Here is a 144,179-nt window from a genome sequence, read left to right as displayed (position 1 = left end):
TGCGCGTGGGTGGCTTAATCGTTGAATGTCTGACTTCGGCTCAGGTCACGATCTCCGGGTTTGTGAATTCCAGCCCCACATGGAGCTGTGTTGACAGCTCAAAGCCTGGAGGCTGCTTGGAATTCTGTGTCTCCCTCTCTGCCCCTCCCCCACTCACATTCCATGTCTTTCTCTCAACAATAAATAAACATTAAAAAAATTTTTTTTAAGAAAATCCAGCTGTCTTTTACCAAGCCAGACGTTAAAGAGATATGCAAAAATGTAAAATGAGACTTTTCTCACTATTTTTTTGGTTTTAGAAGAGGAAGTATTTTAAAAATATTTATGTCAACATTTAAGAGTTTATTATTTTGTAATAAACAAATACATGTTTTAAAATTCTGTGTTAAGTTCTAATATGGCAAATTTTAATAGATATAATTAATATAAATAGAAAGCCTTAAAAATCTTCAATAAAATTTTAAAACATAAAGGGATGCTGAACCCAAAAAGTTTGACAACCATTAATTTAGTAAGCCACATGCTACTTGATGCACTTTTATTTTTTTTTTAAGTTTGTTTATTTAGTTTGAGAGGGAGAGAAAGAGTGTGAGTGAGCCTGGGAGTGGGGCAGAGAGAGAGGGAGGGGGAGAGAGAGAGACAGAGAGAGAATCCCAAGCAGGCTCTGAGTTGACATCAATGTGGGGCTGTAACTCTTGAACTGTGAGATCATGACCTAAGCCAAAACCAAGAGTCGGCTGCTTAACCGACTGAGCCACCCAGGTGCCCCTGATGCACTTTCTAAAATAAGGTATAGGACAATGATAGTAAAATAAGGAAGAAAAACACAGAGGACTAAATCTAATGACTACGGATTTATATTCTTTTGATAGTATGAAGAAGCTTTTACAAAGAAAAAAGCAAACAATTTTGTACAGAAACTTCAATACATTTTGTACAATATTCTCACCTTGCTGACATCATTTATGCAAATTCTTCATAGTTTACTTGACTATCAATATTAATATCTGCTTCCCTGATCATTTCATCAACCTCCTCATCTGTTAACTTTTCTCCAAGGTGTTTTATCATGTGACATAATTCTATCACACTAACATAGCCATTGTCATTCCTGTTAAACACCAGAATGCTTCTCTAACTTCTTTACTCTCTGTCCCTGTCTTTCATTTTTCTTGCCATCATTGTCAGAAAGTCCAGGAACTCAGTTGTACTATTTTCATTATCATCTGCTTCATTCATTTATCCTGAAACTTTGCTATGGAGTTTTGCCCAAGAGTCCTCATTACAGTTTCCAAACTTTTAATGTCCACCACTGTCCTTGTCAAATGGTGGAAAGCTGCTTTGAATTCTGCATTTGAATTCTGCAATCTGTTTTCCCTTCAGTTGCCAGCATTACTTGTCCTCAAGCGACAATCACACAAACGTTCAGCTTATTAGCTCCTCTCACTGTCCGTAATACTCCTTCTTAATATTTATATTTATATATTTTTAAGGTAAAATTGATGTACAATAACATGCAAAAAAGCTTTTGTGTGCACTCATTGGGTTTTGATAGCTACTGTGGTGTATTTGATTGCACACCAATGAAAAAGAAAAAGTCATTTCTGACAGTCAGGAGCTAACTTTGCACTATTAGGCTTTGGTATTCTTTGGCTTTCTATTGCTGAGTCTGCTGTATGAAAATATACTATACTTGGTTCATCCATTCACCTGTTAAAGGTTGTTTCTGATCTTTGGCTATTAAGAATAAAGATGGTATGAATAAAAAGACTTGTATAAGTCTTTTTGTGGACATATATTTTCATTTCTCTTCTGGAAAGTACCTAGGAGTGAAATTGTTGGGTCATATGGTAGATGATATTTAACTTTATGAGAAACTGCCACATTTTCCGAAGTGTTTCACAATTTTACATTTTCCATCAATGTATGATTGTTTCAGTTTCTCCACTTCCTTGCCAACAATTGTTTCAATTGCTAGACTTCCTTGTCATTGTTTTTCATGTTAGCCATTCTGGTGGGTAGGAAATGGTATCTCGTGGGTTTAATTTGAATTTCCTTTTTAGAAAACATTACCCATCATATTAAATTAATGCTATGCATTTGAATCTTACTTATCTGGTATAGCTATATTTAATTTTATTATTATTATTATTTAATGTATTTATTTATTTTGAGAGAGAGCACGTGAGTGGGGAGGGGCAGAGAGAGAGGGAGAGAGAATCCCAAGCAGGCTCCCTGCTGTCATCACAGAACTTGACATAGGGCCCAATCTCACAAACTGAGCTTAACCGACTGAGCCACCCAGGTGCCCCATATAATTATATTTAATTTAAAAATCTCCTTTGGTTTTACACCTGTATAAGCAGCTATAAGAATAAGTCATTAACTTTTTAAAATTTTTAATTATTATTTTGAGAGAGAGGGAGTCGCAGAGAGAGAGACAGAGAGAGAGAATCCTAAGCAGGCTCCATGGTGTATGCACACAGCCCAACGCCAGCCTTCAACCCACGAACCATGAGATCATGACTTGAGCCAAAATCAAAGAGTTCAACGCTTAACCAACTGAGCCCCCCCAGGCGCCCTAAGAATATGGCATTTATAAGGAAATAACTTCTCCAGAGTTTCATGTCTTGTCTTCTCTGAGTCGTTGGCAGAACAGAGCGATGTGTTGAGCAGTTCTAGCATCTTTTCATTGATCATTTCTCTCTTCTCATCCCCAGGACTTGAAGCCAGGGAGAAGTTCTCTGGGTTTTATCTGAACTTAGTGCCTGTGACTGTTGTGGCATGGATGGATGTGGACAAGAGTGTGTGAGTGCACAGGTGTTAAGGAATTGTGTGCTGCTCATGTTATGATTTTTGGCAACTTGACTCCGTACTTTGGGTCAGTCTATACAGTTACTTATGTCATTGTGATGACTTCACTTCTACCTGTGACATTTTTATCAAATGTGTGAATAAATACATAAATATTGGTACAAAAAAAGAATAAGGCATTTTATACCTAGTTTTCTATTTGTATATATTTAAGTAACATCATATTAAAAATAAAATAGGTCAACAGTTGAGGGTCATAATTTTTCCTTCACAAGATGTCAGTGCATTTCTCAAGTTTGAACCACTAACGTAGCCCACACATCTCTGCTATTCTAGTCTCTGTTCAATTTTCAGTAAGTTAATTCAGCTATAGCTTTTTTTTTTACCTACATTACAACTTGTTTTTAGTAACCTTATTTGGATTCAGGTGTTTCCTAAGCCTCAATTAAGATTTTGAAAAGTGTACTAGGCTTTTTTTCATAGATACCTTTCATTGTGTTAATGTTTACTGGTGTAATTCTTAGAAAGTAACTTTATCCTTCATATTATGAGTGTCACATTTGAATGTGTGACAAACTCAATATAGCTCTAAACGTTTCTTTACTAGCTCCTGAACATTTTGATAGTATTAATTTTGGGAGATATATATGGTTTTTAAAATATGGACCCGAGGCTTGATGAATAATAGGCTGAAATTTTTAAAATTTGTTTTTAAATTATAGTTTATATATAATAATATTACCAAGAGTTTGGAACACATGAGAAAAATATAAAGAATCACCCTTACTCTGGTATTCTAACACATCCATAACCATTTTGTATATTTATTTTCAGTTTTTTAATATTATATGTTTTTACATAGTTATACTGTAGGACACTTGTTGCTCCATAGGCTTGACAATGATGATTTGTTTTAAATGTTTATTTTATTTTATTTTGAGGGGGAAAGGGGCTGAGAGAGAGAGGGAGAGAGAAAATCTCAAGCAGGCTCCATGCTCAGCACAGAGCCCAAGGTGGGGCTTGATCATGACCTGAACTGAAATCAAGAGTCTGGGTGCCCCGACAGTGATAATTTTTTAAAATAATTTATTTTTTTAATTTACATCCAAGTTAGTTAGCATATAGTGCAACAATGATTTCAGGAGTAGATTCCCTAATGCCCCTTACCCATTTAGCCCATCCCCCCCCCAACCCCTCCAGTAATCCTCAGTTTGTTCTCCATATTTATGAGTCTCTTCTGTTTTGTCCCCCTCCCTGTTTTTATATTATTTTTGTTTCCCTTCCCTTATGTTCATCTGTTTTGTATCTTAAAGTCCTCATATGAGTGAAGTCATATGATATTTGTCTTTCTCTGATTGACTAATTTTCGCTTAGCATAATACTCTCTAGTTCCATCCACGTAGTTGCAAGTGGCAAGATTTCATTCTTTTTGATTGCCGAGTAATACTCCACTGTGTGTGTGTATGTGTGTGTGTGTGTGTGTGTGTGTGTGTGTGTGTATAAAGAAGATGTGAGATATATATATATCCATCAATGGACATTTGGGCTCTTTCCATACTTTGGCTATTGTCAATAGCACTGCTATAAACATTGGGGTGCATGTGCCCCTTCGAAACAGCATACCTGTATCCCTTAGATAAATATCTACTAGTGCCATTGCTGGGTCGTAGGGTAGTTGTATTTTTAATTTTTTGAGGAACCTCCATACTGCTTTTCAGAATGGCTGCACCAGTCTGCATTCCCAACAACAGTGCAAAAGAGATCCTCTTTCTCCACATCCTCACCAACATCTGTTGTTGCCTGAGTTGTTAATTTTAGCTATTCTGACAGGTGTGAGGTGGTATCTCATTGTGGTTTTGATTTATATTTCCCTGATGATGAGTGATGTGGAGCATTTTTTTCATGTGTTGGTTGGCCATCTAGATGTCTTCTTTGGAGAAGTGTCTATTCATGTCTTTTGCCCATTTCTACACTGGATTATTTGTGTTTTGGGTGTTGAGTTTGATAATTTCTTTGTGGATTTTGGACAGTAACCCTTTATCTAATATGTTGTTTGCAAACAGCTTCTCCCATTCCATCAGTTGCCTTTTAGTTTTGCAATGATAATTTTTAATGACACAATTTGTATAGTGAGTACCATTGTCATAATAATAGTAATAGTAATAGTAATAATAATAATAATAGCTGCAGCTAACAGGTACTGAGCTCTTACTAGATCCCTGTAAATAGCATAGATTGTTTAATTCCCCACAACAACTGTCCTTTATTTTATTTAACCACTCTATCTCAAATTGCTTCCAAATTATCACTGTCTTTGTTTCGTTAGGTTGAATTATCTCTGAAGTGAGATACATCCAGAAGTGAGTGAACCATAAAACATGAACATTCTTGTTGCCCTTGATACAAATTGCCAATATTTACCCCTAAGGACTTACATAAAATTTAAATGTCACAAAAAACACAAGAAAGTGTCCATTTCAATGCATCTTCGCCAGCATGAAGTATAATTTAGTAGGTTATTCTTTGTTTGACTATTTTTAATAAACACTTCATCACTACTTTATTTTTACTTGCCAAAATTCAATATTTTTCCTTGCATTCATTCATCATCTCTATTTCTTTTTTTTTTTTTTAATTTTTTTTTCAACATTTTTTAAAATTTATTTTTGGGACAGAGAGAGACAGAGCATGAACGGGGGAGGGGCAGAGAGAGAGGGAGACACAGAATCGGAAACAGGTTCCAGGCTCTGAGCCATCAGCCCAGAGCCCGACGCGGGGCTCGAACTCACGGACCGCGAGATCGTGACCTGGCCGAAGTCGGACGCTTAACCGACTGCGCCACCCAGGCGCCCCTCTATTTCTTTTCTAAATCATCTGTCCATATCCCCCCATTTATTTATAGTTGATGTATCTTTTGCCAGATTGATGGTTTATTCACTTATTTTTTAGAGAGAACGAGCATGCAAGAGAGCACAAACAGGGGAGGGCAGAGGGAGAGGGAGAAAATCTTAAAAGATTTCTTATTTTCTTAAAAGAAAATCCACCAGGCCCAGGGTGGAGCCCGACACAGGGTTCAATCTCATGACTGTGAGCTCATGACCTGATCCGAAATCAGGAGCTGGATGCTTAACCAACTGACCCACCCAGGGGCCCCTGATGGTCTATTTATTTACTTAATTTTTTAAAATTATAAAAATAGTAAGTGGTTACTTTTGAAAGAAGATGTGAAAGTTTTCCTTCACTCCTTAGGTCCATATTCTTATTTACAGAATAACTGTTAACAATTTGGGGCATATTCTTCCAGATACAGACACATAAAGTAGATCTCACTTCATATTTTCACACTTTAATATGGCATGGACATCTATGCTGACACCTACTGATTCACCTTAGTCTTTTTCATGGTCACATAATGTTTTATTTACAGATGTATCACCATTTACGAACCAAACCCTGTCGGCATTTAAGCTCCTCAAATTTGCTGGGAGCTCTTTACATAATTAAAAAGTAAACTTGTATTATATTTCCTGGTAACATTTTCCTCCCCAAGTTTTTTCCATCAGCCTTTGGATTTTGGTAACTTTTTGCATACAATTTAAAACTATTAAGTGCTAATATTTGTCTGTTTACTCCCTCTTTTTTCTCAGGATGTCTTTTATTATTTTCAGCCAGCTCTGTCTTATGCTTCACAGTGAGACAAGATGTCATTGATGGGCAGTGACTCAGAACTGATCAAATAATAGTGCATGTATCAAGTGCTATGGGAAACTTGATGGAGAGAATCAAGTTATGGGGAAGTGAGAAAAAGCTCCACAGACAAGGTGGATTTTGAAAGGTCTGAAAGAGGTATGGAGGCAGAGAGGAAATTGAATGGAGTTGGAAGGAGCCAATCAGGAAGGAAAAACAGCCCTGGAAAGACATTTTGTTCAGGGTATGAGTTAAGTGCAGCTGGAACGTTTTGGAAAGAGAATAATGATAATAATCACAAAAACATTAAGCACAATATTTCATTCATCCTCACAAAACCATAGGTAGGTGTCATAGTTATCCTCATTTTACAGATGAGGTGATTAAGACTTAGGGGTAATGAGTGATTTGCCCAAGTTCATATAGATATTAAAACTGAGTCAAATTTGGGGTCTGGTCCAACTTTAGAGCCTGCTGTGTTCATTAGCACAGGCACTGCCTCTTTTATCAGCGAAGAAGGTAGACAGGCCAGGTGGAGGCAGCACTTGTATACAATGTTACGATTGGACTTTTTCTCAGAGACCACAGGGATCCACTAAAGATTTTGGAGTAACAACCAAATCTGGTTTTTAGAAAGATAACTTTGGTGGCAGTATGACAATGGATTGGATGGGAAGAGAAAAATGAAGGAAGAAGAGAGGGAGAGAAAGAGGAAGGAAAAAAATAGCTAGGTACTAGTTACTAAGATTTTAATAATTGCCGCACACTGGATTCAGCAATTTCAGTTGCAAGAGCCCAGATGATAACAGTGGAATTGAAAAGAGGGCACCCACAGAGCCTTGAAAGGTACAATCAATGAGGTTTGTGATGACTGATTTGATATGGATGGGGAAAGAGTAAGAAGTCTTGATGAGAAAAAATAAATCTGTTTTGGGGTGCATGCAATGAGTCTGTCTGGTGGGCTGTTATCTTGCAGGTGCAGGGCATCTATCTGGATAAGACTAGAAGGCATCTGGAAATGAGTGAGGTGCTACAGAGATGGATTTGGAAGCAGATAGGGAGCAAGCAGTTGAAGCTTTGTCAGGGAATAGTAGAGCAAAATAGGGAGAATGGAATCCAGGAAGCTATCACTTTCACAAGTGGGCACTGAAGGAGATGCTGGACATGGGAAAACGAGGGGGCTGCAGACAGTACCCATCCTCTCACCCAGCATGCAGGAACCAGGGGTCCAGGGAGTCTGAGATGGTCTAGAGTGAGCTGACTAGGCTTGCCTATGAACTGCTATGTGTGTCACTGGGGCGGGGGGGGGGGGGGGTGGTTAATGAAAGAGATTGTGTCATATGGAAGAAAAACATTGAATTCCAGGAGAATAAGGCCAAAAATAAAGGAAATCATCAGTAGTGACGGATGATTCAGAAAACCAGATTCAAAGCTTTCTAAAAATGTGGTAAAAAAAACACATGACATTAAATTTACCATCTTAACCACTTTTAAGTGTACAGTTCATTAGTGTTAAATATATACTGATATCTAAAACTTCATCTTGCAAAGCTGAAACTGTAGACCCATTAAAAACGAATTCCTCCTCCCACTTTCCCCGGCTGCTATCTTTGTATTTAATGTTTCTATGATTTTTACTATTTTAGATACTTTATATAAATGGAGTCATAAAATATTTGTGCTTTTGTGACTGTCTTATTTCACTTAGCATATTGCTCTCAGGGTTCATCCAGGTTGTAGCATGTAAGGGAATTCCCTTGTTTTTTAAGCTGCATAATCTTCCATTGTATCTCTCTCTCTCTCTCTCTCTCTTTTTTTTTTTTGCTCATTTTTCTGTTGATGGACATTGGGCATATATACCCAGAAGTGGGGTTTCTAGGCCATATGGTTATTTTTTTTTAATTTATTTATTTTTGAGGGGGGAGGGGCAGAGAGAGAAGGAGACTGAGGATATAAAGCTGGCTCTGTACGGACAGCAGAGAGTCTGACATGGGGCTTGAACTCATGACCACAAGGTCATGACCTGAGCCAAAGTTGGATGCTTAACCAACTGAGTCACCCAAGTGACCCTAGTTATTCTTTTTCAAATTTTTTGGAGGAACCTCCATACTGCTTTTCATGATGGCTGCATCATTTTCTCACTAGTGCACAAGGGCTCCAACTTCCCTGTATTCTTGCCGATACTTGTCATTTTCTATTATTTTCATCCTAATGTGTGTGAAGTGATATCTCATGGTAGTTCTGATCTGCAATTCTTTTATGATGAATTTTCATATGCTTGTTGGCCATCTGTATTTCTTCAAATGAGAAATGGAGAATAGAGAAATTCTATTCAAGTCCTTTGGCCCTTTTAATAATCAGGTTATTTTGTTTCTATTGTTGAGTTTTAGAAGGTCCTTATACATTCTGGACATTATTCTTTTACCAGATACATGATTTGCAAATATTTTCTCCCATTCTGTAGGTTGCCTTTTCACTCTGTTCATTGTTTCCTTTGGTGCACAGAAGTTATTAAGTTTGACGTAGTCCCATTTGTTTTTGCTTTTGTTGCCTAAACTCCTTCCATCCAGTGGCTCCACTCGTGTGGTCTTGTTCAAGAGGGCAGCATCTGCATCCTAAGTAGCAGGAGGGAGGGAAAAGAAAAAGGAGGAGGGAGGGGTATGTGCCATCTTTTGAGGAAGGTTGCCTGGTGTGTCCAAATCTCATTTGGCCTCATCTAACTGCAAGAAAGACTTGGAAATATAGTCTTTATCATGGGAAGCCATGTAAAATCTGAGTGAGTCTGATTATTACAGAACAGTGGTTCTCAACCACGGATGCACATTAGAAATAAGCAGGAGCTTTAAAAATCCCAGTGCCCGTGCTGCGCCCCAGACCAAGTAACAGAATTGCTGGGGATAGGGGATAGGCATTGATAGTTTATGAATCTCCTTAGGAAGTTCCATTGTGCAGGCAAAGGTTGAGAACCTCTGCTTTGGAAGGTTTATCAAGGAGGCACCAGCAATGTTTGCCCAACATGGATTATAGCCCTCAGCCCGGTGGGGTTGGCTTGAGCCCCACTCAAGACTTAACAAATCTAAATCTGGACTTGGGAAGGATGGGGCTAGAGAACCTGAATTTGTAAATAAGTCTCTCAGGTTATGTTTGTACACAGAGAAGTTGGAGAACCGCTAGGTTTCCATGTTTACAAATCGGTTCAGAAAGCTGGCTGCTGTGGAACAGGCTCCTTCTGTTTCCTCTCCTGTTTGACATGTTTGGAAAGATAAACAAAGACATTTTCTCTTCTTGATTTATCTAGATGAGTACTTCCTTTTCTTTCAATCAACAAATATTCATTGAACATCTACTATATGCCAGGGACTATTCTAGTTGCTAGAGGTATATCAGTTAAAAAAAAAAAAGACACAAAGATTCATGTCTTCATGGAGCTCACATTATGGTAGAGGGATGACCAACAATAAATCTAGTAGATAGGTAAAGCATGTTAAAGTTGATAAGTATTTTGGAAAAAAAGAAAAACTAGGGTAAGGTAAGAGAATCATTAATGCTAGACAAAGTCATGGCTTCCCAAAGATGCCCATGTCCTAATGTCTGAGACCTGTGTATATATTACCTTAAATAGCAAAAGGCACTTTGTAGATATGATGAAGGATTTTATATGAGGAGTTTATCCTGGACTATCTGGGTCAACCCAATGTAATCAAGGGTCCTTTTAAGGGAAAGAGGGAGGGTAGGAGAGCCAGAGTTGGAGAAGGAGATGTGGCAATGGAAGCGGGGTGAGGGAGATTTGAAAATGTCATGGTGCTGACTTTGAAGATGGAAAGGCCATGAGTCCAGGAATGCAGGCGGCTTCGGGAAGCTGGGAAAAGCAAGGAAATAGATTCTCTTTGGAGACTCCAGAAGGAATGAAGCCCTGCTGACACCTTGATTTTAGTCCTATAAGACTTAATTTGGATTTTTTACCTCCCGGATCTGTAAGATAATCAATTTGTGTTTTTTTAAGCAACTTTTTAATGGTAATTTGTTACAGCAGCAATTGGAAATTAATAGTGGGAATGAGCACAGAAAGTAATAGAAAATAGAATGGGTTAAGCTTAATAAAGTGAACATGAAGCAATGGCTTGCAGGAGGTGAAGGAGCCAGCCAGCAGACTAACTGAGGGAAGAACATTTCAGGCAGAAGGAACAAAGTAAAGGCCCTAAGAGCTGTCAGGTGTGTCTGAGGCTCAGGAAGGTGGCCAACGGAGCAGAGAGAGTGAGGGAGAAGTAGGGAAGAAGTCTAGAGGGTTGACGAGCAGGGATCAGTGCAGATCATGTGAGCCCTTGGAGGTCAATGCCAGGACTTTGGCTTTTACTTTCAGATGGAAATCCCAAGAGGGTTCTGAGCAGAGAAGTGACACAATCTGTCTCCTGATTTAAAAGGATCCTCTGACTGCCAAGTTGAAAAGAGACTGCAGGAAGATTTGGGTAGAAGCAGGGAGACCATAGCAATATCTGGGTGGGACATGATAGTGGTTCTGACCAAGGTCAGAGAAGTGGTCAGATCCTGGATAATTTTTTAAGATCAACAGGATTTCCTTCCTAACAGACTGGATGTGGAGTGTGAAGTAAGATGAGGTCAAGGTTGAGTTTTAGTCTTGTGAAATTCTTAAATGATTTTTGAAAATAATACTGTCTTTCCCAACCTACCAACTACAGGAAGCTAGATTAAAGAAATCTCAAGTCAGACCAGTCCCTTTTCAGCTAAGCAGCCCTTGCAACACCACAGCCACTCAGTCGGATTTGTGAGGCTAAGACTTAGGAGACTCCCACGTAGTTGATTTAACCAATTATATCTCATCATTCTTGATAATCTTATATATATGTGGTACGGGGGATTCTTTGAACAGCTTATAACATCTCATTGGTTCTCTCATTAATTTTTCCCTCATCAGTTCTGGTTAATGAGGAAATGAAATTAAGTTGTTTGCATGCTTTATCCAAGATTTGTGTCATACGGGCTAAATCAAATCAAGTCTTGAGCAAATGTGAAATTACAGCTTCTTTAGCATGGAACATTCTAGGTATCATTATTGAAGAAGATGTCATTTAAAAAATAGCCTTTAATAAACAGCTGCTATTGTTTCACACTACTTGCTATTTAGGCGCTTTGAATTGTTTTCACGAGAAGGCACAGAAGGAAAGTAGACTACCGGCATTTGTAATGGATTTAGCATTCATAATTTGACTCTGCAATGACTGCCTTCCAGAGTTGTAATTTTACTAGTGAAGTTTCAGAAGCCACTTAGCTAGTGACTTAGCTAACTAGCCACCCAGCATTACATCTCAGTGCTCTTTTGTTTTTCTCTACTCTTCTTAAAACTGGGTCACAAACAATAAAAATTTGCTCTGCTTTTTAACAACAGCTTTACTGAGCTATAATTCACGTGCCATGCAATTCACTTATTTAAAGTGTCCAATTCAGTGGTTTTTAGAATATCCAGAGTTGTACATCCTTTGCCACAATCAATTTTTACCTACCATCTTACCCTATGAAGAAACCTGCCGTTCCTTTCCTCCTATTTTTCCCATTCCTCTGTGCTGTGCTTTAGGCTAACTTACTTTCTAACTAACTTACTTTCTGTCTGTATAGATCTGCCTAATCTGGACATTTCAAATGAATGAAATTGTACAATATGTGGTCTTTTGTGATCGGCTTCCTTCACTGGGCATAGCATTTTCAGGATTCATCCATGTTGCGCCATATACCAGTATTTCTTTTCTTTTATGGCTGAATAATAGTCCATTGTATGGATAGACCACGTTTTGTTTATTCACTTATCATTGATGGACATTTGATTTATTTCCACCTTTGGTCTACTATGCAAAACGCTGCTATGAACATTCATGTGCAAATTTTTGTGTGGACATATGTTTTTATTTCTCTTGGGTATAACCTAGGAATGAAACTGTTGCATCATGTGGCGACCGTATATTTAACCTTAGGAAAAAAATGTCAGACTGTTTTCCAGAATGGTTGCACCATTCTTTATCCCCACCAGCAATGTGTCAGGGTTCCAATTCCTCCACTCCACAACATTTGTTATTGTCTTTTTTGTCATGGTAATACTAGTGGTGTCAAGTGGTATTTCTTTTTTTTTTTTCTCAGTTGATCACAATGGGAATTTACTTATTTAATGCATCCACTAATTTAATGTCACCAATAAAATCTAAGCAGCTGTATCACAAAACTGGGTTATATTCAGTGGACATGCATTAATAATCTGTACAACTTAAGGGGTGCCTGGGTGGCTCAGTCAGTTAAGCGTCAACTTCAGCTCAGGTCATGATCTCATGGGTCGTGAGTTTAAGCTCCATGTCGGGATCTGTGTGGACAGTCTCAGGGCCTGGAGCCTGCTTGGGATTCTGTGTCTCCCTGTCTCCCTCTCTCTCTGCCCCTCCCCACCTCAGGCTCTCTCTCAAAAAAGTAAATAAGTATTAAAAAAATTAAAAAATAATAATCCATATAATTTAACATTACACCAGAGAAGGAATTGAATACAAAAATTCCCCTTGATTTTTGGTGGTCACCAAATTTCATGGCACAGGTTACCAATAAAACTGTAAAAACAGATTTTAAATATTTTCAATAATATGTTAAAAAATTAATGAGCCAGTAAGTTTTCATATTGGGCTGAAGACTTAAAACATGAAGCTGGCCCCAATCTGTCAAAAATGACAAATAAATATTTACAATGACTAAATATGTTATTTAAATGCAATGATACTGGAGGACTACTCACTTCTGGCGAAAAAACAAAAACAAAACAAAAAAACCCTTTGGGGTTAATTTCTCAATGCAAACAAGTCTTCATAAATACTGTGATAATATAAACTTGGAAACATACCTGGAATCAGGACAATGATGAAAAAATAACACACAGGCAATCTTATTTCTGATCTGTCTTCATAAAGCCAAATGCCCCACACTGTCCTTCAATATAAAACTAAATTAAGAAAAGGAGAATGACTTTACCCAACTTGCTGACATTCTTCCACAGGATTATCTTTCACTAGGGCAAATCTCAAGCCCCATTAACTTGCTTCTCTGGAGTGTGATTAGCACAGCACCAAATTTATAAACTGACAGGACCACCCAAAATGCTGAATACGCTTTTCAAACAGAAACAAACTATTTTTTTTTCCAATTGTTAGTTCCATGTGCCACATTATTCTTGAAACTTACATGGTTACCAATAAGAAAAGAATAAGGGAAACTTTGAACATATCTTCTCATTAAAGAATAAAGTGCAGGGCACCTGGGTGGCTCAGTCAGTTGGGCAGCCAACTTCGGCTCAGGTCATGATCTCATGGTCTGTGGGTTCGAACCCTGCGTCAGGCTCTGCTGGCAGCTTGGAGCCTAGAGCCTAGGGTCTAGAGTCTAGAGCCTAGAGTCTCCCTCTCTCTCTGCCTCTCCCCTGCTTGCTGTCTCTCTCTCTCTCTCTCTCTCAAATAATAAACATTAAAAAAAAAAGGATGAAGTGCAAAATATCTCCATATCTCTGGTATTTTAATAGGAAAAAGCATCAAATACATATAATAAAGGGACTGAAGTAACAAAAAAGCTAATACAAAAAAAGTCCTCTTTAAATCTACACTTGAAGACTATATAAGACCAATTTAATTTTCCTTTCTTCCGTGAAATCTGTAAATGAGCCAAGTTGTCATAGAACTTGACATTTTGTTTGTTTCTCTTCCCCAAGATCAGAAATTCCAAAATTAGAAAGAAAAAATGGAAAAAAATAACACTGCATGGCAAATGGACACTAAGTTCATAAAGAACCTTTTTAAAAAATGAGATATTATGAAAGAAAATACCATGAAAATAATAATCTTATGAAAATTGTTTTTTAGGCACAGTGAATTAAAAAAAAATTAATGTTTATATTTGAGAGACAGAGAGAGACAGCATGAGCAGGAGAGGGGCAGAGAGAGAGAGGGAGACCCAGAATATGAAGCAGGTTCCAAGTTCTGAGCTGTCAGCACAGAGCCCAACGCCGGGCTCAAACTCACAAGCCACCGTGAGATCATGATCTGAGCGGAAGTTGAACGCTCAACCGACAGCCACCCAGGCACCCCTAGGCACAGTGAATTTGAGCCTTGGTCTTCATGAAGACACTACAGCTTATATAGGAAACTATAAATATATAAGACTCTAGGGAAAAAAGTCAAAATACATATTACTTAACATTCTGTAAGCCTAAGAAAAATCTTGAGGGGAGGGAAAAGGATAGCCAACTGAATCATCACTTAAGGCACAGAACTGTGGGGGCACCTGGCTGGCTCAGTCAATAGAGCATGTTACTCTTGATCTCAGGGTTGTGAGTTCAAGCCCCACGTTGGGTGTAGAGATTACTTAAAATATTTTTAAAAAGAAAAGAATACAGAACTATGAAAAATTTCTGGGTCAGAAGGGTATTCCAGATGAAATCACAGTTTGTGAAAACATACAACTTGTAAAAGCTCCTTTGTGGGTGCATAATAAAGTCCCATGTGTTTGTTCTCTTTCCAGTATTATTCATTGACCAATTCCAAAGAAAAAGAGCCATTTGATACAGTGAACTGCCCGCTGGCTGTTGCTATGTAAATTGTCTACTGCTTCTCACTGGCTGTATCAAGGGTCACCTGCTTTGATTCTCCTTTGTTTTGAAGTTCTTCCAAATCTAACCTCTCAGCCAGAGACTTGGATTAAGTGATCAACAGTGGCATCACCTGAAGTTTTTAGGTATCTTCTCTGTGCACTATTATCTTTCTCCATTAGTGTGGGGGGAGTCCTGAATACTTACTCAATTTCCCTGGCACCATCCATTACTGGATCAATTGCCATTGTTGCACTGCTCTTATCAAGCTCAAGCTGGGAATCATCAGATGTTTTGGTCTGTTTGGTGCTAGGTCCTGCTTCCTGATTACTGTGTGCAGAAGCATTGCTACAGTGAGAACTGTCACCAGTGTCTTCTGCTCCACTACTATCTTCAATCTGTTGTTTCTTGCCTCTCTGTAGTCTGTTCCTGGCCTGTATCTTCCGTCCTTCCTCAGTGTTGTGACTGAGTGCCTGCTGATTATTGCTTGTTGATCCCGGCTAATACTCCCTCTTGATGAACTTCACACTCATCACAACTTGGATAACTTTTGCTGATGAGTGCATCAAAGTTTGAGTCTGGTCTTAGTGATTTTTTAGAAACTAGCCTTTTCCTACAGGTAGGACGTTCTTTACTGCCGCTTCCGAGGGCTGTGGTAATGCAGTCTGCACAAAACCTATGTAAACACTCCTTTGCTCTTCATGGTGTTCTTCAACATATCCAAACAAATTGGGCACATTAGTTCTTTGTGTAGACTTGGAAGTGAAACCACAATGTCCAAGTCATCCGTTATTGCCTCCTGAGGTGTTGGTTGTAATTCCTATAAGCTGAGTTCCCATTTTGCTTACTGGTTGAATTCCGTTTGTCTGCACAGCCTGAGAGGTCTCGGCTCCTGCCTCAGCCCTGGACTCGCTGGCTGTGGCCAGACCCAGACTCATGTACGAGCCGTACAATATCAGAACGTATTTCTTAATGAAAAATGGCCTGAAATGAAAGTCAGTGGTAGATCTGGTGACTGAAATCTAGGAAAAGCTAAGAGGCATCTCATCATTTTTTAGCCAGAAGACTATTTTATAATTGACTTTCGAATCCTGAATATATAGGGATCATTAAGAGCCTGAAGGATGACTTAAAATTTTCAACTGAACTACACTAACATGATATTCATGAACCTGGGGGTGGGGGTGTGTGTGAAGGCCTCAGGACTGGACCCTGTGAATGCCAAGAATCTACTCTAGGTTTGAATCCCAAATTTGCCTTGTCACAGAGGCAGTATTCTAAAAATCTTGCTGTTAACTATCACCTCGCTTCAGTGGCAGGGTAATCCTTGAGCTACTCATTTGTGCTTTAGTCTCACTGCCATAGGAGACTCAAACAAAGGTGAGATATTTTTACATTCTTTGCTTCTCTATCCAAGTAGCCTCTGTGTTCTGAGTTTGGGCTCCCCATCCTTAGAGAGTTCCTGATGGCTTTTATGTTGCAAAGCTGGGGAAAGAGAGAGTACAGGTAGGGTTGCCAGATAACATATGGGATGCTCAGTTAAATTTGTATTTCAGATAAACTAGTAATAATTCTTTAGTCTAAGTACACCCCCCCCAATTATTTGTTGTTTATCTGACATACAAATTTAGCTGCACATTCTATGTTTATGTTTGCTCAATTTGACAACCCAAGTGGAGAATAAAATTTATAGCTCCAGGAGCCCTTACCCAGGAGCCATAAGGCTTTTGTCTGGGGGAGTACAAATCAGTTCGAGAGACTGCATTGAGGGTGCAGGAAGCAGAATGGTAAACTCAAGATTTGGAGTATTGGGGATGGCCTCTAGGGTTGGATTCATTTAGGGTCTGGGACCTGTGCTTTACTGCCACGTGATTCCAGAGAGAGTCCAGCCTGCCCAGAGAGCTGGCAGTGGGCATGGGTGTTGTGGAAGCTAAAGAGTTTAGTGGCTGGGGAGCCACACTGCCCAAACCCCTGCCAAATAATCCAACATTGTTGTATGACTCAAGAGAGGGAGCAACAGGGGCAAATAGGATTTATCTGATACATTTAAAGTTCTTAGGTCAGTGCTTGGCACAAAGTAAGTGCTTTAGTGAACATTTAGGACAAATGGAGTAATATGATGTTTCTTGAATTTCCATAGCATACACCAAAATAATACTCACTGTACTTCTATCAGAGAAGTTTCTTTAGGTCCCTCCTTTTCTGAATGTCCATGGATTTTGCTCTCGTAGGGCATATCTACTTTGGCACCAAGCATAGCAGTCACAGAATCCCTATAGCATCAATTTCACTGGCCAAATACAGAAAAATACATACTATTTGAGCACCATAAGAATATCACAGCACCATCTAAAAATGTTCTCAGCCTGTTTTTAAGCATTCTTCAGTACAATATTTTAGCACAGCTATTTGGAGAGTCTCTTGGAGGTTTGTGAAAAAGGAATGTGACCAGTATTTTTCAGTTTACTCAGCCTAATTACTAAATGATTAATAATAAAATCACTTCTATACCTTGAGGTATATGTGTGATTTTGAACATGGTGGATCCTTAAGGTAGCATGTGAAGAGTGGAGACTGAATGCTCCTCATCTGCTGTGAGCAAATCTGCCAGACAGATGAGCTCCAGAAGGTCATTCAGCCTCTCTGAGCTACAGTTTCTCATTTGGGCTCAGAATTAAATATCACTAAGGTTCTTTCCAATGCAAAGAGAATGCTATTTGCTATTCAAAGACGTAGATTTAGTCCTGGCTTTGCCAGTTATTAGCTGTGTGACCTTGGGCAAATTATAAAACCTCTTTCAACCTCTGACTTCTCACTTGTAAAATGGAGATAATAATACTTCCCAGGTTGTTCCAAGGGCCAAATAAACCAATATATGGGATAATACTTTCTAATAAGTCACAAAGTAATAAATTAATGCAGAGGCATCAATCTCTACTTTTAAGAGTAGCTGATCATAAAGCAAAACAAAATAAAGTAGTTTTTATTTGTGGTTTTGGGTTTCTTTAAAAGTCACAAAACCAGAAAAATTATAAACGTACTTACTGGACCTTTATAGCAACAGGCATTTAGTTTAAAATATTAATGATTTATAGTACACAAAATGGTGCACTCTGGGAATTCTTGGCCATGGTGAAGGAATAGAGCTATCAGCTCTGATATAGAGGAGCAATGAGCCAACACTAAGGAACAGCTGGGCAATTGGTTTCCAGCAAGGCACAAAATACAACCTATCAGATGGCCATGAAACATTTTGCTTCTTGGGACCTAAAAAAATCATACTTCTCACTGGGGACAATCCCTAAAGAATCAAATTGTATACAACAATTTTGATGGGCTCTGTGGTGTGTGGGGAGTGGAAGGAGGGATAATTTTAGGTAAAAAGAAATCTGCTTAACTATTCCATGACCTGAATAATTTAGGCATACAATGCATTGAAATGAAGTTGGAAGTCCTAGCACAGTGGACTGACATTCTTGGTAATGCATTTTCTTCTACTGAGAGTCTCTAGACTGCTCCATGGGATCCCAGGATTCATTAGAAGTTGCAGCAGGGCAAGGGAAAATTCCCATGGGTTATTAGAAATTGGATGTATGTATTCGGTTTGATTATATATCTGTTTGGGATATATGATAATTAGCTAATGTCAGTTAGTCAATTAGTGATGGGGTTATTAGTTACTGACTAATAGATGCAGACTTTAGTAGAAGCCTACTGTGTGCTAGGCTTTGTGTCAGGAGCTGGAAACACAAAGTTAAGTAGGACTGGTCTTCACATCAACTAGCTCACAGAGTGGTGGAGGAGAATGATATAAAAACAGATACTGTATTTATAACTCAAGGTGTTAACTGTATACATCTGGAATCTGCCACTTCTGTTTATTCTTTCTGAATCCTGGTTTTCTCATCTGTGAAATAACACCGCCCTTACAGTATGTGCATAGTTGTATGCATAGAGCCTGGCTCCTGATGTATCCTTGTGTTCTCCCCACCCCTACATGGAGAGTGGCTTGGCAATGGGAAAGGCCATGCCTTCTTTTTGACTGACTGATTTCATATGGCTTTTTCAGTTTACAAGGAAGAGCTGGGCAACCTGAAAACTGGGAGACTTCTTGTAAGGAATTCTAATAGCCTGTCAGCTACTCTGTTATTCTGGGGGTCTTTACCTCTCTCTCTCTCTCCCTCAATCTCTCTCTCTCTCTCTCTCTCTCTCTCTCTCTCCCTCTCTGATTTCCCTCATCAGCCATCTCTGGGTTTTGATTTAATCCATTAGTCACCTTCCAAAGGAAGATCCATGATTGGAAGACTCAATTAGATAGGAGATGACTTACCATCCAATATAGAAGACCCACCATAGGTGCACACTCTGGTCCAGGGAAGTCTGTCCAATGTAGCTAGACATTTTCTTTCAAAGCCCAAAATGAACAAAGCCTGATATTTTTCTAAGATTTTATTTTAATTCCAGTTAGTTTTATTTTAATTCCATACAGTGTTATATTAGTTGCAGGTGTACAATATAGTAATTCAGTACTTCCATATGTTACCCTGTGCTCATCACAAGTGAGCTTCTTAACCCTCAAGTCTTACTTAACCCATCCCCCCAGTCTCCTTCCCTCTGGCAACCATCAGTTTGTTCTGTATAATTAAGAATCTGTTTCTTGCTTTGTCTCTCTCTTCTTTTTTCCCCTTTGCTTGTTTGTTTTGTTTCTTAAATTCCACATATGAATGAAATCCATGGTATTTGACTTTCTCTGACTGATTTCGCTTAGCATAATACTCTGTAGCTCCATCCATGCTGTTGAAAATGGCAAGATTTCATTCTTTTGTATGGCTGAGTACTATTCCATTGCATATACACCATTTCTTCTTTATCCATTCATTAGTTGATAGACATTTGGGCTGTTTCCATAATTTGGCTGTTGTAGATAATGCTGCTATAAACATAGGGGTGCATATATTCCTTCAAATTAGTATTCTTGTATTCTTTGGGTAAATACTTAGTGCAGTTCCTGAATCATAGGGTAGTTCTATTTTTAACTTTCTGAGGAAACTCCATACTGTTCGCCAGAGTGGCTGCACCAGTTTGCATTGCCACCAACAGTGCAAGAGGGTTCCCCTTTCTCCACATCCTCACCAACACCTATTGTTTCTTGATTTTTTATTTTAGCCATTCGAACAGGTGTGAGGTGATATTTCATTGTAGGTTTGATTTTCATTTCCCTGATGATGAGTGATGTTCAACATCTTTTCTTGTGTCTGTTGGCCATCTGTATGTTTTCATTAGAGAAATGTCTGTTTCTTTTCATGTCTTTTCATCTTTTGCCCATTTTTTATTTGGACTGTTCATTTTTTGGGTGTTGAGGTGTGTAAGTTCTTTATATATTTTGGATGCTAACCCTTTATCAGATATGTCATTTGCAAACATTTTCTCCCATTCTGTAGGTTGCCTTGTAGTTTTGTTGATTGTTTCTTCACTGTGCGGAAGCTTTTTATTTTGATGAAGTTCCAATAGTTTACTTTTGCTTTTATTTCCCTTGCCTCAGGAGACATATCTAGAAAAATGTTGCTATGGCCAATGTCTTAGAGGGTACTGCCTGTGTTCTCCTCTAGAATTTTAATGTTTTTCTGTCTCACATTTAGGTCTTTAATCCATTTTGAATTTATTTTTGTGTATGGTGTAAGAAAGTGGTCCAGTTTCATTCTTTTGCATGTTGTCATCCAGTTTCCCCAACATCATTTGTTGAGGAAACTATCTTTTTCCATTGGATATTCTTTCCTGCTTTGTTGAAGATTAATTGGCCATATAATTGTGGAGATATATTTGTATTTTCTGTTCTGTTCTATTGACCTATGTGTCAGTTTTTGTGCCAGTATTATACTGTTTTGATTACAACAGCTTTGTAATATAACTTGAGGTCTGAAATTGTGATGCCTCCAGCTTTGTTTGTTTGTTTTTTTCCCAAGGTTGTTTTGGCTATTTAGGGTCTTTTGTGGTTCCATACAGGTTTTAGGATTGTTTGTTCTAGTTCTATGAAAAATGCTGTTGGCATTTTGATAGAGATTGCATTAAATGTGTAGATTGCTTTGGGTAGTATAGACATTTTAACAATATTCTTCCAATCCACGAGCATGGAATGTCTTTCCCTTTCTTTGTGTCATTTTCAATTTCTTTCATCAGTGTTTTATAGTTTTCAGAGGACAAGTCTTTTCACCTCTTTCGTTAGGGTTATTCCTAGGTATCTTACTATTTTGGGTGACCTCTCTTTCTGCTGCTTCATTATTGGTATATAGCAATTTAACATATTTATGCCATATTATTTTTTTTAGTTTATATATCACTTATTTCTGCTCTAATATTTATTATTTCTTTCCTTCTGTTTGTTTTAGGTTTTGTTTGTTGTTCTCTTTCTAGCTCCTTTAGACCCAAGATTAGGTTGTTTGAGATTTTTCTTGCTTATTAAGGTAGACCTGTATTGCTATAAACATCCCTCTTACACCCTCTTTTGCTGCATCCCAGAGATTTTGGACCATTGTGCTTATATTTCATTAAGGTTGCTATTTTTCAAAACAGCAATAAGGGCTAGTGTAAATGACTTGTAAGCTTCTGGCTGTAAGACACAGACTTAAGAACTGAAGAGTTTGTTGATTTGGGGACACACAATAACTACTCGAAATTGTTCACATAAAATGTGCTTTACATGGTCACTTATTTTATCCTTACAGTAACCCAAGGAAAGTGAGGATTATTACACTCAAGAGATAACAAAACTGGGGCTTGCAGAGCTTAATGAAGTTGTTTCAGTGCTAGAATCAGGTTGTGATGGAGTAAGTTCTGTTGGAATCCCAAGCCTCTGTGATGTCATGAGGGCTTTCTCTTCTGAGACCTACACAGGAAACCTTTTCTGAAGTCAGTACCAGCACTGGTTATATTTCTTATTGCTCACTGGTTTGTTTTTATCTTTTTTTTTGATCTTTTTTTTAATGTTTATTTTTTAGAGAGAGAGAGGCAGAGAGAGAGAGATGGAGTCACAGAATCCAAAGCAGGCTCCAGGCTCTGAACTGTCAGCACAGAACCTGTAGCGTTGCTTGAACTCATGAGCCATGAGAGGGGAAAGGATGACCTGAGCCAAAGTTGGATACTGAACTGGCTGAGCCACCCAGGCACCCCAGTTTATTTTTATCTTTAGGACATTCAGGAAACTGCTTATTTTGTTCCCTTATTTACAGTGGCTAATGGAAAGCTTTGAGTCAAAACTGTGGCCCTGAATATCAAGTGTCTAGGAATTCATGGCATGGATTTCATGTACTAGCTTTACTCCTAGTCTCCTTGTTATTTGCCTACCTTTATTTTCTCCTTTTCACATCATCTCACCCAGCCTTAGCCTGTTGACATGTTGTGTGTATCTTTGTGAACCATCTTAAATCCTGTTTCAAAATGGGCATAAGCAAATAAAAAATTCCTAGTAGGTATTTATTACATCATGATGACAGCTATGATCTCAACAGCTTCCACCTATACCACCTATTTCCATGGTCATTCCTAGAGTCATACCTTTGAGTGGACCTTCTCTTCACTCTAGCCTTGAACTCTAATATCTTATTTTCTGCCTATTCCTTCTTCCCTGACTCCTTCAACCCACTCGCTCTTCAACCTCCTTGACATCTTTAGTGCCTGGACCATTAGTCCCCTCCTGGTTTCACTCCCTTTCCTAACTAAACCTCACCTCCTCTCTGAGACCCCACTTCTCTCTTCTTTGGTCCTCCTGAGCCCCAGCTCAACTGTGGGGCCCAACTGTGGATCACATCACCCACATGCCTTCCTTGGGCAACCTGACTGTGGCTGAAAAAAGCCACAGATGAGCATCAGCCTACCTTCTAGCCTTTGTGCTTCTTTGGCCTTTTCAGAGACCTTTCCCTGGGACCCTGATCAGATATCTCTCTGACCTATCTTACTCACATGGCCTATCTTGAAAGGCCTCCACTCCTCTTGAGTCCTTCTGCAGTGAGCATTTTTCAATGAACTCATCCTATCCCTGTGGCCACAATGATTAGTTCAAGGATGAGCATGAGACCATGCTCATGTAAGTTTGAGCCAGCTGATTAGCACCCTTAATTTCATCTGTACCCTTAATGCCTCCTTATGTGTTATGTAACATAGGATTAGGATGTAGATATCTCTTTTGGGGTAACGTTATTCTGTCTACCACAGTGACTATGACTTTCAGGAGAAGGTGATGTCAAAGCTGACAAGAGTCAGATGAGCAGAAGCTAGCCCAGTTGAGGGTAGGTGGTTTAAGAAGAGTGTTCCAAGCAGAGGGGATAAAATACTCCAGAGGTTCCTTGAAGAGAGATTACAGGTCATCTGGGTGGTAGAGAAGAGATTCTGTCAACAATAGACAAAATAGAGAGGGGAAGTCAGTGATGCTACTTTACAAGGTAGGACAGAGCAAGGACTGTTAAGGAGTTTGGACTTCATGCAGAAGGCAAGGGGAATGTTATTTAAATGAGGAAGTGACATGATCAGATTCATGGAGTAGAGCCATTATTCAGGCAGCTGTGCAGAGGAGGCACTAATAGGAACAGATGACTCTGGATGGGAGTGATGGAGACCCCAAAAAGGGGAGGGGGCAGTGGAGATGGAGAGAATGAGTAGATGAATGTCTAAGAAAACGGAATCATGAGGGTTGGTGAACGGAGCTAAGGGTAATGCTTGGGTCTGTGTTTGGGCATCAGGTGCTTCTGTTTGTGTTTTTTAATGAGACAAAAGTGCAGAAATAGGTCATGTTTTGGGGGAGCTGTAATAAGATGCTTTTTGGACGTGTTAAATTTGAGATGCTTGTGGCCATCCATCCTAGAGTCAATTCTAATGGATAAATACATTAAGTTAGAGTCTCAGAAGAGAAGTATAGAATGGAGATGCACAATTTTGCTGTGATCATCAAATAGATGAAAGCCTAGTGAAAGGATGATTTCACTCAGGGAGAGAAAATATAAGAGATCATAGGGTAAGGAGCACAAACATTGGAGGGGCTGGAAAGTCAGGGTAGGCCTCTGGCAACCGGAGAGGCCAGCATACTTTCCCTTCCTTCCTTCTTCTTCCCTTTCTTTCCTTTACTCCTTTATTGGCTTCTTTCTTTTCCCCTTCCTTGCTTCCTTCCCCTTCTACCTTTCCTTTCCTGCATTCTAATTCAGTTTAGGCTTGACAAACCCAAATAAGGTGGTAATGGTGGCCTGTATGAGGACAGCATGAGTGTGGGGTGACAGGGGCAGCCCAGTGGGGTCAAGTGACTAGCTCCATGAAGGGATTCACCTCATAGAGACATGTATATATTAGGGACACTGGGAGCCAGGTTTCTCACTGTTGAAGATAGATACAGATATGGAAAGGAGGAACTAGAATGAGCCCTGTGGTGTTGGCTTGGAATTGGAACTATTGACGCAAATTCACGCTTTATGATGTAGAGAGAGATCTAAGTGTAGGTTACAAAAATGTGTGTTGGGGCACAGTGGTATACATACAGTTATTCCCCATGCCATCCTGAGAGGTCCTGGGACCAGTGTCACCTACGAGCAATGAGCATGCCTAGTGCCCCAATCTTAGCTTCCAAATACTACTCCCCACTAAAAGTAAACCAGAGATCCTTGAGAAATGACTAGTTTCAGGCAAGGTTTGGGCAGAGAATGTATAAGATGGACCTGGAAAGTTTTATTGCGAAGAAAATGTTCAAGTCATGATGGGAACATGTCGAAAGACACAGAAGGAACTCACACTTGCCAAATCTGGGACAATTTGACCATCAAAATAAATAATGATAATTCGTTAAAAACCAATTAAAAATATAGACAGTCATGATTTAAATAATGAATAAATAATTCCTTTTCATGTAGTAGAATGTACATTACCAAACTCAGAGAAAAACAAGAGGGGCTGGAGATAGGAGAGAGTCAAAGAAGTAGAGTGGAAACCAAAAGAAAGAAATGTATTGGGAAGGCAGGAGGGGTCAACAGCATTGACTATTTCTGACTGCACAAGAAAGGTAAATTCTAGAAAGGGTCTGGTGGAGTGAGGCCTGTGAAAGTCACTGGCAAGAATTGACGGAGTGGGTTGCAGGGGGAATGGGAAGTGAGAAATCAGAGACAGCAAGCACAGACAAGTCAATGAAGAAATCTGGCTGTGAAGTGGAGGAAAGAGGGGGATAGCAACAGGGGAACACACTGAGTTTAGGGAAGGCTTTTCAAAATGGAAGAAACATGAGTTATTTATTTATTTATTTATTTATTTATTTATTCATAATTTTTTTTAATGTTTATTTATTTTTGAGAGAGAGAGAGGGAGGGAGACACAGAATCTGAAGCAGGCTCCAGGCTCTGAGCTGTCAGCAAAGAGCCCGAGGCAGGGCTCAAACACACAAACCGTGGGATCATGACCTGAGGTGAAGTCAGATGCCTAACCGACTGAGCCACCCTGGTGCCCCAGAAACATGAATAATTTATATGCTAATGGGAAGGAACTGAAAAGAAGAAATGGACTAAAGATACAGGACAGTGGGAAAAAAATTGATAAGTGAGGTTCTAGAGAAGGCAAGAGGGAATTCACTGGATGGGGGATTAGCATTTTCTTTCTAGCCTGAGTGAAAATGATGAAGTAAAGGATAGCACATAGATTTAGGGGCAAAAGTTGAGGAGGTTTCTGTCAATGATTTCCAAGTTTTTGTGAAATAGGAGATGGAGTCATTGTCTGCAAGTGAGGGACAGACTCCTGGGGTTAGGGACATGAAGAGCACAGAGAAGCATCTGAGGAACATGGGGGAAAAAACTGACTCAAGACATGCAGACAGCTTCTTGGAAGCATCAAGGGTCCAGGGGAGGGTGGCAGTCTTGAAGTTACAGTGGCTCCAACCTGTGTGGTTGTGACAGTCTTTCTTCTGTCCCTCTCAGACTGAGTCTGCAAATGTGGAAGATCCAGTTTCCCTTCTCTTCCTTCCACCCTCCCCTTCTTCTTTCTTCTCTTCTTTCCTTGGCAGGTGGAAATGTATCATGTACCAGTTATCAATTGATAACTGTTCCAAATTCACCCTTCAAGGCCTGCTCTGTGAACATGGAAGTGGGTCCTTTAAATGTGTCCTTTGCCACCTGACACAATATGAAACACTGTCAGTAGAGGAGGCTAGATAAATACTGCAAGAGGAAGAGGAAGGGGCTTCCCCTCCCCCCCTCCCCCCCCCCCCCCCCCGCCCTGGTTCTGGTGCACTTATTCCACAGACACAGAGCTTCCCAGCACCAGGCTCCTGTAGTGTTTCATGGTTAGTAGCACCTAATGGCTAGCAGCTTTCCCCAGCACTCCACTGGAGTGGCATATAGTAGAGTGCCTCCAGTGAGATATCTCTTAATTAACAGTTTAATCTAGGGCTCTGGAGGATAGATTTCTAACAAGTTCTGGAGGGCAGATTTCTAGCAGCTCCACCAGGGCTGCACCACAACTTTCTTCCATTCAATACCCCACAACTGTCTCTCCTCCAGAAAGTTCTGGATATCAGCCCTGAGGGCAGGGGATCCCTTCCTTGGGCACTCTATCTCAACCTAAGGATAGTAGCTACATCTTATATCTGCTATTCTCGTATTCTTTAAAGATCTTTTTACTTTTTACTGGCCAATCTCTCATTACTCTGATCCTCTGTTTTAATAATTCTTTATATTAAACTTTACCTGCTCAACTTCTGTGTTGTTTATGTCTCCTGATTAGACCCTGACAGACACAGAATTGGTATCAGTAGTACCAGGATATAGACCCACAAAGACGGGGTTTGGTGATGAGTTTGGTCATGCCTTTGTCCTTGAGTGCAGTGCTGAGCTCCTTGTCAGTGGAAAATGAGATGTGGGTAATTTATGACATCAGTGACATCACAATTAATCAAGCTATCACTTATGCTTACTGTGATGAAATGTCAACTGAAGCACATGCCTTGGGGGTTAAGTGGATGCTGCACTTGACCTTCATGACATAATGAGGACTATGAAGACTATGGTGCGGGGTGGATTTTTGAGAGTGCACTTGAGCACTTACAGAAAGAAAACCAACAAGCTTAAGTCTTTAATACTCAGCTTAAGTCATGGTCTGCAAACAGAAGAGTTGCCATAACAGCCTTAAAAGAATCTCTTATTTCTCCTATCCATGGGGCTAATTTTGAAAATTGAATACAAATTTAAGTGTGAGTTCCTGAATTACAAGAACTTACAGTCTCACCAAGTGAAAGTAAAAGTTTCCCATGTGAAACTAGGGCATTATGTAAAGTTGGGGCATCATTTGGTAAAAAATGGGATACTAAAACTTGGATTAGGAACATATAGTTGGACTCAGATGAAACTGAAAATCTTTTGTGGAAGCTGAGAAGCCAAAAGTGAATTATATCAGTTATTATTAATCTATTGCCTCTCAGCTTTAGTGCTTTCTTCATTGTCTGCTCTGCAGAAATAAAGATGGGCCCTTTAAATATGTTTTCTTGGCCAGCTGTTATGATGTCCAGCATTGTCAGTAGAGGGTAACAGAGAAGACGTTGCAGGAAGTTTTCCTTCTTGCTTCTGACCTGTTCCTGTTGGCAGACTTCTATGACATAGGCAGTTTCTCCAATATCCAGCTCCTGCCTCATGGTTGGCTTCCTTATCCTGGATGCTGGTTCCACTCAGTCACATAGGCTAGGAACCTAAAAGTCATGTGAAACTTGTCTGTTTCCCTTGCTGTCCTATATATTGGCCATCAGGTCTGGTTGATTCTGTCTGCTAAATATTTCTCATCCTCTCTTCCCTCTGTCTCTGTCCTCACTCCCCAGTCAATTCCTATTCCCACTGCTTCAGTTGAAGGATTCAGATATCTCTTAACCTTGAGCCTCTTCCTCTATTTTCTTGTTTTTCTTTATTTTATTTTATTTTTAAGGTTATTTATTTATTTTTGAGAGAAAGAGAAAGTGCAAGTTGGAGGCGAGAGAGAGGGAGAGAGAATCCCACGCAAGCTCTGCATGGTCAGGAGAGATCTCATGAAACGTGAGATCATGACCTGAGCCGAAACCAAGAGTTGGAGGCTCAACCAACTGAGCCACCCAGCCTCCCCGTTTATTCTTTTTGTTTAATGTTTATTTATTTTTGAGAGAGAGAGAGAGAGCATGCATGCGAGTGAGCATGAGTGGGGCAGGGGCAGAGAGAGGGGGAGACAGAGGATCTGACAGCACAGAGCTGGATGAGGGGCTCCAAAGCACAAACCGTGAGATCATGACCTGAGCTAAAGTTGGATGCTTAACCGACTGAGCCACCTAGGTGACCCCTCTGCCTGTGTTTTCACCTCAAATTAATTCATTCTCCACACTTCAGAGTGATTTTACTGAAATAAAACCTGATCTTGTCATCCCCTGGCTTAAATTCTTCAAATGGGCTCATATTTTTTACAGCAGTGGTCTCTATACTTTGTTCCTGCATCCCCATCAGTAAAATGTTTTTGATCATGCAACCACAATATATGAATATAAAATATATACAAAAAGAAGAATGTAAATGGCCAAGGTAAAAATAAATATAAATAGAAGTTCTAGCATTTTCTTTCTATCCCTCAGTAGTCATTTTTGGAATCTCCTGGGGGAGCATTTGCCTACTCCAGATACCACTAATTAATTGGACAAAAGAATTGCTTAGCTAGACATACATAGCCCTCATGATGACTCTTATTTGACATTAAAACTGGGCTTAAAACTTGTGCCACCTTCTTTACGTTTCCAGTTTAAGTTGGAGACTTCAGTCCAAGATCCCATAGTCCTTTTTTCATATTTTTTTCCATACCAGTTTTCATCAGTGGCAGCTTCAGAATCTCCACCTCAGAAAACTTAGAGGCAGAAATTGGGTGGGGGTGGTTGGGTTTGGAGGGGGTTGCAGCTACCTGATTGTCTTGAAGTTATGACACACCCCTTTCACTTAGATTATAGTGACTTAGGTTTATTCGACCTGACTTTAGTGACGCCTGTTAAATAAAGGTGATGAGGGTATCGAAACTTCTCAGCACCCACCTCCTGGCAAATCTGGGAGATTGGTGCAGGACTGTCAGGGTCTGTTAACAAAGGGCTCATCAGGAGGAAAGAGCACAAAGGCACAAATGTCTGGTTCAAAAGTGATGGGCCAGGGTCAAGGAAAAGTAAGTCTGAGAGGTCTGCTCAGTATGTTCCTTTAATCATCCATTTTCCTCCAGCACACAGTCATATTAAACTTGCTAGACAGGCAGATGGGATCAGAACTTGCAAAGTCTTACAGGCCATGGCGAGCCATTTGGGATGTGTAATGGAATGCCTCTGGAACCAGGGAATTCATGTTTTACATATACCACTCTGTGGAAACCAGATTGTTGGAGGGACAGGTGGAAGTAGGGTTAGCTTTGTGTGGATACTGTGGCAGCAATGGGGTCTCAGGTGGGCCATGACCCTGGCAACCATTGTTACACTGGGCCCCACAATGCCAGAAGACAAAATTAAGAATGTGCATCAGAGGAAGATCCAATGGAGTAGCCAAGAACACGTGTGATACATGCCCAGGGCAACTCAGGATTTTATAGCAGATGGAGTTCCCAGAAAACAGGTGGGTAGGAGCAAAACCAATGGCATTCTCCTAGGGCCATGGTGGTAGCCTCAGTTTTCATCTCCAGCCTAGAGTTAGCATGGCCTGGGAGCATGGGTTATGCTTTTGTTGCCATTTGCTTTCATCTGTCATTAAGAATTTACTTTTTGATTTGTGTATATATATCACACAAACATTCATTGTGGAAGAGATATTTGAATACCTAGAAATTGATAAGCTCCCTTGGGCTTTTGAAACCATCTTAGAACAAACACTAAAGAGCAAAATAACATCACTAATGAAAGTGGACAGAGAGGACCATGAGTCAATAGTACTTTGCACTTCAACCACTTGCCAGCAGAGCATCTCAAAGGGCTGGGTATATCTGAATATCATATCTTTCCACACAGAACAGAAGGTCTGTAATTACTACTTTTCTTAAGACCTAAGTATGACCCTTTTCAGGGTGAAATCAGCAGCTATTTCCCAAATCATAAAGATAATGAATAATAGCTTTGGTCAGGAAATGGGTTATTGCATTTGGCTTGTCATAACAAGTTCCCGATCTGGGCAGATGGAAATGTGTGTATGTGAACATTCATGTGCACACAGTGGGGGTGGGGAGTTGAGTTTGATAAAACCACCAGGAGGCAGGCCAGTGGGAGGGACATTGGCTTTGGCATCAGGCCAAGTTCTGACTCTGCCTTTACTAGCTGTGTGACTCTAGAAAATTAACAAATACCCATGGACCTCAGTTTCCTCTTCCAGAAAATGAATTTATAATTCGTACCTTGATGAGTTATATGTGGCTTAGATTATCCAATATGTGCAAAATATCTAGTGTGTAGTAGGTGCTGAACAAATATTATTGCTTATAACTCTTAATATCTGCTTTCATTAAAAAATTTTTAGAATGACTATTGTTTTTATAAAAATAATTTGTAATTATATAAAATTCAAGTCATATACAAAAGTTCAAAGGAGAAAGTAACAAATCATGAAATCTCCTACCACCAACCGCCCCACCTGCCAAATCTGTCTTTAGCATTAGGTGATAATCATTTCATACCTCTTTCTGTGAAAATATGTAGTTTAATAGATAGACAAATAGATAAAAACAATTTTACATATTTTACGTGTATTTTAAATATATGTCTTAACTTTAATTTTACTTGATATAGCAGAAGCTAATGAAACTAAAGATAGGGGATTTTCTGAACTTCAGATAAATGCTTATGCACAAGTGATATTTGTTTCTTCAAGAATCATTTAAGGTTATAAAAAAGATAATGAAAATATGATTATTCTTTTTAATCTTCAGCTTCCATTTTATTTATTTTTTAATTTTTTTTTCAACATTTATTTTATTTTTGGGACAGAGAGAGACAGAGCATGAACAGGGGAGGGGCAGAGAGAGAGGGAGACACAGAATCGGAAACAGGCTCCAGGCTCTGAGCCATCAGCCCAGAGCCCGACGCGGGGCTCGAACTCACGGACCGCGAGATCGTGACCTGGCTGAGGTCGGGTGCTTAACCGACTGCGTCACCCAGGCGCCCCAAATCTTCAGCTTCCATTTTAGCTCATATGTGCTTTATTTCCTCAGTTGGTGTTTGAGAGTTTGTGCTTAATGATTTTATACTTGGATGACATCTTTATGAGTGGAATATTCTAGATTCACTGTCTGTTTCTTCTTCTCTTCCTTTGAGCTATGACTCTAGATTTCCTTTCAAGTTATGACTTTAGTATCACCTGGCACTGGCTGTGGATATGGATAGCTCTGAGCCTACCTGAAGATTCTTCTCATGTGTAGGTCATGCTTTCCTGCCCAATAGCTTAGCCAGGATTGGCTCTGGGCCAGTCATTCTATATTAATTTTTCCAGGTATATGGTGTGCCCTTTGACTGCTGATTACATTCTTTTATATCTCTGCACACTTTTCCTGTTTCATGTTTTATGTTCTCTACCTCGGGGCCACCGGTTAACAACCTGGATTGTCTCTTTGTAATTTTCATAATCAATAATTTGGGAGGAGTGCTTTAATCTGTTTCTTTTATCCTCTAAATTCACTATGGTTATCTCAGGATTAATTTTTATTTTTGATCATATTGAGTCTCTTCCTTGTTTCTAATTGATTAGATTTTAATAGTGGTATTTTGGTCTCTCTTACTTCCTTGCTTAGGTCTATAATCTTCCTTTTTATCTCATTCTGTGGTATTGTTTTCTTATCCTTGTGCTCTTATTTCCTAATTAATCTGTAGTGCAAAGCACTTTTAGGGGCATCTTCTTCTAAAATGAGGCTATGTTTTCTTCCAAATAGGGTCCTAAATGTTGTAGCATCTCTAGGATTAGTCATCTTGTCTGACTACATCCTTTGGATAGGTGATTTACTTCTATCCTTGACTTTGGATGCTATGTATATGTTAATAACTGGCATATTTATACCTTAAGAGTACACCCATCTCTTGAACTTAAATTAAGTTTCAATTGATTCCTTGCTATTTCCACTTGCATATCTAGTATGCATCCCAAAAGCCAAATGTCTTATAGAGAACTCTTGGTTTTCATCTCCTGCCTCCCAGTCACTTGTTCCTCCCTCAGTGTTCTCCATAGGAGTAAATGGCACCGATACTCATCCTGTTGTTCAAACCAAAGGCCTGAGTCATCCTTCTTATGCTCCACATCCAATCCACTACCAAGTCCTGTTATTTGTACCTCCCAAATGTGGCCTAGTATTCTGCATGTCTTTCATCTCCAATCCATTGTCATTTTTTCCTGAATAGTGCATTGATGCCTAGCTGTTCTCCCTTCCTCCACTGTTGTCCCCATATAATTTATTTTCCACTCAGGAACCAGGATGTAGTGGTTTATTTAAATCATGTCTGAAAATTCTTTGACACTCTGTCATCAAGAGGTGGAATCCATTTCTTTTTCCCTTGAACATGGACTTAGTCACATGCCTATGACTTCCAAGTCCAGGTCATAAAAGATGATATGACTTCCACCTGGCTCTCTCTCTTGGCATTATTTCTCTAGCAACTCATTTTCCATTCCTTAAGAAAGCCCAGGCCAGGGGCGCCTGGGTGGCTCGGTCGGTTGGGCCTCCGACTTCGGCTCAGGTCATGATCTCACAGTCCATGAGTTTGAGCCCCGCGTCGGGCTCTGTGCTGACCGCTCAGAGCCTGGAGCCTGTTTCAGATTCTGTGTCTCCCTCTCTCTCTGCCCCTCCCCTGTTCATGCTCTGTCTCTCTCTGTCTCAAAAATAAATAAACGTTAAAAAAAAAAAAAAAGAAAGCCCAGGCCACATGGGCAAGTTACATGTAGGTGTTCCATCAGAGCCCCAGCTAAGGTCCCAGCTGATAGCTCACGTTAACCACCAGGTATTTGAGCCAAGAAACCTTCAGATGACTCCAGTCACAGTCAATATTTAAAGACAACTACACAAGAGACCTTGAGCAAAACCACCTAGTTGAGTCTAATCAGCCTCCAGAATTGTGAGACTAATCATGAATGTTGTTGTTACTTTACACCACTAAGCTTAGGATGGTTTGTTATACAGCAATAGATAACTGATATACAGAGTGACTTTCAAATATAAATGATATTATGTCAGTCCTACACTTGACAGCATTTAATGGTTTAGAATTCAGTTAAATAAAATAAAATAAAATAAAATAAAATAAAATAAAATAAAAAAGTAAAATAAAAACAAGACCAAATCTTAGATCTGGTTGGGCCTGTCCTCTTCTAACCCTTGCCTCTTGTTCATTGTGCTCCAGCAAAAGGGTTTCTTTTCTGCTCCTATAAATACCAAGTATTTTTCTTCCATAGGACCCTGGCACATGCTCTTCCCTGCATGAAATAGACTTCCATGCTATGGTTAGATCTTTCTTGTCTCTCAGGCCTCAGCTCAAGCATCAGCTCTACAGAGGATTTCTCTCTCATCTTGTCTAAAGAAGGAACTCATTCTCCTTCCCATAATATCACCCTGCTTAGTTCCCTCAGAGCATATATCACATTAAAAAATTAGCTTGTTATTTATTTTTTAAATTGTATGTCCTCCTCCCCAAATTAGGGCCTAAGCACCATATGGCAGGAGTCTCATCTTGTTCATTCTCAGAATGTAGTTGGCACATACTAGGCATACAATAAATGTCTTGAGAATGAATGATTATCAATGGAGGGAGATATTGGGATTTGCCACCTTTATATGGAGATCCTACCTACCATTGAAACATTTCATCTGATGGCATTTCCTATTATTGAATCTGAACTAATTTAAAGGGAATAACCTTTCACTGGTTATCATGAATCACTCTTTTCTCATTCATTCATTCATTCATTCATCAAGTACAAGATTCCTTCTCCCAGAAGGTGAGGGTAAGCAAACAATAAGCATTAAATATATAATGTAAGGTTAGGATATGATAAGTCTATGAAGAAAAAGCAGGGCAAGGGGATAGAGAATGAGGGGGTACTGCTTAGAGGAAGGGTTAAGAAAGGCCTCTCTGCAAGATGAATTGAGCAAAGACTTGAATGAAGTGAGAAATGGAGTCACATGAAGATCTGAGAGTCTTCCAACACAGAGATCAGCAAGTACAGGGTCCTTGAGAAAGGAATGTGCCTGGTGTGTTTGAGAAACCACAGAGAGACCAGTGTGGCCAGAACAGGAGAGAGAGGCAGAAGATGATGTCAGAGGATCATGGGGGTCTGTCAGAAAGAGTTTCTGAGCCCCTAGTAAGGTTTTTGGTTTTTATTCTAAGAATTTTGGAGGTTGTTGGATGGTTGAGTAACTTGTCTTTGTTTTAAAGAACATTCTAGCTGCTTGTTGAGAAATTGAACATGGAGGGACAAGAGAGGGAGCAGGACAATGAGGAGGAGCTACGTCAACTTCCTTTGATCACTCCAGGCCAAGTTTTGAGCAGGGACTCTGAGAAAATATGACCCAGCCCCAGATTCCTTCACCTTCACATTCTGTGCCTGGGAAGGCCCAGTGGGATCAGGCTGTGGAGGCTTCTTGGGAAATCACTGGCTTCTCAAACCAATATCTTCATTCACTCCTTTGATGTTGGAGACGATGCCTGTCTCTCCTACTACATCTGCTCCATCCAATTGCAAAAAGAGTGGAGTGTCTTTAGCTCAGGAGTGTGTGTTGCTCAAGAGTTCACACAAAGAGAAATCATTGTTACAGGCTCCCAGTTGAAGTGTATTAGTTATGACTCAACGTAGCCCTTGGGCAGCAGTGGATTTCTAAATAATGAATGTTCCTTCAACACCTCTTTCCCCAAGTTTGTCAATGAAACCCACACTTTGAGAGGGACAAGAAATGGAAAAGAGAGGGCAAGAAACCAACCATACCGGTCTGTATAAACACCAAGTTCCTTAAAATTGTTTCTGCTTTCTCTAATAACATTTAACTGAGCTTTTTTTTTCTTTTTCAGTTCCTTTGACCTATGTATGTTTTTTTTATATTTCCAAAATTTTTAATTTTTTTAAATGTTTATTTGTGTGTGAGAGAGACAGACAGACAGAGCATGAATGGGGGAAGAGCAGAGAGAGAGAAAGAGACAGAATTTGAAGCAGGCTCCAGGCTCTGAGCTGTCAGCACAGAGCCAATGCAGGGCTCGAACCCACGAACTGTGAGATCATGACCTGAGCCAAAGTAGGGCGCTTAATGGACTAAGCCACCCAATCGCCCCTCCAAATGGGGGGTTTTCCCTCTCAGTAAATTTGAACATTGTCTATTCTGTCATTGAATGAAGCATGCATTTTATATTTGGGAAACTATTTTTAAATTATTGGATTATAGAAAGGAATGGACAAGAGTGAGGCAAGGTAGAGGAGGGTGTCACTAGGGCTGTGTCCCTCTGTTCCTTGCCACCTTCTTGGTCCCCTGTCCCCCACCCCAAGGACCATTCTCCCAGCATGCTTGTTAAATGGCATATTGTGCATAATGAGGGATTACCAAATGGGATATCCAAAAGGCATAATTCTTGTCTTCATGGAATTCATTTTATTTAATTTGTTTACCCATAAAGTTTATTAAATGTGTACGTTATCTGGGGGCTTCTGAATATCTACACCAACTGTTAAACACAATGTTAGCAGAGTCTTAAAACAAGCTTCATTTTGTAACTGTGAAGACAGGCAGCCAGGGCAAGTGAGTTGTCCATAATCTGGCAGCAATCTGGAGAACACACAGCCCTCTGCAGTCACTTGGTCAGAGTGTGTTGACTGGCTGCGTGGTGGCACTGCCCCTCTTTCATCTGCCAGCTCAGTGACTGAAGCCGCATGCCAAACCTGGCCATCTAACCTAGGGACCTGGGAGCCCTCTTTTGATTCTCCTTTCATGCTCCCCACCTGATATGCTTGCTCTCCCAGTCCTATTTGATTGTACCTCTGGACCACCTCTTCTGTGTGCCTCCCTCTCCTTCATCCCACAACCACTGTTTCAATCTCGCTATCATCATTTCTGTCCCAGAGTACTCCTAGGTAGTGTCTTTTAAACTCCTTCTTTTAATCAAAGAGAGCTGTTATCAAAACAGCTAAATTTAGACACTTAGTATCATCACGCACTGCCTTTTAAGTGATCCAGGTAGCATTTCTGAATGTTTAAAATGTTTAAGCAATCTAATTACCGTATAACCCCAAGAAGACACAATTTGACTCCTAAATTCACTGAGTGGTATGCATTAAATATGTACAGCTTTTTGTATGTCAGTCATGCGTCAATAAAGTGGGGCTAAAAAAAGACACAACTTTAAAGAAAACAAACTATATAGGCACCCTTTTTCATTAACTTTAATCCTTATTAACTTACTTCAACCGTGATCTCATTAGGCCATAATGAAAATGATCATTTGTAACTCATCGGATCTGCTTAGATCCAAGCGCTATTGCTAATGTATTTTGCTATATCTAGAAGTGGAAAATCATTTTCTCTTTCCACTTTGCTTAAGTTGCTTCACAGCATATTTAGTTAAGCTTCATTCTGGTTCACCAGAACAAAGGCATCCCTGGCTGCCCTGGTGTGAATGCTCGCATTGTCTGACTTTATTGTGTCCTATTTCCGTGGGGAAAATTCCAGAGGTGGTGGGGGAGCAGACTTTACCAGCTCACAGCTTTCCTCCCTAACTAAATACTTGAGGAACAGGCATGGATTTAAGAATATGAGAGATAAGCCAAAGTAGGGCTGGAATCCTTTCTTGTGCCAATTATAGAATTGGAAGGGAGAGCAGAGAAGCAAAAGCATGGACCTGCCCCCCAACTTTCTTGAAGATTTCCCCAGTTCTCACCAAGTCCTTCTTTCTCTCCTTCCTCCCCTGTTTCCCTCTCATCTCCTTTTTTAGGTGTTCTGGGAACCAAAGGGAAAAGATACTAATCTTATTTCCATAAGCAATTTTTTTTTATGGAGGGGAGTCCAATAAACATTATTTCTGATAAAAAAAAAAAAAAAACCTGCTCAGCTCTCAAAATGTTGCTTTCTTCACTCTCCATTTTTTTTCCTTTTCTTATCTCTCAGCATCCAATTTCATGGAACACCTCTGGATACAGATTTCCTCCTTTGACTCTTGGGTCTTTTCAATGTGCTATCTTATATTTCCATGTTGTCTATTTTGCATTTGGAATTAAAAGCTGTTTCATTTGGGCTGAGAGAAAGCATAAAGAAAAGCAGACGAATTATTTCTGTCTCCACTAGAGTTAACATCAACTATCTTTTCAGGTTTCTCCCCTATCCCACCTGTTCCATGAGAGTTGGCCAGTTGTAAAGTTTTATACTGAGTAGGAACAGTCAATGTTCTCCTCAGGTTTGAGTGTTTTTCATTTACTTCAAGAATAAAGTCACTTTCACCTCTACTTGATGAGCCTGGTCTCTATTCACCCAACTAGGAAAAGTACATGTGTTTTTTCTGTCCCCTCAGGCCTCCGAGGAAAGAGTTTGGAGCAGGGCCAAGCTATCCCAGCCTTTGCCCTCAATTGCACACAGAGTGGAGAGTCTCTTAGCTCAGGAGTCTGTGCTGCTCAAGAGTTTGCATAAACACAATGTTGAGAAATACCTCTTGTGGAGTCGGTGCAAAAGGCAAAGGACAAACTGGTTGCCCCCTGAGATGGAGACATTACCAAGCTGGCTTTAGTTGTTTCATATTGGACCCCCTGTGAGAATAGCTGACCTAAGTGTCACTCTGCTCTAATTACTTGGTGAGTTACTTAAGTCTCTCTGGAACCCAATTTCTTCAAAATTAGGGATGACACCACATGTTCCCTAAGATCCTTGCATCTTGGCTATTCTATGAGTTAATTAGTGAGTTTTGTTTTCCAATAAGCACACACCCAAAATAGTGCTGTGGTTCTCAAGGTAGGCCTTATGTGAGTTCCTATAATCTTGTAATCACCCAAAATAAGGGAGGAGTATTCAAGGGAAAAGATCCTTCCTTCCCTCCCTCCCTCCCTCCCTCCCTCCCGCCCTCCCTCCTAGCTTTATTGTTTTCTGATAGTTTATAATTACTTTCTACAACCTTTTCTCTTTTGAGACTAGAGTTGACATTTACAAATAGCCATTTGAGCTAGCTCTTTGAAGAAGTGAGTGGTCAAACATGATGCCACAACCTTGGCTACAACAGTTTCCCAGAGAGCAGTCTGTGAACTCTCAAATGCTGTCTGCCAGTCATGAAGCCACAGTTCACACTTCTTGCCAAATTCAAAATTCCATATGAAAAATATCCTTAATGTCAAGGGAGTAAAGCACTAGGGACTTCTCTTCCTTTTAATCTGTTTATTGTCTTAGTTCTGAAATTTTTAGCTGCTGACTTTGATGTCTGTTTTGGTAATATTCGATACTCCCACTACTTTTTTCTTTAAAACTTACTGACTTGTCCAGCTTCTTAGGAAGATCTTTTGCATTTTATATGTCAACATATATAAACTAATAACTGGAGAAACATTCTACATGTTCCAGGTTACTTTAAAATTAGACCAAATCTTTATTTACAATTTACTTTTTAGCTTTCATCAAAGCAGTTAACCATTAAAGAGAATAGAATCTTCTGACCTTTCCACCATTTTCATGGGTTATAGCGTGCCTCTTGGGCATGGATGAATGTTATAGGCAGGTGGTTTCTAGCCCAGTACAACCAGGATTACCATTTCTAACTACACCATTGTGCAGATGTAGAGTGAAAAGCTACTTGACAGGGAGCTATATTAGGAATTCAGGCAACATGCAGATGGCTGGATTTATTGGGCCCCTTTCATTTCAATCAGAAAATTCTATACTTCTGTGGTTCTGACCTTTTCCTACCTTCTATATACCCCTGTTTTCGCAGGCAGCTTCTGATGTGCCTCCCAATAATCTTGCCTCCTGGCATTCACTCCTTGTATAATGCCTTCCTCTTAAGTATAGGCTGGACCTGGTGACTTCTAAGGAACAGAATACACAAAGGTGATGCGATGTCACTTCTAGGACTAAGTTACAAAAGATTGGGACTTCCATCTCGTTAGCACATTCTTTCTTGCTGGCACCCTCTCTTGCTCTTTCTGCTTGCTCACTCTGATAAAGTGAGCTGCCATATGGAGAGGAACTGAGGGTAGCCCGTGGACGACAGCTTCAGAGAATGGAGGCCCTCAGTCCAACAACCAGTGAGGAAGTGAATCCAACAATCAGAACAATGTAAGGGAGCTTTGAGGCAGATCCTTCTGCAGTCATGCCTTCAGATAAGACTGCAGCCCTGGCTGACAACTTGATGAAACCTTGTAAGAACCCAGAGAGACAGGACACAGCTAGGCTGTGGGTTCCTGGAAGCCTGGACTCCTGTCTGACAGAAACTCTGAGATGACAGGTATTGTCATTTAGGCCACTAAAGATTTTACAGTTGGGGGTCATCTGTTGTGCAGCAGTAAATAACCAACACTTCATCCAGAACTATCAAGAACCCTCAGTTTCTCTCTTGCTCTCTCTTTTTCTTTCTTTTTAATGTGTATTTATTTTTGAGAGAGAGAGAGAACAAGCAGGGTAGGGGCAGAAAGAGAAGGGACAGAGGATCTGAAGCGGGCTCTGTGCTGACAGCAGAGAGCCCAATGTGGGGCTCAAACTTATGAACCGTGAGATCATGATCTGAACCGAGGTTGGATGCTCAACCAACTGAGCCACCCAGGTACCCCAAGAACACTCACTCTCTTAAACTTGCTTCATCTACCAGGACTCCTTTCAGTGTGTCAAGTGTTTCATTTACAGATTTAATTTTACTGAAATTTGCTATCAAAGGGGTAGGACTCAGTCATCTCAAAAGATCCCCTCACCTATAAAGTTCAGAGTCAACTTCTTTGCTCCAAAAAAATAATCACTCACTTTTCATCCTCACGAAATAAGAAGGGTTAATTGGCCACAGTTGCTGGCACAAGACTAACTGGCTGGCTGTAAGAGGGCTGCTGGTGCGAGCAGGTTCAGGAGCAGGGTGAGCTGTCATGGCCCCTGCAAGCTCCTCTCACTTCCACCCTCTGGAGAAGCTCTGGTCCTAACTGCCAGCCACCCCCTCCCCACTGGGAGGGCTCCGACTCAAAAGCTTACCGTTTGTTCTTACTGTGGTTCCTGTCTTGTAGCATTATAGATATTTCTGTGATTTCTCTTTTGTTTCTTTTGAAAGGACACTTGAACTTATAGTAAAAAAAAAAAAAAAAAAAAAGTGCCTGAATTCTCCCTTCTCTTCTTCCTTTGAGGGCACTGAGACAGAGACAGTTTAAGTGGCAGCCAAGCCCTGGACTCCTTCCTTCAAATGGTAGGGCATTGTTAACCTTGAAGTACCTCACTGGGAAATGAACTTTAAGCCTCCCTTAGAATGGTGATAATGATACGGGCACACCCTGGATGGCCTGACATCTCATGCTGCCGCCTAAACCCTGCAGAGATGTGTGAAAGTGATACTGCTGGCTTGAAATTCTTCCCTATTTCCTTTTCTCTTATTTTTCTTCTTTTCTGTCCCCTTCTCCCTCTCTTCATACCACCTTCCTATATCACCTGCTATAGGCAAAGGCATTAAAAGAGGGTTTTTGGTGGGGGGAGGCGAGCCTGGGTGGCTCATTCGATTGAGCATCCGACTTTGGCTCAGGTCATGATCTCCCAGTTGGTGGGTTCGAGTCCCATGTAGGGCTCCGTGCTGACAGCTTGCTCAAAGCCTGGAACCAGCTTAGGATTCTGTGTCTCCTTCTCTCTCTCCCCTCCTTCGCTGTGCTCTGTCTCTCAAAAATAAATAAATGTAAAGATTTTTTTTTTAACTTAAAAAAGAGGGTTTTGGTTTTGTTTTTTATTTTTTCTTGTTTTGTTTTTTACAAAAACCATACTGATATACCTCAATTAAAAACATAAACAAACAGGGGGGCCTGGGTGACTCATTTGGTTGAACATCCGACTCTTGATCTCAGCTCGGGTCTTGATCTCGGGGTGATGAGTTCAAGCCCCATGTTAGGCTCTGTGCTGGGTGTGAAGCCTTCTTAAAAAAAAAAAAAATATATATATATATATATATATATATGTAGAGAGAGAGAGACAGCATATATATATAGAGAGACAAACAACAAATTCCAGAATTCTTTCTCTCTCAGCCCCAGGCATTCTAACAAGCTTTCATGATCCCCATTTTGAGGTTACAGTCTGTGGCCAGGGCCTGGTTGACAGGTTCCCTAGGGTACAGTGGAGGTTGTTGTGGAATAACAGATTTCCTGGGGCTACACGGGCCTGGAGATAAATGGAAGGTCACATCGACAGTCATGAATACGCTAAATGTCTCTCTGGGTCTTACTCTCACCTGCTGTGGTAGGATCGTCCTTCCACCATTAAGGCCAGTCTCCTAAGAATGATTTACAGGTGAGAACTGGCAACTTTGCTACCCCAGGGCATCCAATGCATTCTTCCCCAGCGTGCACCTCCCAGCCTTGGTCTTCTTGGTTGATATCCACAGCCCCTTGACAGGCCTTACCCGTGCTGGGCCAGTGGCACCCTTGTAGACATTGGTATCCTTGTGGAGAGTACTGTGCTCTGAAGTCTCTAGAGTTAAAAAATGTTTAAAAGTGCCGGTATTGGTCAAAGTCTTACGGGCAAGCATCATATCAATTCAGGGTAATTAAAAAAAAAACAAAAAGGAACGAGGAGTGCCTGGGTGGCTCAGTTGGTCAAGTGCCTAACTTAGGCTCAGGTCATGATCTCATGGTTCATGGGTTCATGTGCTGACAGTGCAGAGCCTGCTTGGGATTCTCTCTCTCCACCCTCTCCTCGCTCAAAACAAATAAAGACAGAAACTTAAAAAAAAAACAACAAAAAGAAAAAAAAAAGGAACTTCTTGTTAAAATGATATTGGATAGTTTTCAAAATTCCTGGATAACCAGAGAAAACATGATGAGGATGTCTATAGACAGAAACGTCCAGATCCTATCTGGGGGCTAGTTCAGCGAGGAGATCCCTCTCCAAGATGCCCTGGCTGTACACCCAGACTGTCCCCACTGACACCAGAACTCTGTCACTGTCACCTCCAGAAGAAATGAGATGGAGATGCTGCCACTGCATCTACTTCCTGACACAAGGCCAGTGGGTCTCCCCCATACATTACTTCCAGCAAAGCTGAGAAAAGCAAGTGTCTAGTGTTTTCAGCTCTTTCAGTGGGAGGTGAGCTCTGTCTCCTTAGGTGGAGATTGCCAAGTGTAAGAGCAGTTTAGATCCTGGGTACCCCTGGGTGAGAACAGATGTCCACCGCAGTGGGGCTTACATCCACTTGACACTTGAGCCCCCCAGCCTCCTCTGAGCCACACTGACATTTGTGTACCAAAGTGCACGGTGTGGACCCCAGTGCCCATAGAATCACTTGTGAGAACTGCTTCTTCAGCCTGAGCTGTGAAGTCTGACTCCTGGTGATCTCTTTATGCCCCTCCTCATCTCCTCTAAAACACCTGCTGAAATCTGTTCCTTGAAGGGCTATGTCGCCCATCCAGGGTAACAGTTCCCCCACCACAGCCTAAGTCAAGGAAATCATGAAAACTCTTTCCTAAATACATGGAACATTTTGCCTATTTTCTAAACAAGCAAGTGGTTGAGGGGGTCCTGGTAGGTATGACAGAGTATCCCGGCAGGCAGAGCTGGGATTTAAATGTGTTCCATGTCTGGGCCTAAGTGGTTCCCTTCCTCCCAAATATCTATCTGCATCTACTGACTTGTATGGGGAGGCCCTGGGGGAAAATCAACTTCAGTCTGGTTTACAATTTACAACTACACTTGTCGGGACCAGTGGAAGGAGACTATGGAAACTACCATAGTCCTCATGGCACCTGGTGTGATAGCCACGTGTTTAAACAGGGCCAGGGTGAGGAGGAAAGAGGAGGTGTATGCAGGAAACAGCCCTGGGTCTGATGTCAGAACCCATCCTAGGAGTGTGTTTTGCTCCAGGGAGAACAACCATGTCTGTCACTTGAGAAAAGGTTTTACTACAATCGGCCAGTTTAGGGCCCAGACAACAGTGTTCCAGCCTCCACAACTCAGCATAGTACTGAGGGAGGGAGTTGTTTTGTTTACTTGTTTGATTCTGTTACTTGCTTCTCAATGGACGTTTGTAGTGGGGGGAATCAGCAGGTATTTGCCCCTCAGGCATGGGGTGACAGAAAGAGGCGGGGGGGGGGGGCAGGTCACTCAGAGGTGACTCCTTTGTGGAAATGTTGGGCTGCCTGCTAGAGTTTGGGATTGGTGGCAATAATGCTGCTGAGGCAGTGGCAGCAATGGATTGCAGCCAGTTAGTGTGGGGTCTATGCACTGGAATATCTGAGAATGTGTGGGGACCGGCGGCTGCAGGGTCTTGGCTCAGCCAGCATGACACTAGCAATGGTGGAAGATTTACAGACAGTGAGGGTGTTTCAGGGAAATAGAGGCCAGAGGCAGTGGTGTATTTGGTCTCAGAGAGGCAGTTCTGAGGACCTGATGACTGCCCAGTGCCCATTCAGTAAGCAATAGAAAGAGTGATGATGATAATAATAGGTAGTATTTATGGAGCATGGTGGCTACTATTCTAAGTGCTTTCCATGTATTTCTTCTCTTAGTCCTCACTACAACCTTAGTGAGTAGATATTATTATCATCGTCCTTCTACAAGTCAAGCTTGGACAGGTTATATGGCAGATTGCATTTTCCAAAGATGGCTGCCACAATATGTCCTAACCCACGTGTTATTTTGCAATGTGACTTTGATCCTCCTACCATTGAAAGATGGGGTCTATTTTCCTCCACGTGAATCTTGATCAGGCTTCTGGATCTCTTGTAACCTATGGAATGCAGCAGAAATGAGGCAATGTGACCTCAAAGCCTAGGTCACAAAGGAGATGCACTTTCCACCTTCTTTACAGAAATACTTATGCTGGGGGTGCCTGAGTGGCTCAGTCAGTGAAGCATCTGACTTCAGCTCAGGTCATGATCTCATGGTTCATGGGTTTGAGTCCCATAAAGGGTTTGCTGCCCACTTCAGATCTTCTGTCCCCCTCTCTCTCTTCCCCTTCCTTGTTCATGCTCTCTCTCTCAAAAATGAATAAACATAATGTGGCAATAATGTTTATTCATTTTTGAGAGAGAGAGAGAGAGAGAGAGAGAGAGAGAGAGAACATGAGCGGGGGAGGGGCAGAGAAAGTGGAGACAGAATCCAACGCAGGCTCCAGGCTCTGAGCTGTCGGCACAGAGCCTGATGCATAGCTCGAACCCACAAACCATGAGATCATGACCTGAGCCGAAATCGGATGCTTAACTGACTGAGCCACCCAGGTGCCCCAAACATTTTTTTAAGAAAGAAATACTTATCCTCAAACCCTGAGCTACCACGGAAGCAGTCTGACTGCTGTGAGGCCACCATGCTGTGAGGAAGCTCAAACTTACCCACAAGGAGTGACCACATAGAGAGGTCCTGAAACTACGTGAAGAGGGAGAGATATCCAGCAAACCCCAGCTCCTCCACCCCCTGCTATTCCAGTTCCAACCACTGTCTGATTGTAACCACATGAAAGACACTGAGCCAACTCAAACCTTGCTGAAACTCCCAACCACAGAAACCATGAGAAATAATAAAATGATTGCTGCTGTTTTAAACCACTAAGTTTTGGGATAATTTGTAATGCAGCAATAGATAAATAACAAGTTGCCCACAGCATGTAAGTGGTGAGGCTGAAATTTGAGCCATCGGTCTGGTGAACAAAAAACACACATACACATGAAGGCACTTTTTTGAGATCTCCGGATATATACCTGGAGAGGAGAACTGATTCTTGGATGATCATCTAGTATTCGAATTTCACAAGATCCATTTATAATTTTATTGCAAAGTTGTTTGTACCTACAAGTTGAGGAGGTCTGAGATGTTCAAATTACATAGGAAAGTCAGATTTAAAAAATATCTATGTCTGTTTCCTCTCTAGCATGTGAATGACAAGAGTCAAAAATGCTTCTCAAAGACTCACCCTAGAGGGGAGGGGCTGGTTAAAAAATGCTGATTCCCAAGTGCCACCTGAATCTCTGAATCTGACTCTCTTAAAGGTAGGACTAGGAATCTGAATTTTTACCACCTCTCCAGGTGATCCTTAAGTACATTAGAATTTGAAAACAGCTGCTCAACAATATCATTTAACCTGGAGACTGTTCAAGGTGAGGCTTACTAAAATGCCCTCCTCAGGAAAATCATACACTCCCCAACCCTTCAATCAATGTTACTGCCTGAATTTGCCTGATCATAAGGATCACCTGGAGGGAGGTTTCACAAAAATGCACATTTCTAGGCATCTTCTCTGATGGGAATCAGATATGAAGCAAAGCCCAGGAATCTGCATTTTGCATTAGTTGTTAAATGTTCTTCTAAGTAACTACACAATTTGATGTGTTTCATGTAGTTATTGGAATACAGATCAGTTAAATTTGGGATAGCATTTACCCAAATGATAATCTTAGTCTTCAAATAGTTTATTTTAAGCCATTGCTTTTGGAAAAACTTTCACTGAATGCTGCGTTTTTCTTTTATACATAGAGACAAAGATTAAGATAACAAGAGTTAACATTCATTGAGCACCTGGTGTGGGTCAGTCACCGTGTATTTAACCTTCCTCAAACCCTCTGAGGCAGGTATTACTGCCACCCCCATTTTATAGATGAAGATACTGAGGCGAAGGGTGATTAAAGCTTCAATTCCAACCTATGCTCTTAAACTACACAATCCTGCTCCTCTACTCTTATTCCAGACCAATTCCTTTGATGCTCAAAATGTGCCTTTATTCAACACTTTTGTGAAATGTATTTCTTATATAAAAGAGGCTTACCTTGTGTTGTATCCAACTCATGGCCAAAAAGTTGCTAGAAGTCTCCTTGTTCCTAAACACTGAGGCATCTTCTAAAAAATATTTTCTATACCAGCAAGAAAAGATCACCAACACAATTATTAAATAAAGATTTTTGTTAATGATTTTTTGATAATTTATTCTTGGGCTTCCTGTGAATTGTTGAGTTCAGAGTATCATGGGAAGTCTCTAATCAGGAAACAAAATTATAAACATTCATAAGAGTTGTGTTTGAAGACAGCTGCTTTTAACACATGGTTCCACTAAGAATTCGATACCTTGGCAGGGTTAATTTATTATGTATTTTGCTTTAAACAGAAAGCATGCACATTGGTTAGATCAAAAGTATTCTTGCTCTCATATAGCAAGGAGAGTGTATACAAGAAAAGAAAGTGTGGTGTGCAGGGACAGCCAGGTACTGCTGGCATGTGGCTTCACTGCTGGCTGTGATATGGACTGTGAGCAAATTAACTCACCTCTTTAGGGGTGGCATTTTAGCTTCCTCAGAGAATCTCAGAAATCCTTAGGGAGGGAACCCTATAAAACCAAGGCTTGCTGCACTCGCACAGATTGAATATTCTTGGTGATAGAATGCGGGAGAATGCAGAGACATTTAGGTTAGCCAAGCAGGATGAAAAATGGTCTGGAAATGGCCATGAAAAGGAGAAAGATGCCCAACCCATCTCCTGCTGGGTCTATGGGGAAAACATTGATTAGGTCACAGCAGGTTTCCAGTGAGAGACTAGGTTTGGTGCATAAGAGAACTGGAGAGCTAGAAGGAAAAGAATGTGTTTCAGTTACTCTTTCTGCATAATGTATAACCCCAAAGATTTAGAGGCTTAAAACACAATCCTTTTATTTATTTATTTTTTTTAATAGTTCTGGTATAGTTGACCGGATTTGGCTAGGTGGTTTTCACTTGGGTTCCTCATGCTGTTAGTATGGTTGGGACTGGAGTTATCTCAAAGCCATCTTCAGTCCCATGTTGGGTGACTAATATTGGCTGTCAGCTGAGACCTGGGGCTGTTGGCTGGGAGATCTAAGTGCAGCCTCCCTGTGTGGCCTGGACTTCCTCCCAGCGTGGTGACTGGGCTCAAAGAGAAAACATTCCAAGAAGACCATGAAGAAGTATCACCTTTTATGATGTAGACTTGGAAATACAGAGGGTCACTTCTGCCATAGTTACAGACCCTCTTGGCTTCAAAGGAACACAGACTCAACCTTGACAGGAGCAGGGTCAACATCACAGAGAAAAGTGTGTTGCATGGGGGAATCTCATTGCAACCATCTTGGAAAATACAATCTGCCACAGAGGGTGTGTACAAAGAGCAGAATATTAGAGCTCAAGAATTCAGAAATCTGGACATTTGAAAGGATCACAAAGGCCACTCCTATAGGCAATTTAGGTGGAATGGAAGCAAAGGTCATCAGAGTTGAGGGAGATCTGGGACGATGAGTCAGGGTAATTGCATGGCCATTGGATGGACACTGACATCCTCAGGAAAGCTAAGGGCTTGAGAGAGTGTGATAAAAGCAGAGAGGGCAAACAAAATCTTCTGAGTTTTGCCTTTGGGTCTGGGATGGTAAAGAAAGTAATCTCTGTGGGGAGGACTTCTCTTTTATGGGGGGAAACATATTTGCTGTGGGCCTATTTTTTTTGTGCAAAGACACTAATGGTTAACATTTTTACAGTACTCATTCATTCATTCAAAATGTACTTCCTAAGTACCTACTCTGGTCAGGTCTGTTTTAGATGCTGACATAGATGCTGATACAGTGGTGAACAAAATAGACAAAGATCTCTACCCTTGTGAGGCTTATATTTTAGTGATAGAGACAAACATAAAAGAGGTTTTTTTTTTAATGCTTAGTTCTTTGTCTTGAGAGAGAGATAGAGAGCAAGCAGAGGAGGGGCAGAAAGAGAGAGAGAGAGAGAGAGAGAGAGAGAGAGAGAATCTCCAGCAGGCTCCACACCATCAGTTTGGAGCCCGACGTGGGACTCGACCCCACAAACCATGAGATCATGACCCGAGCCAAAACCAAAAGTCGGTTGCCTAACTGACTGAACCACTCAGGGGCCCCTAAAATAGTTTCTTTTCTTTTCTTTTTTTTTTTTTTGAAGAATAATGCACATTATATTATATAGTGATAAATACTAAAGGAAAAAGTCCAAATTCTCTGTGCATCTTAGATCATAGCACAGGAGTTAAGAGCACGGATCTGGGAACCAGACTGCTGGAGTTTGAATCCCAGTTCTGCAAGTTATTAGCTGTGTGATTTTTGGCAGGTTACTTAGCTTTTCTGAACCTCAGTTTCTTTATCTGTACACCACTGAAAACAGTAGTTTTTGCATCAACAGTTGTTGTCAGGATTAAATGAGCTAATACAGGAAAAGAACTTAGAACAGGATGACAGGGACAGGAGGCCCAGAAGGAGAAGTCACAGGCTTCAGAGTTCCTCCTGAAGTTCAGGGACCAAGCTTATCCTATCAGTCAGGGTACCTGTGCTGGGGTTCATAGATCTGGGGAGGAACAGACCTCAATGAAGACATGTCACAGGGGCCTCAGGCTGCCCCAGGGTAGTATGTGGGATGGCAGCGTGCAGATGAAATCTCAGCAGACTTCAGGATTTAACCCTGGGTTCAGTCTACTTCAGACCACAGGGAAATATCTGTTTTCACCTGGATGCAGAAACAAGACCTTGGAACTTAGTTATACTGATAGAGTAGAATGGAAGGGGAGAGGTAGTGAATAATCCATTCATTGCATCCTAGTAACAAACAGAGCATCCAAGTGAAATTGAGAGGTGGTTTCCCACAGGGGAGCTACATAGGTGGAAAGCGGGAGACACCTGAATCAGACAGGCCTAGGTTTTCATTGAAGCCCTCCCCCCCCTTTTTTTAAAAAAATTCCAGTTAGTTAACATACAGTGTAATGTTAGTTTCAGGTGTACAATATAGCGATTCAACACTCCTGACACGAAGTTCTACCTCTTAAGTAATAGGGCGAGTTACTTAATCCTCTCAGACTTACTTTTCTCCTGAAAACTGGGGATAATGATACCTACCTTATACAGATCATATGAAGTTTAAATATCAAGAGGCCGACTGTGTCTAGCTGTTAGATGTGTGCTCAGTAGATGGCTTCATCGCCTAGTGAGACAGTGGGTCATCCATGTACATAGGATGTTTACTGGTCCACTCCTCATCATTTAAAAATGAGCATTTCCTCTGTACTGGCAGTTATGAAATGATATCAGACTCTACTATCCCTTGAATGAGAAAATGACACATCCATCCCCTCTCAGTAGGACACTTACTTTCAGTGGTGTTTTCCTGAAGGGTCCTGGGAGGTTTGGGCTTTCACAGATCCTGCTATAGAAAGATTGCTGGTCAGCTACTTCCAGTACTGTCCTGCTATATCCTTGCTGTGACCTTTTCCCAAACAGAAAACATAGAGTCTAGCGTTCTAACTCAGCAAAGCAAGTTTGGTGTCATGAACAAGCTTATGAAAACCTTTTTGGATTTCTGGTTCTGGCATGGTAGATTGAGCCAACACAGAAAATGCAGAAATATTGGATAAAACATGCCGGGAAAAAAAGCTTAACCACATAGCCATACTTGGCAGGAAGGAAGGAACATCTTCAGGTGTTGATGAAAGATAGGCCTTCAAACCAGCCCAGGGATGGAACTGCAGTGGCCCAAGGGGATGTGGCCATGGATGCAGAGGCCCCAGAAACCAAGGTGACGAGCTAGAGCAGAGATCCCTGCCAAGCCTCCATGAAAGGGAATGGGGAGGGGTGCCTGGGGAACTCAGTCGGTTAAGCCTCTGACTCTTGATTTCAGCTCAGGTCATGATCTTGCGGGTTCGTGAGTTTGAGCCTCGAGTCAGGCTCTGTACTGACAGCTCAGAGCCTGGAGCCTGCTTTGGATTCTGTGTCTCCCTCTCTCTCTGCCCCTCCCCTGCTCGTTCTCTCTCTCTCTCTCTCTCTCTCTCTCTCTCTCTCTCTCTCTCTCAAAAATAAACAAACATTAAAAAAATTTTTAAAAATAGAAGGAATCATACAATACATAGCCTTTTGTGTCTGGGTCTGTCTTCTTTCATTTAGCATGTTTTCAAGGTTCGTCCATGTGGAAGCATGTATCAGTACTTCATTCCTTTTTTTTTAATTATTTATTTTGAGAGAGAGAGAGAGAGAGACATGCACGCACAAGTTGGGGAGGGGGAGAGAGAGAGAGAGAAAGAGAGAGAATCCCAAGCAGGCTCCTTGCTGTCAGCACAGACCCCAGTGTGGAGCTCAGTCCCACAAACGGCAAGATCATGACCTGAGCCGAAATCAAGAGTTGGACACTCATCCGACTGAGCACCCAGGCACCCCTATTTCATTCCTCTTTATGGCTGAATAGTAATATTCCACTGTATGTACATACTACATTTTGTTTATCTATTTATCAGTTGATGGACATTTTTGGCCATTAGGAATAATACTCCTATGAACACTTATGGATAAGTTTTTCTGTGCACACATGTTTTCAATTCTCTTGGATATGTGCCTAGGAATGGAATTGCTGGGTCACATGGTGATTCTATGTTTAACATTTTGAGACACGTTTTCCAAGTGGCTACACCATTTTACTTTTGAAGTTTACATTCTTTTTTTTTTTTTAATTTTTTTTTCAACGTTTTTTATTTATTTTGGGGACAGAGAGAGACAGAGCATGAACGGGGGAGGGGCAGAGAGAGAGGGAGACACAGAATCGGAAACAGGCTCCAGGCTCCGAGCCATCAGCCCAGAGCCTGACGCGGGGCTCGAACTCAGGGACCGCGATATCGTGACCTGAGTTGAAGTCGGACGCTTAACCGACTGCGCCACCCAGGCGCCCCTGAAGTTTACATTCTTGAATTGGAAATCAATCTCCCAGAGTTTTGCCCACCAGCCAGTGAAGACCCTGGCTGTCTGCTGGTACTGCAGAAAGCCTGGTGAACAGCTCTACCTGCCTGGGAGCAGAGGACTTTCCTCTGTACAACAACAGGGGCTCTTCTCTGTGAGCCCTCAACAGGAACACCTAGCTTCCCACACAACATGAGCTCTGTGAGGCAACGGCTGTTGCTCACCTTCTCTATGGCTCCAACACTTGCAATTGTTCCTGGCACGTTGTAGGTACTCAATAAACATTTGTGAAATAAGTGAATAGATTAGCCTCCTACTTTGTCTGCCTAATTCCCTCTTCCTGCATTTGAGAATATCACTTTTTTGTTCTTTGGGAGGACTGCTCCTTTACAGAATCTCCTGTGGGTGTGTGGGTTTGTCATAGCCAGCACTCTTTCTAGCTACAGGGCCCATGAGTGACCTAAGGCTGGTCAACCTGGAATTCTTCATCAGGATTTTTTAAATTGGATTTAAGGGATGGCAGGCAGTTTCCTTCTGGTAGGAGAAAACAAAGATGCAAGATGGAGGAACCAGTAGCCACTTTTCCTTCCGAATGCACACAGCTGGCCTGAGAGAACAAAATCAACACACAGAGGTGGGAAGATGGGCAGAGAGAGTCCTGATGGGGTTTGAGTCCCTGGCCTGGTGAACTGAGTTTGTGTTACCAGAATCCTCACTATTACAATAGAGGTGGGAAAGCCTTCCAGGAGAAAGAGATATCTAAGCTGTGAATAAGTAGGAGTTTGACATTTCCAAGGTGAGAGGTAGTGGAATGTATGTGAGGAATTCACAGTCTCTTCTATTGTTCAGCAACAAACACAATTAAAAAAAGACAAGATTGGGCCCCTGGGTGGTTCAGTTGGTTGAGCGTTTGACTCTTGGTTTCAGCTCAGGTCATGATCTCACAATTTGTGGGTTCAAGCCCCACATTGGCTGTCTACTGTCAGCATGGAGCCTTTGGATCCTCTGTCCCCCTCTCTACCTGTCCCTGTTCTGCTCATATGCATGTAATTTCTCTCTCTCTCTCTCTCTTTCTCAAAAATAAACATTAAAAAAAAAAAGACACAGTGTGGCAGAAGATATCTCCAATACACATATGGACTCGTATCCACAATATATAAAGAACTTCTATAATCCAATAAGAAAAAGACAGGCAACAGATTTTTTTTTTTTTTAAGTGGGAAAAAGACCTGGGTAGGCACTTCACAAAAGAGAACATTTATGTACTCAATAAGCATATGAAAGGTGCCCCAATTCATTAGTCGTCAGCAAAGGCTATTTTAAAGCCATAATAAAGGGCACTTGGTGGCTCAGTTGGTTGAGTGTCCAATTCTTGATTTCAGCTCAGGTCATGATCTCACCGTTTGTGGGGTTGGGCCCCACATTGGGCTCCTCGCTGACAGCACAGAGCCTGCTTGAGATTCTATCTCTCCCTCTCTCTCTGCTCCTCCCCCACTTGCATTCTCTCTCTCACACACACTCTCTCTCTCAAAATAAATAAACTTAAAAAAAAACCACAATGAGATCCCTCCAGAGAACCACCAAAATGTGTAAAACTAACAGCATTGGCACTTCCAAGGGTTGGTGAGAACGTAGAGTATAAAGAAATCTCAGACATTGCTAGTGGGAGTTTTAATTGGTATAACCACTTTGGAAAAATGTTTGGTAGTTTGGTGGCCCTGGTGACACACCGTTCAGATCTCCCTTCAAGAGAGCCTGCTGCAAGGAGGCTAGTTGGCCAATAGCTCCAGCTGCCACACTGTTAGACCCACCCCAGTGTTCATGCTGAGGCCATGCTTTTTCCAGGCTGCTCCTGGCCCGTGACTGTGCATGGCAGAGGTCCTAGTTCCAGGCCATCCTACACTGCACACAGCTCCTATGATGGACAGTTTGTACACTTGGCTCCCTGTCAGCCTGGCTGAGACTGTGGAGTTTTCACAGCGGTCAGATCTGCACTGTGGTCTGGAGGTTCCCCATGTCTACTCTTCCTCCCTCTCTCCTTTAGCCTTCACGGGCAAGGCCCCCTGGAAATGTCTTGCATATCTAATTCTACACTGGCATCTTCTTTATGGAAGACCTGAATTGACAGAGGCAGTAATTACTAATTCTGTCTGACTCTAATCCCACTCATGGGGTTATTACCACTAGAAATGAGTGTTTATGTCCACCAAAAGACGTTTATAGAATGTTCATGGCAACTTCATTCATAACAGCTAAAACAGGATAAATGTCTATCAACAGTGGGGAGAGAATGGACAAATAAAACTGTGGTTATTCATATAATGGACTATAACACAACAATGAAAAATAATAATAGTTTTGCGCAATTATTAATAATGAACCTCATAGACATGATGATGAGTGAAAGAAGCCAGGTAATCAACAGATCTCATCAAGTCAGGAAAGGGATACAGAAGGAGAGAGGTTGCAGCAGAATGAGTTCACTCAGATTTATGGAAACCACTAGAGAGAGTAGTGATTTTTTGAGGACTGTGGTAGACAGCCTGTAAGATAAACTCCCAGTGATTCCCTCTCCTGGTTTCCATGTTTTTGTGTAATCCCCTCCCTTTCATTGCAGACTGGACCTAGGGACTAGCTTCTTTTTTTTTTTTTTTTAACCTCCTAGCTTTATTATGATATAGTTGAAATATAACATTGTGTAAGTTTAAAGTGTACGTGATTTGATCATTTTGTGATCAAACTGATTGTGAGATGTCCACCGCAATGAGGTTAGTTAATGCATCCATCACCTCACATAATTTGTGAGTATTATGTGGTGAGAACATTTAAGATTTACTCTCTTAGCAACTTTCAGGTATATAATACAGTATTATTAGCCACATTCACCATGTGGCACCTTCGATCCCCAGAACTTATTCATCTTATAATTGGAAGTTTGTACCCTTTGATCAACATCTCCCCATTTCCCCTAACCTCTAGCCAATCTATCTGTTTCTGAGTTTGGCCTTTTAAGATTCTACATACATGGGAGATCATATAATATTTGTCTTTCTCTGTCTGACTTATTTCATTTACCACAATGTCCGCAAGATTCATCAGTGTTGTCTCAAATGATAGAATTTCCTTCTTTTTTATGGCCGGATAATATTTCATGGTATATATAATACCACATTTTCTTTATCCATTCATCCCTGATGGACACTTGGGTTGTGGACTAGCTTCTAAGTAATAGAGTAAGTAAAAGTGATGGGCTGTCTCTTCTGAGATTATATTACAACAAAGACTGTGACTTCCATCTCCCTCTCTCATCCCTTGTCTTAGGGGAAGATAGCAGCTTTTTATGGAGGGGTACATGTAGCCAGGAACTAATAAAGAACCAGAGGCCTGTAAATGGCATTTGAGTGAGCCTGAAAAAGGATTCTCCAACTTTGAGATGCCTGCAGCCCTGACTCACAAGTTGAATGTGAGAGACCTTGAGCCAGAGGACCTAGCAAAGTGGTACCCACATCCCTGATCCACAGAAATTGTGAGAAAATAAGGGATTTTTGTTTTAAGCTGCTAACGTTGGGGTAATCTGTTACCAACAAGGACATTGTTACTCAAAATCACTATATAAAGCTCCTGAAATCTCTGAGAACTGAAACCAGGGAAAAGCTGGCCATCCCCAAGAATGGTGTGTTTCTTTCTTCTTAGACACCGTGAGAATCACACACACATGTTCTCCTTTTAGTTGTGATCACCAAGAAGCTCAGAGCCAAATTTATGGTTCAATCTTAATAATTATGCAAGACTCTATGGCCTGCTTACCTGTGTTCTTACTTCTGGTCTTTCTTTTTATTCTGATTTGTCTTTTTCTTTTTCCTGTTTTTTTAGTTCGTTTTTATATTTTTCTATATTACATTAATTATGTTAACCCATCTCAAGTTCAACTTACAGAGAAGCAAGGCATTCATAAATAACTTTGTTGTTTTTTTCATAAATAATTTAAAAAATATTTAAGTTTGCACCTGTTGAACACGGAGGTGCTTGGAGGTTGTGGGGAATATCAGGTAATGGAAGCATGGCTCTGGAACTCCAGGCATTGGCCAGGGTTAATCTGGATTGGGTCCAAAAATATCAAATGATGACAAAAAAGGAAAAAGGGATGGCAATGATCGCCACCCCCCAGGGGGAGGGGCCAAGGGCTTACTCAGTCACACGTGAAATTTATTATTCGCTGCACCCAGTCCCCTAAAGCCCTCAGGCACCTCACCGCCCTCATGACCCCACCCGTCCCCTCACGACTCCTCCCCTCCCCTCCCGGAGCCCCGCCCCTCTTTCCTCTGGCCACGCCCCTCCACTCTGCCCCGCCCGCCGCGCGCGCCGCGCCGCCTCTGTCTCCGCCTGCCGGCCCGGCCTCCGACGGTTGCGCGCTCCGCCCCCTCCCGCCGCGCCCGCGCGCGCCTTCCCCGCCTCGCCGGGCTCTCTCCTTTCGGGGCGGTTGGGCCGCGCGCCTGTGGGGGCGGGGCCCAGAGGAGGCGGTCGAGCCAATGGGGCGCGGCGGCGGCGGCGGTGGTGGCGGCGGCAGCGGAGGCGGTGGCGGTAGCGGCGGCGGCTGGGTCGGGCCCCGACGGGCGGCGGCGGCTGAGGTGGAGGCGGAGGGAGGCGGCGGCGGCGGCGAAGGAGGCGGCGGCGGCGGCGGCGGAGGGGGGAAGATGGCGGCGCCCGTCCTGCTGAGAGTGTCGGTGCCGCGGTGGGAGCGGGTGGCCCGGTATGCAGTGTGCGCCGCCGGGATCCTGCTCTCCATCTACGCCTACCACGTGGAGCGGGAGAAGGAGCGGGACCCCGAGCACCGGGCCCTCTGCGACCTAGGGCCCTGGGTGAAGTGCTCCGCCGCCCTTGCCTCCAGGTAGCCCGGTTGGGGGGAGCGGGCCGGGAGCGGCCGAGCGGGGTGAGGGCGGAGGCTGGGGGTGGGGAGCGCGCGGCGGGAGCTCGGGCCTGGGGGGCGGCGGGGACCGGGCCGCGGAGGGACCGACGGCGCTGCGAGCCTGGCCGGGGCCGGGGGCGGCGGCCGGGGGCTCCGGCCCGGGGGACGGCCCGAGTTCAGGCTCCCGGGGTGGAGGCGGCGGGGCCGCGAGACCGGCGAGGAGGGATGAGGTGGCAGAGTGCAGCCGGGAGGCCGGAGCGGACCGGGAGCAGTTGGGCCGGCTGGGGCCGGGCTGGGAAGGAGCGAGAGGGGTTCGCGGAGGGTGAGTCCCGGCCGGCTTGACAGATTTCCTGGTTCTCGCCGGGGAAGGCGGGTCGAGCGTGTGGGACCCTGCCGTGGGAGCGGTGAGGTCAGTGTCCACCCCTCGTCCCGGCTCGCTGCAGCCGGAGGCTGTGCGGCCGGCGTGGGCTTGGGTTGCATTTCCCACTGTCTTCTCAGTGCTAGGACAGGTGTTTCTGTGGTCAGGCCTCTTTGTACTCTATAGCGCTAATGAGAATTTGCAGACTTCTTGAGACGGTGACATTTGCAGGCAAACACGAATTTGACCCTACTCTGGAAGAAGATACCGGCACTTAACATATCTGATTTCTTGGATTCCCCCTCGTATATTTCAGTGTGCCTGAGAGGGGGAATTGGCCTGAGTCTGGGTCTAGTTTAAGCTTCATTTGAGTAAAAGGGAGTATGTCATGTGTAGTGGTAGTGTCTGGAGCATTTGGTGACTTTTAAACGTTGCTGATTAGTATAATGGGATACCCATAGAAGATTAAAAATACACGCCTTGCCTAAGTGGAGGGATTGTTTTTGTTGTTTTTTTTTTACTGATAACTTTAGGTTTTTTAAAATGTTGTAGTGATTTATCTGTTATATTTTATTTTCTGCGTTAGATTTTCCAAGGCAAGTTACTTTGGAAAAAAAGAGGAATTTACATCTTAAAGTGGCGGCTTTTTTTTTTTTTTAAATTAGTGAGGAGGGTTCATTAAAAGTAGCAAAAGTGAAAATGATTTCAGAATTGATAGGTTACAATTTTTATAAAGACATACGATGCTTAGTATTTGCATTTCTTAACAGTAGTCATATTTGAACAGTTTCTTCCCCTCCTGTTGATCCGTAATTGCTAGGTAGATGGTAATGTATAGCTCACTAGTTTATTTTGACCTACATATTGGTGATTACATGAAGAAGCAAGCATGGGAGTTTGTCTTGTTACTATTTACAAACTGCAGGCTGCCAGTCTTTTCCAGTTAGACAGCTCTATCTCATTTGCCCTTAAAATCCTGTTGCGTTAGTGAGAAAATAGTCACCATTCTTGCTACATTAAACACAGTGCGTTTAAAATGTAGATATTAGTTAACAGTTAAAATATATCAATGTGACAAAAGCTAACATTTTTGATTGGGTATTTTTGAACCAAGTTAATAGACTTAATAGACTCAGCGTCTCTTTGAGAGCCACTGAGTGTATTTTATGCAAACATTTTTATGTTATTTTCACTTCCATTGGAAAGGACTTTTACACTTAAAAGTAGCTTGCACCCAGAGTTAGTTGAATAAATATATAGTGAAAAGACTATCCAGCAGTATATTTTAAGTAATTTTTAAAAAGAAGAAATAAAAATAACTTTTGATATTAGGTGAGTATGGAGTTTAGGCAGAATTATTACCAGTTTTAGATTTTGCAAACACTGTAGTCTATAGTAAATTTAACTGGGCCTTTTAACATGTGGGCATGGAAAGACTGCTTTATGTTACCCAAACTGTGTGGTTAAGTTCTTAAAATTGATTTTCCTTTGAGAAGGCATGTTTTGAACCATGTAATAAGTGCAGACTGTAAGTATTTTCAGTTATATGTCATTTAAGGTCCATGTTTTTGTGCTCTTTTTAAAATTTTTAATAAAGCACCATAAAGTAATATAAAAGTAAGACTAAAAATAACTGGATCTTAAAAACCGTAGTTTTAAATGTGAATTTAATACGTTGTGATTGCAACTAACTTTTAGTTACATAAAATAAGTTTGATGCTTGCTAAAGGAGGATAGGTAAGAAATAAAACGTGGCTAACAAAAGGAGTAAATAACTTATTTGCCTTATACACAATAAAATTATTTTCAAGAAATTTATCCAGTTTGATCAGCCTGTTTATAAACTGCTTACAAAACTATATATATATATATATATATATATATATATATATATATGTATATGTGTATACCGTGTGTGTGTGTGTGTGTGTGTATTTAATGGAGGCACAGAAATTTGGAAATTAAAGTGGCTTGAGTCTGATTTATAGACCAATTTTTTTTGTATATAGTTAGAATAAACATTGTTAAAAATTTTTATTTTTTCAGAGTCTTTAAATAAAATCAGATTATTGGAGACCTCAAGTAATTCTTTTTCTTTGACTTAATTGTTGATTGCCACTTAGTAGAGGTATTAAAAATGTAACTATTTTAGGAAAAGGAAGTCTGAGCCCAAGTTAGAATGAGTAGAATTGCAGATAAAAGATAAGGAAAGTTACCTGATGAATCCTAAAGTAAGCCCCCCCCCCCCCCCAGTGTTAACTCATGTGACTTTGGATTGCTAAATCCCACTTTATTCTCATTTTTCAGTCCTTCAGTGTCTTAATCCAAACAGAATAGAGATTAAAGAGAGAATTTTAGGTGGGGATGTATGTGTGTTTGTAAAGTCCTCTAGTATTTAGGAAGGCATCATTGTCTTAAGGGAATAGTTTCCAGACTTTGGATTTCAAAGGAAATTATTGGGACACCTGGATAGTTCAGTTGGTTGAGCATCTGACTCTTGTTTTCATCTTGGGTCATGATCCCAGGGTCATGGGATCCAGCCCTGCGTTGGGCTCTGTGCTGAGCATGGAGCACAGCCTTAAGCCTGTGCTTAAAATTCATTCTCTCTCTGTCTCTCTCCCTCTCCCTCCCTCCCCCTCTCCTACTCCCCCTCCCCCTCCTTCCGCCCTCCCTCCCTTCCCCCCCTCCCTCCCACTCTCCCTCTTCCCTTCATCCCTGAGTGTGCTCTCTTTCTCAAATAAAAATTAAGCAAAAAAAAAAAAAAAAAAAAAAGAAGAAGAAGGCACCTGGTGGCCCAGTTTGTCAGGCATCCGACTCTTGGTTTTGGCTCTGGTCATGATCTCAAGGTTTCATGGATTCAAGCCCCACGTGGGGCTCTGCACTGGCAGCAAGGAGCCTGCTTGGGAATCTTTCTCTCTGCCTTTCTCTGCTACCCAACCCCCCCTCCCCCACCCACCCACGCTGTCTCTCTCTCTCTCACACAAAATAAATAAATAAAGTTAAAAAAAATTGTTTTTAAAGAAGAAATTATCCACCACCACCCCAAATTGGGTGCAGTGGAGTTACCAGTTTTTGTTTTGTTTTGTTTTGTTTTGTTTTGTTTTGTTTTGTTTTGTTTTGTCAGGTGTAGCCAATAAAAACAGTAACATATCACTAGCTACATTCACTATCACTTTATTTTAAAAAAGGATATTTTAACTCAAATAATTTGAGAGGACAGAATTTCAGAATAAAAGACCTCTAAATTGAATCATTTAGGGGCACCTGGGTGGCTCTGTTGGTTGAGTATCCACTCTTGCTTTCAACTCAGGTCATGATCCCAGGGTCATGGGATCAAACCCTGCATCAGGCCCTGCTGAGCCTGCTTCAGATTCTCTCTCTCCCTCTGCCCCCTCCCATACCATCTCTCTGTAAAGTAAAATGAAATAAAATTGAATCATTTAGCTTTATTAAAAAGTTTCCTTTCTTATTATTTTTCCTCATTTTTATATAAATCAGTAAAAAGTCTGTTGCAAACCTGCACCAGCCTTCCAGCCAACATTAAGTAGCCCCTGTTTTGTGCAGAGCTCAGATCCAAAGATTCTTGGTGGGCTCCTAGTTCTGCTGCTTGTTAGACTGTGACCTCAAGCTGGTCACTTACCTTCAGGGAGCCTCCATTGCTACATATGGTAAATGGGGCTGTTAAAACCTGCTTTGCCAGAGAATGGTGGGATTAACAGTGAATACCTGGATAGTACCTGGAATAAATTATATACTCAATTATGGCTGTTGCCATTGACTGGAGATGTTACTTTTTTTGCAGTATCTGATAATAAATGCCTTTAAGTAATGTAAGTTGTTTGTTTAAGGTATAGTCATTTGTGTATTTAAAAAAAATTTTTTTTAATGTTTATTTTTGAGAGACAGAGACAGCATGAGCGGGAGAGGGCAGAGAGAGAGAGGGAGACCCAGAATATGAAGTAGGCTCAGCACAGAGCCCGAAGCGGGGCTCGAACTCACGAGCCGTGAGATCATGACCTGAGCTGAAGTTGGACGACCGAGCCACCCAGGTGCCCCAGTCATTTGTGTATTTTTTAAATGTAAATTATTATACTTTATTGTTCCCTCCGTGCCATAGTATAAAGACTTAAAGTCCATTGAAAACAATTTCAGAAGCATGGCAAGAGAAACAATATGATATGCAGAATATTCTTTATAGGTATTTTCTGCAAGTTACATTAGACCTCCTTCTAAGAAAGGTTTTTTTTGTTAAGAATACTACAAGTTATCTTTAAAGATTAATAGGCTTGGCAATTCTACATTTTTAAAAGCTGTAAAATAGTATTTGAAAGCCATCAGCTCCTCAAAAAGTTGCCTTCTTTTGCAAAATGTTGGTTTAGTACCTCTCATGACAGAAAAAAAAAGTAGTAGTGCCATCTACTTACTACCCCTTTGTTGAAATCTTCCTTTTTTTTTTTTTTTAAAGTAGGCTCTACTGCTCAACGTGGGGTTTGAACTCATGAGCCTGAGATCAAGACTCACATGCTCAGCCAGGCACCCTGAGATCTTACATTTTTAGAATAGAACCTTGAAGTTTTTGGTGCTCCTCGCTTTGTCCGCCTAGACTCAGAGGTTAAACAATTTGCCCAGGGTAACACAGTTACAGCAGATTGGGACTAGAAGCCTGGCTTCCAGGGTACTTGTTTAGAGACCCTGCCTACATTTTTTTTCAGTTAAATTCTTGTATAGATAATGCATTTGCTGCTTCAAATTCAAAGATACTAAAGCATATATGGTGAATAATCTCCTTCATAACCCCGTCACCCAAACATGCAGTTGTCCTCCATCAGCAACTGTGAAACTTTCCAGAGCTTTTTGTGCACATACAAGCATAAATATGACCGTATTATTCTTCCCATTTTTATTTTATTTATTTTAAAGAGAGAGAGCACAAGTGGGGTGGGGATGCAGAGAGAGAGGGAGACAGAATCCGAAGAAGGCTCCAGGCTCTGAGGTGTCAGCACAGAGCCTGATGTGACAGGCTCAAGCTCATGCTCTGTGAGATCATGACCTGAGCCAAAGTCAGACGCTTAACCAACTGAGCCACCCAGGTGCCACCCCCATTTTTAAACATAAATTATCATATTATATATTCTGATGTGTACCTTACTTTTTGTTAGCATTCTTTCCATCACATATTTTAAGTGCTTATATTCACATTTGTTATGTTGTTAATAATTGCTGATATGTAAAAGAAAATTTGTTCTAGTAGTTTGTTTTGACTGATATGAACCTAATAAATAAAATATAAGTTCTTATGTTACTATTGTTTCTTGGTATGGAAATTTCAGAAGCAGTACAAACTTAGAGTACAAGAGGAAAGGAGGCCTATCCACAAAGGGTGACCAGACTGCCATGCATTAGAGATAACTGTGAAAACTTAAGATAATACTTACTGTGTGCTAAGCAGTGTTCTAAATGCTTTACTTGTATTATTTAGTTCTCATAACAGTCCTATGAGGTGCTTTTATCACTGTTTTACAGATGAGAAAACAGGCGCACAAAATACAAATGAAACTTGATTTAGATAATACGATGGCAGAGGCCTGATTCTAACCCAGGCAATCTGTCTCAATATTAGATTGAGTGATCTAATGTTGACACAGTGATGCCCATATCAGCCAAATTTTTTAAACTATGCCAACCTTGGTGCCATTTTTTTTAACATCTGTATGCCAAAATGCCTAGTGTTTGTATTATAGCTTTTACTTTTTTAGAGCAATTTTTTTAGAAAAGTAAGGACATTACCATGAAGGTATGGTATATAAGAAGTTGTTTCTGGAGTGGTTGCCTTCTAATCCTCAACTTGTGAAGATAAGGAGTTTGTCACACTTAGTGAACAGGTATGCAGTGGGGTGAGCTATCAGGAAGACTTAACAGAATTGCCAAGGAAAGGAAGATAAAGGGCATCTAGGCACCAGAGGCGGGGAGGGGAGAAAGTTAGTTTGAATTCGTACTAGGGTGGGGTAGCCCTTTCTGAGAGAGATGTTGAGTCATGGACCTACTGTACATGGAGTCAGGAGAATTGGGCCTGGGGTGTGGTGCTGGCTAAATCACCATACATAAGTAGGAATTTAACAGGAATTCATTTCCTTGACAATTTGGAAGACTCTAGGGAACAGTATTGGGAAAGGCAGAAAATGGTGGCCCTTTGGGGGGACTAGCAAGTGGCCATATTTGGATGTAACATAGACCCACCTGGGTTGGGAAAGGACTGGAATCTAGAGCTTGTCCCGAAAAATGCAAAACCAGTCATTCTTATAAACCATGTGTTCTTGTAAACTTGGACAAAACTGAAAAGCACTGAGCCTTGGGTTTCTCTTCTATATAGTATTTGTATTCAGTTGCAGTAGATTGGTATTAGATTATCCGTTTTCAAAATTCATTCCCCAAACTCCTAGTTGTGTGGTGGTACAACAGGGATTTCATAAGCATTTGATTCACATTTTAACATGTTACACTTTAAAACATTATAAACATTTATATATACTCAATTGCATAACATGCTAAATTTTTTAACACAGTAGAGACCACTGATTTATACTGCCAGGTTATCTCACAGGATAGTTATGCTAGGTGAGAAAAAGTACCAATCTTAAATAGTTGCATACTGTATGATTGCATTTATATAGCATTATTGAAATAACAAAATGATAGCAATGGAGAACAGATTAGTAATTGCCAGGGAGTTCAGAATGGGGGAAGGGATGGCTTGGTTAAGGCAGGTAGCTTGAGGGGAGCCTTGTGGGGAAGGAACAGTTCAGTATTTCAGTTGTGGTTACACGAAGCTACAAATGTGATAAAATTGCATAGAAACACACACATACACAAACATGCAGGTAGTGAAATCTCAGTAAACTCTAGATTGTACCCAGATTAGTTTCCTGGGGGTACCTGGGTGGGTCAGTAGGTTGAATGTCCAACTTTGGCTCAGGTCATGATCTTAAGGTTTGTGGGTACGGGTTCTGTGTTGGGCTCTCTGCTGTCAGCATGGAGCCCACTTTGGATCCTCTGATCCTTCCCTTTCTGCCTGTTCCCTGCTCTTTCCTCTTTCTCTCTTTCAAAAAAAAAACAACAAAAAACAAAACAAGATTAGTTTCCTCATTGTGATATTGTACTATAGTTATGCAAGATATTAACGAAGATATAAAGTTTGGAAAAGTGACCTGGGGACCATTCTGTGCATTTTTTGCAAATCCCTGTGATTTATAGTTATTTTGAGATAGAAAGTAAAAAAGAAGAGGGGGAAAGTAACATGTTTAGAATATTTGAGGGAAAATAAGCAAAAGGACAAAATTAAAATTATCCTAGGGCAGTTGGGTGGCTCAGTCGGTTAAGTGTCTTACTCTTGATTTTGGCTCAGGTCATGATCTCACGGTTTGGGGGATCAGCCCTGTGTTGGGCTCCATGCTGCGGGTACAGAGCCTGCTTGGGATTTTCTCTCTCTCCCTCTCTCTCTGCCTCTCCCCTGCTCGTGCACTCTCTCTCTCTCAAGATAAAAAAAAAAAATTAAAATTATCCATAATACCACCATTCAGGATAACAATCCTTATAATAGAGTTTCTTGCTTTCTTTGTGTATATACTTGAATTCTAAAAAATACTATTGATTAGAAGAATTACAGCTATATATTGGTATTTTAAAATTTCAGGCCGGTGCTTGTTTGCTCATGTAAAATTATATCAGCAAATTCACTATTATGGAACTCTTACTGCCTTATACTATTACATGTGACTGCTTTATGCATAATATGTCATGTCATTATTATTACATATTTTAAGATTTATTATTAGAGATTTAACTTAGGAATGTTCTTCTACTTAGACTTCTGGACAGGTATAATAAAATCCTTAGATAGCATTAATGTACTATTAAAAAATGACAAAAAAAGTCTTTATCATTTGCAACGGCTAATCTCTTTGGATCGGGCTTTTCTTGATACTGTGCAATCAAAACATAACAAGTCTGACTGCCCCAATCATCCATAATTTAGTTTGTGTCAATCAGAACACCTTCATTGTAAATGTTATAATCTTGAGCTTTTAAAATATACTGATAAGGGGGTGCCTGGCTGGCTCAGTCAGTAGAGCATCAGACTCTTGATCTCAGGGTTGTGGGTTCAAGCCCCACGTTGGGCGTGGAGCCTATTTAAAATAAATAAAATAAAACACTTAAAAAGCTGTAAATACTTAAATAAAATACAGTGATAGAATGAAATACTACTTTAACCTGTTTCTCATTATAGATCCACATAAAATTTCATTTGGAAAAAATTCTTTTACTAAGAATTTTTAAAACCATTAGATTATAAGCTATAAAGTTGCTTTCATTATGAGCATCTATAACTTAGGGGAATTTCAAGGATGCTATTTTCACTGTTGTGTGATTATTGACCACTTTAAAAATATTCATTGAGGAGTGTCTGGGTGGCTCAGTCGGTTAAGCGTCCGACTTTGGCTCAGGTCATGATCTCAAACTTCAGAGTTCGAGCCCCTGCATTGGGCTTTGCACTGACAGCTCAGAGCCTGGAGCCTGTATCAGATTCTGTACATCTCTCTGTGTCTCTCTCTCTCTCTGTGTGTGTCTCTCTCTCTGTCTCTCTCTCTCTCTCTCTGTCTCTCTCTCTCTCTCTGTCTCTATCTCTCTCTCTGTATGTGTCCCTCCTCTGCTTGTGCATGCTCTCTCTCTCAAAAATAAAAAAAAATAATCATTGTATTTGAGAAGTAAAATAGTGGAAGATCCATGACAAAATATGAATTAAGGTGGAGTATACTCAACTACACTGTGTTTTATAAGTTTGATTTATTTCTGCTTGTGCATTGTGTTAAAAATTAATATCACAGACTTCTATAGAGCAAGAGTACCTGGATTGAAATCTTGGCTGCATAACTTGATCTCTCTTTTGTCTCAGTTTCCTCTTCATAAAATGAGGGTGACAGTAGTGTCTAACTCAGGATTATTGTGAATATGAAGTGTACCAATGCACCAGTTTCTGTAAACAGTATAGCACCTGGCACAAAAGTAAATGCTCATAAAATGTAGCTATTGTTTTAAAACATGTTTTTTTTTTTTTTTTCTTTCATTAATCTTGTTCAGCAAAATCTGTAGCATCCCAAGTTGGTTGTTTTTTTTTTTTAACTTTCATATATTTTGTTTGAATTTTTTTTCATATTTAGCTCCTTTAGTTTGAATGGAATATACTTTTGTGTGTGGTGTGAGGTAGGGATCTAACTTTTTTCTAAATTGATAGAGTTTTGCCTAACTCCCAATTTATTGACTTGACCATATTTGAAGTACCACAAGAATTTCCTTGTATTCTATATAGGGCCTCTTTCTGGATTCTCAGCTCTGTTCTAGTGACATGTTGTCTGTGTTTCCACACATTTCCATTACTATAGTCCCCATCTGCCCTGTGGTTTTAAATAGTAATTTGACATCTGATAGGGCAAATATGCTCATTTTAAAAAATGTTTTGGCTATTCCATCTCAGGTGAATTTTAGAATTTATTTTGATGAGTTCTAAAAAACATCCCAATGAGATTTTGATTAGAATTGTACTTAATTTTTAGATGAATTTGGGAGTCAACCTTTACTCAAAACTTCCCATCCAGTAACATATTGTATCTATTTCTGGAGTTACTAATCTGTTATCATTTTAACCTAGATGCCCATTGTGGTCTTGTTTTGTATGTGATTTATGTGGTGCTGTAAATTGAGAAATTTTATGATGGTATTCCTGGTCATGGATCTCAGGAACAATTTTCTCTAGTCTGCAACCACTATTTTCAAGTCTATAGGCTCCCCAAGGAAGAAATTTATGTTAAATATTTGTACTTACAAATGAAAAACTAAAATACTTTGCATTTATTCTTAACTAGGACTTGGGTACCAAACTCCCAAGACAAAAGAATGTAATGAGCCCAGCTGGGTTCATGTGGAATTTTTTTTTTTTTTAATCCAGTTAGTCTTAAATTGTTTCAAACTAAAACAGGCTGTGATATGGACCCCTTTCATCTCCCCAATTCTCAAACATGGCTAGATTTTTCCTTTGTGATGTGAGCAAAGCCTGCTCTAACTCATTCCTATCAGTGCCCAGGGCTGTGTAACCAAAGCGCACATTTGCTTTGGCTGACTGCTGATCTGGCCTTGGCCACACGCCTCAGGCCTTTTCTGCCCAAGTAGTAGGTTTGGCCCTGGCTCTCACTTAGAGAAGAGAAACCCTCTTGAGGGCTTCTCATACCACTCTAGTCATGTAGAAGAAGCAGAAAAGTGAGCCTGTACTCGTGTGCTGAACTTTTAATGGCGATTCTACCCAGTATCACACAGACCCAATCAGTGTTCTCAAATCTGTCCTCTTCCTTCGTGAGAATCAGGGAGAAAGAACAGTGAGAAGGGCCTTGATTGCCCACTTATAAAGATAACATAGAAACTTTCAGCCATTCTCAGAAGCATTGGTTTTTCTTTTGGGTTGTTGTCTCAAATCAACCAGAAAGAGGTGGAATAAAAACTGGCTTGCTGAGTATTGCACATAAGCCATATTCTCTCTTAAGTATGCATCAACCTGCAGTGGGTGACTTATTACTCATGAGACGTTCTCTTCCCTTGCTTAATGGTTCATGACATGTTCTTGATTTTCCTCCTACCACTTGGTTCCTTCTCAGCTTTCTTTACTGGCTTATCCTCCTGCAATTACCCATTATGTTGGTTTACCAGGAATCAGCCCTACCCTCTTGTTAGTCTTCTTTCTCTAAACAGTCATGTCCGTGTTCATGGCATCACTCACAGATGAACCTAAAATTTATATCTCTAGCCTGGAAATTTATGTCTATAGCCTCAAAATTTATATCTCTCTTTTGAACTGTAGATCTGCATATCTAATTGCCTGCTGGACATCTCTAGTTAGATGTCTCCAAAGTGCTATAAGTTTAATGTGTCCAAGATTTAATTAATATTCTTACCCTGAAAATGCTTTTTCTGATCCCAGTGAAAGGCATCACTGCCCCAGCAGTTGTGCAAGTCAGAAACCTGGGAGTTGTCCTTGGTTGTTTCTCCACCCTCCCCTCCCCCACCAAATCCAATCAATCACCAGGTCCCATTGATTTTTTTTTTTTTAAAGATTTTTTTTTTCAACGTTTATTTTATTTTTGGGACAGAGAGAGAGAGCATGAACGGGGGAGGGGCAGAGAGAGAGGGAGACACAGAATCGGAAACAGGCTCCAGGCTCTGAGCCATCAGCCCAGAGCCTGACGCGGGGCTCGAACTCACGGACAGTGAGATCGTGACCTGGCTGAAGTCGGACGCTTAACCGACTGCGCCACCCAGGCGCCCCTGATTTTTTTTTAAACCTTTTTTGTTCTGATTTGTAACATACATATGGAAGAGACATTGAGCTGTGCATCTTTTTTGACGTAGTAATGACAAAGCATAACCCTTGTAACCAACATCCAGGTCATCAAATAGACTATTGTCTTCAGAAAGCCCTCCCTTAACCCCCTCCTTATCAAATATACTCTTCCTCCTTCTCAAGAGTAACTAACTTCTGTCCTGACTTTTATGATACTCACTTTCTTACTTTTCTACCTGAGGTTGCATCTAAACTTGGTTTAGTTTTTCCTGCTTTTTGAACTTTGTAAACGGTTCCATTTAAATGGAACCATTTAGTTTGTATTCTTTATTCTGGCTGCTTTCACTCAACAGTATTTTGTGAAATTCATCCATGTTTTACGGAGCTAGAGTTTATGTGTCATTGCTGACTATTCTGTTATACAGATACATCACAATTAACTTACTCACTTTTTTTGGATGGACACTTAAGTTGCTTTCACTTTGCAGCAATTATGAATAATGCTGCTATGAACATTTTTGTGTGTCTTCAATTTTAGTTGGTAATGCCAGACTGTTTTCCAAAGTGATTGCAATAATTTAGATTCCTACCAACAATGTATGAGATTTCCTGTTGTTCTACCTGTTTGTCGGGTGTTGGAATTGTCAGTCTATTAAATTTTATTAGCCATTCTGGTATATATGTAATGGATTTTTGTGGGTTATTGAGGTGTATTTCAGTAAAATGCAAAAATCCTAAATGTACAACTTGAAAATTTTTTTATATATGCATGTGCCACTACTCAGAAGAACATTCCTATCACCTCAGAAAGTACTCTTATGCAACTTTTCAGTCAGAAGCTGTTATTCTGACAATACTGTTTTTTTAAAAAATTTTTTTATGTTTGTTTATTTCTCAGACAGAGAGAGACAGAGCATGAGTGGGGGAGGGGCAGAGAGAAAGGGGGACACAGAATCAGAAGCAGGCTCCAGGGGCTCGAACGCAGGGCTCGAACTCACAAACGTGAGATCATGACCTGAGCCGAAGTCGGTCACTCAACCCACTGAGCTACCCAGGCGCCCCCTGACAATACTGTTTTGACTTCTATCACTGTAAATTTGCTTTTCCTATTCTTGAACTTCATGTAAAAAGACTCCTAACAGTATGCACTCTCTTGTGTCTGGCTTCTTTTGCCCAGCATAATAGCAGTTCATCCAAGTTGTTGGTTTTATCAGTTATTTTTTTATTGCTTAGCGCCATTGTATGATTTTATACACACACACACACACACACACACACACACACACACACACACACTCAGTGTATTTTTGGGTCATAGGGTAGGTATTTAATTTTGTTAGAAACTATAGAACAGTTTCCCAAAGTGGTTGTTCTATTTAACATTCCTATTTGGTTTTAATTTGCATTTCCCTAATTACTAAAGGGGTTGAGCAGCCTTTCCTCTGTTTTTTTGCTGGCCATTTAGATATCTTCTCTTTGAAAGGCTCATTAAAGTCTTTTGCCCATTTTTCTACCTGGTGTTCGTTCTTTGTCTTATTCATTTTAAGATACATACATATATATATATATATATATATATATATATATATATATACATATTTATATGTATATATGTGTGTATGTATATACATGTGTCTATATGTCTATGTATGTTCATGTATATTTTTTCAGATAATCTGTGTTGTGTATATTCTCTTCCACTCTGTGGCTTGCTTTGCCTTTTCATTTTCTTAAAGGTATGTTTTGATTAACAGAAATTATTAGTTTTAACATAGTTAACCTTCTCCTTTATAATCAGCTTTTTGTATCTTGGTATTGAAGATATTCTCTAAAGATATTTTCTCTTACATTTTGTCTTTCACATTTAGGTCAACAATCTATGTGGAATTTTTTTTAATTGTCTCTAGACAAAAACTGTCTCCTTTTAAGCCAGATGTGACTCTTCACTAAGTTTTTGTTTTGGAAAATAGTGATTTTTCATAAAGAATTTATCTGTTAATATGTAATGGATTTCTTGTTATTTTTTTTAATTAAAACATTTTTTTTCCTTAACATTTATTTATTATTGAGAGACAGAGAGAGAGCACAACCAGGGGAGGGGCAGAGAGAGAGGGAGACACAGAATCCGAAGCAGGCTGCAGGCTACGAGCTGTCGGCACAGAGCCCGACATGGGGCTCGAACTCACAAACTGCGAGATCATGACCTGAGCCGAAGTCGGAAGCTTAACCGAGAGAGCCACCCAGGCACCCCTCTTGTTATTGTTAAGTGAACAAATATTTCAGTTTTCTCTTTTAATTTCAAGTGTGATAAATATAATAGATAAAAGCACATGAACTGAAGCTCTTTAGAATCTCAGGTTTGAGAGTTACTGTGTAGCTTTATAAATCTTGATAAATAGTAAATAATAAATCTTGGTTATTTTTGGCTCCTTGCATTTGTATATACATTTTAGAATCAGGTTGTAAGATTCTACAAGAATACTTGTTAGGATTTTGATTGGAATTGGCATTGAATAAGTTTAGGGATAATTGAAATATTTACACAGTTGCATCTTCCAGTTCATGAACATTGTCTCTCAGTGTGTTTTGGTCTTCTTTAATTTTTTTCTCAGTAATGTTTTGTAGATTTCTAAACAGCAGTTTTGCACATCTTCCTAACAGAATTTTTAAAGTGAAAAAAGTCTATATCAAAATACATTAAAAAAAAAACAAAACATTTAACAAGAAGACAAAGGGTATCTCTGAAAAATGTGAAACTTCACTGAAGGACATAAAAGAATTGAATAAATGCTGAAACATAACTTTTTCTTAGATAGGGTAACTGTCACATTGGAAAGATATCATTATCCCTGTAGACTGTCTGCTAAATACACTTTTGCGTCTTGTCATTTCTAAAATTGAGATATGCCTTGGGGTGCCTGGGCTTAACCTGGGTTGATTAAGCGTCCAACTTCGGCTCAGGTCATGGTCTCGTGGCTTGCGAGTTCAAGCCCTGTGTAGGGCTCTGTGCTGACAGCTCAGAGCCTAGAGACTGCTTTGGATTCTGTCTCCCTCTCTCTCTCTGCCCCCACCCCACTCGTGCTCTGTCTCTGTCTCTCTCTCTTAAAAATAAGCAAACATTAAAAAATTTTTTTAATTGAGATATGCCTTAAAATTGAGGATACCTTGGGGCGCCTGGGTGGCGCAGTCGGTTAAGCGTCCGACTTCAGCCAGGTCATGATCTCGCGGTCCGTGAGTTCGAGCCCCGCGTCGGGCTCTGGGCTGATGGCTCAGAGCCTGGAGCCTGTTTCCGTTTCTGTGTCTCCCTCTCTCTCTGACCCTCGCCCATTCATGCTCTGTCTCTCTCTGTCCCAAAAATAAATAAACGTTGAAAAAAAAATTAAAAAAAAAAATTGAGGATACCTTCTAGTCACTTCTGGCCATGTGGTAGTAGTGAAGAAGTTTTATTTATGAACATCTTAACCAGTTTATTTTACTTATTTTCCTTTCATTATAAGCACAATTCATATGCATATGCTAAAAGAGCTATTTTAATAAGCCTAAAAGAAAAATCCCCAGTCACAAGGCAGCATTATGTCAGGGTGGCAATGTCCTTTTTTTAGGGTTACATAAAATTGTACATCTTACATTGAAGGTATTTTGGAGTTGATCAAACATAATTTGTAAATTCAGTGTAATCCCAGTTAATATTTCCACAGGCTTTTAAAAACATGATTCTAAAGTTTATATGAAAGGGGCGCCTGGGTGGCTCAGTCGGTTGAGCGGCCGACTTCGCTCAGGTCATGATCTCGCGGTCTGTGAGTTCGAGCCCCGCATCGGGCTCTGCACTGACAGCTCAGAGCCTGGAGCCTGTTTCAGATTCTGTGTCTCCCTCTCTCTGCCCCTCCCCTGTTCATGCTCTGTCTCTCCCTGTCTGAAAAATAAATAAAACGTTAAGAAAAAAAAATGTTTTAAAGTTTATATGAAAGAACACAAATGGAATTTTTTATAAAATATGAAAATCAATAATTCACGAAGGAGAATTAGTACTGTGAAAGTCAGGGTTCAAGCTGAAGTGATTAAGCATGCCGGAGCAGGTAGGTTATCCCCAGAACAGAGCTGAGAGTAGTGCTGTGACCTCATTTATAGAAATGTCACAGGTAATGAAGGTGAAAACAGTGAATTCTTCGATAAGTAAGTAGTATTGTGTTAGTCATTTGAGGAAAAAGAAAGCTAGCTTGCCATCTCACTTAAAAAAAAAGAAAAGCTTTTATTGAGATACAATTCACAGATAGGAAAGTACACATATTTTGGGAATGCAAGCTGGTGCAGCCACTCTCGAAAACAATATGGAGGTTCCTCAAAAAACTAAAAATAGAACTACCCTACGACCCAGCAATTGAACACTAGGCATTTATCCAAGGGATACAGGTGTGCTGTTTCGAAGGGACACGTGCACTCCCATGTTTATAGCAGCACTATCAACAGCCAAAGTATGGAAAGAGCCCAAATGTCCATGGATGGATGAATGGATAAAGAAGATGTGGTATATATATGTGTGTGTATATATATACACACACATATATATACACACACACACAATGGAGCGTTACTCAGCAACCAAAAAGAATGCAATCTTGCCATTTGCAACTACGTGGATGGAACTGGAGGGTATTATGCTAAGTGAAATTAGTCAGAGAAAGACAAAAATCGTATGACTTCACTCATATGAGGACTTTAAGAGACAAAACAGATGAACATAAGGGAAGGGAAACAAAAATAATATAAAAATAGGGAGGGGGACAAAACAGAAGAGACTCATAAATATGGAGAACAAACTGAGGGTTACTGGAGGGGTTGTGGGAGGGGGGATGGGCTAAATGGGGAAGGGGCACTAAGGAATCTACTCCTGAAATCATTGTTGCACTATATACTAATTTGGATGTAAATTTAAAAAATTAAAAAAAAATTTTTTAAAAAGGAAAGTACACATATTTTAAAGGGCCAATATTTTTTATGTATCTGTACACGTGTAACAGGATCTGTCACCTAGATTAGGAAATAGACTCTCTAGCACCCTCAAAGTTTCTCTTATATTTGCCTCCTAGTCAGTACCAACCCCCTTGGTGGTAATCGCTTTTTGGGCCTCTGGCCATCAGTTAGTTTTGCCTGTTTTTGATCTTCAAATAAATCAATATATTAAGTCTTCTTTTGTGTCTCATTTCTTTCGCTTAACACTATATGAGATTTATTTATGTTGCATGTAGCAGTTCTTTTTTATTGTGTAGTATTGTGTTAATATGCCACACTATCATTGATAGAAACTTTTGTTTCCTTTTTTTTTTTTTTTTTTGCTAAAATGAATAAAACTGCTTAGAACACTCTTGTATGTGTTTGTTGGGTGTTAAGTACTCATTTGTTCTTGGAATTGAGTGGAAGTGGTGGGTCATAGGCTACATATATGTTTAATTTTAGTGTATATTGCCAAACTGTTTTCCACAGTGAGTATACCAGGTTACATTCCCACCAGCAACATATGAGAGTTCCAGTTGCTCTAAGTTTTATAAAATCTCAGAAACCATAAAGAGAAAAAGTTGATTAATTTGCATAAAGGCAGACAAAACCTGTGCATGGCAAAAACTAGCATAAATGAAGTTGGAATGCCAAAGATAAACTGGGAAAAAATATTTGCCGTGCATCATTTTCAAGGAGCTAATTTCCTTTAAAGAAAAGGAAAAGAGGAATCCTTTAAAAAAATTTTTTTTTCAACGTTTATTTATTTTTGGGACAGAGAGAGACAGAGCATGAACGGGGGAGGGGCAGAGAGAGAGGGAGACACAGAATCGGAAACAGGCTCCAGGCTCTGAGCCATCAGCCCAGAGCCCGACGCGGGGCTCGAACTCACGGACCGCGAGATCGTGACCTGGCTGAAGTCGGACGCTTAACCGACTGCGCCACCCAGGCGCCCCCCTTTTAAATAAATACAGGAAGGACCAACATCTCAACAGACGAGTGGGCACAGTACATTCAAAGACAGTTGAAAATAGGGGCACCTGGGTGGCTCAGTCAGTTAAGCATCCAACTCTTGATTTCGGCTCAGACCATGATCTCATGGTTCTTGAGTTCGAGCCCTGCATTGGGCTCTGCGCTGACAGTGTGGAACCTGCTTGGAATTCTCTCCTTCTCTTCTCTCTCTCTCAAAACAAACAAACTTAAAAAAAGACAGTTGAAAATAAACACAAATAGTTCTTAAACAGGAAATTTCAGCCATAAGAGCAAATTGAAACTATATTGAAAACGTTTTTAATGTATTAGATTGGCAAAGATCAAAACTTTTGATTAACTTGGCTGAGATGTAGAGAAGTATCAAGTTCCATATAGTAATGGTAGGATTCTAAACTCTGAAGAGCAGTTTGATAATATCCATTAAAATTAAAAATGTATGTACTTCAAGAGTAGTAAGGATAAATAAATTATGATGTGTTTATACAATAGAATATTACAGAGAACAAGAATGAATGAGTTACAATTTACACACAAAAAGAGATGGTTCTTACAACCATAATGGTGAGTGAAAGAGCCAGACAAAAATACAAGTTCCAAAACACAAAATTAAAACTATGTTGTTAGAAGTCAGAGTAGTGTTACCTCACTGAAAAGGAACACAAGACAAGCTTTTGGAGGCTTGTAGTGTTCTATATCTTAATGTGGGTCCTGGTTACACAGTTGTGCTTACATTGGGAAAATTCATCAAGCTTTTGTGTACTTTTCTGAATGTATGCTATAATTCAATAACAAATTCTAAATAGATAATAGTATGTATATACACAGTCATAATGCACATACCCCCCTTTTTTTTAGCAGTTTTTTTCTGTGCTTGTAAACACGAATACATACATATACACTCTTGTATGTGTCAGTTAAGTAGTATGAAGACATTCATTGCCATGCTTATCATAACAAAAGTTGGGACAAAATCTAGTTACCAGTCAGTGAGGAACTGGTGAAATAATTAATGGTAATGTAATAGAGTGAATAAATAGCAGCTCTTAAAAAGTGAAAGGGAGTTCTTTGTGAACTAATTTAGAAACATCTCTTAAGATGTTTTTAAAAGACCAAGCAAGGTGCATGAATGATATATGTAGTATGCTAATACAGTTGACCCTTGAAAAACATGGGGGTTAGGGGCACTGACCACCTGTGTAGTACAATTTGCATTTTTTATAATTGAAGTATAGTTGACACGCAGTGTTACATTTCAGGTATTCAAAATAATCCACAATTCTATACATGCAATTACACTCTGTCACCATACAACATTGTTGTAATATTATGGACTGCATTCCTTTTGCTATACTTTTCATCCCTGTTTGTGACTTTTTTTATTACTGAAAGTTTGTACCTCTTAATTTCCTTCACCTGTTTCGCCTGTCCCCTCAACCTCCCTTCCCTCTGGCAAAATTCTCTGTGAGAATTTTTCTGTTTTTGTTTGTTCATTTGTTTTGTTGTTTAGATTTTTCCACATATAAATGAAATCTTGTGGTATTTGTCTCTGATTTCACTTAGCATGATACCCTCTAGGTCCATCCATGTTGTCACTAATAGCAAGATTTCGTTCTGTTTTATGGCTGAGTCATACTTCAGTGTGCATATATACCACATCTTTTTTATCCATCCATCCATCCATCCATCCATCCATCCATCCATCCATCCATCGGCACTTAAATTGCCTTCAGCTCTTAGCTCTTATAAATAATACTGCAGTAAATAAGAGTGCATATATCTTGAAACTAGTGTTTTCATTTGGGTAAATGGGCAGTGGAATTAGTGGATCATACAGAATTTATAATTTTTTGAGGAAAACTGTTTTCCATAGCAGCTGCACCAACTTACGTTCCCACCAACTGGGTGAGGGTTCCCTTTTCTCCGCATCCTTGCCAGCACTTGTTATTTCTTGTGTTTTTAATACTAGCCATTCTGACTAGTATGAAGTCATTGTAGTTTTGATTTGCATTTCCAGTGTGTAACTTTTGACTCCCCCAAAACTTAGCTGCTAGTAGCCTACTGTTAATTGGAAGGCTTGCTGTGAACATAACATAAACAGTGAATTAGCACATATTTTGTATATTATACAAATATATAAGCTAGAGAAAAAATGTTTAAGAGGAAGAGAAAATACATCAGTACTGTACTGTATTCATCAAAAAAAATTTTATTATGACTAAATCTGCAAAGTTCAAACCTGTGTTTAAGGACCAACTGTATTTTGTGTGGGTATATTTTTTAAGTCATTTACATAAAAAGTATATAAATAGAATATTTCTGGAAGTATAGAAAAATATATTAATGCTGGCTCTCTGGGGAGAAGTTGGTGGCTGGGGAACAAAATGGGAGATACTTTCCCTGAATACTCGTATACTTTTAAATTTTAAAAATTTTCATAATGGCAAAGTGCACATAATATAAAATGTACTGTATTAAGCATTTCAGGTGTACAATTCAGTACTCTTAATTTAATTTTATTCACATCATTGTATAACCAGTATCCAGGACTTAAAAAAATTTTTTTTAATTTATTTTGAGAAAGAGAGAGAGAATCCCAAGCAGGCTCCACACTGTCAGCAGAGCCCGAAGTGGGGCTCAAACTCACAAACCATGAGATCATGACCTGAGCCAAAACCAAAAGGCTGATGCTTAACCAACTGAGCCACCCAGGTGCCCCCAGAACTTTTCAAACCCATTAAACAGCTCCTCGTTTCCTCCTCCCCTTTACCTCTGGCAATCACCCATTCTACGTTGTGTTTCTATGAATTTGACTACTCTAGATACCCCATAAAAGTGGAGTCATAAAATATTCGTATGTATTTTTGTGACTGGCTCATTTCACTTAACATAATGTCCTCAAGGCTCAGACATCGTATTTTGTGATCTTTGAATTCTGTACCTTGTTCATTTATTACTGATTTTTATTATTTTTTTAATGTTTATTTTTAAGAGAGAGGGAGATGGGGTGGGCAGAGGATCTGAAGAGGGCTCCACATTGATAGCAGAAAGCCTGATGCAGGGCTCAAACTTGTGAACCGTGAGATTGTGACCTGAGCCGAAGTCCAATGCTCAGCCGACTGAAGCGCCAGGCTCCCCTATTACCTATTTTTAAAGGAGCATTAGAATAAAAAGGTAAGACTTTATCATTCAGAGCTGGTTAATTATATGTAAAAGTTGGTAGTGTGTATTATTCACATCAACCATCATTTAATGCCAGTTTTGTCAGCAAAACAGATTTATACCATAGTGCCATTTAAAGTTTTATTTTACTACATATTTCTCCTTGTTTTCATGTATAGGTATCACCAGAATAGAGGGTCGTTAAGTCCCCAGTCTCTTGACTCTCAGTCTGCTCAGTACAGTAGTTTTTCCCCTGGGCTTATTGTCCAACTTTGGCCCTTTCCTCAAAGTCTACCTCTTTACCCCTGGCACAACCTGGTTCTATGCCAAGGGCATTGCTTCCTCTTTGCAAATTTCTCCTGTATCTCTGACCTGGAAAAAAAAGGGTGGAGGGGTCTCGTTCTAGAGCTTTCTTCAGTAATATTGTTTCCCATGAATTGAGACTCATTCTATCAGGATTGTTGACTGAGTGTGGGGACAGAGGAACAAGTTGAAATGACTGAAGTTTATGAGAGGACTTTGTACAGAACAGAGAAGGACAGGCAGGCTCTAAGTGGAAGATATGTGACTAGTCTTTGAATATGTATTGGTTTGAGATGCTGGCCTATATTGGTTTGAGATGCTGAAGCTGTGAGCTGGAAGTGGGGATTTAGAAAATAAGTTTTCATTATAAATTTAGTGTATGCCAATGTGTGTGTGTTTATGTGTGCCTGTGTAGAAAATGCAGAAAAGTGGGGCGTCTGGGTGGCGCAGTCGGTTAAGCGTCCGACTTCAGCCAGGTCACGATCTCGCGGTCCCGGAGTTCGAGCCCCGCGTCAGGCTCTGGGCTGATGGCTCAGAGAGAGCCTGGAGCCTGTTTCCGATACTGTGTCTCCCTCTCTCTGCCCCTCCCCCGTTCATGCTCTGTTTCTCTCTGTCCCAAAAATAAATAAACGTTGAAAAAAAAATTAAAAAAAAAAAAAGAAAATGCAGAAAAGTATATAGAAGAAAAAATTATCCATAGAATAGATTATCATTCTTAACATTTTAACTGAATTAACTTCTGGGTGTGTGTGTTTATTTGTTTTGGTTACGTGTTATGAAAGTATATGTATGAACTCTCACATTTTAAAATGGAGTTGAGATTTTACATTTTGTGTTCTGCTTTTTTTCTTTGTATTCTGTTCATGAATGAAAAAGTCCAGAGCCAGTTACATGTGATGCTTCTCTTGTGTTAAAAGTCAGCAGCAAAAGAAAGGGGTCATAAATGCAATTGTAGGGCTTGTTGAAATCACACATGGTGAGAATCCTGCACAGATGGAGAAGATAATGTGGCAAGGACAGAACTTTGGAAATTTGCCTATATTTGGGGATTCAAGAATAAGAAATCATAGAGAAGCAGGAGAATTAAGAGTTTAGTGTCAAACTAAGAGTGGAACAAATTCCAAGAAAAAAAGGAGTAGTTAGCATTGTTAGGTACTAAAAAAGAGAGTTCTGGATGAATACTTTAGATAAGAAATTGTGAAATCACTAGTTGATCACAAAATTGATTCTGTCCAGCAACGATGGAATGTCAGGGACTGAATTTACCTTGCTATTTTAAACAACTGGAAAGTCAGCATATGAAATAACAATTTAGAGACATTGAATAAGAGGCAACACGGCTGTGATCACTGAAAGAAGAGAAACGAATTTACCGAGCTCTGTGGTTGCCCCAGTTTCTTGTTGGGAGGTGTTTTTCAGGCTGCAGAGCGGAGAGGGGAACCCAAATAGAGCCCAGTGGTTTCCTTGAGTTGAGAAGACAGAGATGGGAGTTTGATGGGGCAAAGGCAGCTCTCATTTGTGGGGCACAATGTAAGAGAGGAGAAGTTGCCCAGAGAACCCCAGAGATATGCAGGTGTGTACCCTTGAGTCTGGTTGAGCACTGATCTTCACATGCATACGAAGAAACTACCTGAAGCCAAAAAAAGAACTCCACTGAAAAAGAGTGGGCTGAAACTCACACAAGGTTGGGAATAGTGTATGTTCTCACTAGCCAAAGTATATGTAGGGCATCAAAAAGATATTGCCTTGGTTATAGGGCTAAATTAGCCCTAAAATAAAGGCTGCTCTGGACCTGCCCTACCAGAGCATAAAAGCAAGCCTTGGAGGATCCAGATGATTCCAAGAAACTTAATTGTGTTCTGGAACAAAAACAAGCACTTTTTAAGGGAATATAGCAGAACCTAGTACCCCAAACATAAAATTCACAGTGTCCCTGCCATCCAATTAAAAAATTACCAGGCAAGCAAAGAACCAGAAAAATAGGACCTATAATTAGAAAATAATCAGAAAAATAAAAAAATGGAAATAAACCCAGAGATGATGGAATAAAAAAGTTCATTAAAGCAGCTCTTTTAATAGCTCTATTTTTTTTTTAATGTTTATTTTTTGAGAGAGAGAGTGTGAGCAGGGGAGGGGCAGAGAGAGAGGGAGACAGAGAATCTGAAGCAGGTTCTAGGCTCTGAGCTGTCAGCACAGAGCCTGATGTGTGGCTCGAACCCACCAACTGCAAGATTATGACCTGAGCCAAAGTCAGAGGCTTAACTGACTGTGCCACCCAGGCACCCCTAAAACAGCTCTTTTAAATATGCTTTATATGTTCAGGTAGGTAGAGGAAATGGTTAACATAATGGAGAGATATTAAAAAGACCTCAATATAACTTCCAGAGATGGAAATGGAGTGAAAAATATACTCAAGGGATTAGCAGCACATGAGGCACCAGCAGATCAGTGAATGTGAAGATGCAACAGTAGAAACTGTTCAAAATGCGACAGAGAAAAAATGTGAGGAAAAATTAGCAGATCATCAATGTCTAGAACAGGAACAGTAGTCAGGAACAAGAACAGTCTAACATATGTGTATTGGAGCCCAGAAAAGAGGGAGGGAGGAGAACGAAAGACATTTTTAATAATGACCAGAAAATTTCCAAATTTGATGAAAATTGCAAACCCACAGATTCAAGAAGCACAACAAATCTCAAGGAGAATATGTATAAAGGAAACCACATCAAGATACATCATAATCAAATTGCTGACCACCAGTGATAGGGCAAAATCTCAAAAGCAGGCAGAGAAAAAAGACACATTATGTAGGGTAACAAGAATGTCAGCAGATTTCTTATCAGAAATTTAGCAAATCAAAAGATGGTGGAGAGACATCGTTAAAGTGCTTAAAAACAAACAGAACTGTTAGCCTAGTATTCCTTATCTTGGAAAATACTTTTCAGAAATAGTAGTGAAATAAAGACTTTTGAACAAACTCATGCTGAGAGTATTTGTTGCCAGCAGACCTGTACAACAAGAAATGTTAAAGGAAGTTATTCAGGCAAAAGATAAATTATTTAAGGTAGAAATATGGATCTTTACAAAGGATTGAAAAGTACCGGAAGTGGTAAATGTGGGGTAAATATAAAGATATTTATTATTAATTCCTTTAAATGATCATTGAATTGAGTGACTAACAGGTATGGTGTTTACGTTTGGAGTGATGGAAATGTTCTGGAATTAGTAGCTTTAAAAAAATACTTGGGGGGCACCTGGGTGGTTTAGTCGGTTAAATGTCCAACTCGATTTTGGCTCATGGTTTACGGGTTTGAGCCCTGCATGGGCTGTGCGCTGGTGGTGCGGAGCCTGCTTGCGATTCTCTCTCTGTCCCTCCCCTGCTTGTGCTCTCTCTCAAAATAAATACTTTTGGGGAAAAAATATACTTGGTTTTTAAAGCAAAAGTAGTAACGTATTGTGGATTTTATAACATATAGAAGTAAAATGTATGACAACAGCAAAAAGATGGGAGGAAAATGGAAATATATGATTAGAAATTTCTTAAATAATACATGAGGTGCTCTTTATCTGCTATGGGAAAGCAGCCTAAGTTAAAGGTAATATAAAGATACAATGTAAAACCTAGAGTAACCACTAGGAAAATTAAATAGAATTACAGCTAATCAAGTAATTGTGGAGATGGAATCCTAAAAAAATTCTCCGTTAATCCAAAAGAAGGCAGGTAATGTGGGGAAAGACAACAAAATACAGTTTGGACAAACAGGGAACAGCAAGATGCTAGACTTAAACATAGTCATATCAACCTGTCATTACATTAAATGTAAATGGTCTTGAAAAGCTTTGCAAAGTAAAAGAGATAAAAATTACCTCTATTAATATTTTAGTGCACTCCCAGTTGATTTTTGTTTGTAAATATGTATGTGTACACATGCATATTCATCCAAATGTCTATACATAAATATGTGCTGGTTTTTTTTTTTTTAAGAAAAAAAATTGAGGCCATGCTCTTCATTTCCATTTAAGTTTGGATCACAAGCATTTTGACATATAATAAAATATTTGAAAAGAGCTTTAAATGTCTGTATAGTATTCCACTGAATATCCAAAATGTAATTTGCTTCATCCTAGATAATTTGCCATTTAGGTTGTTTTTCAATTTGCCATTTTAAATAATACTGTGTTGAACACCCGTGTACACATTTATGTAAATCTTTACATCATTGATTATTTTCTTAAGCTAGATTCCTGGAAGTGGGATTGTTAAATTAATCTTTAGAAAATTGTGCCTATTTACACTCCCCCTATAGTGTATAGGAGTGCCAATTTAACCTTTTCCTTGTTACATGCCTAGTATTAAACATTGCCAATCAGATTGTTTTCTAAACTGTAACTTGATGCTTATGGGATACTTCTTTATCTTTGAAGTTTGAAAATTCTGCCAATCTCTGCATTAAATTTAGCTAGAACACAAAATGTGTACATTTATTTTTCCTTCAACTACCTTCTCTCCTTCGTTCTCTCACTTTTTTTCCCTTTTTCCTTCCCTCCTTCCCTCTCTCCCTCCTTCCTTCTTCCTACTTTAATAGTTTAGTTTTCATTTCTTTGGTTATTACTTCAGCTTTATTTGTTCTAGAATATGAACTTGTCCATATCACTCTTGTTCACTATTGCCTCCTTGGTGCCTGGCAATAGTTTACTGTATGCTCAATAAATTTGTTAAAAGAATAAATACTGTTTTTTTTTTCTTTCCACAACTATTATTGGTAAGGTTGATCTGTATAATATTTCTAACATTTTTTTCTTTCATCTTACTAGTCTGTTTTGTCCTTTTTGTTGTTCTATTATTGTGGGATAATTTATCCATTTATTGTTTTATGTCGCTTTTTGTTTGGTAGTAGTTTATCTGCTACTCACTACTTCTGTTGCTGTTTTAATATGGCAAGTCATGTTATTCATCTCTGAAAATCTTTTCATCTCTATTAATCCTTTCCCCATATGCAGAATTTTCTGAGATTCTTTAAAAATATTAAGCTCTGTGCATTTTATTACTTTCCTCTCAATTTATATCAACTATTTGAGACTCAGATTTTATGTCTGTTTTTCAGCTCTAGGGTATTTAAACTTCACTGTGTAGTACATTTTAAAATACTTTAGGGCTGGAAAAGAAAAGAAAATGGAGTATTAGTATTAGTATTGTTATTTGTTCCCTTACTTCACTTTGACACAAATTAAAATGTGGAATCACAGCCTTTTAGTAGTACAAAGTTAGGGCTCAGGAGTTTTTATTTGCAAAGATTGTTCTGTGGGAGGATTCTGGACAGCATCTACTTTTTTTGAGAGAGAGAGAGAGCAAGAGCAGGGGAGGGGCAGAGAGAGAAGGAGAAAGAGAGAATCCCAAGCAGTCTCCACACTGTCAGTGCAGAGCCTAATGGGGGGCTTGAACTCTCAAACTGTGAGACCCTGACCTCAGCTGAAATCACAAGTCGGACGGTTAACCAACTGAACCACCCAGGCAGGCACCCCTAGACAGCATCTACTTCTTCAACTACTTTTTGAGACCCCAGAAGGTAGAGAACTGGTCAAAGAAAAAGTAATGAAAGTTTGAATACAAAATACCTATTCTTTAGAGGATGGCAATTGGGAACTTGAAAGAATTGGTTATTCCTTTCTTTAATTATTTATACTTTAGAATTTTGACCTGAAAACCCAAAGATGAATGAGAGTTCCTTTTCTCCTGAAGTCCAATTTAATGCCAGACACAGACGATATAAACAAAATAAGTAAAACAGTAGTGGTAGTGGTGTACCAGAAAGTGAAGGAGATCCATAATTTGTGGTTTACATTTTCTCCTGAGAGGTCAGCAGAGACTTTTGCAGAATGAAAGAGATTTGAGATTGCATTTTGGAGTGATACCATTTAACCTGTGATGAATAAAAAAGCTACAAAGGAATGCTTAAGTTCTTTTTTTTTTCTAGTTGTAAGAATCTTCGTATAGGGATGGAAAACAAATCTTAATGTATTGACTCAAGATAGGTGATTTGAAGGGAATGGGACTGAACCTCAGTTTTGTGCATGTAGCTGCTAGAATTCTATTTCTTTTCACATTAATGTGAAATTAATCATTAAAACTTTAAGTTAAAATGGAGGTTTAAAATTTTTTCCCTTCATACTTGAAAACTATTTATGGTAGCAATAATTCTGATGGCCTCAGGTATCCTCTTCCCAACACTGACTTATGTCTTGAAAGAGTGGCTTAGGGTTACCTGGGTGGCTCAGTTGGTTAAGTGTCCAACTCTTGATTTTGCCTCAGGTCATGATCTCACAGTTCGTGAGTTTGAGCCCCGCATCGGGCTTTGTACTGGCAGTGCAGAGCTTGCTTGGGATTCTCTCTCTCTCTCCCTCTTTCTCTAACCCTCCCCTGCTTGCGTTTTCTCTCTCTCCAAATAAATAAAACATTAAAAAAAAAAGAGTGGCTTAGATTTGCTTTCATATTCCTGAATAACCCACAGTACATTTCCCAGTGTCCAGTTTTAATTACTGGCAATATATGCCACTGTGAATACCACTATTATTTTTAAATCATGGGGGGGAAGGTCTAATATTTTCATTGATACTAGCTAGCCTAATGGTCTACAGATCTCTGAACCAGGTGTTTAATTATTTTTCAAGTTCAAATTTACTTACACTTCAGGGAGTCTAAGGTTACAATCAGAACATGTTGATATTTACAAAGACAATTGTGTTCAGTTTGTTAATCTCAGCTGGGGAGGTTTTGCTTTTAAGAGAATCCTCATCAGTTTCTTTTTTCCATTGGAGACAGTAGTTTCAGTGGCTGAAATGCTGGATTAAATATGAAAATATGCTATAGTCCAGGTTCTCTTTATTTACCGTGAAAAAAGAAAGCAATGTGCCAGACCTGTGAACTCCTCTGATAAAGGGAGGCCACAACTACTCTGCATATGAAAACCAACAACCAGTTAAGACATTTTTCTGTATTTGGAAACTTGAAAGTTTCCAAATATTTAATAATTTAAGTTTACTTTAAGTGTTTGTAAAATTTCAGTTAATAGAGATTCATTCAGGATTTATGTGGATTTACTCTTGACAGGAACTCAAGATACAAGTAGCTACTTAGGCTAGCCCAGTGTTTTTCAAACTAGTAGAAGATGAGTTTTTAAAATTTCCCATCTATTATGGACTGATAGTTTACAAAAAACATTTATCAAAAAATAAATGCAAACAACACATGCTAAATAAAAGGTCAAGTAGTTTATTCAACTGACAAAATTGCATTTTAAGAGTATAATCAGTAAAATAATGTGAAGAATTATAAAAACTGTGCATGTATAGTCAATTACTATGGTAAATTTCTCTATTACACGCTTAACTTTATGTTATTTGGTAATTGTATCTGAGGTTATGAAATAGAAATGTGCCTGGTTGACTCAGTCAGTGGAGCATGCAACTCCTGTGAGTTTGAGCCCCATGTTGGGTGTAGAGATTACCTAAAAAAAATAATAAAAATAAAGTTATGATAAATAGCAGTTGGGTATTTTATTTATTTTAAAGTTTATTTACTTATTTTGAGAAAAAGAGAGCACAAGCAGGGGAGGGACAGAAGTAGAGGGAGAGAGAATCCCAAGAAGACTTTGCGCTGTCAGCACAAAGCCCAATGTGGGGCTTGATCTCATGACTGTGAGATCTTGACCTGAGCTGAAATCAAGAGTCAGACACTTAACTGACTGAGCCACCCAGACACCCCAGCAGTTGGGTATTTTAGACACCTAACATATACCTTGAACAAGCATTGTCTTATCAGTACTTAAAGTTTAAATGTGACAAATGAGCTTATGTCTTGCTTGTTATCTAGGTTGGATTGAAGTTGGCAGTACTTTCAGATGATGACATAGGGTTAAACTGTTGCTATGCTTTTATTTAATAGTACTCTAAAGTAGGGATTTGTGGGGTGCATGGGTGGCTCAGTCGGTTGAGCATCTGACTCTTCATTTCAGCTCAGGTCATGATCCCAGGGTTGTGGGATCAAGCCCCACATTAGGCTTCACGGTAAGTGTGGAGCCTGCGTAAAATTCTCACTGTCTGTCCCTCTGCCTCTCTCTCTCTGTGTCTCTCTCAAAAATAAAAATAAGGGGTGCCTGGGTGGCTCAGTCAATTGAGTGTCCAATTTTGGTTCAGGTTGTGATCTTGCGGTTCATGTGTTCAGGCCCTGCATCAGGCTGTGTGCTAACAGCTTGGAGCCTGGAGCCTGTCCCAGATTCTATGTCTCCCTCTCTCTCTTTGCCCCTCTCTCACTCATGTTCTGTCTCTCTCAAAAATAAAATAAAATGTTAAATTTAAATAAAAATAAAAAATAAAATGTGTATTCTATTAAAAAATAAAGGAGAGAACATGTTAATTATGTTGGTGGGATTAGAAGAAGTGATCTTAAAAACAGTTTCATCAAGCTCAGAATATTCATTTAGAATTTAACCAAAAACAAGTGATGCTTTATCTTTCAACAGTAGTGAATTCCAGCAGTTTATGCTGTCAGTGGTTAAATTATCTTTAAATGAAAGAAATAGATTCGGTTCTATTACATTTCCTATCTGTGGATCTCATTTGGATGGAAAGTTAAACTTCAAAGTGTTGTGTTACATTTATAAATCATATGGTGATAATCTATAGAAACTTCTTCCAAGGAAACTTTTGTTTTTCGCTTTATCTCAACTGCCATTGAAAAGCACATTGCATTTCTTCCTTGTAAGGAAGGCTTAAGATCATTAAAAGTACTGAAGATATTATACAACTTGGTTATCCAGTGTCATCTTTGAAAAGTGGAATGAAACTTGTTTTTTATCTCACAGAAAACACTGAGTTTGTAATTTCAACTTCCCCCCAGTAACCATTGTTTTAACATTAACACTGTTTTAACATTAATCCATTAGTAATCATTTATAAGATACATCTTTATTATTACATAATAAAATAATCTTTGATACTTTACATTTTCATGATTTTTATTAGGACACTAAACCCGCTGTTGAGTTAAACTGACTTTTTGTGTAACAAGATTTTGTCAACAAAAGAACCAGTGTGTTGATTTACTTTCTGATGCTTCTTCATCTGGAAAATTACTCCAGAATGTTTTCTTGTCATATCAGTTGTGCCATCAGAACATTGTTCTCTGCAAAACTCCAGATCACTTTTGTTGGCAGTGTAATTCTTCATAGTTTTATCCAGTTCAAAGCTCTGATTGTGTTTGTTGGCTGTTCCACTGAGAGCAAGAGTTCTTCCTTCATATTTAAACGACATATTAGCAATATCTGTGTACTTGTCCAGGTACAATGAAAAATACTTTGCAAGTATTGTTTTGTAAATTGGTTCTTCCAGATCATTAGTTTCTAAATGTGGTAAGCTGTGCTAGCTTCGAAAAATACAGATTTACCCAATACTTCCAAGCAAATATTTTTGATTTAGTTATTCTCTTGTTTCTTAGCAATCGTATTTACCATTTTAGTTTTAACAGTCCAAAGTGCTAGGATAGGAAGCCTGTAAAACAAACATTTATGGATGAAATACTGAATATCTGCTTCTGTTAGCCTTTTAAATTCAGTGCTCTTTCTTTCAAGTAATTCTTTTGGTTTTGAACTCATTTTTGTGCACATTTTATATATAAACACTCCTTAAATTCAGATGGTTTTGTTGTTCCATTAACCAGTATATCTCTGCAGTTAACATACTGTGATGTTAGCACTTCACCATCAATTATGGCTACAAAACTGAACTCATTCTACAAGGGATCATACTCCTGATTGAAAGTAGGCCTCTGCTAGTCTTCATCTATTCAGAACCACTTTCTTCATTCTCATTTTGTTTACTGCCACTGGTGCATTCAGAAAAGATATGTCTTTTCCACTAAAAAGATGCTGAAAAATCCACTGAAGCTTGTTCAGTAAATTAGGTTACAGTAATCTAAATTTCACTTCTCTAATTTAGCTAATTATGTTAAATAATAAAATAAAAAGCCGGCTTGATTAAGATGAAAATGTTCATAAAATTAACTAGTTATGAAAATGAATAAGCCTGTGCATTTTCTCAGAATTTTATACACCTTCAGGTAGCTGGCAAGATTACCTTAAAATCTCACATGTAACTCGATTCTATGCTTGACTAGCACATGTAATGCCATATACAACTCACCACATGAGTTTGTCCACACTTGGATCTGTCTGTATTCTGTTCAACAAGACAATCCACTAATGCACTTTGATGTCATGGTAATGTTACACTTCTGTAAAAGTTTCTAAGTGCTTACTTTCAGTTTCTGAATTGATCTCAACATGAATCCATAAGAGAGTTCATAGACCACCACTGGTTTGTGTTCCATGCTTTGAAAGTCAGTGGACTAGATGATTGTATTGCCCGCAGTAAAGTTGTAGGCTTTATATGCACTAGTACTTAAGTCTATAGGAAATAACCGGTTTCACTGTATCTTTTAAAAGGATTTGATACTTATTATATGACACAACAGAGTACATTACACAGTATTGGAATATAATTACATAGTAAGATAATACTACAGTAAAAATGCCTTATTAGAAACAAGAAATATAACATATTTAGTCATTACTACATTTTAATTTTCAAGTATTTTACAATGCATTTACGAAACAATGTGCAGGCATTTACAGGGTTTTGTGGGTTTTTTTTTAATGTTTATTTATTTATTTTGAGAGAGAACACGAGCAGGAGAGCAGAGAGAGGAGAGAGAATCCCAAACAAGCTCCACACTTAGTGCAGATCGTGACCTAAGCCAAAATCAAGAGTCTGACGCTTAACCAACTGAGCCACTCAGGCACCCCGGCATTTATAGTTTTAACTGAAATTTCAGATTATTTAAAGTGTTCTTAAATACTTATGAAGTGTGAACTTGCTGATATAAGTTATTAGTGATAGCGGAGCTGTAGAGCATTGTTTCTTCTTCAAGGAGCCATCAGAGACAACATACCGTGTGGTATAACTTGTGACTTTCCAAGATCACAGTGCTTACAGCTGATCCTTTCCAATGCACAAGTATCCCCATGCTTCTGAACTGGCTCCACTGGGTACCTGATTTATGTAATGGATCAATGACAATAGCACAACATCTTACGAAAAATTTCAAACATACAGAAAAGTTTAAAGAGTTTTTTTACAGTGCCTGTATATTCACCAATTAGATTCTACCACTAACATTTTACTATGCCTGCATTATACATTATACATGACTATACAAATATCCATCTCTCTATCCAACCATCACTGAAAAAACCCTAAATACTTTAGCATGTATATCATTAACCAGAGTTCACTGTGTGTTTGTAGTTTGTTTTCTTTTGAGCTAAAATACACACGGTGCAACACACTGATAGTATATGTTCTCTGAGTTTTGACATAAATACATACACCTTTGTAAGCCAAAATTTTGTTAAGATATAGGGCAGTGGTACTCAATGAGTGGCGATGTTGCCTCCCAGGGGACATTTGACCATGTGGAGATATTTTTAGCTGTTCCAACTGGGCATGGGAAGGGTAGGGAAGTACTGACATCTAGTGGGTAGAGTCTGGTCACAGCTGTCAGTAGTGCCACTTTTAAGAAATGCTGATGTGAAACATAACTATAACCCTAGGAAGTTTTATCCTGCTTCTTACAGTTAATTATAAACTACTATATTACTATACGTTATAATTATAAAAGAAATTTCTTGTAGGATTACGCATAAAAGACAGATATAGACAGTATTTTCAGCAATATTCCTATAGCAAACAAAGTAAAGCAGTTATCATATGACTGTTCCCTTTAGAAATTACCAGATGTAATGCCAACTGAAACTCAATGCAAGCAGTTTTACACAGGATGGACAATGTTGTCCAAAGGCATAGATTTCTTTTTTTTTTTTTTTTTTTTTTTTTGAGAGAGAGAGAGAGAGAGAGAGAGATCACAAGCGGGGGAGGGGCAGAGAGAGAGGGAGACACAGAATCCGAAGGTGGCTCCAGGCTCTGAGCTGTCAGCACAGAGCCCGATGCAGGGCCCGAACCCACGAACTGTGAGATCACGACCTGAGCCGAAGTTGGACACTTAACCTGATTGAGCCCAGGCCATAGGTTTCTGATGGCCCAGGTTGATTTCCAATTAATACCCATCAAAATGAATGGTTGGGATAATCTTCAAGCACTCAACAAAGGTTACTTTTACCCCTAGGATTTGATAAGATAGGTACAGCATCCATTTCAAGGTATATATAGAATGCATGTTAGAATGCAGGTAACATGGTGTCAAATAAGAAATCTACCAACTTTGGAGAACAAGTAAGAGGAAACTGAGGAAACTTGCCTTGCCCTGATGTTGGCTATACATTTTTTCCCCTTGGAGGTGATATTTGAGAAGATTCTTCTTTAAAAAACAAAAAAACAAAAAAACAATACAACAAGCCCCATAGTTGTGGTTTCACTCCAACTGAAGTTCAAGTCCCCAAAGTTCAACAAAACTGTTTGATCCTTGACAGCTCAGAGGGCCACGTCATTTGTTTATTAGTCATTGATTGATGAATTGAGTCATTTGTCAAAGGGTACTTAGTGATGTCATTTCAGTGTCATGACTTTAAATACCACCCTTGTGCTGACAACTCTCAAATTTTTATCTCTAGTTTAAACTGCAGACTCCTCTAATTGCCTATCTGACATCTCATCACTTGGATACATAAAGGGCAGTTTAAACTTAATGTGTCCAAAACTGAATTCTCCCTCAATTCTCTGTCTCTCCAAAGCCTTCTCTTTACCAGCTCAGAAAATACCAGCTTCTGTTTTCAACTGCTCAAGTTGAACCCTTGGTATCATCTTAGACCATTTTCCTTATCTCACACTGCACATGCAATTTGTGAGCAAGTCTTGTGTGGCTCTCTGTGCCTTCAAAATTTATGTGAGGCCTAACCATTTCTCACCATGGTCTTTTGGGGGGATTATTGTAGTAGCCTCATAACTGGACTCCTATTTCCACCTTTGTCCCTCAGACTGTTTTCAACACTGCAGCCAGAGTGATCCTTTTAAATTATAAACAGTGGCGGGGCACCTGGGCGGCTCAGTCTGTTAAGTGTCTGACTTCGGCTCATGAATTCAAGTCCCATACGGGGATCTGTGATCACAGCTCAGAGCCTGGAGCCTGCTTCGGATTCTGTGTCTCTCTCTCGCTGCCCCTCCCCTACTCACATTCTCTCTCTCTTTCTCTCTCTCAAAAATAAATAAACAGTAAAAAAAAAAAAATTAATATAAACAGTGGCCACACCCACAAATTTCATTGAGAGTAAAAGCTAAAGTCATAATAATGGCCTAAACATCCTGTATGATCTGCTGCTACCCTTGCCCTGATGTTTTTTTGACTTTGTCTCCTATTGCTTTCTTCTTCCTTGTCTTTCCTGGTCTCCTGTTGCTCTCCCCTCCAGTTTGTTCCATCCATGCTTTCTTGACTGTTCTTCAAACTTGCCAGGTGGGCATAGTTTGCTTTCTCACCTCACTGACTATTTAAATTTTAAACGTAATTTTTTCAGCCCCACACTCCCCTTTCCCTGCCTTGTTTCTGTTTCTCCCCATCCGACATATATATTTTACTTGTTTGCTTGCCACTCCTTCCATGAGAATGTAAGGCATAGAATTTTGTCTGTTTTGTTTGTTGTATTCTGAGCCCCTAAAATAGTACCAGGCACATGGTGGGCACTCAGTATTTGTTAAATAAATGACTGTACACTGTGCTAGACTGTGGGTAGTCACAGTGAGGGATCCCTCTCATGGAGCATAGACTCATGGGAGACACAGTAATAGCACATAAATGTATGTGCAGAATCCAAGAAAAGCTCTCAAGGAAGGAGCTTGGTTGTATGAGAGTAAAAACCCTAGGAAGCTGACAGGAGGGGTGGGGAGGCTTTTCCCCCGTCAAGGGTCAAAAGCTGGGATCTGAAAAATGAACATTAAGTAGCTTCTGTAAATGGTGTGCTTTTTCTCATTCTTGAAATTGTTTTTCTCTTTTTTTAATTAAAGATGGGTCTTTCTAGGCATTGATTCCTTTTATTAATCTTTGATTTGTGCCATTATACTTACTTCTATTTCATTGACTGTTTATATTAGTTTCTTTTACTTTGGAGAGGTTTAATTTGCTTTTATTTTTCTAATTGGTTGAGATTCATATTTAGATCACTAATGCATGCATTTATGGTTAAAAATTCTCTCTATACGTACTGTTAGCTAAATCCCACAAGTTTTGATAATAGTGGTTTTAGCAGATATTTTAATAGGCCTTTCACATGGTTAATTTAATTACTGGTATATTTGGATTTAAAAATAATATCTCATGATTTCTTTTTCTCCCACTGATTTCTTTCTCCTCTTAGATTAATCAATTCTGGTGTTTGGTTTTGGAGTTTTTTGGGCTAGTCTATGTAATGAAGCCTCCATTAAAAATCAAGAAGGACTGGGTTCAGAGAGCTGCTGGGGCTGGCAGCTGGCCTCTGAAGTTGAGGTTGGAGGCGGTCTTGTAGGACTTAGCCCTTAATCTATGGAATCTGGAATCTCCACGTAGTGATGGAATTGAGTTGAATTCTCAGACAGCTTGCTTGCTTGTGTTCAAGAATTGCTTGGTTTTGTGGGGGATAAGAAGCCCCCTGCCCCACATTGGAATTGGGCATACCAACATTAAAGTGATGTTGCACCTGGGTGGCTCGGTCAGTTAAGCATCCGAATTCGGCTCAGGTATGATCTCGGGTTCGTGAGTTTGAACCCTGCATCGATCGAGCTCTGTGCTGACAGCTCAGAGCCTGGAGCCTGCTTCAGATTCTGTGTCTCCCTCTCTCTCTGCCCTCCCCTCCCTACCCCTCCCTTGCCCCCCCCCCCCCCACTCATACTCGCTCACTCTCTCTCTCTCTCTCAAAAATAAGTATTAAAAAAAAAAAAAGACCTACCCATTCTTTTTTTGGGGGGTGGGGAGAGGGCAGAGGGGGAGAGAAAGAGAGAAAGAATCTTAGGCAGGCTCCACACCCAGCACAGAGCCAGATGTGGGGCTTGATCTCATGATCATGAGATCCTGACCCAAGCCAAAATCAAGAGTTGGCCCTCCAGGCACCCCTAAGACCTGCCCATTCTTTTAAGTCATGGCTAATCACTAGCTTAATTGCCAAATCTAGGAGGTACTTTTCACTTTGTATCTTACTAATCTTTTCCTTGGGATTTGATATTGAAGACTGTTTTCTTCCTTAAATTCTCTTTCATTCACTCCTCTTACTCTCTCCTGGTTCTCCTATTGCGCTAGCCAGTTTTCAGTCACCCTCATGGACTCCTTCGCTATATAATCTTTTTCTAAATACTCTCCCAGGGTACCTGGGTGGCTCAGTTGGTTAAGCATCTGACTTTGGCTCAGGTCACGATCTCACAGTTCATGGGTTCACGTCCTGTGTTGGGCTGTGCTCTGACAGCTCAGCCTGGAGCCTGCTTCAGATTCTGTGTCTGCCCCTCCTCTGCTTGTGCTCGCTCTCGCTCCCTCGCACTGTCTCTCTCTCAAAAATAAATAAACATTTGGGGCGACTGGGTGGCTCGGTTGAGTGTCTTACTTGGCTAAAGTAGTGATTTTGAGGTTTGTGAGTTCAAGCCGGGCGTCGGGCTCTGTGCTGACAGGTCAGAGCCTGGAGCCTGCTTGGATTCTGTGTCTCCCTCTCTCTGTCCCTCCCCTACTTACACTCTGTCTCCCTCTCTCTCTCTCAAAAATAAATAAACATTTAAAAAACTACTCTCCCTGAGCTATCTTTTTCATGGCTATTGTTTTTAGAACCACACTGCTAAATCCACAGTTTAAACCCATTTATAAATATTTAGATTTTTATTTTGGGCCTCTTATTAAACACAACTGTCTGTGTGGCTCAGAGATATGTGTAAACTCAACATGTTAAAAATAACTCCAGGGCGCCTGGGTGCCTCAGTCAGTTAAGCGACCAGCTCTTGATATTGGCTCAGGTTATTATCTCACGGTTCATGAGTTTGAGCCCTGTGTTGGGCTCTGCACTGACGGTGAGGAGCCTGCTTGGGATTCTCTCTCTCTCTTTCTCTCTCTGTCTCTCTCCTCTTTCTCTCAACATAAATAAATAAACATTAAAAAACAAAAACAAAAACCTAACTCAGTCATCCACTATTTTTCCTCCTGTGTTGTCTCATGAGTGGCCTCACCATCTATCCAGTCATTACTCCTTCACAATTCTGTTGTCAAATCTGTCCATTTTTCTTTCTGAATTTCTTTTGAGTTCATCTTTTGTGCTCTTTGTCCTAGTTCAGACCTTCACATTTCATGGACACAGCAGTCTCCTAACTGGTCTTATCTTTCAGTTCTGACACCCACCCACCCCAATCAATCTCTGCTGTGTACCAATTACCTATTAACCCTCTTAAGCAGAATTAAGCTCTCTTCACTTAGATACATAGGTACTTTACAGTATTTCTGTGTTTCTGAATATGACTTTTCCCCATTCTTTAAAGACTAAGCTTCTTGGGGGTAGATACTCTGATTCATGTGTTCTCTGTCCAACTTCACAATTCCTACCTACTGCTTCAGATACCACCTGCTTGGCACATATGTATTTGATAAAATATGAGTAATTTCCAGGTAAACATAATAGCTTTTATGCATGTGTTTATCTCTGAACCCTCAGGAACCCCCAAGAAAATGAGAATAAAGGAATAAAAGAAATTGTATAAAACTACAAGGGCAGAAAGAATAGGAAAGTAGACACAGCTGTAAGAACATCCCTACCTCTAGCAGTAGGAGACTGGTGGAATTTTTATTTTGTACAGAAATTTATTTTCTAGGTAAAATATGTACAGATACTGACATTCAGGGACCCTTACTGATACAATTGATAGCTCTTTGCCTAATTATCTACTTATGATAACATATAATGTTGACAAAACCACATCCAATAATAGAAATTCCATTCTGTGTTTCGAACTGAATTAATTTAAACTTACATACAGTGAAATTCCCTATTTTGCTTACACTTTGTTGAGTTTAAACAGATGCACACAGCCAGGTGCCCACCAGTCCCATTGCATCAGAACAGTTCCCTATTGAGGTCCACACTTCTCCATCCCTAATCCCTGGCAGACATTTATCTCTTCTCTGTCTTTATAGTTTTACCTGTTCCAGAATATCATTTAAGTGAATTTTACAGTACCCAGTCTTTGAGTCTCATTTTGTTAACTTATTATAATGTATTTGCAGTTTCATCCAGGTTGTTGCATATACAACATGGATATATGTTGCATATATCCTTTCATTTTATTATTGAGTGATATTGAGTGATTGGTTTGTTCAACCATTTATCTGTTGAAGGACAATTGCGTTGTTTCCAATTTTTGGCAATTATAAATAAAGTTACCATAAACATTTGCAAACAAATTTTTGAGTGAGCATAAGTGTTCATTTCTCATGGATGAACAGGCAGGATTGCTGGGTCATAGGACACATGTATGTTTAACTTCATAAGAAACGAATCATCTCTTTTCCAAAACAGCTGTACCATTTTACATGACCGTCAACAAATGTATGAGTTCCAGTTGCTTCACATCCTCATCGGCACTTAGATGTGTATGCTTAGTTTTGTTATATTTTGTTTATTTGCCATTCTGGTAGCTATGTATGTAGTAGTGTGTCATTAGATTTTTAATTTGCATTTCTTTAATGACTGAAGATGCTGAACATCTTTCCATGTGTTTGTGTGCCATCTCTATATATCTGGTGATGTTTTTATTTAAATCTTCTGCTTTTTCTTTTTTGATTGAGTTGTTTGTTTTCTCATGGTTGAGATTTTAGTGATCTTTATATATTCTGGATAAAAGTTCTTTACCTGATATGTAATTTTCAAGTATCTTCTCCCAGTCTCTAGTTTATTTTTTCATTTTCTTGACACTATCTTCAAGACCAACTGTTTTAAGTTTCGAAGTCCACTTTGGTAATTTTCTCTGTTGTGAATTATGCTTGAGGTATGAGATAATGGGTTAAAGTTCTTTCTTCCTCTCTTTTCTTTCCTTTTCTTTCCTTTCTTTTCCCTTCTTTTCTTTCTTTTCTTTTCTTTTCATTCTTTTCCTTCCTTCCTTCCTTCCTTCCTTCCTTCCTTCCTTCCTTCGCATATCCATGTTTAATAATCCCAGCACCATTTGTTGAACATTTTTTTCTTCATTAAGTTGTTTTTGTACTTTAGTTAAAAACCTCAATTGTGAAAAAAACAAAAACATCAATTGTGTCTGTTTCTGAGCTCTGTATTCTGCTCTGCTGATCTGTATCTACCTGTTTGCCAGTACTGTCTTGATTACTATAGCTTTAGAATATCTTGAAATTAATATGTATTCTCCAGCTATATTTTTTTCTTAAACAATTTTTTAAAATGTTTATTTTTAAAAGAGAGAGAGAGAGAGAGAGAGAGAGAGAGAGAGAGAGAGAAGGTCAGCACGAGTGGGGGAGGGGCAGAGAGAGGGAGACAGAATCTGAAGCATGCTCCAGGCTCTGCACTGTCAGCACAGAGCCCGATGTGGGCTCGAACCCACAAATCATGACATCATGCCCTGAGCTGAAGTTGGGCACTCAACCAACTGAAGCCACCCAGGCGCCCCTACACTTTTTTTCAAAAATGCTTTGGCTCTTCTAGTTCCTTTACCTCTCTGTATAAATTTTTGTCACTATCTACAGAAAAAATCTCACTGGCATTTTGATTAGAATTGCATTGATTCTGTAGATCAGTCTGAGGAGAATTAACATACTATCCATGAAGATCACCCAAATGAGAACAAGTAAGGTGTCAGCCACCATTACTTCCATTTGGTACAGACTCAAAAGGGAATCTAAAAGGAAAATATAAAAGCTTTTTAATGAAAAAGAAAGCTTCAGGTTGTCCTTGTTGGAAGTTGTTGGTATGGGGAAGCTGGAAGCTTGCCTGACTAGCAGTGGGGCATCCTATGTGATTGGTTAAGGGAGCGTATTTGGTTTTCTCTGGTTGGTCCTAAATTGGAAGTGGAGGCAAAAATTAGAGAAGCTGACAATTATTGATCAAGTCCTGGATGTTTGGAATCAGTCAATAGCTCTAGAAGTTGTGGTTTGGCTTCCTCAACTAGTTGCTGCAGAGTTTGTAGGTCAGAGTTCTATTTTTGTATTTGGTCTATCATCTTTTTGTATATTTATCCTCTCGCTTAGGATTCCATGTAGACAGTCATGTGGCCTGCAGGTAGAATTTTATTTCTAACTTTCTAATCTGTGTGACTTTTATTTTCTTCCATAATTGTACTGACTAGGACTTCTGCACAATGTTGAAAAGGAGTGGTGAGAGCAGACTTTGCTTTTGTTCCTGATCTTAGAAAGAATTTAGTCTATCCCTGTTGAATGTGATGTTAGCTGTAGGGATTTTTTTTTTAATATTTAAATAACCTTTATCAGGTCAAAGAAAATCCCTTCTCAGTTGCTGAACATTTTTTTAAATCATGAATGGATGTTGTAGTTTAGCAAATGCATTATCTGCATCTATTGAAATCCTCATGTGATTTTTCTTCTTTAGTCTGTTAATTTGATGAAACACATTGATAGGTTTTTCAATGTTGAACCAGCCTTGCATTTTCAGAATTAATCCCATTTGGTCGTGATACATTATCCCCTCTTTTTATTTTATTTTTTTTTATATAATTTATTGTCAAGTTGGCTAACATACAGCGTATACAGTGTGCTCTTGGTTTTGGGGGTAGATTCCATGATTCATTATTATTATTTTTTTTAATAGGCTCCACATCCAACGTGGGGCTTGAACTCACAACCCTGAGGTCAAGAGTTGCATGCTCTACCAACTGAGCCAACCAGGTGCTCCCATTATCCCTTCTGTGTATTGCTGGATTTGATTTATAATATTTTGTTGAGGATTTTTGTGTCTGTTTTCATGAGTGATTCAGGTCTATGGCAGTTTTGTTTCTTTTAATATTTCTTGTAATGTTTTTGTCTGGTTTTGATGTCAAGGTAATGCTTGCCTCAAATTAATGAAGTTGAGAAGTGTCCCATTCTCTTCTGTTTTCTGGAAGAGATTGTATCGAATTTAGTATTATTCCTTCCTTCTATATTATCTAGAATTTGCCAATGAAACCATTTAGACCTGGAGTTTTTGTTTCGAGGAAAGATTTTAAACTATTAGTAGAACCATTCAGATTCTGTTTTTTCTTGAGTGAGTTTTAGGATTTGTGAATTTCAAAGTATTGCTCTATTTGTAAATTGTCAAATTTATGGGCATAGAGTAGTATTCCCTTATCCTTTTAATGTCTATACCTGTCTGTAATGATATCCTCTCTTTCATATCTGATATTTTGTGTCTGTGTATATATCTGTCTCTTTCCTTGTCTCTCTCTTTTTCCTTTTATGAACTGTAGCTAGTGGTTTATCAGTTTTTTGTTTTTTAGTTTTTTTTTTCTTTCAGAGAATCAGCTTTTGATTTCATTTAGTCTTCCTGGTTTTTTTTTAATTTTTTTTTTAATGTTTACTTATTTTTGACAGAGAAAGAGAGCATGAGCTGGGGAGTGGGTAGAGAGAGAGGGAGACACAGAATCTGAAACAGGCTCCAGGCTTTGAGCTGTTAGCACAGAGCCCGACGCAGGGCTCGAACTCACAGACCATGAGATCATGACCTGAGTCAGACGCTCAACTGACTGAGCCACCCAGGCGCCCCAGTCTTCCTGTTTTTCTGTCTTTAATTTCATTGATTTTTGCCCTAGTTTTTTTTCCTTCCTTCTTTTAATCCTACAAATTTCTCTCTAAGCACTACTTTAGCTGCATACCAGTGCTTTTGATATGTTATGTTTTCATTGGGTTCAAAATATTTTCTAATTTCCTTAAGACTTTTTGATCTGTGGATTTTTGTTTTTAGAAGTGTGCTAATTTCCAAATAATTGGTGACATTTTTCAGGTATATTTCTGTACTGATTTCTAGTTTAATTCCCACTATGGTCAGAGGATATACTTTCTATGGATTCAGTTACTTTTAATTTATTCAAGTTTGTTTACAATGTTTGTTTATGTTTTGTTTACAGTATGGTTTACCTTGGTGAATGTTCTATGTGTATTTGAAAAGAACATGTATTCTACTGTTGGGTGGAATGTTCTATAAAAGTCAAATCAGGTTGGTTGATTTTCTATTCAGGTCTTCTATATCCTTTCTGATTTTCTGTTTGTTCAGTCACTTACTGAGAGATCTGTTGAAGTCTCTAAGTATAATTATGAATTTATTTATTTATTATTACAGTTCTATCACTGCTGTATTTTGGAGCTCTCTTATTAGATGCTTACACATTTAGGATTGTTTTGTCATCTTGGTTAAATTGACACTTTTAACATTATATACTCTTTTTATACCCTGATAAGTTCCCTTGTTCTGAAGACTACTTTTTTTTATGTTAATATAGCCACTCTAGGTTTTTTTTCCCCCCTTCATGGTAAGATATACATAACACAAACTTTACCATTTTTAACCTTTTTAATCTAGCTTTCTAGATTTTTCTAGATTCCTGTTTGTATGACATATCTTTTTTATCTTTTTAGTTTTAACCTGTGTTATATTTAAGTGATTTTCTTATTGGCAGCATATACTCAGTCCTTTTTTGTTCTTGAGTTCACTTTGACAATTCCTGTCTTTTGATTTGGTGGGGGGATGATTTTTTTTTATTGAGGTGTAATTGACATATATAACATTATATTAGTTTCAGGTGTACAACATAATAATTGATGTGTTCAGACTGTTTAGTTTTTAAAAAAAAAAATTTTTTTTTTTTTTAACGTTTATTTATTTTTGGGACAGAGAGAGACAGAGCATGAACTGGGGAGGGGCAGAGAGAGAGGGAGACACAGAATCGGAAGCAGGCTCCAGGCTTTGAGCCATCAGCCCAGAGCCTGACGTAGGGCTCGAACTCACGGACCATGAGATCGTGACCTGAGCTGAAGTCGGACGCTTAACCGACTGAGCCACCCAGGCGCCCCCAGACTGTTTAGTTTTAATTTAATATTTGATATGTTTAGATTTAGGTCTACCTTTTTTTTTCCCCCTCTTTGTACCCTCTCTTGTTTTGCTCATCCATTCCCGATTTCTTATCTTTTTTTGGATATCTGGATGTTTTTATATTTCATTTTAACTTCACAATAGGCTTTTTGTTTATATCTCTGAATTATTTTTTAGTTGAATTATTTTTTAGTGGTAGTTGTAGAGATTATGATATACATAATCTTTCATATTCTGTTTAGATTTAGTATTTAGTAACCAAGGAGAATATGGAAATTTTACATCTATAAAGGGACCTTTATTGTCCCATTTGTTCTAGTTGTCATGTGTGTTTCATCTACGTATATTGAACCCCCCGCCCCAACAATGTTATAACATTTGTTTTCAATAGTCTTACATATTTTAAAGAACTCATAAGGAGACTAATAATCTATTATGTTTACCCAAATATATACCATTTCTGTTCTCCCCTCTTTAATTTCTGAAGTTCCCGTGTTTCCCTCTCGTATCCTTGTCCCTCAATGTAAAGAACTGCTTTTAGCATTTTTCTTAGTACAAGTGTGTGGTTAATAAATTCTTTTAGTTTCCTGCTTCTGAAATATCTTCAATTATCCTCGATCCCTGAAAGATGCTCTTGCTGGATATAGAATGTTTGGTTGATAGTTCTTTTTGTTTCAGTACTTTAAAGATGCTTTGGTGTCATGGGCTTCTGGCTGCCTCAGTGGGTGGCACTTGTGACCCTTGATCTCGGGGTTGTCAGTTTGAGCCCCACGTTGGGTGTAGAGATTACTTAAAAATAAAATCTTAATAAAAAAAAGGATGCCTTCAGTGTCTCCTGAATTATTGTTCCTTTAAGGTAATGTATTATTTTTCTCTGGATGCTTTCAGGAGTTTCTCCCCTCAATCTTTGGTTTTTAGCAGTTTATGATGTGTCTGGGTGTGATGTTCTTTGAATTTATCAACTTTTTCATGTTTACCCAGTTTGTCAAGCCTATAAATGTTTATATTTGGCTAAATTTGTGGAGTTTTTACCAGTATTTCTTTGTGTGTGTGTGCACCTCAGTCTCTTCTAGATTTCCATGACATGACTGTTAGACCTTTTCTAGTGATTCCTTCTCTGCTGAGAACTTTTACCTTTCCAGTCATTTCTGGTTGCTTTCACCTTGTGGAATATAGATGTAAGTGTTTTAAATCTTATACTGGTAATACCTGTGTTATTTTAGGCTTGACATCTATTAATTATTTTTTCTCCTTGAGAGTCACTTTTTTTAAATTCTTTGTATGTTATGTCATTTTGGCATGTTATTTTAAGTGTATTTTGAATATTATTTTGTTAGACTTTGGGTCCTGTTAAAGATCTTCTGAGATGTTGATGTTTGTCTTGGCAATTAACTCAATCAGATTAAGACTACGGGTTCTGTCTCTCCCACTATAGACGATGCTTTCCGTGTTCTCCTGGTTGAGTTTCCCTTCACATGCCACACTCAGTAGTCAGTTAGTCTGCACCTTGAGTGGTGGTTTATACAGTAGTTTAGTTCTCAAAGACTTTGCTATGCTTCTTTGGATCTGTTCCATGCTGCATCTCAAGGATGATTCTGGGACTTCTGTTAATTCCTCTTCAGAATTAAGGGTCCCTTATTTGGCTTGCTCTTTGCTGGGATTCCCTTCCTAATCTCTGACTCCCAGTGGCCCCTTTCACAATTCCTCCTGCTAAAAAGACAGGTTTCTCACAGAGAGCTTTAGCCCTTCTTACTGTTATACGGTTCCACGTGACTGACTTCACCCTTGGGGTAAAGCCATGAGAGAAAAGAGAAAAATTACAGGATTCCTCCCACATACTTAAGACCACAGGGGCCCCTTTTCTTATTTTTTCCAGACAGAGAGAGGCTTTTCTCTCAGAATTCAAGGTATCTCAAACCATGCCTGAGGTACAGTTCTCTTGCTTCCCTTTAGGCAAGACCAGGAGGGAAAAATTAAATGTGAAAACAAACTTGGTAGCTCCCACATTCTCCAACTCACATGGGTCCCTTTTACTCATCCTTTGGCCAGAAAGTGGGGCTTTTTTATTATCTCTTCCCATGGACAGTTCCACAACTTATACCACCCTCGCTTCAAAAGAAGAAGGTAAAGGAGGAAAAACCCTCAGAAAATTCCACCGTTCTAGTTTTTATTCAAGTTTTGACCTTTCTTCTCTATCCACTGGCTATTTTTACTTTTTAGGATCCTCAGGTAGTTGCTTTCTGTATTCTGTTCATTTTTTAGTTGTAATCAGTAGGGAAGAGAGAGAGAGGCTGGAATAGCCATATTGTTTTCTGTCCAGGGCTAGAATTGACATTCATATTTTTAATGCCTTGGTCTTACAAGTGAATTGACAGTTAAGGATCCTCATACATTTGAGAAAAGTCTCCAATATGAGAGATGACACCAAGGAACTCAGAAGAAACTAAATGAAGCTGCCAAGAAGTAAACCTAAAATAAAAATGGATGGTTTTATCTCATTAGATCTAAGAAATAAGTGGTATCTTTAAACAAAGAAGATTCTATTTATGTAAACGAATAATCATAGGATAGGAGAGAACACTTAGAAATTAAACATATGGTAGCAGTAAGTTTAATAAGTGAATTTAATAGAAGACTTGGAAGAGTTACATCATGTTAATCTCCAAGAAAATGGAGTAAAAGGAAAAAGAGATGGAAAATAAAAGAAAGGGGTAAAAAAAACCCCTAGAGGTTCAGTTTAAGAAGCCCAACATTTGGCTAAGTGGTAATATGTGCAAAATTTCTGGCATTGAAAAACATGAATTTGTACATTCAAAGGGCCTACCAAGGACCCTTCACAATGAACAACTTAAGACCTATATCAAGGCACATCCTTTGTGAAATTAAAAAAAATTTTTAATGTATATTTATTATTGAGAGAGAGAGACAGAGTATGAGCATGGGAAGGGGCAGAGACAGGAGAAGACACAGAATCCGAAGCAGGCTGCAGGCTCTGAGCTGTCAGCACAGAGCCCGATACGGGGCTTGAGCTCACCAACTGTGAAATCATGACCTGAGCTGAAGTCAGATGCTCAACTGACTGAGCCACCCAGGTGCACCTGTGAAATTTTAGAACATCAGGATTAGGGGCACCTGGATGGCTCAGTTGGCTAAGCGTCTGACTTCGGCTCAGGTCATGATCTCACAGTTGGTGAGTTCGAGCCCCACATCAGGCAGGCTCTGTGCTGACAGCTCAGAGCCTGGAGCCTGCTTAGGATTCTGTGTCTCCTTCTCTCTCTGCTCCTCCCCCATTTGTGCTCTGTCTCTCTCTATCAAAAATAAATAAACTTAAAAAAAATTTTTTAGATCAGTAGGATTAAAAAGAAGTTTCTTAAAAGTCTCATAAAGGAAGAAAAACAGGACATATTCAAGGGTCAGAACGGCAGCAGGTTTTTCAAGGACAATGGCTTTAAAACTCCTGAGGGAAAATTATTTTTAATTTATAATTATATACCCCCAAAACTACCAATCCACTCTGATGGTAGAAGAAAGATATTTTAAGACTCCACATCTCAGAAATGTTACCTCCAGTGTAATATTTTCTCAGGGAAGCTACTAAAAGATTGTTTCACCAAAACAAGTGATTAACCAAGGGCAAAAGGAAGATCTAAGAAGGTTTGAGGTAGGGAAGAGATTGGAAGTTAGGATGACAGTATGTGTGTGTATGTGTAGAGAGAAGGAGAGGGAGATGGAAGAAAAAAGCAAATGGGGTAAAATAACAGTAGGTGAGTCTTTCTAAAGAACATATGGGTGTTCTTTGTTCTATTTTTATTTTTGTGACTTCTTATAAGTTTGAAAATATTTCCAAATAAGTTTTTTAAAACTTAAAAAATAAAAAACATGTTAGGGTGTCAAAAAAAAAGGATAATATTGCTCAGAAGGATTTTGGAAAATTAATGATGATGGCATAGAAAAAGAAAAAATAAGAATGAATTATTAACTCCAGGAAAAGCAATTTGTGCACAAAAAGAAATGTAACTATAGTTTTAATAGAATTTCTGATATAATATGTTACTGAAAAAAATGCATTTCCTATGGAATTGAACCTTAAAAATACCAGGACTAGGAATTTATTGCTTAAAAGTGACCTTAACATCAAATAAAAGAAAATGGGAGTGGAGACTCCTGGAAATTAAGTTTAATACACTTGTGGGTAGTTTCCTATATGTAAATGATACTTTGATCAAAAGTACATTTAAAAAGTACATTTCCCAGGGCTTATGGGAAACAAGGGATGGGGTGGACCATTCAAAACTTGTGTAAATGTAACCAGATGACGAAGAGAAAGCAACAATAATCCTAATTAAAATACTGACAGAGTTCAAAGAGTTGTTAAATTTTACATAAATAAATAATATGGTCACCATAAGACTTCACCTTGGGGGTGGAGGGAAGAAATGTGAAGGAAGCTTGCTGGCTGAGAATATAAGGAAGCGCCGCAGCAGCTGAATTACGGAGACAACAGTAAAACAAAGATTGTGGAGAACCACACACTAAGCAGTGTCATGAAAGCCAAAGGCCAGACCGTGGTATGGACTGTATTTCTCTGTGGCTTGCTGCATCATTGAATAGATTATCTGAAAAGATCATTTGAATGTGTATACAAAGAAATTTCTGGGTAAATACCAAAGAAACCACTAAAATGAGTTGAAAGTGCTTGCCTCTGAGAAGGGTGACTCCAAGATCAGAGAACTAATATCATGAAAACAAATTTAAAAAATCTTACCAAATGAGAATACAAGTCTTCCATCAAGTTCCTCAGAAATTTTTATAGTAGTAATCACAAGTATTTTTTTCACATATGGTATTACCAGATACCATGCTAGGCCAATACAAGGATTATCCCACTGTTGTGCGTTTTCCAGGATCCATTTTTCCTTTTTAGTGGTTTTTGATCCTTTTGGGTTCTTGAGATAATGTGAAAAAACAGACCTTTCATCCTGAAAAAATTTTAAGTTTTGTTCCACACCTCGTGTCCACAGTGGGTTGGGAATGAGGCCCTTTCCTGGTACAAGCTGGTCATTTCCTCAAAAGAAACTTTGACAAAGATTTTCTAAACCCAGACATTAACTTCTTTGTTTCTCTGATTTTTGTGTTCCATTGTTATTTAGCTTTAACATCTGGATGAAGGTAGATATTTATATGGTACCTTTTCCTCTGAAAAATTGTTACTAAGTTGATGATGTATCATAACCCATGATTTTAGAATGAGAGAAATATCTTTTTTTTTTTTTTTAATCTTCACCCAGGGCCATCTTCCTCCCATGAACCATGCTGTTAACTCTCACAACAAAATGGTAGGAGAGGATGTCCTAGCTCTTGTTGAAGGGCCTCATCTTTGATTTGCTTGGACATTGGGCTTTACCTGAAACTTTACTATCAAGAGGGCTTGTTTCTGTCAGAGGAATGGGTGAAAAATTACCAGAGCAGTTGTAATTGTTTGGGGTACCTGGAAAAAAAAATAGCAAACAAGCTATATATGGCAAGAGGTGGAAGCAACCCAGTGTCCCTGAATGGACGAATGGATAAACAAAGTACGGTATACACAGAAAATGGCACATTAGTCAGCCTTTTATTTAAAAAGCAAAGAAATCGTGTCACATGCTACATGTATGAACCTTGAAGGAACTGTACTAAATGAAATAAGCAGTCACATAAAGCCAGGTACTGTGGGATTTCACTTATATGAGGTATCTAAAGTAAGGTAGTCAGATTCATAGAAACAAAATGAAAGGTGGTTGCCAGGGACTGGGAGGAGAGAGAAAAGCAGAGTTGCTTCAGTTTTGCAAGATAAAAAGGTTCTGGAGATGTTTCACAACAATGCAAGCATATTTAACATTGCTGAACTGTGCACTTAAAGATGGTTAAGGTGGTAAATTTAATGTGTGTGCGTGTGTGTGTGTGTGTGTGTGTGTGTGTGTGTGTTTTACCACAATTAAAAAAAATAGGAGCGCCTGGGTGGCTCAGTTGGTTAAACATCCAACTTCGGCTTGGGTCATGATCTCACAGTCCATGGGTTCAAGTCCCACATCAGGCTCTGTGCTGACAGCTCAGAGCCTGGAGCCTGCTTTAGATTCTGTGTCTCCCTCTCTCTCTGCCCCTCCCCTGCTCGTGCTCTCTCTCTCTCTCTCTCTCTCTCAAAAACAAATAAACATTAAAAAAAAAAAAAAGTTTAGTCTTGGATGCAGCTTTGTTCAGATAGATCCCAAAGAAGGAATCCAGAAGGGTCTGATCTACAGATGCCCAGTTCCTTCTTGTAAACTGATCAATCTAACAAGTTTTTGCTACCAGCCTAGCAAGAGATAAGTGAGGGGATGGGTCAAGAGGCAGGAAGTATTGCTGAAATGGAGGTCTCTCCATGTGGAAATTTGGTGATTAAATTTACTACACATACTTAGAACTCAAATATCTATGTATTTGTTGTATAAAGAGAATTTTTCAATTGCTATTATTAAATTGTATTGTTAAAATATAATGGTAAAAGCAAAATCATCACACATTACAAAATTTAAATACCAAAGAAAAAAGCAAATGATTTCCAATATATAAATAAGCAAATAAATAAAAGTCATCAGAAGTTTAAAACTTGTGAATGTAATCCTAAAATTTGTATGGGACCATAGAAGACCCCAGGGCACCCAGGTGGCTCAGTTGGTTAAGCACTTGAGTTCAGCTCAGGTCATGATCTTGCTGTTCATGAGTTTGAGCCCCACATTGGGCTCTCTGCTGTCAGCACAGAGCCCACCTCAGATCCTCTGTCTCCCTCTCTCTCTGTCCCCCAAAATAAATAAACATTAAAAAAATAATTTAAAAAAAAAGACCCCAAATAGCCAAAGGAACCTTGAAAAAGAAAAAACTGAAGGTATCACAATTCAAGACTTTAAGGTACATTACAAAGCTGTAGTGATCAAAACAGTATGGTACTGGATTAAGATAGACACATAGATCCATAGAACAGAAGACCCAGAAATAAACCCACAAATTACATGGTCAGTTTTTGACAAAGGAGGAAAAAATATACAATGGGGAAAAGACAGGTTCTTCAACAAATGGTGTTGGGAAAACTGGATAGCTACATGCAAAAGAATGAAACTGGACCACTTTCTTACACCATACACAAAAGTCAACTCAAAATGGATCAAAGAGCTACATGTGAGACCTGAAACTATAAAATTGTAGAAGAGAGCACAGGCAGTGATGTCTCTGACATCAGCTGTGGCAACATTTTTCTAGATAGGTCTTCTGAGGCAAGGTAAATAAAAGCAAAAATAAACTTCATCAAAATAAAAATCTTCTAAAAATAAAAAAAATAAAAATCTTCTGCGCAGCAAAGGAAACAGCCAACAAAACTAAAAGGCAACCTAATGAATGGGAGAAAATATCTGCAAATGACATCAATAAAAGGTTAGTATCCAAAATAAATAAAGGATTTATACAACTCAACACCCAAGAAATAAATAATCCAATTTAAAAAATGAGCAGAAGACATGAACAGACATTTCTCCAAAGAAGGAATACAGATGGCCAACAGACACATGAAAAGATGCTTAACATCACTCATCAGGGAAGTGCAAATCAAAACTACAGTGAGATATCACTGTCAGAATGGCTAAAATAAAAAACACAAGAACCAGCTTTTGGCCAGGATGTGGGGAAAAAGGAACCCTCTTGCACGGTTGGTGGGAATGCAAACTGGTGCAGCCACTGTGGAAAACAGTATGGAGGTTCCTCAAAAAGTTAAAAATAGAACTGCCCTAAGATCCAGCAACTGCCCTACTGGGTATTTACCCAAAGAATACAAAAATAATAATTCAAAGGGATACATGTACCCCTATGTTTATAGCAGCATTACTTACAATAGCCAAGATATGGAAGCAGCCCAAGTGTCCATCGACAGATGAGTGGATAAGGAAGATGTGGGGTGTGTGTGTGTGTGTGTGTGTGTGTGTGTGTGTGTGTGTAAAATGGAGTATTACTCAGCCATAAAAAAAGAATGAAATCTTGCCATTTGCAACAACATGAATGGGGCTAGAGAGTATAATGCTAAGCGAAATAGACCAGAGAAATACAAATACTATATGATTTCACTCATGTAGAATTTAAGAAACAAAAAAAAATGAGCAAAGGGAAAAAGACAAACCAAGAAACAGACTCTTAACTATAGAGAACAAACTGATTGTCAGAGGGAAGGCAGGAGGTGGGGGGGATTGGGCAAAATAGGTGATAGGGATTAAAGAGTACAGTTGTGATGAGCACTGGGTAATGTATGGAAGTGTTGTATCACTATATCGTACACTTGAAACTAATATAACACTGTATGTTAACTACACTGGAATTAAAATTAAAAACTTAATAAAAAATGACCAACAAGGGGTGCCTGGGTGGCTCAGTCGATTAAGCATTCGACTTCAGCTTAGGTCATGATCTCGCGGTCTGTGAGTTCAAGCCCCACGTGAGGCTCTGTGCTGACCGCTTAGAACCTGGAGCCTGCTTCGGATTCTGTCTTCCTCTGTCTCTGCCGCTCCCCTGCTTGTGCTCTGGTCTCTCTCTCTCAAAAATAAATAAACATTAAAAAAAATTTTTTTTAATGACCAAAAAGATCATCATTTAAAAAAAATGAGAACATTTTTTTTTTCTCAATTGGTTAATATCCCACCTCCTTCCATAAATTACTTGGGGCAGGTCTGGGATAAGTAAAATAATAGAATTGTGATTATAGATGGGACAAGGAGAAAATGGTTAGAAATTAAGATAAAGCCAGGAATAAAGTTAGCACATAAAATGTATCTCATATAGTTCCATATAGCTTTTAAATATTTGTTTTTCAACGTTTATTTATTTTTGGGACAGAGAGAGACAGAGCATGAACGGGGGAGGGGCAGAGAGAGAGGGAGACACAGAACCGGAAACAGGCTCCAGGCTCTGAGCCATCAGCCCAGAGCCTGACGCGGGGCTCGAACTCACGGACCGCGAGATCGTGACCTGGCTGAAGTCGGACGCTTAACCAACTGCGCCACCCAGGCGCCCCCCATATAGCTTTTAGAAGTGGGGGAAAACTCAGTATTTCAAATGTCCCAACTTGAAAAAAATTCACTAAGAAGTTTTTAAATTACAACCACCCTTAGCAGTTTTAAGTGTCATTTATGAAAATCTGTTCTCATTGACCTTTCCAAGGAAAATAATCTTACATAATGTCAGTCTGCTTTGTGAGTTGACTTGCTAACGCTTATTCCATCGTTCATCAAAGTTTATTAAACTTTATTATATTCATCAAGTAATTAAGTGATCGTTCTGTTTGGTTGAAAATGCTAGAATGGTAATTGTACTTTATAACTTAATGTGACGTGAGGGAAACGGCATAGCAGTGTGATCAGGAAGACCAGAGATCTAATTTTGGTTTTGAGGTTGGATTCCTACCTAGATAGCCAGGTACTTACTGCTTGTGGTAAAGAGGAGTGTGGATCGACAGGAAGGAACTAACAACTGGGGAGATGGGAAGACTCTCTGGTGTTGGAATGTTTGGGTTTTGTTTGTTTGTTTGTTTGTTTAGGAAAGGTACTTAAATTCTCCTTTCACACTATTAGTAAGTATACCAAAATTAGTATACCAGGACTACTCAGATATATCCAGGAGTAGTCAGGTGTTCCATTCATCAAAATTACAGAAAAGTTGGGGCACCTGCATGGCTCAATCGGTTAAGCAGCCGACTTCGGCTCAGGTCATGATTTCGTGGTCCATGAGTTCGAGCCCCGCGTCGGGCTCTGTGCTGACAGCTCAGAGCCTGGAGCCTGTTTCGGATTCTGTGTCTCCCTCTCTCTGACCTTCCCCCGTTCATGCTGTGTCTCTCTCTGTCTCAAAAATAAATAAACATTAAAAAAAAATTTTGTTTTAATTACAGAAAAGTTAAGATTTGTGCATTAAAATTTAAAAAGTAACTAAAAATCATCATGAGTGGTGTGTGGGTAGAGGTGGAAATGAAACAAAAGAGGTTTAATTTTGAAGCCGGGTGATGAGATTATTACATGGATTGTTCTGTTAACTTTGCGTCTGTACATTTAACGCTTTCCACAATAAAAGGTTTCTTTAAAGCAACATTCTGGCCTACCGTATTAGAAAATCAGAAGATATTTAGAATCCAGAAGTCAAGAAATAGCCATGTAAGCATATTATTTAGAAATGTGGAATTAAATAGGGAAAAAAGGTTAAAAGATATCAAAATCGTTGCCTCTTGGGGTCAGAACTGTGTGTGGAGAGGGCTGGAGTATGGGGTGTCTATTCTGTAAGACTTTCAGTGTTACTTGATTTTTAAACCTTATATACGTATTACTGTGATAAGCCAATATATTCATTCTATGGATTTCTGCATTGTTTTCAGGAAAAAGATCGACATGATCCTATGTGAATAATTAGAGATCAGTGTTTGGAATATATAAAAATTCTGTTTGCCGGTTATAATTTTGGCAGTCTGCCCAATTATTTCCATTGCCAAAGGTGGTGATTTACATTTGAATTCCTACTTCAGATGAGTGGGGCTAAGAAGTTGATTGCATATAGTTTCTTCCGTCTGCTCTTGCTCTCCTGCAGTTTGCTTTTTACACAATAGTCAAGAGTGATCATAAATAAGCTTATATTACTCTCCTATTTTAAAGCCATTGAATGCCCTCCCATTGCAATTAGAATAAAATTCAAACTCTTCATCATGGCCTACAAACAAGGCCATAAATGATGTAAATGACTGGATGCCTCATTCTCTTGCCATTCTTCCCTCATCGCTGTGTCAGCCTTGATGGCCTTAGGACACTCATCGCTCATTCCTGCCTCAAGGCCTTTGTGCTTGCTGTTCCTCTTGAGATTGGCTGCTTTTCATCATTCAGGATTTAATTCATTCAGGATTTTAGTTCCTGGAAAAGGCCATCTCTGACCATCTAGCTAGAATAGCTCCCTCCACCCCTTCTCCGTCTGGAACTGAGTGGTACTGAGTGTGGTCCTCAGACTAGAAGCTTGAGCTGGGAGTTGTTTTGTTTTGTTTGGAAACACAGAGTCCTAGGCCCTAACACAGACCTGCTAAAGGAAAACCTGCATGTTGATGAGACCCCAAAGTGATCATATGCACTTTTAAATTTTCAGAAGCTCTGGTCTCGAATAATCTCCCGCCTCACTTTTCCCACATATCTGTTAATGGTTTCATCCATTTCTGAAGATAACTTTGTCATTTGTTCACCTGTTCACTACTTCTCCTCCCTAAATGGAATAAGAGTTCCACAAGGGCACCACCTCTTCTGACTGGTACTCTCCTGGATTCCAATGCCTGACCCATTATCTGCACCTAGAACATGCACAATGAGTATTTGATGTGTGAAAGAATACAAAAACGTGGAGATTATTTTGTGTTCCTCAAAGTGTGTAACTCTGTACAGTAAAAATCTTCAGGGCTCTCACTTGTAAAAAATATATATATTTTTAAAATAGGGTGATGGGGGCTCCTGGGTGGCTCAGTCAGTTAAGCGTCCGACTTCGGCTCAGATCATGATTTTGCGGTTCATGAGTTCATGTCGTGTGCTGACAGCTCAGTGCCTGGAGGCTGCTTCAGATTCTGTGTCTCCCTCTCTTTCTGCCATTCCCCACTCACCCTCTTTCTCTCTTTCTCTCAAAAATAAACATTAAAAAAATTTTTAAATAGTGTGACAAATAAAGAATCACTTATTTATCCTTGTCTTCAGGTAGTTTGTTTTCCAAACCAAAGTTTAGGTTTTATTGAGTGCTTTGCTATGGACTTAAAACCATTAGTGTTTTCTTTCTGGTATTTTAAAAAGCATGCTCGTAGTTAAAGTTATCTTCAAAAGTTTTCATCCGAAGTAAATGTTAGTTTGATATTTGAATCAAATTTTATTAGATCAGAAGTAATCTTTTTAAAAAATAGGAAAATATGATTCTGAAAATGCGAAGTGAGATGCAAAACTTGAGGTTAAACTGCAAATAAAAACAATGGAACAAATAGTGTGTCAGTTTTTTACTCTTGAGGTGTGTATGATTCTAGGAAGGGCCTATAGTTTCTGCTCTTGTTCTACATTTAAAGATGTGTTCCCAAGATACATTTCCTATTGCATATCCTGGTGAAATTTGTCAGGAAGCAACACTGCAATCTACAGACTTTGAATGAAGAAATAGGGCAGCTTAAGTCAGTGGCTTTCAATGGGGGTGGTTTTGTCCCCCTCCAGGAACATTTGGCAATGGCTTAAGACATTTTTGGTTGTCACAACTGGCGGGTTGTACTACTAGCATCTAGTGGGCAGCGCCCAGGGATACTGCTAAACACCCTGTCGTGCACTGACCGCCCCCAACTGTAAAGAATTCTTTAGCCCAAAATGTGAGTGGTGCTGCTGCTAGGAGGCTCTGGCTTAAATTGAGAGAGCCCTTTCTCTGCAGATACTAATGCCATCAGAGAAAGAGTACTTTGAGGGTGCCTAGGTGGCTCAGTCAGTTAAGTGTCCAACTTTGGCTCAGGTCATGATCTTGCACTTTGTGAGTTTGAGCCCCTCGTTGGGCTCTGTGGTGACAGCGCGGAGCCTGCTTGGGATTCCCTCTCTCTCTGTCCTTCACTGCTCGTGCGTGTGTGCGCTCTCTCTCTCTCAAGATAAATAAACATTTAAAAAGAAAAAGAGTACTTTATCCTACCTTTTGCATAAGAGAATATATAGAAATAGGCAACTTAGAGATTCAGATGGGTGTATTGGCATGGCATTCTCAAGTAATTTTATATTTTTAAAAATAGGAGGACTCAAAATAGGGTTATTGGTTTTCCTTATTTTACAGATGGGGTCGAGGATTTGGTCTTTTGGGTTCCATTTTTGGAAAGGATGGTGTATTAAACCAGCCAAACAGTGTCTTTGGACTTATATTTTATATACTACAATTATTACTTGGTAAGTATACAGCAATACAAAAATAAGTTTGTTTTGTTGTATTCCGTTTAGTACTTTGTGTCTTTTCCCTGAAATGTCTTTATATTAAATAAAAGCATGTTAATGATAGAACCACTAGTTTGCAGTACATTTTTCTGTTGTGAAAATTTGGCTCCCTAAGATTTTGATGATGCTAATGCTGAACTTGGTATCTGTTGGTGTTTAATCAAGGATGGCAACATCCCGTAGTGTCCAGAAAAAACAGTCCCAATCAGAGAACTTATTACTCCAGTCTTCCCTGGAAACTTTTTTTCTTATTACTTTATATACTGTGTGGTTACTTAAAACTATTACACACTGAGAAAACACTAACAGTGAACCATGTGCATAATTTCATCACCTTTACACCTCCACTATTCCCATTGCTTTCTGTTCTTTTTACTTAATTTTATGTGAATCCTTATTTTGTTTCTCCTTTTCAGTTTTTTGTTGTTGTTGATAACAAGGTTTCAATTTTTTTATGCTCATTAACACTGTGGTAATCAACATCGTTTAAAGACCCCTTCACACACACCTCCCTCCTTGAATTAGTTCTGCAAAATAAATTTCCAAACATGAGATGGATGAGTCAAAACACATAGATTTTTTTTAATGTTTAAATTTCTAATTCAGTAGTTACAAAGTATAGCCATTATTACATTTTAATTTCCTTACATTGTCACTTTTGTTGATGGGATCCTGATAATAGTCCATTTCCATATTTGTTAGAAACATTTTACCCATTCTTTTTCCTTTTTTATGTTAGTTTGGTGAATTTTGATCATACGAAAATTTTTTATGTTTTTAGAGTTAAATCTATCCATTTTTATCTTTGGGCTTCAATTGTTAATATTCTGCCCTATTATCTGCCAGCTCTTTTCTGCTCTTCTGTCTAGCTGAAGTTGATTTGTTATGAGGCAAATTGTGAATCTAAGTTTTCTAAATATTCCTTATCAAGTTTGCCCTGTTCTATATCCTATAGAAATACAAAAAAATACACAAGGATATGCACAGCAGTACAGTTTAAAATAGCAAAAAAATTGGAAGCGTTCAAACGTAATGGCTGAATAAATTAGGTTACCTCCATACTAGAAAATACTATGTAGCCATTTAAGGAAAAAGTAGGTCTACATGTATATTCTGGAAGGATCAAGACATAGGTTAGTGAAAAAAGTAAATTATAGTATAATAGATACAAGTTTATGTTACATATATGCATGTGACTGCATAGGAAAGGGTCTGGTGGTTGGAGGCCAGGAGTGAGATTTTTATTTTTTATTCCATTTATTTTTTCTGTTCGGATTTCTAAAGAAGAATCTATAAATCCAAACATATAAGCCAAAATTAAAATAGCCCAAAACATGCTTTTGACTATGTTAATTTTTGGAGACAGAGATGGAACAAATTTCTATTTATAATATTTGATTTGTGACTTTCCTTATATATATATTTTTAAATCATATGTATCCTTTGTATCTTTTCTGTTCACAATTTTGTGCATTCACATGCATTTTTAATGTCTGGAGGCACATTGAAGGCATATATATGTGAGCTCATTTAACAGTTTTCCAGAGCACATCATCTTCACTCCCTTCTAAGGTGTTTGAGAGACAGCATTTTTAATTTTTCCATAGGTAATACATTCATGAGTTCAAAAGTAAAAAAAAAAATTAAAATGCTGTCCAGCGAAACGCCTACCTCACCCCTCGTCCCCCTCTGCCCACTTCCTACTGCCTTTCATGCCCAACTGGTATCTGCTTGTTGTTGCTGTAGAGTTTCACAAGGCATATCCAAGAAAATACAAATATATCATCTTAATCTTCCTGCTTTTAAAATATAAAAGGCAGATGCTATACATACTATTCTATATACTCTGCTTTCTTTTTTGCTTGACTAATACATTGATATCCATAGCCGTCCACTAAGTGTTTTCATCCTTCCTTACAGCTGCAAAATATTCCATTGTTTGATAGTACTGTCATTTATTTAGAGTTACAGCACATTGTAAATTCCACTGGGAATTGTATCCCAAGCCACCAGCCTACATTATGTTACATTAGGACAGGTTTGGTACAATAGTACTTAACCAACAGCCAGTATTTATGGAGCATTCGAAGTGCTTTGTACCTATTAGCTCCTTTATTTATCTTTTTTTTTTTTTTTTTTTTTTTTTAACTAAGCTCTAAGCTCAACATGGGGCTTGAACTCACAACCCTGAGATCAAGAGTTGTACTGTCTGCCAGCCAGGCGCCCCACCTATCAGCTCTTTTAATCCACACATCAGTATTAGGAGGTAAAAACGATTATTATCTCAAGGAAGAGAGTGACATGGAGGAAGTAAATAACAGCTCGTATCATTCTGAAACTCACTTTCTTTTTAAAATTAATGTGGCAGCATTAATTTTTGAAGTTTTAGACATTTAGCATCGATGACGTTAGCAAACTGTTTAAGTAAAGGGCCAGACAGAAAACCATCTAGGCTTTGCTGGCTGTCGCAGCTACTCAGCTCTACCACAGATGTTACCGAAATGAGTGAGTGTGACTGGGTTCCAGTCAGTCTTTATTTACAAAAGCAGGTGGCCAGGTTGGCCAGTCCCTCACTGTAAGTAATCCAATAGTATCTTAGTCTTGAAGAGTCTTATGAGAGGTCATACTTTAGTACTGACCAGTCCTGTGGGCAAGTCAGGCCTTTATGGTGAGACTATAGCCTCCAGGCAGCTTCTCATTCAACAGGAGGTGGGGATTTCAGCTCCTTAATTAACTTCTGCAAACCTCCTACCACCAACCAATTATTTTTTCCTCTTTGTGTTTTCCTTGTCCGTTAGTTGTTGGGTAGGAGGGTAGTGTAAAATGCTCTAACTCCTCTGTCCTTGAGAATAAGCACACACATTCTCATTTCTGTTAGCTGTCGGAAATTACAAAACAATACACGTGAGGGTGTCAGCACCGAGAGAGCCCTGGTTTAGTGCACATAACTGCCTTTTTTCTTGATCTGCTTTGACCCACATGTGGCCGACTGGCCAAACGTGGTTTCCGTTATCTTCCAGGGTGAGCCCTTTCTGAAATGTTTACTACAATTTTTTTTCCCTTTCTTCAGCAGCATATTGGTATAATCATCTCCCATTTCGGATTTTTGATAAATTTGATCTAAACATGGAAAGCAAATTTTACTTCCCACACATGGGGAGCCTCCAGTGCAAAGGCCAGGGGAAGCGTGTCCTGCTTGGGAGAGAAGGTTGGGGTCCTCACATTCCTTTATCCATTAGGAGGGGGTGAGACTGTCAATTTTACAGACTGGCTTATTGCATAATGTGATTACAAGACTGCATATTTTCTTTGCATGACTTAACTAAAGCTAGTTTATGATAGAAGTGATACTTCACCTAGAATACTGACAAATCAAAAACACTGCAGCTATAAAACTGGTATTCTGTGTGCAAAAGTCACCCTGCATAATCTTAATAAAATAGATGAGTAACTTTTGTTCTCAAATTCCATAGCATTTTGCAGTAAAATCAGTATTGCAACGCTGCAGCAAATCATGGAGTGCTAGCTTTTAACTCAGAAACTTTCTCGCCATTGTCAAGGACTGACGGAGCCACACGTCTCTTTCTCTTGCAGGCATGACAGCAAGTGCAGTCGCAGCTTTAATCCTCATGACGTCCTCCATCGTGTCTGTGGTGGGGTCATTGTACCTGGCCTACATTCTGTACTTTGTGCTGAAGGAGTTTTGCATCATCTGTGTCATCACATATGTGCTGAACTTCATTCTTCTTATCATCAACTACAAACGACTAGTTTATTTGAATGAGGCCTGGAAACGGCAGCTGCAGCCTAAGCAAGACTGACAGCCTGACCAGCTCCGGACTGACGGCCTGAAGTTCCCTTTTCCATTAAGTTTATTTTGCAGCGTTTTGTTTTTTTTTTTTTTTTTTAATTCTTCACAACAGACACTTTCCCTGAGAATCTTAAACTGATTTTATAAAATCCTATAAATTAGAAGGGGCCCTAGCTATTTTGTGTCAATCTTTCATTTTAAATATGGATACAAAAAAAAAAAAAAGATATGCCGAGCCAATCAAAGACAAGCTTTAACTTTACTTTGAAAATGTTTCTGAAATAATAAAATGTAGCCCTAGCCCCCTGCCCTTGATTGTAAAGTGAGCAACCATTGCTAGTAATTCTCTAATGTGTATAAATTCAATTTCAGGTATAACAAATGTGATCATGACATGAAAATATTTTAGAATAGATACTGTATTAAATATTGCCATGTTTACAATATGTAATATGTTTTTAGCCGATGGATTTAAACATGTAGATTCAACTAGAATCCATTTATGTGATATTTGTAAATAAAGGTAGAAATATTGGATCCATCCCTGCAGAACTTACTGTACAGTTTAGTTGAAGTGTAGCGATGAAGAATTGTCAGCTCAATGTTGACCGAAGAAATAGTGAAAATAGTAAGTCCATACAGAGCATCTTGTGAAAAGTACTGACAGCTGTGGGTCCAGCACTGACAGCAAAAATAATAGGGTAGTTGGTTCCCTTTCATCTCCTTCCTCAGAAAGGAAGAAACTAAATTTGGACATTCAAGTCAAGCCTGTGTCTAGTCATAAAACTGGATTGATTATAACCTTACCAAATGAGTCATGTGACCAGACCTTCACATCCAAGGCCTTCAGGACACTAAAAATGGGGAAATGGGTAGATTTCTTTGGAGAAAAGCTGGAAATATTAACATGGCATTTTTAGGTAAAGTCTCTTACAGCAGTTGAATTTTCATGCAGATATTCTTCCTTAACATCGGTGCCAGTCGACCAAACAGTATTAGGACCTTGAAATAACCAGTATAAGCCCAGTTGCTCCAGAGTAGGATTGCTCTTGGGTAGCTCTGTAGTATTTCCTGTTTAATTCTGCACTAATTGGATGTCTAGTTGTTTTAGAGTCCATACTAGATTTGTAAATTTTAGGGCTGACACGCTGCTCAGTTTGCATAACCGGGAGTAGTACGGGTAGAAATATCTGAAGGTAAAATACACTAAAGGTGTCACTACTCCTTCTAGTAACTACGCAATGCATAGGTTTTAAGAGTGATTTGAATAAACCCAAATGAAAGTGTGACAGTATGTTTCTATGGTTAACACCTTATATCAGAATGTTAAAAGTGCCTTCTGTCTTAAATCTCAAACCAAATATTTTGTGTGTTGAACTTGGGCAGAAGTGTCCTTCCTTCCTCTTACCATGAAGTAGAAAGCCTGCATCAGTCTATAAAAAGGTTCTGTACAATCATTTTGTTCCTTAGATTGAGAAGTAGTAGCAATGTTTTGCTTCCAGTTAGATTAATCATTATGTTAAAAATAGACCGGTGACTTTTCTTTAATAAGCCTTCTTTTTGAAGGGAGGGGACAGGCTCTGCTCTGTAAACCGTACTGTGTAGAGTCAGCAACTGTTCAGCAGTTTCCAACTAACTGTCCTAATTGATGCAATGTATTTTTCTGGCCCAAGGCAGGTATAAAATCTGAATTGTAATGAACTTCCAAAGGGTTTTAACAGGTTTTGTAAAAGTTGAATTCAGATTTCAAGGCTGTTTTCCCATGAATGTGAATATTTCAATGCCTGTTTTATTATGTGTGTATTGTTCTTGTTTCTAGTTAAAGAACTCTAGAAAGCATTGATCGGATGTCTGGTGTTTGTGGAGAAACAAGTCGTAATGTTGGAGAACTTGTACAATGAGGTCACCTTATCGCAGTGCTTCCCAGTCTGCCAGGCAGTTTACTGCTTCTTTCTTCTAGGCTAGAATGGAAAAGGTTAACAGTGAAGACTTCTGTGGTATATATAACACTGGTTGTGCTAAATAAGTTCCTCATGTCCCAATTTCAAATGGATTTTCATATTTGGTATCAATCAGCAGAGTATAGTTAAAGCTTGTCTTGATGTTGTGTTCTTGCAAATGTCAACTCTCATGTGATAAAATGTAAAAACGTTCAGCCAGACCCTTCAAGATTTTCCTTTGCTTTCCTAAGCCTTGGGGGAAACACCACTGTTTCAGTTGTACGAAAATTTTTTGCCACATTCCTATCAGCCCAGTAGAATTAATCTGTTTTCTCACTGAGTGATGAAGGTGTGCCGCCTGAAGTAACAGCAGGGTAATGCCAGTATGTCAGTAAGTAACAGGACCCCAGTGGGTGCTGGGATATTTTTGCCCTGGAAGAATTTAGGCTCCCCTCTACATCCTCTCTTCCACTCCAAGAAGGAGAAAACACCATGCTATAAAATTTGAGGATTGTTATGACTTTTTGAGACTGAATATTTAAAACACTGCGACATTACCAGCCACCGACATTGAAGAACAAACTGCGGGGGGGGGGGAGGGGGAGGGAGAATTGGATTTATGTTTTTTGCAGTTATTCCATGCTTCTTGGTTTTGGGAATAAGTTGTATGTAACAAATGAAGCCTCTTATTTACTGTGTAGTCATATCATTTGAAGAAATGAGAGAAGCTGTGGTTAAATGATAAATTCTAGGCAATCTAGGTGATTTGGAGGATTTCATTCAGTTTTGCATTTCAGCTAGGTGCTTTCCAGGAAGGTAAACTGGTGAAATAACTCAGGTTTAACTAGCTGTGTGCCAGGAATTACTTTTCCTTTGTGTATGTCACCTCTCTTTAAATCTATTACTTTTAAAGATGTTGAAAGCATTGACTGTTTCATACAGAGATCTGCCATTTGGTACAAGAGATCTTTGGACCCTACTAAGTAGGATATAGGACCAAGACTACAGTGAAATTAAACCTAATTAAACCTAAATTGTTGGCTTTTGTTTGTATTTCATTTATATCTTTAAGATTATCAGCAAAAGTGCAAAGTAATCTTCAGCAGTTGCTTTGTAACTGAGATTAGAACCACTGCTTAACGTGAGTGAATGCTGACAGACCTTGTCTTGAAAATCTGTATTGGACAAATGCCAACAAGAAATTCACTATCATTATTGGCAACCTATTGGGAAGGAATACCTAACCTGCAACCTTTGCCCTCATGGGTTTTCCCCCGAGATACAAGCATTGGTGGAACATTTCTATTCAGACATTTTAGGCAGCACTAATGATTCCTAATCTGTGAGAACTACCCTTCAATCAAACAAAAGGGGCAGGGGTGGGAATCCAGGCTACTTGGTTTTTTTGTTTGTTTTTTACAAATAATTAGCCCAGAAAAGGTGAAATGTTTTGTTATAAAACTGTATTAAGCATGGCCTAAGTATTAGGTGTATGATCTGTATAGTATGTTCCATCGAAAATATTTATTACTAGTGCTTTCAGCTCTGGAGTAAACATTCATTTAAAGTGGAGTTCACTGGGCAGACTTCCCCTTTAATATAGATAGAAATATTCTTTACCAGAGATTTAGGACACAGTTTTGCTAACTGGTAAAAACAAATGTAAATATGTAAGAATGTTTATTTGTTGCACATAACTTTTTTGGTATAAAATAAATGTAGACGTTACCTGTGGAAGCTGTACGGCCATCCTTCTTACACTGCAGTATTACATTTCAAACAAAAAGCTGCAATGAGTCCAGTCTTCCTACAAACTATTCTTGAAGCTGATACTGTAACTTCATTTCTACAGGTGTCCTGAGTTGATTCTTTTTCCCTTAAATTAGATGTAATTTATAGAAGACACAGACAGAAATCTTAAGAGATTCCAGTACTGGAATGCGTGTGGGCTCATGATATATACGGCTGTCAAGAATTCATGAGAAAGGAATTAGTGCTTAGAGTTCTATAAGCACATGCACGTGCTGATCAGATCTTGCCCACGGCTTTCCTTCAGCTCCCCCTGAATGCTCCACTCAGTCCCCTAAAAAGGTAACATCTGCAAGGAAGATGAATCCATTTAAAATATAGTTCAGCCATATTTTATTGAATACAACAAACGCGTTCTCTAGAACCTCAGGATTTAGGAAATGGACCTTACCACTCCTAACTTGTAAAACATTTAAGTGTTTAATTTTTTTTAATGTTGTTAAGTAAAGAGTTCTGTGTTATTCCTTGACATTAAATGGAACGCAAAACTTGATTTCCTTCAAGGAACTTAAGTTCAGTGGTAACAAAACAAACATGTAACCCCCAGAACCCCTAACTTCATGTCTGAACCAACAACACCTGCATTTCTTAAAAGTCGTCTAAAGATGGCCACTAAAAGAAGGTTCAGTTATCTTCACTGTCTTTCCTGGAGTTTGGAAAGAAAGGATACAAATGGGTATGTGTTGAGACATGTGAATCAACCACAAGTGAAGTGAATCAAGTTCTGTATTAACTGCTTTCGTTCATGGTCCTCCATTTGACTGGACACCAAAGGGAGCCTTTTTCCAAACCATTGAGCTTTATTTATTTTTTTAACGTTTATTTATTTTTGAGAGAGACAGAGCATGACTGGGGGAGGGTCAGAGAGAGAGGGAGACCATGCTGACAGCACAGAGCCCAACGCGGGGCTCAAACCCACGAACTGTGAGATCATGACCTGAGCTGAAGTCGGACACTCAACTGGACATGAGCCACCCAGATGCCCCTTTTTTTAAATGTTTATTTATATTTCAGAGAGAGAGAGCAGGAGAGGGACAAAGAGAGGTGGGGAACAGAGGAAATGAAGCAGCCCCTGTGCTGACGGCAGACAGCCCAATGCGGGGTTCAAACTCCCAAACCGTGAGATCATGACCTGAGCCAAAGTCAGACACTTGACTGACTGAGCCACCCAGGTGCCCCCACAGCATTGAGCTTTAAACCAGGACCGATTCTGCCATCTTGGAATAATGTACCTTACTTGCCTTAACGGAGCCTCTGGAAGAGGAGGAGGAGGAGTGATTCCATAGGGAATAAGACCATCCTCTAGGAGCAAGACAGGTGGCATCATCCAAAAGGACAAAGCCCTAGACTACTTGTCTGTAGGCCTGACCTCTTTAAGAGGGTCCCGTCACATTCAGTGGAGTCGGATATGAAGGCACTAATGGGCCTTTATGCTCCTCTGTCCATTTCTGTCAAGACTAGACTGTGGCTGGGGTTGGAATAATGTCCTGGAAGAACTGGTAAGCTCTGAGCTCCCTTCTGATCCAGACATTCTTCATCTCTTACCTTTCTAATGCTTATTTGTCAGCTTAGCTTGGTGGAAATTGGTACACAGACCTTGTCGATTATTCCAGTAACATCGCTTTCTGTAAATTCACTGGGACGTGAGCTCATCTGTGAAGCTGAAGAAGCAGTCGTCTTTTCCTCACGCGCCTGGTTCGCTGCACAGGCCCTGGGGCCTGAGGGCTGCCAGGCTAGTCCTACGGAAGTGCCATCTGCACCCAGCAACTCCGGCCGTGGTGTGAGTGTGGAAGCAAGTTTCGCAAGAGTCCGTACACAGCTAAGTTTGTGAAAACAGCCTAACACATAAGAATTTCAGATGCTTTCCCGCAATACAGATCATCGCATTTATGGACGGTCACTTTTAAGACAACTCTTTATTCCCACACTACGAAAGCTTTTATTTGCACCTCTGACATTCCCTTCTGGTAAATTAGTACAAAATCCGGGCCAGAAACTTCCCAGTCGGCCATGCATAGTCCAGGACTGCTGTGGAAGTTGCCCCTTACTTGTGGAGGAGGGGCTGCTATCTGCTCTTGTCAGCAGAGGTAGTTCTTGCTTTAAAGAGTAAATGGGCTGTTTTCCAAACACTGTGACTTCACAGCTGACCAGGGATACCTGGTTTCATTGGCAAGTTTCCAGTATCTCTCTCGCAAAAGGAACGCTGCCCCTTTTGGTTGTCTCTGGCGCGTGAAGATCCCCTTTTTATTCCCCATTACTCTCTGCGGTGCTAAAAACAAGGCAAAAAGGTATTTCAGATGACTTCTGATGGGCCAAACGGGAACCAACCTAGAGACAAGCTGGGCACGAAACAGAAATGTCCTTTTCTATAAAACTTAGGATTGCTTGGTCTGAAGTGGCCACTTAATGTAAGGCTAAAGATTTAACCTGCTGCTCCCCCAAACAGCTCAGCTCCCTGGTATATTTTTGTTGTTGTTGTTGTTGTCTCTTAGAGGAAAATCTAAAATTATTTTTCTTTTATCTGCAAAATAAGGTTTGAAACATGAGCACCCAGCTGCCCGGTAATGAGAGTGGGGACTGAGACAGAGTTACCCTGAGAAAGGCCTGGGCTTTTCTAAAGAGACGGCTCTCCTAGTGGGAGCTGGGGTCCTGACCAGGCAAGGGTGCCTCGGTGGGATCTACCAGATTTCAAAGCTCTCTCAGGCAGACTTCCGGCTGGGTTCCAACTGCCAGTGGCTGGTCGGCTGCTCTGCAGCAGCTGAAGCTGGGAAGGAGGCGAAGCGGGCCACAGGCTCCCAGCACACCTTCTCTCCACCTCAGGTGAAACCACAGCTTCCGTTGAACGGGAAGGTCTTTCCACGAGAAGCAAATGCCAGGCACTGGGCCAAGCACTTTATCACATGAATTCCTACATCGACCTGCAGGGGGCTCATCCCCACTTACAGGCTTGTGACAGGGTCAGATCATCTGTCCACAGTCGCACAGCTAATTTCTTACTACACAGAGCCAGCGCATCCATTCACGAAACCAGACTTCAGGAGCCGTCGATCTCACTTGCCAGAGAGAGGCTGGAGTTCTTGTTCCTTTTACTCTACCTTCCTCTTTCCTTTCTAATTTTTCATTAAACTTTCGCCTTCCAAAGACTTGTCTTTCCCTGTGAATAATAGGTTGTAAATCCCACTACTAGCAAATCCTTCCTTACCTCCCCAAATCGCTATGCTAAGTTTATGGGATATCAAGAAACCAGTAACACCTACAGGTATAGAAAGAAATGGGATCCACGATGAATGGCACTGAAGTGGCCCTCACGTCTCCCCACTTGAGAAAGAATGCAGACGGTTTTCTCTCCGAAGACTTTCAGACCCTCCCACATTCCAAACACTTTGACACTTGCATTTGGTAAACCTGCCTCCTACAAGTGAACGATGTAAAACACACCAAAACATACTAAGTTTCCCGGGCTTTGTACCGTACTCTGGAATAACAATAAGTGTAGCCCACACGTGAATCCAAAGCTAGGTCCACTTTTTCCACACACTGTTGTGAAACAGACAGAGGCAAGTTGGTCATTTTTGCCTCAAGATAATACATCCTCCGTTTGCTTTTTTACCATGAAATGATCTGGGAAGCAGGCAAGTGATTGCTGCTTGCCAAACTAGGAAATCCTCACATAGCTTACACTGATTAGAGCTTTCCCCCTCGTTTCCACTGCTCTTACAAACAAATGTCCTGAACTAAAAGGCCAACCTGAAAAAATGAGGAACAGTACACTCCGCAAACCCAACTGCCACTTACACTGGTTAGTCATAAAATCGGCAAAGTTCCAGATGAGCTCTCCGACCACGTATTCTTTGCGTTTTTGATCCAGAACCAAATGATACTGCTCCAGCAGACCTTTCTGGTATTCCTCGCTGAACATCAGAGGTGGGTCCTGGAATTCAAGGCAAAGAGTGAAGTTAAGAGGCAGAACTGGCAGAATTGTAAATGGTGGATAAAAATAAAGATCCATGTGACGTGACCAAAATACCCGTCTCCACGGTGGGCTGCAGTGACTGCAGGACTCGGGCGCGGGCGGAGATACAGCCAGACTGTGGCGTAGCCCAGAGTAAAGAAACGGGATTGTTTAAGGAACCTTAATTAGGAACTGCTTTATTTCTAAGCAGAGTTTGATATTTTATCTTCCGTCTCTATTCACCGGTGCAGCCTGAAAGCTGAGCTACACTGGAAGTAAAAATGAGTCTTCAGGTAATAAATTTAAAACTCACATTTTAAGTAGCTGCCAGCTGACGATTTGAGAAATAGTGTGACTCACTTGAACTCAACTCGAATTCCTCTGTATCTGGTCTGGGTGAGCAGCTGCTACTTAGCACATCCGTCCATTCGACAAATAATCACTTAGTATGGATGGAGGCTCTGGTGATGAAGTGACAAGCAAGAAAGGCGAGTGTCCCTGCCCCTGCAGGCTTTATACTCCGACAAGAAAGACTCAAGGTGTTAGCGTAATGAGGGTAAACGGCGGTGACTGGCAGAGTGCAAAGCCAGAGCCAGAGCCAGGGGGTAATTAGCGGTGGGGCTGAGAAGGGCCACGCAAAGCTCCCTTGAGGAGACGTCAAGGACCTGACAGGTGAGAAGCATCCTGACGAACGAAGGCAGAGGCCACATCTGTGGACTCGTTCAGTACCTGGTGAAGAGCGCCTGTGTGCTGTGTACTAAGATAGAATGACCTTTTAGAGGTTCTTGGGATGGTCTCAGTTTTCATCCCATGGCAATCTGAGGGGCACTCAAATATTAAATGTTCAAGGATAGAGCTTTTCAGTGACTTTACAAGAGAACAAAGCCCTGTAGGCCTTGGCTTTCTTTTCCAAAGAGAAGGATAGAAATGCCATCGAGGTCACACTGGTAATGTAACGGTACAACTGAGCCAGGTTTTGTTCCAGTTCCAAAGTTGTATATGTAGATGTTCTTACTTTGTTTTAATGGAAACAACCCATTAGACAACCGCATTGTCTAATTCTTAAAACCGAATTAAACTAAGTCAACTCAGTCATAACTAGTCATATTTCAAGTCCTCAAGAGTCACATGTGGCTGGTGGCTACCCTCTTGGACAATGCAGAAACATTCCATCACTGCAAAGGGTCCTATCAGCACTAGATCTAGACTGAGTTTCTTAAACATTCAGAGTTGGTTACCTTTTCAAAAACGGAGAACTGATGTACATATACACTGTCTTCATAAGCTATTTTCCCTTACTTTACCAGTTTGTAAAGTGGCATTCTGTGTAAGCAAGATGAATTTAAGGGTATGAACAGAATAATATAGCACATAGAGGTAGTTGTTCAACACACCAAGGATAAGCATATTAAGAAAGGTGTGTCGGGTACCTGGGTGGCTCAGTTAAGCGTCCAACTTCAGCTCAGGTCATGATCTCATGGTTTATGGGTTCGAGCCCTGTGTTGGGCTCTGTGCTAACAGCTCGGAGCCTGGAGCCTGCTTCAGAGTCTGTGTCTTCCTCTCTCTCTCTCTCTCTGTCCCTCCCCGACTCACACTCTGTCTCTGTCTCTCTCTCAAAAATAAACATTACAAAAAAATTTTTAAAAAAATGTGTCAACAAGGAATGTGGTACTTGTGACAGTTGAGTGTAAGGAAGCTGGGTAGGGATGAGGGGCTGGCTGTGCTTCAAGAACCCACATGAAAAAAATCCCCAAGATAAAGCATCATATCTTTGGGAAGGAAATGAATAAAAAAGAGAGAGAGAGAGAGAGAGAGAGAGAGAGAGAGAGAAAAGCTAGTGATTAAATCTTCCTCGGGGACGCCTGGGTGGCTCAGTTGGCCGAGCGTCTGACTTCAGCTCAGGTCATGATCTCATAGTTCGTGAGTTCAAGTCCCACATCAGGCTCTCTGCTGTCAGTGCAGAGCCTGCTTCAGATCCTTTCCCTTTTCTCTCTCTCTCTCTCAAAAATAAAAAATAAACAGAAAAAAAAAAAAAAAAAAAAAAAAACCTTGCTCCAAGTTTTCATTCATTTCCTTAACAATTATTATTTAGCACCCACTGAGGGCCGGACACTGCTGAGGGCTTGGGAAGCACTGATACATAGGATTCAGTCTCTCTCTTGGAGCCCACAGTCTGGTCAGGGAGGGGGCCAAAGAGATAATGATGGCACCCAGTGAGAAACGCTGACACAAAGACCAGGCAGAAGGAGCAGTTTCCTCTGCCTAGGGCAGGCGGGGTAAACCTCACCAAAGAGGGACGTCTGAGCTGAGATGCGAACAGAGTAAGAATCCCGTAGTCAGTGAACGTGGTGCTAACGTGGGCATTCCAGGCAGACGGAACAGCCCACACCAGAGCAGGAGCCAACAAGCACAGTGAAAACAGCCCAGGAGTGAAAGCAGAGGAGGACGACCTGGGAGAGGGCAGAGAGCAAAGGACGTTGACTGCCCCGGCCAGGGACTGGGGCTTTAGCGTGGGGGTCAGGGGAAGCCAATGACAAGGCTCCCAAGATTCGGATTTGTTCAGGAGACCACTCGGGCAGCTAGGGGAGGCTCTTTGGAAACAAGGCCAGTAAGGAGGACCAAGCAAGCGAGGCGGAGGCCCGAGTCCGGCAGCCGCGAGTGTGGAGGACAGGCTGGTGTGAGCCAGCACTGCATGGAGATCATCAGGACAAGTGACGGGTGGGAGAGGAGCACATTTCCAGCTTGGGGAAATGTCCGAGAGTGAAAAAATAAACGATGTTCTACACCACTTACCTGGTGAAACCCTGCAATGGTGTCTGCTCCGTACTCGCTCTGGATTATTGGTTTCTGATAGGTCCTATACCAGTTCTCAAACTGGGTTGCCAGCTGCAGCTGAATCACCTCCATGTGACCATAGTCATGATACCAAGAGTAGTAACTATTCACACAGATGACGTCCACATACGGCGCCTAGGATGAGAGCATTAAACTTGTTCACGAACCAAAAGACTGTAAGAGCATTAGGGCTCACAAACTCAGGGGGCTCTTCCGGCACAGGAGGCAACAGGGGGCTGCAGAAAATGATCTAGGTGCTCCCACGTGTAGCAGACATAGAAGTGACCTGAATAAGGCAAGTCTATAATCCTGGGCTGACGCTCTTGACCTGGATGTAGCTAGGCTCTGGAGAGACTGAGTGGTAGAGCAGACGCCCCATGAGCCGGCTGCGGTGCCAGCCTGGGGCGGTGGCGCTCCTGTCACTGGGCTTCCCTTACCTGGGAAATGTTCCCAACTGAAGGACAGAGCTGGTTTTTTTCCCCACAAAGGTCTTGGTGAACCATGTCGTTCGTGAGCTGGTGCTGGGGCCACAGAGTGGCCGAAAACTTCCCTCCTAGGAGGGCAGCGGCAATGATGGGCGGGACCCCTCATGTCTACACAGTGCAGTGCTCAGGACTGAGTGACAAGGGCTAGGCCAGCTAAGTGTCCGGCCTCTCCCATCACCAGAACACAAGCCAGTCTCGAAAGCCTGTACTGGGGCTGATGTGGTCCGACCTTCCCAAGCGACCGAGCCCCTTTCCAAACTGTGGCTGAAAGCAGCGGGCAGAAAGAGGGAGCTGGGGAAGTGCCCGCGGGTGGACACTTGCACACGGATCACACATCCCACCAGGTGAGCCTGGCAACCCTCTGTGGCCCAGGCACTGGCTGCCCCATCCACACAGAAGACGAGAACGAGGATATGCCACTTGGGCTCTGAGGACATCCGTGCCTGCCTGTGCCATGCTGGTGTTTGGGCACAGTCTTTATGCTTCTTTGAAGGGGCTGTTCTCAAAAGATGGCAAGGGAAACACCAGGGCTACGAGCCTTTGGACGCTCATGTTAAAAGGAGTGTTCCCAGTTCATTTTGTACATTGCGTTCTCTCCTCCATTCTTTCTGCAGATGTTTTCTCTTTCTGTAGTGTCTTCCTTTTAAGGACTGGCCTTCAGTTCTCTGGTGAAGACACATTCTCTTGCTGCCATGTTCTAGGTACAGCCTCAGTGTAACCCTGCACATAGTTTCCGAGGGGCTGCTGCGCCAGGGGGTGGGGAGGGATGCGTGTGGTCCAGCCAGCCAAGTGAGCCTGTCTGACCCTTCGATTCCAGTCAGGGGTTCCTTTTTTAAAAACTCAGATCGCCAGCCTGGACTTATTAGATCAGCATCTAGGCATCTGTACTTTCAAAGAGCTTCTCTGAGTGGTTCTGACAACCAGCTGGGTTTGAGAAACACTGGACAGTGACAACTTTAAGCTCCCTTAAACCTGTGCCACTTTAAAAGCATACTAAACCACGGAGCATCAAACCCTGACTCTGACCTGAGAACGCACGAAACCTCCCTGTGCCAGCCTCCTTGGACTGAGAAGCCATACTGCTGGGCAAACAAGCAGCTAGTTATCTTTAACCTGAAGACCATCCAGGGACGCGTCTGGACCGGCTGCTCAGGGCTCCTCCCAGCAGCCTGTGTTAGCAAGGATCACAGCAAGGCGAGAGACAGGCAGGGAAGAGAAGTGGCACAGAGACCCCCAGGCTCACCCCCAGGTCTGCTTCATAGTTGGAGTTGGTCACAAAGGTCACGGGCCGGGAGGGATCCAAGGCTTTGGTGTGAGCAATCAGCGTCCTGTCCACAGAGGGCAGAAGACACAGGCTTATCAGTCTGGGAAGGGCCCTCATACAGCCGTCTTTCTCTCTCTCTCTCTCTCCACCCTCACAGCCAAAAAGTAAAGACAAAACCCTTCCTCCCTCCCGACCTTGAAGACTCCTTTCGGTAGGCAAACACGGTCTTCTAGCCTTAGATCACGTTCCTTGGCCTCTTTCCTTCTCGCTCCCCAAATCCCACCCCCACAGAGGGAAGGCCACCCTCACAGTGGGGTCCTTGGGCTGGGCTGGGCTGGGTGCTGCCGGAATCTCGGAAAAACCTCTTGAAAACAGGGAACGGGTGGGGCGTGGACCAATGTGGACGTTAATTTAACGAGTAGAGGATGTGTGTGAGGAGGCGGGCTGTGTGTGCACTGGGCACTCACTGGAGACTGGAACAGGAGCAGTGGGACCAGACATTTGCACGGGGAAACGCTATGCTGCCATTACAAGTGGGAGGTACAGGGCTCTGGGAGACAACAGCAGGGCACTTAACTGACACTGGAGAGTCACCCCCATACTCAGAAGAAACAGCATTTCATGTCATTCACCAAGGAGGAGCTGCGGAAAGAGGCTCCCAACAGAGGGCCCAGTCTGCGCTCGGGGCCCAGCCTGGGGACCCGTCACACGCCACCTCAGCACAGGTCACTCCGTTCACTGGTCAAGCTTGCTCCTCTGCTCCCCGTCCCCACAGCTGGCTTCCTTCTCCATGACACTCTTCCCACCCTGCTCTCCTCATACGAGGGCTGCGGTTCCTCAAGCCAGAACAGCACCCTTCACCTCGAGTCCCAGAGCCACACTCTGAAACAACCTGTGTGCCTCCGGGAAGCTTTGAAGCCTCGCTGAGCTCCTGATGCCCAGGCAGCTCCAGCCATTCCCTGACCACCTCCCTACTGCACCAACGATCATGCATCACCTTCTCTCCACCTCCCAGAAAAGCTTGCAGGCACCCATTCTCAGACACCTGCGCTTTCTGCCCCACAACAAACTTCTGTCTCCCCAGCCCTGGCTCACACAGGCCTGTGCCCCAAGGCACCAGGCTGCACATTCAGAGCTTTGCCCAGTGGGCCTGCTGCTCAGAGCCCCGCATCTTGTACGCACGGCTCAGCTCACAGCACTCTATGACACTGAATGGCCTCTGCTGCCTCTATAGCCAAGTGAAGTGATCCCCCTCTGTGGGCCAAGTTACAACTGCATGATTGTAAGACAAGGAACCAAGGACCACCCCCACCCTGAGGTAGTAGACCCTCCCACCGCTGGAAATCACCCGTAGGTGTGGTTTCTGTCCACTGCAATGCCAGGGTGGCGGAAGCCTACTGGCATTTAGTGAATGGGACTGTGAACAAAAGATGGGCTGATCCTGTCTAATAATGTGACTTAAAACAGTCAGAACGTGCATGTCATTGAAAAACCTGTTTATAATCATGTGCCTACATAATCCAGTTTCATAAAGCCACTTTACAGAGATGAACCCAAAGCATCACCAAGTGGTTTTTGCAGGTGTAACATGCACTAAATTTCCCAGGAATGGAGATAACATAAAAATTGAGAGAAGACTATACTTGGTTTGGCTTGGAACTTTACCTAGAGTGAGTCACCACTTCATAAATGCACAGCAGTGAAGGAAACACCACCGGTGGCATCAGTCACCAAAACGATGCCCCCACTGTCAGCATCTATAGCTGCGTTCTCAGGTGGTTCCACATCTAAGTGCAAGCGTCTGACCCCTTCACTGGCTCTTCTGGGGAGTTGGCTCATGCACTCACGTGTAATTATATAAATGACCCTCCTCTATATCATAGTTGGGCCAGGCCACTGTTCTTTTCATAACCTGAAGTTATGTCTCTAAGTCACTCTATGCAGAAGTTAACTCCAGGGGTGCCCAGGGTGGCTCAGTCGGTTAAGCATGTGACTCTTGGTGTCAGCTCAGGTCATGATCTCATGGTTTGTGAGTTCAAGCCCCCTGTCAGGCTCCGTGGTGACAGTGCAGAGCTTGCTTGGGATTCTCTCTCTCTCCCTCTCTCCGTCCCACCCCACTTGCACGTGCTCTCTTAAAATAAATAAACTTAAAAAAAGAAAAAAGTTAACCCTAGATTTCATTTCAGATGTGACAAAGGGACACCGGGCTCAGTGGGTTGAAATCACAAGTGGTGGGTGTGTACTTGGTGCCCTGCAGTGACCATGTACGGAGGCACCCCCACCTGGGCTGGGAGTGGACGCTGCCTCTCATAGCACATGCCTGCCCCAGAGCCAACCTCAGCGCTGCTACCCAAGGCTGACCCAGACCAAAGGGCTGAGGTCTCACCCCTGACCCCACCCAGGGCAGAGGGAGCACTCACTTGAAGTAGTAACCGGCAGGTTTCAGGAAGGAAGCGGGCTCATTGGCCACAGACCACATCACAACAGCCGGGTGATTCTTGTCCCTGCGCACCAGCTCCTCCATCACCTCCAGGTGGTGCTGCAGAGACACGTTGCTGTAGCTCTCGCTGTGGCAGAGGGAGGAAAAGGAGCCGTCAGCGCCTGCGCCCCCGGCCGGCTGAGCAGGGAGGGCGGCGGGCACTCACACCAGCACGATGCCCACACCGGGACTCTCGTCGATGACCACGATCCCATAGCGGTCACAGAGCTGCATCACCTCCTCCGCGTAGGGGTAGTGACTGGTGCGGAAGGCGTTGGCCCCGAGCCAGCGAAGCAAATTGAAGTCCTTCACCAGCAGTGGCCAGTCAAAGCCCTTCCCTCGGATCTAGGGGAGAGCACAGTCGAGTGATCCTCCCTCCCCTGTCCCAGATGCGCTTCCGTCTGGAGCCAGGCCCCGGAAGGGTCATCCCATTAGCCCTCAATCTGGCATAAGGACAGGCCCCATCAGGCCCCATCCGGCAACTGTTTCACGCAGTTTGCTTCACTGCTCTGAGTCACCCTCAACTGCTTCAGGGGTCACGCGGAAGGCAGTGGTGAGCAACAACTGTCACAGGAACCCAGAAGCCACGACTCACATCTGCATCCTCGTGCTTGTTGACCCCGTGGAAATAGAAAGGTTTCCCATTGATGAGGAACTGGTGCTCTGTGACAGCCACCGTGCGAATCCCCACGGGGAGAGTGTAGAAGTCAGACACAGACCCAGCTGCCGTCTGCGCGGTCAACCTCACCTGTGAAAGCCGAGCACCGGTGTGAGGCATCCGTGCTGGCCTGAGCCCCGCACAGCCCACCCTCCAGCGGGAAGGCCCCTCGTGAACCACAACGGCCAACGTCTGGGGCTGCACGCAGAGAGATGCAGAAATTCCCAGCTTCTGCCATTAACAAGGAGGAACATTCACCCTGCCCCTGGTGCCTGCTCTTCAAAACTGGGCCTCCCTACCAAGCGGTGAGAAAATCAGACCGGAAGCTCAGAGGACCACGTGTACCTGACTACCTGTCCTGTACCCCCTTGGAAGCCAAGGCTGCTGGGTGGGGGCAAAAGACCTCGTTACCTCCAATGAGTACAGGTAGGCAGGGTGCTCATGCATCAGGTATGGCCACCAGAGGTGGGCATTGGGCACCTGCAGCTGGCCCCGACCCCCTGTCCCCTGGGCCACGACTTTGCCTTCCTCATCCAGAAGACGCACTTCCAGTTGAAAGTGTTCACCGCCTTCAACAAAAATCTGGTAATCCACCAGCCCTGCAAGAGACAAGGAAGATCAGACCAAAAAGGGAGGGACACGATCTGGGTCACACAGAGAGCCTCCTGCAGCCACCACTCTGAGGAGTCCTCAGCCAACAACCGTTTATTTCTGGAGCCCAACCTGCAGTGAGGGGAGATGAGGTGAGGGCAGCACAGTGGGAAGGGACACAGATTCTCATGAATCCTAAGCGATTCACCCTGAGCTATGATTTTACACGAGCCCCACTTCTCCTTGGGCTTCGTTCCCTCACAAAAGGAGGTCAGACCAGATGAATGATTTCTGCTGCCCGTGCCAGTTCAGACAGGCTGGATTTCAGCTCTTTTTGGGCGGATGGGAACCTCGAGGGGGAAGAGATGCCGGCAGAGGCTTTCTCCTGGAGCATCTTTCCAAACAGGGAGCAGAGCCACTTGGGGCCTGGCTGAGGGAAGTTCCTGCAGGGAGCCCTTACCAGTGTCTTGGTTCACGCTGGTGCTGATGGTGATGTCATCGATGTAGGTGGTAGGTGTGGTATAGAGGAGCACGGGCCGATGCAGCCCCGCGTAGTTGAAGAAGTCAAAGTTTATGTTCTGGACAAAGTAACCCTTGGGGTACCTAGGATGGGAGAACAATGGCCAACTTGGACCTTGCTCTGATACTCTGACCTCAGCTCACATGTCTCCCTGGCCTCCCAGAGCCAGGGCCTCACGTCTGCTAGGGCCACCCTGCCCCTAGTGGGAAGACCAGTCGGCAGGGTGGGGAGTGGGGTGGAGGGGGGAGCAGGGTGCCGCTCACTTGGAGGTATCCGTCTGGTAGAGGATGGTCCCTGGCGGCAGAGTGTGGGGGGTGAGCGTGTTGTTGATGGCAATGGTAATGCGGCAAGAGGCCAGGGGCCCACTCTGTACCAGCTTGCTGATGTCAGCCTCGAAGGGGAGATGGCCCCCCTCATGCTCTGCCACGTGGACCCCATTCACCCACTGCAGACAGAGAGATACGGGGAGGAACAGCAAGTCAGGGCGGCCATCGCAGGCACTCCCTCACACAGAAGTGTCGTATGTGGGGGCTCAGGGCCCCGCCAGCCACGCCCTGCCTCAGGAATGGAGGAATGAAGCTCTAGCTGAACAGATCAGGCAACCTTCCCCCGACCCAGGGCACCAACCCCAGTGTGGGACATGGGTGTACGCCCCCCAGTCCACCCCAGGAGGCAGGCTGTCAGGTGACCCCTGGGAACCACACACCCCAAGGCAGCCCCAGGCTGCTCAGCAACTGCACATGACCACTCGCCCTGCCCGATGCTTGTTGTACTCACCACAATGGCATAGTAGTGGGCGCTGCCAATCCTCAGCACCACTCTGGTGCCCAGGTCCTGAGTCCATCGCTGGGGCAGGGTCGCCTCCCGCTCGTACCACACCCAGCCGACAAAGCTTCGCAGCTGCCTATCCTGGCCCACGTCATTGAAGCTGGAGGGAACCGGCATGTCCAGGGTGGGGCCCGACTGTGGAAAGAAGGGCTGGGATCAGGTCCGGACCACCTAGGAATGGAGGACCAGGACCCAGGCAACCCCCTTCCCCAGGGGCCATGTTCCCCAGCCACCTGGCCTGCAGGAAGAAGGCTGGGTAAGATGACTTCCCCTCAGCCCCGGGATTCCAGGCCACCCCACCATTCTTATTCTTTGCCAGCAACTGACTGATGCCGTTTATGGAGCTCATTTAATTCGCACAACTCCACGAAGCAGACAGCGGTCACTCAGTCACTCGATCAACGGTGTGCAGTGAATACCTACAATGCTGTTCCGGGTGCTAGGAATGAAACCGTGAGCAAGGCTTCCGCTGTCAGGTGATCGGCTCTATGAAGAGAGTGTGGAGGGTGGCAGGGATGGTCAGGGAAGGCCTTTGGGGGCCCATGGGATACTGCCTTCTGACAACCTGGCAGAACTGGGTGAGCCTGAGCCTGACAGGGCATCCCCTGAACATCTCCAGTAGAAGGCTAGGCACCAGCAGGACAGCTCGGTGAGCCTGGAAGCAGCCTGGGGAAGACCTTCCTGACGTCCTGTCTGTGGGATTTCCTCTGTCCCTCACAGCTGTATCCCAGGGTCTGGCACAGCCCTGCATGTAAGAGACTCAAAAAACGTTGGCTGAATGGATGCATAACTTGGTAAGAGATCCTCCTGCTAGCATGGTTTGTGTCTGGGGCTGGGGGGCAGCCAGCTCCTTCTCAGGGCAGTCTGTGGACAAGGGCGAGCCCAGCCCACAACCCAGGCAGAGGCGAGAGGATCCCTTCAGACCAGACCCTAAGAGGAAGACAACCGACTGCCCCGGGGAGGAAGCTGGTGGGGGCAGGGGCTGCTCTGCTGAGGAAACTGTGAGTGGGGCACAAGCCCCGCACCCAGTTCTTCCTCCCCTGAGGAACGGATGGCAAAGACTGACAAAAGAGGATCTAGGAGAGAAGAGAGGGCCAGTGGGCACACAGGCCCAGCACCACTTCCCGCCGACACCACCCAAGTCAGAGGGGAGAGCCCGGGAGGAGTCCTTGGCCGGGTGGGTGCCAAGCCCCGTCCTCTCTCTGAACCTCAGAACCCCAGGTCCTTCGCGCCAGAGCAGGGCTGGTGCCAAGACGCCTACACCTCCTGTCCTCCCGCCCCCGAGCTCAGTGCCAGCGCCGCGAGCCTGTCCGGCTCAGCCAGTCTTACCGAACCGGGCTGGAGCAGAGGCCTGTCCCGCCGCCCCCCGGACGTCCGGGCCGGCCCTCCACCCGTTTCCTCCCTCGCAGTCCCTCTCCCCGTCGTCTGATCCCACGCCTCCAAAGCCGTCCAGCTTTAACCTCCTCCTGGCCGACAGCTCCGAGACCTCAGAGGAAGACTCCCTGCCCACCTCCCCCGCTGGGTCCGCACCTCGCGCAGCGGGGTCCGGTACCACTGCTGCTCGAAGCCCTGGCGCCGGTTCTCGGAGAAGTCGGCGCGGAAGCTCCAGAGGCCGTTCAGCTCCTTGCGCTCCCGCGACGGGCTCTCCCGGGGGTAGAGCATCCCGCCCCGCAGCGCCAGCCCGCAGGCCCAAAGCAGCGGGCCGAGCGCCGCCCAGACCGCCGCCGGCCCCCGGAGCATGCTTCGCTCGTGGCAGCTCACAGCCAGCCGCTTACCGCTGGGCTCGGAGCGGCGCTGGAGGCGGACGGGGCGGCGCGCGAAGTCACGTGCCCCACCTGAGGCCTCCCGCGCCATTTTGGTTGAGGGTGAGTTCCCGGTCCGGAGGAGCTCTGGGGCCGCAGGGACGCCACTGTCTGCTGGCCACAGGGCCGCGGCGGGGATGGGGGTGGGCCGGCGGGGAGCCCGAGGTTAGGCCCTCAGGGGAGAGGGACCCCGAGCCTCCAGCCCCCGTCCTGAAAGGCAGAGGTCCCAGGCTCTGCGCCCGCCTCGCCGCCTTGTCCTCCCCGGTCCGACTGCTCCCCCGCCCGGGGCGGTCGGTCCGGGGCTGCGGCCAGAGCGGGACCCAGGGAAACAGCCGGACAGCCCGTGAGCCCAGGCGAAGTCTCTGCGGTGCCTAGTGGCGTGCACCCCGCGGCCGTAGCCTTGACCGTGGGCCTCCAGCTACCGTCACCTGAGCCCCAAACCTCTAACCAGGGGCTCAGGGCTCCCAGTTGGTGTTGTGGGATCATAAAGATGCAAGGAGAGGGGGCTTATGGCCCCAGTAACCTGGTCTAGATAAAATTGTACAGTTACCTGATTCTTAAAATTACTTTTTTTTTTTTTTTACTTTTTGCTGATTTTATACTTAACCAAGCAACCTAATAATGGGCCTTCATACTGCCAACAGAGTCCCCAGAATAGTAAAAATAAAATATATTTTAGGAGCTGACAAGATTTAAAGGTTTTTTTTTTCTCACAATATAAAAACAAGAAAAGTAGGATGCAAAAGTACATACAGTATGATCAAAATATTGTATCCGCAGAAATACAGGTAGATGTGAAGTATTACTGGTGTTATAGATAATTTCCATTTTGTTTCTCATACTTTTTTGATTTTTTTGAAATTTCCTGCAATGAACATAACATTATTCTTTTAATCAAACCAATAAATGCTTTTTTAAAATCAAACAGGCAGAGGCGCCTGGGTGGCTCAATTAAGCATCAGACTTCAGCTTAGGTCATAATCTAATTTGGTGAATTTGAGCCCTGCATCAGACTCAGCGATGTCAGTGCCAGTGCGGAGACCGCTTGGGATTCTCTCTCTCCCTCTCTCTCTCTGCCCCTCCTCCATGTTCTCTTTCTCAAAATAAATAAATAGGGGCACCTGGGGGGCTCAGTTGGTTAAGTGTGGGACTTTGGCTCAGGTCATGATCTTGTGGTTCATGCATTCCAGCCCCACATCGAGCTCTGTATTGTCCACTCAGAGCCTGGAGCCTGCTTCAGATTCTATATCTCTCTGTCTCTGCCCCTCCCTTGTTTGTGCTCACTCTCTCTCAAAAATCAATAAATAGGGCTACCTGGGTGGCTCAGTCAGTTAATTGGTTGACTCCTCATCTGGGCTCAGGTCATGATCTCAGTTAGTGGGTTCAAGCCCCACATCAGGCTCTGCGCTGACAGTGCGGAGCCTGCTTGGGATTCTCTCTCATTCTCTGTCCCTCCCCAGCTCTCTCTCTCTCTCTCAAAGTAAATAAATCAATTATAAAACAAATCAATAGATAAACATTTAAAATAAAAAAAAAACGAATTTTCAAAAATATATTTTTGAAAAAACAGGCAAAAAATAAATAATTAAAGGTCTATTGTCTCCTAAAATTAATAAATTGATTTTAATACAAATTGATTTTCTACCGTCTAATGGGGAAGAGGACAGAGAACTAATGAAAGGTGAACCTGAAAAACAGACCCTGGTGGGTAAAGCCCATTGGCCCAGTTTCCTCTCCCCACTCCACCTCCACCCCTAAGGTTTTGGCCTTGTATAAATATATGAGCCTGGAGATGTAAACTTGAAGTTGTCAGCTTTGAGAATTTATGTGGTCACCAAAGAAATGAAGGCAGGTAGAGAGCAGATCCAAAGATGTATCTGGAGACATCCCAAAATTATGAGTATAGGAATAGGAGAAATGAGCAGGTCCCTGTCTCTTTGAGGATAAATCCAAACCCCAAAGCTTGGTTTGTCAACCATCACACCCGTTCCTGGCCCTCAATTCCTGCACACACCATGTGGCTGCATGACTCTGTGCCTTCGCTCATGCCCTTCCCTCTGCCTTCGCTCATGCCCTTCCCTCTGCCTTCATTCTCATTTTTTTTGTTTGTTTTTTGTCTTTGTGGGGTTTTTAAAATTTATTTTTGAAAGAGAGAGCAAGACAGAGTGTGAGCAGGGGAGGGGCAGAGAGAGAGAGAGACAGAATCTGAAGCAGGCTCCAGGCTCTGAGCTGTCAGCACAGAGCCCAATGTGGGACTCGAACCCACGAACCGTGAGATCATGACCTAAGCTGAAGTTGGACACTTAACCGACTGAGCCACCCAGGCGCCCCTCTCATTCTTTAATACTCCATTCAGACAGCTGTATCCTCACACCCCTTTGGTCTCCAAGACTCTCCCTGCACACACAAACTCACTGTGCAATTCGGCCCGTGGCTCAGCCCCTTCTCCATCCTACTTCTTGTCCCTGTGAGTAGCCTCCCCATCCTGGGGCTCAGTTCTGTGATCTACTTGACTTTAGTCCTTTGCTCATATACTGGACCACACTCTAGACTCTTTATTTCTGAAACCCCACTGCCTCTGAGGTTCCATCCAGAACACAATCTCCTCCTACCTTCACCATCCCCATTCACTATAAACTCCTTTACCACACTGAAGAGCCATCTCTTCTGCCCGCCCCATTTTTCTGGATCTAGCAGTCCTCATCTCATTCTTTCTGGAAGCCATTCTTCCACCAATGCTCTGCCTCTTCCTGGGGTCACCTGCCACTCCATAGCTGTTCTTTTGGAGCATCTCTACCTGGCCTTCCCATTTGTCTTCCTCACTTGCTGCCCCCACCCACCTCACCCTCGAAATCTTCTTCTCCCCAGCCCCTAAACCTGATCTGGGAATGAGACCAGCTCCCTCTTTGATGTTCCCAAATACAGGTGCACAAACTCTTTCTACTCTAAGGACTCATCTGCCAGAAGGAGAACGTTAGCCTAACTAACAAATGTAGGCAAGTTACTGAGTTTCAGCTCTCTTGGGCACTGGTTTCTAGTTCCTGCTCTTATTTCTTTTTTTTTTTCTTTTTTTTTTTATAATTTTTTTTTCAACATTTATTTATTTTTGGGACAGAGAGAGACAGAGCATGAACGGGGGAGGGGCAGAGAGAGAGGGAGACACAGAATCGGAAACAGGCTCCAGGCTCTGAGCCATCAGCCCAGAGCCTGACGCGGGGCTCGAACTCACAAACCGTGAGATCGTGACCTGGCTGAAGTCGGACGCTTAACCGACTGCGCCACCCAGGCGCCCCCCTGCTCTTATTTCTGAGGCTTTCCTCCAAATATTTGTCAGAGAACTTGTCTGAATTGGCCACCAGATGATGTAGCCCCTCAACTGCCAGTGAACAGTTTGGAAATCGAAGTTAATGTTTATTTATTTATTTTGGGGGTGGAGAGAGAAGAGGGGGCAGAGAAAGAGGGAGAGAGAGAGAGAATCCCAAGCAGGCTCTGCACTGCCAGTGCAAAGCCTGACTAGGGGTTTGAACCCATAAACCGTGAGATCATGACCTGAGCCGAAATCAAAAGTCAGACATTTAACTGACTGAGCCAGTTAGTCACCCCCAGAAGATAATTTTAAACAAGAGAAATAAGGGGCAGGTTCTTCTCTGACACACCTAATATAAATTAGCACCCTGTCCAGTCACCTTCTCACATCTCCCTGATTTATCCCTGACACTGGTCGTAGTCTGAAGTGACCTTGCTCCTCTCTTTCTCTGAATACCTGTGGTAGACTGAATAACCATTCGTTGACAGCAGCATCCTTCCCTGGGGGGATGGGTTTACTTTCCCACCCCCAGGACCACTCATAGCCACATCACTTGCTTTGGCCCAAACTGTCCACACTGATACACATAGCTCTAGTTCACCCATTTTAATTGCTGGAGAAGATTCCACTGTGTGAATACACCACCACTGATTTTGCCCTTTTCCTTTTTTTTTTTTTTTTTTCAAGGTTTGTTTATTTTGAGAGAGACAGAGACCATGAGCCGGGGAGGGGCAGAGTGAGGAGAGCAGGCTCCTAAGCAGGACCCTGCATTGTCAGTGCAGAGTCCATCCAGGGGTCCGGTCCCACGAACCTCGAGATCATGACCTGAGCAGAAACCAAGAGTCAGACACTTAACCCACTGAGCCACCCAGGCGCCCCTGCCCTTTTCCTATGCAGCAATTAGGCTGTTTCCATTTCGCACTTTCACAACCAACTCCACGCTGTCCATTCCTCAGGCGGTTCTTGATCCTGTGCTCACATGCAAGACTGCCCAGCTGCGTTCTAGGAATAGAGATGTGGCCTGGCGGCCTGGTGGGTCTGCTCATCTTCCCCTTTACTGGGCATCCTGAGGGCCCTCCATGGGGCTGGTACACATGGGTGCTTTCATTTCCTGCTGCCCCACAGAAGGGAAGTGCTCGGCCACCAGTTCTGCCCTTGACCCAGGGCAGGTCCCTGTGGCTCCCTATTCACCACTTCTGCTTGTGTCTGGTTCACAAAGAGGCCTCGCTTACTTTAATCTTGACTAGATCTTTCCGGGTCTGTTTCTTTTTGTGCTTTATTCACCGGTATTTTGTATCTGAAACATGGAGTCATTTTGCTACTTGACTGTAGGTCTGTCTTAAGCTACTTTTCTGGGTATTTCTCCCATCCCTCAGCACACTTCTGCTTATGTACCTGCCTCTTGGGCCCAGAAATACTTTCCCAGGCTTGTCTTGGAGGCTGTAGCACTGTTTGGGCTGATCTCCGGGTCATCTTTCTAAGCGTGGTTCAGATGCCAAGTCTTTCGTTTCCTCTCCCTTTTCCTTCTTCCTGGGATGGCAGCTGTCAGCACATTTGTACTGAGGGGACAGCACTAGAGTCCTGGCTGTCTGGCTTTCGCCAGACTGTGACTTTCTGGCAGCTGACCCTCTTCCTTGTCCCATGACTACCATCACATGGTCCCTGACCCCCAAGTGAGAGCCTACAGAGCATCACTGGGGCAAAGATGAGGTGTGTGTGGGTGCCCACTGGATTCCTATCACTTGATGACAATAACGATAGAAATCCTGTGAGCAGGCATTCTGCTAAGGGATCCTTATGGCTCTGAAAGACTATAAAATGACTATTCTGTCTCTATCACGGATGAGGAAATTAAGGCTCAGAGAGGTAAAATGACTTACTCAAGGTAATACACCCCAAACTACATTTACCATTGTTGATGGCACATTCACTCCTTTTCCCAAATTACCCTACATCGAAAGGACTTTCTGATGTCTAAGACGGAAAATACTAATGCTTTCCCTTCGTGGTCGAGTGCAGCAACACAAAATGTCCCTGCAAAGATTGTATGGTCACAGCTTTGAATTTAATAAGCAAGTCACAGGATACTCAGCTGATCAGAGCACAAGTCTGAGACTTCCTATTTTGCTCCCCAATAGATAAATTTTATTGCATTTAAACATTATCTCAGATAGGTCCTGGGACTCATTTGGCAACTTCTTGCCTCTGTAGCTGAATGACCTCAGATCTTTTCATCAGCCCACCAATCAGTTCCTTTCTAAGAGACAGATAACATCTAAAATTTTTCTGATAGCCTGTGATTAACTGCTGTAGCTTGCTGAATCAAAGAAGCTGAGTTTGGTACAAGTTCAATGCCAGTAACTTTCTGGGCTTGAGATACTGAACAAGTAATACCGGGCCTCACTTACCCAGCAGTTTGATTTTTTTCATTCACGAAAAGTAAGATTTCAACAAGAGACCCACCCTCCTGAATACAGATATAAATGGGGGAAGTGAGCACACACAGACCTCCTCCTAATGGAAACCCAGTGGAACACCCTTGATCATGTGCTATATTTGACTACAGACTGTGTGAACTGTCACCAGTTTCTCTTTGTCAACCCAGAATCTCTTGCTTTTCTTTCCAAGGAGGCTGATTTCTAAAGTGATGAGGTCCCTCCACAGGATTCCTCTGGGCTTTCACAATACCTGGTCTTTCAGAGTGATAACATTTCTGGAATGTGGACAGTCTGGCTAGTGATAAATGGTCCCCATTCTTGCAGTGGATTCAGCAAAGAGAGCTATCAGCACAGAGCCCAGTGTGGAGCTTGATCTCATGAACCGTGAGATCATGACCTGAGCTGAAATCAAGAGTCAGATGCTTAACTGAACTACCCATGCACCCCCTGATGTTTATTTTTTTTTAACAGCTTTATTGAAATAGAATTCAAACACCACATAATTCATTCATTTACAGTATACAATGCAATAATTTTCAGTATATTCACAGATGTATGTGACCATCATTGCAATCAAGTTGGGAACATTTTCATCACCTCAAAAGGAAACTCTGTGCTCTTTGCTTTCTATCCTTCTATCCCTCCCATCCAGTCCTAAGCAACCGTTAATCTATTTTTTGTCTAGATTTTGTATAGATTTGTCTATTCCAAATGTTTTATGTAAGTTGAATTATATAATATGTGGTCTTTTGCATCTTTTAAAAAAAATATTTATTTATTTTTTAGAGAGAGACAGTGGGTGAGGGGCAGAGAGACAAGGACAGAGGATCGGAAGCAGGTATACCCAGACAACAGAGAGCCCAGTGTGGGGCTTGAACTCACGAACTGTGAGATCATGACCTGAGCCAAAGTCGGATGCTTAACCAACTGAGCCACCCAGGCACCCCTGGGCTTTTGCCTCTTAATGTTTGAAAATAAATGTGTCTATATTATAATCCTGCTTTGTGAATTGAGAATACGAAATCAGTGTTTTTAGGTCTGTCACTTTATACATTTTTTTCAAGATTAGCAGAACATTACGGAAAATATGGAATCACATTTTCTTCTCCCTTCCCTAAAAAAAATGCCCAGAGGCGGTTTTTGTTTTGTTTTGTTTTTTCTTTAAGAGTTCACTCCAGGGGAAACAAAAGGAAGAGGAGGAAAAAATAACAACCCAGAGAGTCAGGAGGTTTTGAACTTGTATTGAAGTTCTCGCTATCCAGGCCCTTGATCTCCAGGCTCTGCCTGCTGTGGGGTCTGAGTTCACCTTTGAGGAGCAAACGTCTGGGAGAAGGGTCAGGGCTGCCTCCTCTCCCATTTCCAGACTGCAGAGCTGCTCTGCCGATAGGAAGGATGCTTGAGGACATCCCAGAGATGGACTTTCAAAGGGGTAAGAGTAGAGAAAAGAGATGAATGTCCCGTTGTCTGGAGGAGGGAGGATTTATCAGAGCAAGGACTGAAGATGAAGCAGTTGCCAACAGCCCAGCCCAGCTCTCAAGCCTGGCTCGGGGAGCCATAGGGTACTTCAGGGTGCAGAGGGCATTCTTCAAGGTCAGCCACAGGACAGGCATCAGCTAAGGCAGCGAATGAAAGCTCTGCTTGGGTCCTGACCCTGAGGAGGGAGCTTGTCAAACTGATCCACTCCTTCTGATTTCACCTTTAGGGAAGATCAACCAGGTCCCTGCTCCCACAACAGTCCCTTTCCTTAGCAAAAATGACAATCCCTAGTCTCGAATATTGGGCAGGAAGCATACAACTCTAAGACATGATCCAGAAGTGAGCGGCTGAACTCACGGAGTTCAGTAGATGCTCTAAGGAGGGTGGCTCTGGAAACCTCAAAATCCAAATTCTACCGGGTAATGTCAAATGAGTGGGGGAGGGGGAGTCGTTCTGGCTGAACTGGAGCAGATGGGAAACAGAAAACAAGGCAAACAGGTCCAGTGCCCTGTGGAGACCTGGTTTACAATAAGAAGACAAGAGGGGGAAACACAAAAACAGGCTAACGTGATCATAAGAGGCTTTGAAGTTGTGTTTGGAACAAGAACATAGTGACTGGCTGCCTGCAGCTTGTCTTATTTCCACCTCAGCTGTCTGGGAAAGTGATCTTCAGATTAGAAATGGAAGAATAGGGGCACCTGGGTGGCTCAGCCAATTAAGCATCAGATTTCTGGTTTTGGCTCATATCATGATCTCATTCATTGTTTTGATCGAGCCCCACATTGGGCTCTGCACTGACAGTGAGGAGCCTGCTTGGTATTCTCTCTCTCTCTCTCTCTCTCTCTCTCTCTCTCTCTCTCTGCCCCTCCCCCGCTCACTCTCTTTAAATAAATAAACAAACAAACTTAAAAAAAAAAAGGAATAGAAGAATAAATGTCAGTAAAGGAATCTGAAAGCCCAGTGTAGTGGGTTGAATGTGCCTCTCCCCACTTCAAATTCATATTCACCCAGAACTTCAGAATATGACTGTATTAGTTTTCTAGGGTTGGTGTAACACACTATCACTCTAGCAGCTTTCTTGTGGATTCTTTGGGATTTTCTAAATACAGAATCCTGCCATCCATGAACAGACATAGTTTTATCTCTTTCCAGTTTGGAGGTCTTTTATTTCTTTCTCTTGTCTAATTGCACTGGCTACAATATTGAATAGCAGCAGTGAAAGCAGGCATCCTTGTCTTGTTCCTTATCTTAAGGGAAAGGCTTTCAGTCTGTGAATATGATGTTTACTGTGGGTTTTTCATAAATGCCCTTTATCTAGCAAATAATCAACATTAAAATTTTCTTGTCCATAATGAGATATTGTATATGCAGAACGCCCTAATTATTAATAATCCAATGTATTATGATACCGATAAAAAAGATTATCATAATTGTATAAATAAATACATGACTTTTATTATGTTTAGGAAATTTCCCTTTATTCCTACTTTTGAGTTATTTATTTATTTATTTATAATTTGATTTGAGAGAGAGGGAGTTTGCACGTGTGCACACGTGAGCAGGGGAGGAGCCAAGGGGAAGAGATAGAGACAAAGGGAGGGAGAGAGAGAGAGAGAGAGAGAGAGAGAGAGAGAGAGAGAGAGAGAAAATCTCAGGCAGGCTCCACACTCAGCACAGAGCCTGATGCCGGGCTCAATCCCAGAACCTGGGATCATGACCAGAAATCAAGAGTCGAACACTCAACTGACTGAGCCACCCAGGCGCCCCACCTGAGAGGTGTTTTTTTTTTTTTTAATGTTTATTTATTTTTGAGAGAGAGAGAGACAGAGTGCAAACAGGGGAGGGCAGAGAGAGAGGGAAACGCAATCTGA

At 41.2% G+C, this 144,179-nt stretch overlaps 2 protein-coding genes, 2 long non-coding RNA genes, 1 other non-coding gene and 2 pseudogenes across 6 annotated transcripts; 2 read left to right on the top strand and 5 right to left on the bottom strand.

Moving 5' to 3' along the window:
• Nucleotides 1-945: 945 nt before the first annotated feature.
• On the bottom strand, nt 946-1,739 carry LOC109495194 (annotated as a pseudogene).
• Nucleotides 1,740-13,154: 11,415 nt separating this feature from the next.
• LOC123382592 lies at nt 13,155-24,291 on the bottom strand. Its single transcript, XR_006591179.1, has 3 exons — nt 22,460-24,291; nt 17,281-17,408; nt 13,155-13,486 (listed from the first exon to the last, which is right to left on the bottom strand). It is a non-coding gene; the product is annotated as an uncharacterized LOC123382592 (long non-coding RNA).
• LOC101085260 lies at nt 14,569-16,289 on the bottom strand (annotated as a pseudogene).
• An 11,594-nt stretch (nt 24,292-35,885) lies between the features above and the next one.
• LOC109495195 lies at nt 35,886-46,270 on the bottom strand. The gene is made up of 5 exons (XR_002738918.2): nt 46,023-46,270; nt 43,930-43,994; nt 41,673-41,740; nt 39,002-39,120; nt 35,886-37,352 (listed from the first exon to the last, which is right to left on the bottom strand). It is a non-coding gene; the product is annotated as an uncharacterized LOC109495195 (long non-coding RNA).
• Nucleotides 46,271-55,553: 9,283 nt separating this feature from the next.
• VKORC1L1 (vitamin K epoxide reductase complex subunit 1 like 1) lies at nt 55,554-119,598 on the top strand. The gene is made up of 3 exons (XM_023246218.2): nt 55,554-55,818; nt 111,959-112,068; nt 115,708-119,598. The coding sequence occupies exons 1-3, from the start codon at nt 55,625-55,627 to the stop codon at nt 115,932-115,934; spliced, it is 531 nt and encodes a 176-aa protein (XP_023101986.1). The 5' UTR covers nt 55,554-55,624; the 3' UTR covers nt 115,935-119,598.
• TRNAK-CUU lies at nt 64,299-64,371 on the top strand. Its single transcript has one exon. It is a non-coding gene; the product is annotated as a tRNA-Lys (tRNA).
• A 1,972-nt stretch (nt 119,599-121,570) lies between the features above and the next one.
• GUSB (glucuronidase beta) lies at nt 121,571-135,048 on the bottom strand. Of its 2 annotated transcripts, NM_001009310.1 has the most exon segments (12): nt 121,599-121,942; nt 123,469-123,604; nt 126,419-126,595; nt 128,189-128,273; nt 130,630-130,776; nt 130,855-131,033; nt 131,284-131,436; nt 131,758-131,945; nt 132,398-132,540; nt 132,721-132,902; nt 133,235-133,420; nt 134,816-135,048. In NM_001009310.1, coding segments are annotated over 12 exon segments (1,956 nt in total). In that variant the 5' UTR covers nt 135,026-135,048; the 3' UTR covers nt 121,599-121,772.
• Between the last annotated feature and the right edge of the window lie 9,131 nt (nt 135,049-144,179).

The sequence above is a fragment of the Felis catus genome, chromosome E3 (assembly GCF_018350175.1).
Source record: "Felis catus isolate Fca126 chromosome E3, F.catus_Fca126_mat1.0, whole genome shotgun sequence".
Taxonomy (NCBI): Eukaryota; Metazoa; Chordata; class Mammalia; order Carnivora; family Felidae; genus Felis; species Felis catus.
Note: the sequence above shows the minus strand (reverse complement) of the source record. Positions and strands in the feature narration are given on the sequence as shown.

Bases quoted from the DNA above. Each gene is read 5' to 3' on its own strand.
- VKORC1L1 (XM_023246218.2), top strand. From the start codon at position 55,625: ATGGCGGCGCCCGTCCTGCTGAGAGTGTCGGTGCCGCGGTGGGAGCGG. The intron at 55,819-111,958 runs GTAGCCCGGTTG...CTTATTTTACAG, and splicing joins TCCGCCGCCCTTGCCTCCAG to ATGGGGTCGAGGATTTGGTC. The intron at 112,069-115,707 runs GTAAGTATACAG...TTTCTCTTGCAG, and splicing joins TATACTACAATTATTACTTG to GCATGACAGCAAGTGCAGTC.
- GUSB (XM_023246203.1), bottom strand. From the start codon at position 133,301: ATGGACTCAGGACCTGGGCACCAGAGTGGTGCTGAGGATTGGCAGCGC. The intron at 131,034-131,283 runs GTGAGTCGTGGC...GCTCTCCCCTAG, and splicing joins ACAAGCACGAGGATGCAGAT to ATCCGAGGGAAGGGCTTTGA. The intron at 123,605-126,418 runs GTAAGTGGTGTA...CTTGAATTCCAG, and splicing joins CCATTGCAGGGTTTCACCAG to GACCCACCTCTGATGTTCAG.